This window comes from Anabrus simplex, chromosome 6, assembly GCF_040414725.1.
Source record: "Anabrus simplex isolate iqAnaSimp1 chromosome 6, ASM4041472v1, whole genome shotgun sequence".
Lineage (NCBI taxonomy): Eukaryota > Metazoa > Arthropoda > Insecta > Orthoptera > Tettigoniidae > Anabrus > Anabrus simplex.
This window is the reverse complement of record NC_090270.1, coordinates 234,835,859-234,980,037: the sequence shown is the minus strand read 5'-3', so window position 1 is coordinate 234,980,037 and position 144,179 is coordinate 234,835,859. Positions and strand designations below refer to the sequence as shown.

The 144,179-nt window shown below is 37.6% G+C and overlaps 1 long non-coding RNA gene across 1 annotated transcript; it reads right to left on the bottom strand.

Moving 5' to 3' along the window:
- Nucleotides 1-58,418: 58,418 nt before the first annotated feature.
- LOC137501324 (uncharacterized) lies at nucleotides 58,419-118,396 on the bottom strand. The gene is made up of 3 exons (XR_011018467.1): nucleotides 118,381-118,396; nucleotides 118,211-118,281; nucleotides 58,419-58,481 (listed from the first exon to the last, which is right to left on the bottom strand). It is a non-coding gene; the product is annotated as an uncharacterized lncRNA (long non-coding RNA).
- Between the last annotated feature and the right edge of the window lie 25,783 nt (nucleotides 118,397-144,179).

Sequence of the window (144,179 nt, the reverse complement as noted above, 5' to 3'; positions counted from 1 at the left end):
GAGTGTTTGGGAATGTTCAGATGTGTGAATTACATTTTTGTTGGTAGAATATTTTTCTCTCAAGCATTGTAGGTGATTTCAAAAGTAATGCTTAGACTGTTGCAGTATTTCTGTAGCATATATGTTATATTTTAATTGCATTTTACTTAAGTATAGCAAACAGAAATCTAAATCCACCCAGTGATGTTATCCGTTAAATGTTTGAACTTAGTGATTAAAATGACATATTTGGTGAATAATGATAGTGATTTACCATACCAGTCAGTACTAAGCAGTAAAGACAGAAGTGAAAGTAAACATTGTTAATTTCAGGTACTAATAGCTAGTGCACCTGTGTAGCTAGTAAATCCTGGAATATTTTAGCTGGAGGAGCCCGTTTAGGTGAAAGAACCTTCAAAAACCAAAATTTTTGTTTGAATGCCTTGTATGTGTAGTTTTTGTTATTAGCACTTATTCTATTAAAATATAGGTAGTGCACAGTACATCGAATGATATAATCTGTAGGATGGCAAAAAATTGCTTTGCTCAGGGACCACCTAATTAGGCCATAGGAAATGGGACAATCGCTAGGTGTTTAATTGGGATATCCAATAATGATCTACAAATACATGGTCATTTTTAGATTCCTTATTTTTTCTTTTTTCTACTTGGAGTATTTCAATAATGTGTGAATAGTCTTAAGTAGGTTTTGTTACTATGTTTGATGACCTTAGTGTTTCCATATCTGTACCCTTCACTGACTGGACTCATTGTCAATTGTCCTGATCACTTTTTCCTAGTGGCGCATAAGAAAGTGCAAAATGAACCAACTTTAAAGTGAGAATAAAATTATATTTGAATAGTGAGATATATGCCATTTTTGTTTTCACATATAACAAAAGTAAAATCACAACACTTGCCACATTGTTAATGGCACTGTACAAAATAAATAATTTGTATGATCTCAAGAGCCTAAATATGAGATATAATTCACCACAGACTACTCTAAGATTCCCTGCTTAAGGAGAACAATGAACTAGTATTCCAAGAGTGTGAGAAAGATCTGTGTGCGAGAGAGACATTGCAGAGGATGTAATCAATGACTGGGATAGTTTCACGAGGATTATGAAAAGTCATCATGGCTCTATGATAGTCAGAACCCAGATGAGCAAAATAAAGCGCTGATTGATGGGTTCAAGAAAGACTGGCAAAATGTCAAAGCCGGTAAATGAACAAGATCTACTAGACACTGAAAATGAGATTGGCTGTTAATGTGCAGTCCATAGAGGCTCAATTGGATTGTTAAAAAACGGGAAAACTAGTATTCAGAACTCTGGAAGTTTAAAGCAGTGCTGAAAACTAAAGAATATTCTGTTAAGGCAAGGTATGTCAAATGTAATAAGTAAGTGCCAAACACAGTCCTACATTGCAAAAGAATTTGGGATCTCTCAGTAGCTTACAAGTGTGTGGTAATAGCCTTCAGAAGAAATGAGGGACTGTGCAGAAAGTAGTCAGCCTCAGAAAACAGCATCTAAAAAATTTCCCTCGGAAAATCAAGGATGATCTGAAGGAAAATCATGGGCTGTGAGTTCATGTTTTTAAGGGTAAAGAAAGATTAGCATCTGAGAGAATATGAAGGCCAGACTACAGTTTTTAAAAAAGTGTGCAACATGGACCATTAATGAATGGTGTTGGTTCTCTAGTACAGTGGTATGTATACAAATAAAACATAATATGATTCTTCATGCAAGAAACATATCTGCCCCCCAAGTGGATATTTCAACATGATAATGGTCCAAAACACATCTCTGGCCATGTCAAGAATGTCCTGGGTGAGGAGAAAGTATGTGTACTGGAATGGACAACCTACAGTCCGAATCTGAACCTGATGGAACATCTTTTGGGAGAGTTAGATGGATGTGCTGAGAAAATAGTCAGCATCAATAAGAAGGAATTCTACACAGAATTGTGTAAAATGAGGAGAAAAATTCCATAGGAGCACTCGACCAAGATCACTGACTCCATGCCATCAAGATATGCTGCAGTAATCACTTCAAGACAAGGGAAGGGTGCATACCTGGGAATCACAGACCTGACATAAATTTTGCACACATGTTAAAGAAGCCAAAAATAATACAACAGCCAAAACATTTCTTTTGGAAATGAAGTTATGCGACCTACAGTAAGCATTGAAGTTTGCATGTTTGAACTGGCATGCTTGGCTATGCAGGACTGCAACGCATGCTGGGTTCACTTGTCGAGGGGCTAGGCCACTGATCTTCTTTTTAAATTCTGTTAGTAATTGCATAGCACATTGTGAAAATAATGTAGTGGCATTAAGAAAAATAGTTTAATTCCTGCATTGATTGTGGTTCAATAAAGGCCATAGAATAAGATTGTTATGGTGAAAAAGGTTAATCAGTATAACAAGGGACGTTACACACAAAAGCAAGTTACTTCTTACAGTTTCTGCAACAATGATGCTCGTGTTGGAAACGTTGAAAGGACAAACCGGCTGTACACCAACCACATCTATCGAAGTGAGGATAAGGGCAAATGGAACATTTTAAGTCACCACTGTTGAAACAATATTGCACAGGATGCTCGAAGGCTTCTGAGTTTTAAGACAAGTACTGGCTTCAGTACCAGGTGTATTGCCAAATGGGATGAAAATGAGGAGACAACAGTTGCTGGTATGTCAGAGATTGAGTTTTCAAGATGGTGTTTCTCTGCATCAAAACAAAATCCAAATTCAATAATCGAACAGTGTCAGATAATCTACGTACAAAGCCATTCCATACTCTAAACCTGTATACATACAGTGGCTGACAGTAAGCTATGGCATCAGGAGGGATCATAATCGGCTATATTGAATCTTAATTTGGATAGATTTTATGTTCAGAAAAGGAATCCAGAATGAACGCAACTTTATGGGCGGTGTATTTTGCTTGAATATGCCATTAAACCATTCGTTCACTTATATACTGTCCCCGTCAAAATAGTGTTTTCCGTGAATATAATTATGTGTTTCTAATAGCCGGTGTCATTCCTATGTTATGTGTTATTCTGAAGATATTAGTAGGGACAGATTCTGAATTTTATTCAGAAACGTGTTGGTGGTGAGCTCAAGTCGTCGTCGTCATGCTTTATTTTTCTTCTTACCCTATGCTGTAAAAAGCGTGTGCGAGATCACGCGATGTGCTTGTCACCGTTCAAGGCTAAATGTGTGTCTACCAAGTGGGTGCGATGTCGGAACATTTTCTGAAGCAAAGTGAAACAATTATGTGAAGCAAATGTGTAGATAAAACACCAATCATAATGTTTCTTAGAGCCACGCCTCAAAACCTCAATGATGTTTAACCCTAGTGAAACCGTAAAATCTTTCCTTTATTCCAGATATTCTTCAACTAATCATCGTGAAGAGAGCCAAGTTAAATTTTGCTTTAGACGTGAAATATTTATTCTGGTCTTGCACAAACTTATCGTAATTGAGTGTCAGTTTCAGCTTACACTAAAATCATCTGGAAGAGGACGATAGACCAAGGATTGAACGACTGTACCAGCCTTACGAATGTCATCTTTAATTCCAAGAGGACCACTTCAATCAGCGTGGGAAGACTGACAGGATTAATCCATTTATTAAGTAAATTAGTTTGAACTGAATAAGATTGATCAATTTTCTAAAAATGAGCAAGTACTAGCAAAGGGAATTATAATACTATACATTTTTATAAACATCTTGTAAAGCTTATTTAGAATGATAGTCAACTCAAATTTTCAGATATTAATTTTTTAAGGATGTTTATGACTCAAATATTAATTCCAGTCTTTTAATCAAAAACTTGAGTTAGGTGAGAGACTATGTACATTTAAAGAACATTCATTATGATGCTCATATGATGTCAAATATGGCTAAAAAATCGTCGACAACATAGACGTGTTTCTCTCTAATATAGTGTACAAATTAGGTTTAGCATGGTCATTGACCACATGTACAAAGTTGGAATTCTTTGGTGAGGTAATGCAGCTGGTATTATGTTTAAAGATGTTGAAATGATGATTTATGGGATAATTTATTACAATAGATCATATTATCCTAGGATAGGAAGGAGGTTCTTCCATTCATTTATTTATTTCCACACAACCACAATATATGGTTAATTTTATTATTTACTTTTTCTTGCAGAATATTTCAGATATGTCATTGTCACCAAAAATCCAGCAATGTGATTTTGTAAAACAGACTGTTTTTGAATCTGTAAATTCGTGAGTCATTCAGACAACATCTAGTAAGAGACGATTTTTGTTAAATCATGGTTTTTGTTTTGTGTATATCTTAAATAATCAAGCCTGTTATAAATTGTTTTCTTTTGTGTTGTCATAAACCCTTGTCCTTTAAATGCCTCTTATCATTGGGACAGCTAGCAAACGAACAGTCCACCTTGGGATCTCTCATATGCTTGCTGAGTTAGTCTGGGTAAATGGGGGCAATACATCCCATTTTTCCAGATTTAGTGTAACCAACACGAATATTTTCATGTGAAAGCACGTTCTTTTTCACTGTCTGACCAAACACACCTTTCGATTCTTTTAAAGTGATGCATAAAAGCCCCATAATTTCGCTTTCAATTTCTCTTAAGTATTTTTAATATTGTCAATCTTCTATGTTAATTTTAAGGACACTTTCTCTAAGGCATTGATACTATGTCATATATGAATTTTTCATCTAAACAGTGTTATGTGGCTAAAGATTTTTACAATATACGAAACATGTACCAATTTTAACCAATGTTACCTTAAGCAATTTACTGTACTGACAAGGTTGGAAAATAAAAAATACTTAGTTGTGAATCTGTGTAAGTGCGATACGGAGCATGAAGCTGATTTTATGTACACTTGCAGTAATTGTTGGCATTATGGTGTAACTGTGTGTGGTGGTAACTGATTTTTCCCCTTCTAAAGTCAATGTCTTCCCGTATACATCTCTAGGCTGAACTCACTCTGATCATTGCTACAAACATTTTCAGTGTCGTAGCACTCCTTGAAAGATTTAACTTCTTCTATGGATATATCTGCTGCTGCCATGGTTTCTACTTCTCTGTCGGTGATCTGTTTCATTGTTACAGATGTCATTTTCCTCAACACAATACCATTACTAAAGTTACATACCCATGTCGCATGCTTAGGATCATAAGGGCGTATCTACATTTCTGCCATTTTGAGAAAATCAGGAATATCACTACATAATTTATTTTAAAGTATATCACCAGTACAAGATAAGTACCAGCACATGATGATGCAATTAAATGGTTTCATTTAGGTTTGAATTAAGCAAAAAACCAAGTAATTCAAAACAAGTTCGAATAATATTGTTCCTAACTTTATTTTAAAATTATTTCCCTGACATACGCCCTTTTGTTATTCACAGTTTTCAATGAGTCAAGTGGCGTAAGTACTTGTCTGATACTTTAAAACATAAAATAAGAGCAAGGCATACGTCGAACTGTCCAGGATAAATGAGATAATAATAATAATAATAATAATAATAATAATAATAATAATAATAATAATAATAATAATAATTTAAAATGTGCGCCAGTTGAAACTCCTCTGCTGGAGGAAGTCTGAACTTTATCTACGCTATTAATTCTCTACTTTCTCAGAAGATGTCACCACGTGGAAAATTTTGAGTTTTTGAACTGTGTCATTTTTGATGTGGTTTTGTTTCGCTTGAAGTAAGAAGTGTGAACTTTCTCTTCTAGAGGACACTACTGAAGATCAACAATAGTGCAACCTAGTGCGATCTCAAGGAACTATTTTGTTGGAGAAATTTTTATTTCAAATGTTTGTCTTTGCTAATTTTTTTTCTGTTATTGTTTAAGTTGGCTGTATACCCCTCTCTTTCCCCTTGTTTTGCATTTAACCAATCCTGAATTTCTTTGAGTTATTTCCGACCAATCCGATGTATCTTCCCCCAACTTGGATATGTTTCTGTACCCGAGCCAATAAAAAGTTTGTGGGAGGGTGTTTTCATTCCCCTAACGCCTAGAACCTTCCGCGAGAGGATATAAACTGCTGATTTTAGGGTCTCCGGGCCACTTCTGTTCCATCTTTCAGTGTATAAAGTACATAGCAGGAGGCGGGAAGCGCCTCTTTCCTCGGCAGCGGTCATCAATAAGGTAATGGCCGATTAATAAATTTTTTCTTTGCTAGCTCAGCAGTTTAACTCTCGGGGCGGGTGCGAAGCGTTCCTCCATGTAACCTTTTCCTAAAATGTAACGATCTTTTCTTCTATTCTCTTTTAAGCTGCATATTGGGATAGAGAGTGCTAACCCTCTCGAGCTCCCACTCACATTGTCTTGAGGTGAACTTATTTTCTCAACCTATTCTTCGTTAATGTAAAACAAATTGCTCTTTTCTAAAGTCACCTCGGTAGTATGGGATTAGCCCTTGCATTAGTGGCCTAGAGCCAGATTAGGTTTTTAAAAATAAGTGTATTAGGAGTGCAAGATCGCCTCCTCTCAAATTGTTATTTTAGAGGTCATGTAATTGCCCATTTTTATTTAATAGACCTCAGTAGGTTGGGTATTGTACCCCTGTGTCTATGTCCAGTGAGGACAACTTGAAGGTGGAGTTTGGTGTGGCCTGGGAGAGGCTTAAATTTTGAGAGCGAGTGGCTCTTTTGAAAATTAAGTGTTGTATGCCTCGTGGAGGCTTTTCTGTGTAATTTGGAGCAAGGGCTCCTAGGTATGAATGGGGTTTTCTGCCCCTCTGTTAAAACTCGTGTTTGGGGTAAAACTGAGCTGATTGCCCAAGCAGTGTAAAATCAGGGCGCGAAGCCCAATTCCTGTAAATATTGTAACTACCCTTTTTGATTTGCTACTTTGTACCTTCCATGCTTGTTATTTCTTTGTTTTTGAAAAGAAAATATAACCTTGTTAAATTTTAAATTAATTTTGCTTTCGTAGCTGGAGACCTATTCACACCCGCACCTTCTTTCACCTCTACCTACCACGGAAAACTCCGTAACAATAATAATAATAATAATAATAATAATAATAATAATAATAATAATAATAATAATAATAATAATAATAATAATAATAATAATAATAATAATAATAATAATAATGTTTTTATTGTTACGATATAGTAACGTGATCATTACATTATTAACACAACCCTGCATGAAAACTTGCGTTTTACATGAAAAAATGCCTAATAAACTCAATATGTTTGTGATACAGAACACTCCAAAGTTACAACAGAACATCCATACAATATTTTATCTAGACTATGCTAAATTCAGACTGATAATAAGACTAATAGTTACTACATTAAACTTAGACAAATATGTAGATCATTGCTGATTTAAAGCATAACAAAACTACACTAAAGCAATATGCAAGAGCAGTTTTGAATATTTTTCATATTGCTAATAAAAACGGCACTGACGTAACATTGATGAAATCCGTGAGCAATAATTGCAAGAATCAATAAAGGAAAAGGATACTCATTAATTGCCAACATCATCCAGATCATTGTCACTGTCTTGGCTTGTGGTGATTGACTTCAGGGACATATAAAATTTATGATACTGGGATTAATAATACCTTGTTTGCAAAGTTCTTGTAAATCTTTTAACTTTCCAACGGAAATTGGAAGAGGTTGTGAATAGATCCTCTCTAAGACTGTTACAGTTCTGTTTCCTTCTAGGTGCTGATCTCTTGTTTCCTACAATATTCATTTTGTTGGATTTTTCATGCATGTTGTTCTTGAAGTAAACATGTTCGGGATCCTCTTTCAAGTACCGTACTTCAACCACACAATTTTCATCTATGTTACTTTTGACCACTAACATCTACTGTTGTATTGTTTATAGGGTCCTGCTTTACTTTTCTAAAATCAAAGAAATCATCTTGTGACATAACTTATACTTCGTAACGTGATTTTCTTGCTAGGCGGATGACTGTCTTCCAACCAGTTGGCTCAAATATGTGAACACTCTTCTTCTTTTTTCGATCATAGAATGTACCGAATCAACCTCCGTCTGTCTGTGGCCTGGAGTAAGATATTTGTGGTTGATTTCAGGTATATTTAATTGTTTTACAGCAAAGAGACACATTGCACAGATATACGCATTCCTATTTTGGCCACTGCACGTATCTGTATAAAAACAATCTCTTTGCCATTTGCATTTTGAGTAAGAATCTTATAAACACATGATACTATTTCAGATGACTCTCTCTTAGCTATAGTCTCATTCCACGTGTAACAGACAGCACTATTTGCAACTGCATTTAACACTGTTAGGTTGTAGAAAACAAGTCTTCTTTTGAAAAACAATGCTTTGGCATTTGTATGTGGACAGTACAGCACAGCTTGTAAGTCGAATTCAATGAGTAGCCACTCACCTTTGCATCATCATTACATTTCTTAAATCACCCATATTTTCTTCAGTGCTTGACAACGCATTACGGCATTCCAAATGGGGTAACTTGGAACACAACCAGCCACACACATATTCATATGCATGTTCCTTAATTAAATCAAAACCCACAGATCACACCTACAACAACACATCAGTATTGAAGGTTAACTGCTGCACTAATACAATTGAATAAGCTTATTATAATATTTTAAGCCAGTTAAAATATGGGGCGCGCAGGTCAGAAGTTTAGGAAGTAGGCCTTCTATAAAAATATCTTTGTAACTGGAAGAATATATATGCAAACACAGTATTTACTTACATTTTCTTGTCACGAGGGAAGCGGAAGAAAGACCGCGAATCCTTGTGCACTTCATAGTTATTGCAGCCAAACGCAGCACATATCTTTCCACTCATATTGACAGGAGATATAAAGGAATGACACACGCTACTATTTACTTATGTCAACTTAATACAAACGCATAAATAACCCCCAAAACTTCACAAACAAATACACGTGCTCTTATGACAGAATCAGTAACCCTCAGGTCACTCCGCTAGATTGAGACCTAATCGCTGTCCCTCGATATTTCGCAGAGTGTCGAGAATTGTCTCTACTGTATTTGGTAATATACTTTGCTAATTTATGTGGCTCATATTTTAGACTCACCTTCTTCATTGATAGTATCATTCTAGTTTTAAAACACTATTAAGTATTTCATTACTCTTATAGTGCTAGAAAATGGAGAAACTAATTCACCTCACAATACGGTGATATGTTCAACACACGCTAGTCACACAGGTTTCCATAGAGAATAAAACGAAATAATAGTTAGTCAAAATGGCGTATCAGGTGTTACGCCATTTTGTTCCTAAAGTATGTGCCTCATATTTTACGTGTTTGTGAGTAACAAATGGGCGTATACTGATACGCCCTTTTGTTATTTACTAAAACAAATCTCTTAATGACTTACGCCATGCAAAATTTAAAAACTAGCATAGTTAGAGATACGCCATTCTGTCACTCAAATACAGCATTCTTTTCGCATTGCAATGATATCATAACCTCAAAATGTCAAAAATTGTAGATACGCCCTTATGATCCTAAGCATGCGATGTGTGGAATGCTTTAAACCTTGTACATTGTTCTTCATGAGCAACTTACACAGCCCACTGCTGGATGCTTATTTTACAAATTATTTAATTATTTTGATGGGTAAAATAATGTTTTTTTCTGACAGTATGTGTTATTGCTCTTAATTTTGGCATTTCCCCGTGTTCATTACATGCTTTTCCCACAAATATATATTTTTTTGCTTTTCACTTCTCCAGTATTGAACAGCCTTTGTTTTATAGTCAATATCTAAAAGTTCATCCTTAAAACTCCCTGGTTTGCTATCACCTTCTACCAAATATTCATCATTGGAATCATTTACGCCAGGATAACGTGTCATTTCATTTGCGGCAAAAGTGAGACACGACATGCTGTCTGTGTAAACGTCATTATCTTCGAGGCAGCCTCTAATTACTTGCTTATCATATGGCCTTTAGTGCCGGGAGTGTCCGAAGACATGTTTGGCTCACTTGTGCAGGTCTTTCTATTTGACTCCAATGGGCGACCTGCACTTCTGAATGTGGGATGAATAATGATGATGATATGATACGGACAGGGTGAAACCTGGTGTCAGTATGTAGCCTACTCCTGTTGAATAACACCAAGGGATCTACTCAAAGCTTAACATCTACTTCAGACAGATGAATCACTGTCAACAGCATCATATGCCCTCACTTCACATGAATACTGCTGAGAGATTTGCAACTGAATCCAGGCTTTTGGCATGCAATCTAGTGATTAGAAAGATTAGACAGATGAATCACTGTCAACAGCATCATATGCCCTCACTTCACATGAATACTGCTGAGAGATTTGCAACTGAATCCAGGCTTTTGGCATGCAATCTAGTGATTAGAAAGACACCTGTAAATATCAGTATATAAAAATTTATACACAAGCTTTGAAACAGATGTAAACCAACAAATAAACAGACTAATCACCATACCATCAATGGCATCCAGCACATCATGTTCTTAAACATTAAGAGGCTTAATATTACATGTTCAATGTTTTTCTTCCATCGCAAAAATACTGTAACTTTGTTTATGTTGATTACCATTATAAAAAAACCACTAGCACCATGGAATGATTTTAAGAGTATGTCAGCATGGCCTGAAATCATCTGTTGGACAGTGTGAGTTGTGGATGGGGTATGAAGTAGTGGTCACTTGACAAGCGAAGCCAGTACATGGTGCAGTACTGCATAGCCAAGTACGCTTAATTCAAACATACAAACTTTAAAACGATTTCTGTAGGTCGCATGAGTTAATTTCCAAAAGAAGTATTTTAGCCATTGTGTTATTCTTGGCTCATTTAACATGTGTGCAAAATTTACGTAAGATCGGCGATTCCCTGGTTCACACCCTTCCTTTGTAAGTCCTGAAAATCAGAAGCCAGCATTTGATTCTATTTCTGTTTTCTTTCTTTGTACAAAATACTTCTGAGCCAAAATAATTCTCATGTTTCTTTTTTCTCTATGATTTGATCTTTAATTTAGATATGAAACGTAAAATGATACATTTACGTAAGTAAGCGTAATTGGTGGTTAAATTGTTTCATTGAATTTCTTTCGTACCGATTTGTAATGTTAATTTCATGACTCTACAAAATAGCTTTGAGCGTCTACTAAAGGTAGAAAAGTAGTGGAATTCCTCAAATTTGAAAAAAGTCTAAAATGGAATAGGAAAGTGCTACAGAAAATCAAAGAATTTTGCACAAAGCCTATTATGTACTGAAGTTCCTGAGGTGCAGAATTATTGGTGAAGGAGGAACCCATTCTGGGTAGACTAGAAAGATCAAGAATAGTGTGAAGAGAATGACTGAAGAATAGAAAGAAAGAAAGAAGGAAAGATATCTAAAGGAAGACACAATAATTGGAAATTGCAAAGGAGAAAACCAGGCAACAGAGAAGAGGAGAGAGTCTGGGTGGATAGATGATGGGACGTTATGTCCCACCACAAATGGTCAAAAGCTGTAAACTATTCATGATGTACGGTATTTAAAAAATAAAAGTTTTATGCCTCACTAACTTCTTTATTACTTTCATACTTTATAGAGGTGCTGGAATCATGTCCCACAGAAGAGTTATTTTATGTGTTGGTAAATAAACCAACATGAAGGTAAGATATTCAAGCACCTTCATATATCACCAGATTGAGCGGAGATCAAAACTGTCAATTAGGGGTCAGAAATCCAGCGCTGAACTGTCTCAGCTACTCAACCTGGCCATCAATCAATCAATCAATCAATCAATCAATCAATCAATCAATCAATCAATCAATCAATCAATCAATCAATCAATCAATCAATCTACAAAATAAATGAGCAATATCTGTGATGCACACAAACCTCTACGAAAGCATATTTTGAATTTGGATGAACCCAAACACCAACAACGGGGTTTCCAGATGCCAGTTGCAATCCTGCAAGATTCACCTGCTGATTGAAGAATAACTTCAATTCATCTCGTAATTTAGAAATCTGAAATGAAATATGAAAGTATGTTTGTGATATAGAGAGTTTTGTATCATAATTTATTAGTTTCATGTCTGTATTGATGACTTTTACAGTTCATGATTATATATTTGAAGTCTCCACCAAATTAATACTATTACAATATCAGGTATATGTATTTACATATTTATTTATTTATTTATTTATTTATTTATTTATTTATTTATTTATTTATTTATTTATTTATTTAATCGTATGGTGATTTTATACAATATATATATATATACACAAGGCAAAATCAAACTTTAAAGTCCCTCCTTCACAGCCACGTAAATGTATTTTTATATGTAAATTTTGTAAGGTGACATACAATATTTACATATAAAAATACATTTAAAAATTCATTACAATCACAGTACCAGTTTCGATCCTGTTATGGGTCATCTTCAGCCATAGTATACCAATAACACTAACAGTCAAAATAGCAACAATATCATTACGACATTACCTAAGATTCACGTATAGAGTCCTAGGTTCTAATAACAATAAATGGCACCATAAACTAAAAATAGTAATTTCATTAGTTTGAAATATTGTTCTGCTTGCAGTTTACATACACAGTTTTTGCTCTTATAATAGTGATTACACTTCTTTTATTTTATGTCAATATTTTAATAAAGTAGTTTACGGAATTTTGTTGGTACCAGTCAAATATGTATGGAATGATAAAATTACTTTGATGAGATTCTATGATGAATATATCTGTTTAAAACTGGTGATGAATTCATACATGATGTTGTTATTCATAAATGCTGAAGTAAAAGGGGGTTTAAAATTTGTTTATACCATTTAAGGGCAAGTACAAAGAAGTCATGAAACTTAAATTTGTCGTTTTAGTATTGTGTTGGCCTCTTGCTGATGATTATTGCATTTTCATTAGCCTCGATTAAGAGAGAACATCACTAGTTACTGGTCAAAATAGTTGTGAATTGTTGGTATTATGGGTGCGTAGTGGTGTATGATGTCTAAAAAGAAAGAGAAATAGTGTTAAAGGATTCTGTCGAATTGTGAAGCAATGTAGGAATGTTAGTTTTTTCAGTTATTTCATTGAGATTATGGTTTGGGTTGGTGTATTGATCCAGATATATGTAGTATTCTTCAGTAATGTCTATCATGGTACATTTGTATATTATTTTAAGAATTTTCATATCACTTTCGATGTGGGAAAATTTATGTTTAGAGTCGAGAATGTGTTGCCCCATAGACAAGAAGCGGTTATGTTTGAAGGCATTAATATGTTCGGAGTAACGGGTGTTAAAACTCCTATCTGTTTGCCCAACGAAACTTACCATACAGTTTACACATTCCAATTTATAAATACGTAAGTTATTGTATTTATTAGTTTTATTGACAGATTTTGAATTGTGAAAGAGAGATGAATTGTTGTTAGAGGTTTTAAATGCTATTCTCATGTTCTGTCTTTTAAACAAGTTAGTAATGTGATGGATAATTGTATTGTTAAATATAAAGACTCCATATTCCTTCTTAGGTTTATTGTCTCTAATTAATTTAGGTTTTGGTTGGTGTTTGATTTTGTGGATGATTTTATTTTAAAATTGTCTAGTGTATCTATTGTATTTAGCTATTGTATGAATCGTGTTTATTTCTTTGTTTAAGTTTTTGGTAGAGGGAGGGATAGTGAAAGCTCTGTGGACCATACTATAATAGGCTGCTCTTTGGTGGGCATTCAGGGGGATGGAATTTTGTTATATGGTATTTGCTGTTTGGGTTCGTTTTCTGTGTACATTGTAAAGTAAGTGATTATCATGTCTAGTGACAGTTATGTCAAGATAATTTAAGGCTTGATTTGTTTCAGTTTCAATCATGAACTTTATATGTCAGTCTAGTTTATAGAATATTGTTCTAAAAATTAATAATGTTACCATTGGTAGATCGCTTGTCTATCATGGCAAATATATGATCCACGAATCTACACCAAAATAATATATTGTCAGTTTTACTGATTTTGGAGTCTTCAAGGCGGTCTAGGTAGATTTCCGCTAATATTCCTGAGGCCGGTGACTCCATTGGGAGCCCATGCTGTTGATACAGTTTCGTGAAAGCTTAAGTAATTGTTATTGAGAACAAATTATTTTTAAATTCCTCCATTTCCATTATGCTTAAATTGCCTTGTTTTTCCAAGTTCCTTTCTATTAGATTTATAGTTTTTTGTATGGAAATATTTGGGTATATGTTGGTGATGTCATATAAAATTATCGAGTGATAGTATTGGACTTTTAGGTCTTTGGTAATATTACAGAACTCTATAGTCTTTCGAATTGTTCTTTTTGAAGAAAATGTGTATTGCTTTTTCAAGAATCTTAGAATGAATTGTGAGATCTTATGTGTGGGACTTGGTCTGAAGTTTATGATGGGTCTCATGGGGACACTTGTCTTATGAATCTTAGAGTATACTTTAGCTGCGAGTAATCTAGGACTCATTACAGTTAATTTGGAAATATCTTTATCATTGAAAAGAAAACTGGTATTTTTGAGTAATGCTTTAAGATACAGTACATATATACACACATACACATTATAGACTGTTATGCCTTTCAGCACTCAGTCTGCAAGCCTCTGAGAATTTACTAATCGCTGCTGCAGTCCTCTATTTGAAACTAGTTCTGTGACCTCATTTAGTTCTATACCTCTTATCTTTAAATTGGTGGAGAATGAGGCTAACCATCGTCGTCTTGGTCTCCCTCTACCCCTCTTACCCTCCATAACAGAGTCCATTATTTTCTAAGGTAACCTATCCTCCTCCATTCGCCTCACAAGACCCCAATACCGAAGCTGGTTTATGCGAACAGTTTCATCCATCGAGTTCATTCCTAACTTAGCCCTAATTTCCTCATTCCAAGTACCCTCCTGCCATTGTTACTACCTGTTTGTATCAGTAATGATTCTTGCTGCTTTCATACAGGGTGGCACACGAATAGTTGACACATTTGAAAAGCAAATATAAAATGCAACTTATGTACCATGTTGTTCAAATTTTGCTCACACCTTCCCCGTTTCATGGAAATAACTGTAGAGGTGACACTGCTGCTTTGTATCCGAGTGCCTGCATTCTAGTGAGCTTTCTACCATGGCCGACTCTCCGTTCAGCAGCGCGCCAAAAGAGTTATAATTTATTGAGAATAAGAAAGTGTTACGGCGACACAAAGGAAATTTCGAGCTGTATATCAGACTAAGTGGGCACCAGCAAGGAACACCATCCTTCTCTTGTACAGAAACTTTGAAGAACAAGGCAGTGTGAAGAAAGAAAAGTGACCACCGGCAGTTTGATCTCCCGAAAACATCGCTGCGCTGAGGGTCGCCGTGAAGCGCAGCCCAAACAAGTCAGCACGGGGAGCTTCAGGAGGAAGTGAAATGTCACGCCGTTCAGTTCAAAGAATGTTACACGGTGACTTTCAATTATTGTACCCGTACAAGATTACTGTACTACACAAGTTAACAGATCTTCACAGGCAGAAGAGATTGCGGTACGCCTTATGGACTCAAGATAAAGATGAAGTACTGTTTAACACTTGGTTCTCTGATAAAGCCTATTTTCATCTCAAAGGGGCAGTTAGCAAACAAAATTGCGATTTTGGGTTACAGAAAAACCAGATATCATGAATGAAAAAAACACATATGGGGAAAAGTGAGTGTGTGGGTAGCTCTGCCAAGTCATGAGTTAATTGGACCATTTTTTCTTCAGTCAAGACAGTTAATGCACAGCGATACAAGGAAATGCTGGAGAATAAATTCATGCCTCAACTTCTCGCTACAGAACTCCTTATTCATACGCAGTGGTTTATGCAAGATGGTGCAACACCTCACGCAGCTAACTATGTTCTTGAGTTTTTGAGGGGAGTATTTGGGGGATCATGTAATGCCTCATCGTTACCCACAGTACAACAATAATGGCACATTCTTCTGGCCTCCTTTCAGCCCAGATTTAAATCCTTATGATTTATTTTAATGGGGCTAGTTGAAAGAAAATCTCTTCGCTTCAAGACCTCAAAGCCGCATGCAAATGCATGCTCGGATTGTACAGCTCTCCAGTGAAATTCATGAAGACCGGTGCCGCAAAGTCGTCAGAAACATGCGTACTCATCTCGAAGAGGTTGTCCGCCGCACTGGAGGCCACTTTGAATATGGGATATAGTGAAATGTATTTCCAGGGTCCAAGCTACCTGTGTCTAAAATTTCATAAGTGTTCTTTGAAAAATAAAGCTGTTATTCTAAAAGTAAATGTGTCAACTATTCGTGCGCCACCCTGTATCTGTTACTTCTTGCTTATGAATAAGATATCCTGAGTCCACCCAGCTTTCACTCCCATAAAGTAAAGTTGATCTGAAAACAGACTTCTGAAAAGATATTTTAGTCTAGGAGCTGACTTCTTTCTTACAGAATACTGTTGATCGCAACTGCAAGCTCACTGCATTAGCTAAACTGAACCTTCAATCAATCTCACTCAGAATACTACCATCCTGGTAGAACACACATCGCGTAGAGGCGTGCGGCTGTGAGCTTGCATCCGGGAGATAGTAGGTTCGAATCCCACTATCGGCAGCCCTGAAAATGGTTTTCCGTGGTTTCCTATTTTCACACCAGGCAAATGCTGGGGCTGTACCTTAATTAAGGCCGCAGCCGCTTCCTTCCAACTCCTAGGCCTTTCCTATCCCATCGTCGCCATAAGACCTATCTGTGTCGGTGCGATGTAAAGTTCCTAGCAAAAAAAAAAAAAAAAAAAAAAAAAAAAAAAAAAAAAAAAAAAAAAAAAAAACATCCTAAATACTTGAAATTACCTACCTGTTCCAGCTTTGTATTCCCAATACGATGTTCAATTCTCTAGGATTTCTTACCTACTAACATCAATTTAGTCATAGGCTAATTTTCATACCATACTCATTGCACCTATGTTCAAGCTCCAAGACATTAGACTGCAGGCTTTCGGCACAATCTGCCATTAAGACCAAGTCGTCAGCATAGGCCAAATTGCTTACTACATTTTCACCTATTGAGTCCCTCCCTGCCACTTAATACCTTTCAGCAGATGTTCTATGTAAACTATGAACAATAAAGGTGAAATATTACAGCCTTGTCTACCCCTGTAAGTACTTGAACCAAAAACTCATCTAATGTCAATTCTCACTGCAGCCCAATTGTCAACATAAATGTTTTTGATTGATTTTAATAATCTACCCTTAATCCCATAGTCCCCCAGTTCAGCGAACATCCTTTCCCTCAGTACTCTGTCATATGCCTTCTATAGATCTACGAAATATAAACATAACTGTCTATTCCTCTCGTAGCAGTTTTCAATAACCTCGTGCACTGAAAATCTGATCCTGACAGCCCCATTGTGGTCTGAAACCACGCTGGTTTTCATCTAACTTACTCTCAACCACTGATTGCACCCTCCCTTCCGAGATGCCAATGAATACTTTGCCTGGTATACTGATTACTGAGATACTTCAATAATTGTTGCAATCCTTCCTGTTCTCTTGCTTATAAATGGGTACAATTATGGCTTTTAGTCCAATCTGAAGGTATCTTACTAACATTCCATGCTAATCTTCTTACTCTAAGAAGCCATTTTATCCCTGCCTTCTCACTATACTTCACCATTTCAGGTCTAATTTCATCTATTCCTGCTGCTTTATGACAACGGGGTTTATTTACCACCCTTTCCACTTCCTCAAGAGTAATTTCACCAACATCTTTGTCCACCTTCGCATGAGCTCAGGTGTTGTAACCTCATAAGGAAGATACCCTTTTACATTAACAAGATTTTCAAAATATTTCTTCTGCCATTGCAGTGATTCCCTGGGATCTACCATGAGTACACCTGATTTACCGAAAATACTATTCACTTCCCTTTTCCCTCCCTTTCTAAGATTCTTTATTACTGTCCAGAATGGTTTCCCTCATGCTTGACCTAGCCTTTCCAAGTTATTACCAAAATCTTCCCATTAATTCTTCTTGGTTTCAACAACTATTTGTTTTGTTCTGTTTCTTTTCTCTATATATAATTCTCTGTCTGCACTAGTCCTTGTTTGGACCCATTTCTGATACTACTACTTTTACATTAACAAACTGCTCTAAATTTATTATTCCACCAAGATGTTTGCTTTTTCCCATCCTTACACACAGTTGTTCCTAGGCACTCCCTTGCTGTTTCTACTACAGCATTCCTGTATGCCGCCCATTCTCTTTCTATATCCTGAACCTGCTTGCTGTCCACTGTTTGGAACTTTTCACTAATCATATCCATGTACTTCTGTCTAATTTCCTCGTTCTGGAGATTTCTACCCTTATCCGTCTACAGACAGATTTCACTTTCTCTATCCTAGGTCTAGAGATACTAAGTTCACTAGATATCAGATAGTGGTCTGTATCATCAAAAAATCCCTGGAATTCTCTCACATTACTGACAGATTTCCTGAATTCAAAGTTGGTTATGATATAGTCTATTATGGATCTGTTTGCAGAATGTATGTGTGACTGCTAATCCTATACTACCACAGAAGTTCAGCAAACACTTCCCATTCCTTTTAGCTGCCGTATCTTCCCCACATTTACCAATCACCCTTTTTTATCCTTCAGTTCTATTTTGAACTCTCTCTTTGAAATCACCCATTAGCACTATTCTATCCTTGCTGTTGACCCTGACTATGATGTCACTCACTGCTTCATAAAAATTGTCAACTTCATTCTCATACACCCTCACATGGTGAATACACTGAGACAATTCTCGTCCTAATTCCTCCAATAGCCAAATCTTCTCACATCATTCGCTCATTTACCTGCCTAACAGAAATTATGTTGCATACAGTAGTATTCCTGATGTACAGCCCAGACCCACACTCTTCCCTTCCCTGCTTAACACCCGTCAAGTACACTTTATAATCTCTTATCTCTTACTCGTTATCTCACCTTACCCAAATAATATTAACTGCTAATACATCCATAAGCATCCTCTTTGCTGACTCAGCCAGTTGTACTTTCTTTCCTCCATAAGCCCTGTTAATACTGATAGCTCCCCATCAAATTCCATTTTGTTCGCCAAGTTGTTTCCAAGGACTCCCTCACCTGTTAAATGGGAGTGGGACTGCATTACTCCCATGGGTCCGAGTCTTGCTTAAAACATTTTGAGCATGCTCAATGAAAAATTCCATGAAGCAGGATGCTATCCTTACTTACACATAGTCCAAGTAAGAATTTCTCCTTTAATGTGTGAGGGACCATGGTGGATTGCATAGTACTAGCCACCTGAGCACAAGGAAGGCCATGATTCAGAATATGTCTGACAAGGGAACATCAGCAATGGTTAAGTCGTCAATCGTGGTGGAACTTGGAAAACATATTGAGGGACACGTAAAAAAGATGTCAGCATCAATTTTTGGTGCTCACATTCATTAGGGCGTTAACTAAGGGGCCTAAAAGTTGCAACATTTCAAGTTCCATGCAAACAGCGATGAATACTTGCTGGTCAATGCTAAGCTGGCACACTGCCTTCCTGGAGACACACCTCTGCACCTCTTCCCCTCCACCCTCCAACCTTCCTTCTGGTTCGCCACTGCATGTTTCCCTTCTCCCTGCGCCTGCCTGTCTGCTTAGCTGTTGAAGAGAACCGGTGCTACACTTTGTGTACTCTATCAGCCTTCCTCATATCGCCCCTTTGTAATTTCCAAATTGTATTAGTCAGTTTACATTTTCTGAAATGTTTATAAAAACGTTTGTGATGATTCCTTAAGCGCAATGTCATTGAGCATGTCAAAAATTATTTTTCATCTTCAAGTAAATCATAGAGGTCACAGTGAAGAAGGTCCGCTGAACTTTCAGGAGCTGCAGCTTTATGATGCGATTCAGGGCAAGTGTTAAGCAGTCAACTGTTTTCAAATAGGTTTTGACGCTCAAGGGGTGATGTCACACTGCGACATAGGCCGTAATAATGTGGATTAAAGCATGGTCTTTTGCGCTGCACGTGAAATTTTTTTCTTGCTATTTGCTTTACATTGCACCAATACAGATAGGTCTTAGGGCGACGATGGGACAGGAAAGGCCTAGGAATAGGAAGGAAGCAGCCGTACCCTTAATTAAGGTACAGCCCCAGTATTTGCCTGGTGTGAAAATGGGAAACCACGGAAAACCATCTTCAGGGCTGCCGACAGTGGGGTTGGAATCCACTATATCCCGGATGCAAGCTCACGGCTGAGCGCCCCTAACCGCACAGCCAACTCGCCGGGTATGTGAAATTTTAGGTTTTTAGTTTTCAGCACTGGACTGTTTGATATGTCGATACCGATAACTCTCGCATTTTTTTAAAACCAAACTTTTGTGTTCTCTCTTGTTTCTGTCAATAAATATACATATAACAACATGTATTTTAATTTTTTTTCCAGAGCTTATAAGTTACTGTCTTGAAGGTGCCAGTCTCTATTTGGAGGATGTTACAAGTTTGACATACAGGTCTGATTAGTCGGAGGAACACAAAAAGGATATAGTGAGCCAGGACTGGGTCGAAGCCAAGACAGTGCCAATTCGACACACAGTGCAGACTTACAGTATAAAACATGAGCAGTCAACTACTGGAGGGGTGGAAAATGGAAAAATCTGAAATTTTCAACTGTGCAGAAGAAATTCTGTCATTTGCATACTGAGGCACAGCTCTCCGCCTGGAGAAAAGTAGAGGATGAAGGAGGCTCTCTCCAAGACAAATATGATCTCATTGCGATGGATTGCAAGGAAAAAGTACCGGTAAAATAAGACTACAGGTCTGCCTGTGATTATTGTGTATCTACTGCATAATAAATGCATATCTTTTTTATTTTTGAAGGCTTTTCTTATTATGTCAAACTTTACTACATTCCATGTCATATTCATATCAAAGTTGTCTATGCATTAAATTGATTTATATTCGACAACCATTGCTGCAATTGAAATGTGTTGTACCAGTCACGGCAAAACATAAATAAATCGTTCAGTACAAGCACAAAAAAACCCATTCTACCTATATTCCTTATACCAGAGTACACAATACGGAAAATACTAGTAGTTAATTGTTGTTGTTGTTAACCGCAATTTTGTTTCGTTATGACAACTGATAGTGTACACAAAATGGGTGGGGGTAAGGGGACCTAAAAAGAAGATATGGACCTGTAATCAGATTTTGATATCCCAAGGTACTGAATCTCAATACATTCTGTGCCATATGTTTTAGGCAATTCCCCCGCCCCCTTCGGGCTATGTTGGCTGCCTGGTAGTGCCCTTAAGATTGACTTTAAAAAAAAAAAATTTGCTGTGTTTGGCCTTTTACGGCTTATTATTTATATGTGTGTCTAATTAGAAACTTCTTTGCACATATTTCTAAAGGTTGATATTCTCCCTTCCTCCTTCCGCTGCACTATTGCATGTTACTATGGCAGTGTGACTTCCCCGCCTTTCCAGCCAATTGGGCTGGTCTTCCTCCCCTCCCTCTCGTCTGCCGCTCGCTCGTCTGTCAAGCTACGGACAGGGTTCGGGGACTTGACTGCTCTTGTAGCCAGCGGCGGGAGATATACTTGGTGCCTTGAGTGACAACAGCTGGTTTCGCTTGGGTCTCGAACCCTTCCTTGTCCACGGTGTGGAGGTAAGCTCTAACTAATTAGATAAAACTGAAGTATTAGCGCGGAGTAGAACGAAGGGAAGATCTCACTATGGGGGTTTGTAAAATGTTCAGTCAAATGACACGATTGTAATCCAATGCCTTTTAATGTAATCGTATATGTGCAGGCACTTTGAAAATTAGCTGCCACCTCCATCGTCATTGGTTTAAGATGATGAACTGAAGCTGGTTTTTTCTCTGGTATTGTATGCACTGGGTGCTTTTAAATGGAGGGCAGCTTTGGAAGGTTGAACTTGTTTTAATGACCTGGTTGAGGTGTTATATTAAACCTTTGGGGCTCAATGTCCAGTATTTATGTACTTCTTTCACAGGGTGAGGCTGTCTTGAGATTTTAACTATATTGTTTTATATTAATTGTACGTGTTAACACACTAAGGGAAAACCCACTAAGGGGATATGCATGTATAATAAATGTGGTTATTTTCTGAAAGCAATGTTATCTTGAAACAGGCCTGGGGCCGTACACTTTTCCTTCTTTCCTTCTTTTGTGGGAATGTTTGTAAACCTACACAGGGTACAGAGTGCTAGCCTGGAGCGTGGTTGAATGGGCCTGGTTTTAATTCAAGTATTATTCCGTTTACCTTTGAGTGTACTCTTGGAATTCTTTCGACCTGTGGGTCTAACAGTGTTAGAACATTATGGTGGCTCGAGATGTCCCTTATCCGGAGTCCTTGCGAAAGGAAGAGTTATTGTATGAATTGCTCATTAGGAATTGGGAGTCAAAAGGAACTGTGAAAAGCGATGAGAATTCATTAAGGTCGAACCTTGATAAACCTATTACTGTGCCTGTTTATACTGATAACGAGGTCGGTGGGGCGACGTCCTTGATCCGGGCAAACTTAACGGAGATCATCTCAGTCATGGATTTTTTGGAAATTGATATTGCTTCAGTTCATCAGTTAAAGAGGGTTCAAGGTCTTCTGAACCACTATTTCTATAGGATCAAAGATTTGCGCTCTTTAGAACTTAAAGATCACCTCAAGGGTCAGGTTGAGGCATTACAACTGGAAACCTCCACATTATTGGAGAAAGTTGATTCATGGTTGATGAGGTTGTCAGCTAAACCTAAGAACACTAGCCTTTCCGTTACTCTGGCTGAAGGTGAGTCGAATAAGGCAGTTGACGGAGTTCAGTTAAACGGGCAGTCAGCCCCCTTGTCTATTCCTCTATTACGAGATCATGACGGCCTTTCAGGCAAGGATCAGCAGTCTACTTCGATGCTCTATAACACGGGGTTTTCTTGTCTTCCTCACCCCTTGAGTCTTGTGTTAAAAAAGGCTTCTTGTTATTTGGTCAGTTCGGCGAGCGAGGTTGTGTTGTTCCTTCGATTTCTGGTCGAATTCCAGGACCATGCATTGGTCTTCGAAATGTCAAATGTACAGGTCCTCCAAATTATTTACCCCTATGCCACCGGTGTGTTAGCTGACAAAATCATTGATGCTATAGCGGCCCAATCTTCCTTGCACGAATTTCATACAAACTTGTTGACATATTTTATCCCGGCATGTGCTCTTAATTCTTTAATTCAGAAACATTGTTTTAGAGTGCAGTGTTTAGGGGAGAGCTTGTCTGATTTTATTTCGGATATTAAATTTTATGCTCGGGTGTTCACACTTGGTTACTCTGAAGAATAAATTGTGTCTACAATCATGGAGGGCATCTCCCCTAATTATCGGTATCTGTGCTATGTTACTCGCCCTCGTACATTTATCGAACTTGAGGCTGTGGTGGTATCTGCCGAGGGAGTTCGGCATGCTGACTCTCTCCGCGAGTTGAATGTACCTTTGTCAAACAAACGTACGCAGCCACCCTCGTCTGGGAAACCTGCCCTTGTTAGGAAGTGTTACACCTATGGGGCAATTGATTTTTGCATAATCAATGTCCTTCTCATACTTCCACCAATCCCTCGCCTAGTGCCGGTCGTAGTGAAAGGAATAATACAGGGTTATCAGGAGTCATCCGCTTTTGATGTGGATTAAGGGGACACATGACGAGGTGGTGCTCTAATCGTTCCGCAGAGCTCTGACTAGGCCATTCGAGCCGACCCTTCTTCCCTTGTTGTTGAGACACGTGATTCCCATCTTCCCCTTCAGTCAGGGTTTGATTGCCCGCCCGAGTGCTTGAAAATATAGGGTGACTAGCTGATGTACCCGTGCTTCGCTACAGAATTCTAAATTTTATACAAAATTCTAGGTTAGGTAGTATAAACATTGTGAGCAAGATTGTATTAAGTCGCATAGCTCTTAACGTTGCCCTAGAAGCACGATGGGCAAGTCACCAACGTCTTTTCTCATATCAAGACTGGGTTAGGGAATTTTCATTGTAATGGTAGGCCACCTTGCCTACCGTCAGTCACAATCAGGTAGGGAAGTTTTCATTATAATAGCAGACACTCACTCTCCGCCTGCCTTTATAGATTCTCAGAAAGACTCTCTTAGTGGTTTTCCCAACTGAAATGAACATGGGTCATTACAATGACGTCGGTAGGAATGGCGCGATTAAAAGCAATGCCTCCATATAAAATACTCGATCAAATGAAAAACCACACATTTTTTCACTTTTAACGAACAGTACTATGCTGCCGAACTAACAGTCCAAAGCTACAGAGCTGGAATGACCAAGACGCAGACATCAGAGATCCACGAACAAACTTCGTCCTTTATTTTGGCGGGGGGGTGGGGGGTGTGTTCAAGTAGTGGATAGTCCCAGGGCAAAAACTATGCCCGTTTACTTATCGGCTTCCTGGGAGTACCCGATGAGTCAGAAAATCTCAATTCACTACACTGGCGGGGGAAAGAACTATCTGATGTGGAGGCAATTTTTCCTCCAAGCCAGAAAAGAAACCACATCTTCGCTGCTAATTTGGAATAAAATTAATGCAGATTTAATGAAAGTGAAGAGAAATAAGCTTTTTTCAAGGTTGAGAGTTATTTAGTGAATTCTGGTACTATAATTTGGAATAGGGCTAAATTGTAATTCCAGACCAGTTCATACTACTACTACTACTACTACTACTACTACTACTACTACTAACTGAGCCTCTGACTTAAGTGCGCACACTGCTCATTCAAAACAGCGCGTCAGAGTAGGTATCGAATAGCTGGCATACTATGATGAACCAGTGTGTTACGTAACAGCAGTATCAGAAAATGTATGAACCAGAGGAATGGCATGCTAAAGAAGAAAGTTATCTAACTCCTCAGCTATTTCCCGACAATATTCAGTTAGGCTGTTATACTCGGTACGCAGCAGTAATCCCATCTATCGGAGTTGAATGTCAGCATAAGAGACAAAGAACATTACAACAAACAACGGTCAGTGAAATGTTACTGTTGATCTATGTTACGCGCTTTCGATATTGTAGGCCTTCACTGTCTTCTGGTTCTTAAATACCATTCTAATCATAGTAGGTACGGTAAAACTGAATAAAACATAAATGATCAGAAATTATATTCTTTATAACTTTTGTTATTTAGTACTTTTCCATAGGACTAAGAACATAGGTCAGTAATCGGGAGATAGTGGGTTCGAGCCCCACTGTCGGCAGCCCTGAAGATGGTTTTCCGTGGTTTCCCATTTCCACACCAGGCAAATGCCGGGGCTGTACCTTAATTAAGGCCACGGCCGCTTCTTTCCAATTCCTAGGCCTTTTCTATCCCATCGTCACCATAAGACCTATCTGTGTCGGTGCGACGCCAAAAAAAAAAAGGTGCCTTCCCCTAAACTACCATTTCACCCAGGGTGAATAACATTGTTTATAGCTTAAACTGTAGTTTCTTATTCCCTGACTCTATATACCGATTTTCATTAAATTCTGTTTATCCATTTTGCCGGGGCTCGGCGTTGATATGAACTTAGCACCAAAAATCCAAATTCATGAATATCTCTGTTATCATAGCCGGTACGGTAAAAATGCATAAGACGTAAATGATCAGAAATTTAATTCTACATATATGACCACTAATAATATAAATATTTGAGAAGTGAATTTTAGGGCTTCCCCTAAACTACCATTTCACTCAGCGTGAATAAAATAATTTATAGCCTAGATTGTAGCGGCTCACCCCCCAACTCTACATACCGATTTTTATTAAATTCTCTTCAGCCGTTCTCTCGTGATGCGTGTACAGACAGACAGACAGACAGACAGACAGACAGACAGACAGACAGACAGACAGACAGACAGACAGACAGAAATTACGGAAAAGTAATACTGTGGACATGATCGATACAGAAATACCATTCTTTTCAAATTCTGAGGAATGTACAGACAAAACTCTTATTTTATATATATAGATGATAAGGATTTCGCTCCTTTTATTTCGATCGAGTTAAATAATGAACCTACCCAAGCTCTCTTGGACTCGGAAAGTGTCCTTTCTCTCATGAGTGAATCTTGGGTTATTTCACACAAGACCCTCTGTAAAATTGCTAATATTCAGCCTGTATCCTTTTCGTGTATTTCGCCCAACCTGTCTAAACTTGAAGTAATTGGTTTAATCAAATCTAAGATTCGCATTTCCAATTTTACGTGGAAGTATTGCTTTTATGTGGCCAAGGATTTATCGTGTCCTGTGGTTGTTGGGGCTAATTTTTTTTGCTTATGCTGGACTCATGTTAGACATGCAAAATAGCCATTACTGGTTCAAGTTTGCTGAATGGGAAAAAATCAGTTTGTCTTTGCGTAATTCTGCTTTAGCTTCATGTGTCGTGCCCCTTCAAGGCGAAATGGTCTCCGACCTTAGCCATTTGCCGGAGGACAAGGCGCAGTGCATTGGGGAGATATGTAATGCATTTCCTAACGTTTTTACTGAAAAATTGGGAGTTACTTACATACTTGAGTATAAGATCGAAGTCACTGATTCCGTCCCTGTGAGGATTCCACCTTATCAGTTTTCACCCCCCAAAATGCAGGCGTTGAAGCAAATTATTGTCAAAATGCTGGATGACGGAATCATATGTTCTTCTACTTCATCATACTCCTCTCCCATTTTTCTAGTACCCAAACCGCAAGGTGGGTTTCGCCCTGTTCTTGATTACAGGGTGTTAAATAAGATCATATTACAATCGGTTCCTCTCCCAGATCTGCAATCGTGTTTTTCGTGGTTCAAACAGGCCAAGTATTTTACTGTCTTGGATATGAACCAATGGCAAGACGCTGCAGAGCTTGGGCATCAGCAAGACTTACTCCAAGATGATGGCCAATCTGTGCGTCTCAGACTCGATACGGTGGTCTCGAGACATCTACATCGAACATGTGACTGGACACCGCCAGTACACCTAGGCGGCTGCGGTGCGGTGTGGTGCACTATCAGTGGGATAACAGTGCGTGTGCTAGTGATGTGTGATATGTAAGTGGATGCGCACTTGCGCAACTGAACGAAATCGAGTGATTACTGTGTGTGCCAGTTTTAGGAAGAAAGTGGAGCGCACTTGCGCAACTGTTTGAACGGAATCGTGCTAGTGAATGATTGATCTATATGTCTCAATGTTTATTTCTATTACATGTGGCTGAGTATTACTGTACATATTATAGGGCGTATGAATGTGGGAATGCATGGACATGAGAGAATGACGTGAGAATGCGAGTATGTACGAGACATGTTTGTCCCATTAGTATAGTCCTGTACATATGTCTGATACCATAAGTCATTCTGTAAATATTATCCTATTTTATTGTGCATTATATGTGTGAATGTACGAGCGAATGATAGGCAAATCGGGGTCGTGCCACCTAGTGTCACCTAGATCTAGACAAGTCCAGGCCGACTGTATAATGCACTGGAAGGGTTCAACTAATATATCTTAGTAGTTAACCAGTGGGCAGGGCACCTCTACCTAACCCCATTCCCACTTAGGCCTGTAAGGGGTCATGGGGACACAAGGGTGGGAGAACGTTGGACCCCTTCCAGATGCTTCTCTAACTACTAACCAAACATCTTATTAGACGCAACTCCGATAAGCCTAAGCCTGAATGAACGTATGAACGCACACGAATGAAAGGAAGTGAGCGCCTAGTTCAGGGTTAGACCCAATTATCCAATATTATCTGTATATACTTAAGATCCTACCAGCATGAGCCACACGGACTCTCTCAATATGTAAACGAAAGTGGACTCACCAGCAGGCAACTTCTATATCTTCATGCTAATTACTCTGTACAAATACTACCAGCACCCAACACCATATGTATTTAAACGCTTGACTTGTAAATATTATGTATTTGAATAAAAAAGTTTTATCAAATCCCCTTGGCCGAAGAATCTTGTCACTTAACTGCATTTGCGACCGATTGGAACCTGTACAAATTTTGCCATGTGCCTTTTGACATATCTACGGGGGCTGCTGTTTTAACTAGGCTCCTTGCTCACTTGTTTTCGGACATCAAATTCAGCTATTTGCACCATTATTTAGATGACGTGGTCGTGTACTCCGAAATGTTTAAAGTTCGTCTTCAGCATCTCAAGGAATTCTTGACTCGGTTGCGTCAAGCCGGGTTGACGGTTAAGCTCTCTAAAGTCTCTTTCGCTAGGCCTCAGATGTCTTTTCTTGGTCATATCATTTCCCCTAGGGGGTCTCGGTTGACCAATCTCGCACCCAGGCTATTCACCAGTTCCTACCCCCGACGGATGTTAAAGGCGTCGCTCGGTTTGTGGGGATGATCAATTTCTTTCGCAAGTTCATCCCAAACTTTGCTAATCGTGCTGCCCCGCTGAACTCGCTTCGTCGTAAGGTAGTTAAGTTTAAATGGGATCTTCGCAGCAGGCGGCCTTTGAGGGCTTGAAAATGGCTATAGCTAACGCCCCAGTGCTGGCTATGCCAGATTTTAGCAAGCCGTTTGTAGTTCAAACCGACGCCTCCTCATCCGCTGTCACGGCGGTTTTGTTACAAGATTCGGAATTGGGTAGGCACCCCATTGCGTACGCCTCTAGGACACTGTCCCCGCTTGAGTCGAAGTATTCGGTTTATGAGCTTGAGGGTTTAGCGGTTTTATTCGCCCTAGAGAAGTTAAGGATGTATCTGGAGCATGTTAAGTTCTGGCTCAAAACCGATAATCAGGCGCTTAGCTGTGTACTTGGTAAGCCTAGAAGGACCGGTTGCTTAGCCAGATGGGCTATTCGCATTTCCGCTTTCCAATTCGATGTCCACCATATCCAAGGGACGGAAAATGTCGTCGCCCATTCCTTAACACTTTCAACACTACCATGTTTCTACATAGATCCTGGCTGTGAACTGGGCCTTTTTGCTCATTTTTAACGCGTTATTATGGAACAGCAAAACATATTACATACATGATTTTTGTACCATATGAAGGTGTCAACCATCCAAAATGAAGATGTTAATCAACAAGTGAATATCTGAAGTAATTTAATTATACTAGTCTTATGAAAAATATGAAAAAAGTACGGAAAAAATTTACATTGAGGTTATACCAATAAGCTTGCTCAAACAATAAAAAATAATCATTTAATGTGACTAGTTAGGCCACAAATAAACACAAATGCAGTGGAATAAAATATTTACCTAGTTAGGAATAGTTTGTTTTCGTATGGTAGTCCTGAAAACATTGGACTATACACAGTCCTACTTTGCAGTCCTTGCACCACCGTCTACTCTCTTTTCTGACACGCTTACCACTTTCCTTCTTGCCCCTGTCTGAGCATACCTTGCAATTTATTTATTTATTTATTTATTTATTTATTTATTTATTTATTTATCGTATGATGTGCACAGATAGATTATATAAATAAATATACAATATATACACAATATATATAAGCAGAAGCCTATAGTTCCAAATCAAGTCCACTGATCCATTTTAAGGCCTCCTCAGTTGCGTTGTGTATGTCCTCCAAAGGACCTTGAAATGCTCTCTGTGAACACTCGGCAATTACATGGTGGGTGGTCTGTGAGGTAGCTCCACAGTCACACCCAGAAGACTTCTGCCAGCCCCATTTATGAAGAGTATAGCCGCATCTTCCTTGATTGACTCTTATTCTGTTTAGAGTCCTTTTTTTTTTGCTAGGGGTTTTACGTCGCACCGACACAGATAGGTCTTATGGCGACGATGGGATAGGGAAGGCCTAGGAGTTGGAAGGAAGCGGCCGTGGCCTTAACTAAGGTACAGCCCCAGCATTTGCCTGGTGTGAAAATGGGAAACCACGGAAAACCATCTTCAGGGCTGCCGATAGTGGGATTCAAACCTACTATCTCCCGGATGCAAGCTCACAGCCGCCTGCCTCTACGCGCACGGCCAACTCGCCCGGTGTTTAGAGTCCTCCATTGACGTCTGGGTAGATGGAATCCGGGAGGTTGAACATGAGGTAGAGTCACAAGATGTTGATTGGGAACAGAAGACTGCTGCCATTGGTGTAACCAGGTGTTCGTGATGGAGAACCCAGATTCTTCCAGTGTAAGTGCAGTGCGCCAGGGTGGAGATCTAGACTTAAGTCGTGGAGGGGCAGGTTGAGTAATATCCTGGTGAATGGGGAGGTTGAAGTCCTGGCTGGTCTTCTTCCACAGTTTTAGAAGAGCTTCAGACCTTCTTAAGCAAGGCGGTGGAATATTACTGAGTGTAGGCAGCCAGGCCACGTTTGTAGAGAGAATACAACCAGTTATAATGCGCATTGCTTGATTTAGTTGAGCATCAATCTTCGCAGTATGAGCACTGTTCAGCCAAGTTGAAGCGCAGTATTCGGCAACTGAATAGCAAAGAGCTAGAGCAGTAGATCTCAACACTTGGTTGTTTGCGCCCCAGGATGTGCCGGCTAATTTTTGAAGAATATTATTCCGACTTTTAATCTTGACGGCTGTGTTGTTAATATGATGTTTATATGTTAGGGATCTGTCTAATGTGACACCTGAATATTTTGGGAAGGGACAGTGCAATAATGAGTAGCATTCACTTAATTGTTCGTTGGAGGAACCTTTTCTAGAAAATGGCGAGCCAAAGTCCTGTCAACACTGTGGGAGGGAGTAGGTTCCAGCCTTGAGATGTCTTCTCCTCCTTTAGCTGCTAACCGCGAACTGATCACTCTCATGTAATCCACAAGAGATATCTTTGATTTTGAGATCTCTTCATATAGAATGAAACGTTTCACAACAGACATAAGGAACAAATGGAAGAAGAGCTTTTTCTACCATTTCATTGTCTTCCAAGCAAATGGGTAATAACTGTTAAGTTGATCTGCTCTATCAACAGCAGTTTTATTTATATTGTAATCGATGACTACGTCAGGCTTTAGTTTCTGTATGACACCACCCTTCGATCTACCAGAAACAAGTGTAGTGGAAGCCTTATGTTTTGTTGAAAGGCATAAAACATCCTGCTTGCTCTTCCACTTCACAGCAAGAAGGTGCCCTTTCCTCAAACATATCATCTAGTCCTCCTTCAATTTCTTTGTCTTGAACGGTGGTGATAAACCCTTCCTGTTTTTCATGACAGTTCCAAAAGCCAGGGTTTTCTTTTGCCACAGCATATTCAGTAGCAGGAAAGAAGCGCACCCATATCCCGTATGGGCATAGTGTTGAAAGTGTTAAGTTGAATGTTCTCTGACCACGACGTTGGTTCTTCTGATTCCCCAGGGTCAGAACTTGTGCTCTCGTTACCTCTCTCCGGTGGTATCCTACTAACTGTAAGTGTTAACACGCTAAGGGAAAACCCACTAAGGGGATTTTCATGTATAATAAATGTGGTTATTTTCTGAAAGCAATGTTATCTTGAAACAGGCCCGGGGCCGTACGCTTATCCTTCTTTCCTTCTTCTGTGGGAATGTTTGTAAACCTACACAGGGTACACATTCATTGAGATCCTCTACTTGGGCATGTAATTTCTTTAAATAAAAAGATATTTAACATTGTTTAAAGGTGGGTGATTTATTCAGTGGTGGGTGATTTAATTTAATTAATTTCATATGTATATCCATTCTAAAGGACATTACCGACAGCTTTAAGGTGTTTTAGAAGTAAATAATAATTTAAGTGTAGGTCGGACGCGGTACCCCATCCCATGTTTGACCATGCCCAGTGGTGCTTAACTCGGGGTTGTACCCATGAATGTGACAACTCACTGGAATTAACATGAATGAAAATTAAAAATTTGAATAAAATATGGGTAGCTTAGGTTATTTATTATCATTATGTGTGAAACGGAACATTATTTAAAGGATTTCAATAATTATGGTACGAAAAGAACCAAAGTATAACGCCGGTCCCGGTCAACAGCTAAGCAGCCAGCAAGTGAGGGGAGAAGGGAAATGCGTGGCGGCGAACCAGTTGGAGTGGGGAGCAGAGGAGGTGCAGAGGTGTGTCTCCAGGCAGGCAAGCTTAGCTCTGGCCAGAAGGCATTCATCGCTGATCGCGGGGAACTTGAAATGTCGTAACTTTTAGACTCCTTAGTTAACACCCTAATGAATGTCGGCACCCAAAACTGATGCTGACATCTTTTTTACGTGTACCTCAATGTGTTTTCCAAGTTTCATCGTGATCGGCGACTTAACCATTGCTGATGTTCCCTTGTGATGTGCCCACTCCCATTCCATAACAACTGGTATCCCGACTCTCAGAACCACTTACTAGGCCACTCAGCCATTGCTCATGGTTCATTAACTGGGATGTGACTACAGTAACCTACACCCCACTGCCTAAAGATTTTTCTGAATTTTGTTAGTAGGATCTTTTTTAAAAATTTGGAAACAGTCATCTGAAAATAAATTCTAGGTTTTAGTTCAATACTAATTTTTGCCCATGATGACAGTGGTGTTTCCTTTATCAACCTTGGTTATTAATAGGTTATTGTTTTCAATCTTTTCTTTAAACTCTTTAATTAGTTTGTTGTTAATTGTGTTATTATTGCCATTAAGGCTGTTTATATATTTTGGTAGTCTTTTGTTAATTTCATACTTCACTTCATTACGGTGTTCAAATGGGATTCTATTAATGGCAAGTTCTATTTCTGTGGTTGTTATAGTAAGATTGTTGAAAGTAGATGTGTATGTCTAATTGTTCTGGCTCTTTGTTCAACATATTGATCCCTGTTTTGTTGAAAGTGATATTAGATAAATTTATAATAGGTGAATGGAATTTTTGTTTGCTGTTTTCATAACTGATTTCAGTTGGTTCATTAGGGGGCATTGGTCTGGTGTTCATAGCATGATTATGTTGGTTTTGAGACAGTTTACGTTTATTTAACTTTTTTGTTTATAATGTTTTGTTTTTGGATTGTAATAGACTCAAGATTTTGGTAAGTTAGCCTCTAGAAGTCATCCCAGTAAACCTGAGATAGGTCACTAGAAGCTTCTAGATGCATTTCATACAATATGGTATTGAGGAATTGTTTCTTCCCATATAAGAATTTTATTTTGTCCTTCAACCAAATCTTATTAGTTTTAAACTGCATAATACATGTTTAAAATGTATTCCTGTGTTTCTTGTAATGTCCTTTTAAAAAATTTGGTGTCAGATTTTTGGACAGACAATCTCTTAAAAATGTAATATTCATAATTATATTGGTTATCTTGATTCTTAAGTTTTGCTGGTTGCCTGGTTGGCTTCAGTATCATAAATTATTAGTTTCATGTCCGCACTGATGACTATTACAGTTCATGATTACAGGTCTGAAGTCTCCACCTAATCAATAGTTATAATATCAAGTATATGTATTTATATTTTAAAAACATTACAATTACAGTACCAGTTTTGATCCTGTTATGGATCATCTTCAGTTATTAGTATATCAATAACACTAACAGTCAAAATAGCAAGAACATCAGTTAAAACAATACTCTATGTATAATGTATACAGTCCTAGATTGTTCTAATAATAATAATAATAATAATAATAATAATAATAATAATAATAATAATAATAATAATAATAAAAATAATTTATTTCTTTATATTGTTTATGCCCACATTGGAGCACCAAAATCAACCTTATACAATAAAATCTTCATAAAATAAGTGCATAAAAAATTAAGTGCATTTTTTAAAATCTGATAATTTCTTCTTTTCCCAAAACGTCTTCATTCTAGACAATCTTGCAGCCCGTTTTTCTGCTGATATAACATACTGCTTATGTTTTGATGTTTTAAGTAATAGTTTTGTATATTTGTTGTTTAGAATCTTCTTCTCTTCCCTGTTTTCAATTTGCTCTGTAGTAATTTTCAATTCATCCTCATCCATTTGTATTTCTTTAAACCAAGTGTTTTTTGTTTTTACTATCCCAAAAGAAATCAAAAAGCTGTTTTAGGAGTCTAAAATTTGGCAAACGGCATGTGTGTCCAAAAAATGCAATCCTCCATTTTCTCATTGTGTCAATAATGACATTAGTAGAAAAATAAGTCTTCAAATGTTTAAGGGGTATGAGTAACCCTGTGTTCCCTCTGAAAAAAGCCCTGGATATAACAAACATGCATGCTTTTTTTCAGGGGGAACGTGTACCCCTTATACATTTGAAGAACGTGTAAGAAAAAATTGTCGTATTCTATGAATAGGACAGGCTGAGGACTTGGGTTCAAATATCAGATTGACCTTGATATAGAACACTTTCTGACACCATTAAATTCTTACTCTAATTTATTTAAACAAACTATCAAATATACCCTTCCAATAATATTACATCACACCTGTAATTATTCTCTTCTCAATAGTACTTTTAAATAACCAGTTTATCAGTCTCTGACTTCTTTGGAAAATACATACACTTCTATGATTCACTATACAACATTTATAAATTCCCTTCAGTCTTTAAAGTATCTTAACTAGTTGATACTTATCTTGGGTTATAAAGCTTCTTTCTTCTTGCTTCTTTCTTTAATCCTCGTTGTGGTGTTCCTATGAATCTTCCCTGACGGTTTCAGGACTCGAACACAGAACTCTAAGGTGAATGCTAACTAAAGCTACAGTCTCCTTCGAACACTCAGTGAGTTCTCTACGTACTGACTCTGTACTTTACCCTGTGGGACACTGCTAACCAGTTCTACTGCTTGACAGTCTTAATTGCTGCCTAATTTGAATAACTTCTTATATTGCTGTCTTCACTAACTGATGGCAGGCTCAACTACTGACTAATCTGACTAACTCCATATACTGCTATCTTCACTGATATAGTGATCTAGTGTCCGTCCCTCTCAAGAGAACGCTCCTTTCCCAGTTAACAGAATAACTGCCTGAATGACACCAGAATTATGACCAAGAATGACCAACGGAATGACCACCAAGAATGACCACAAAATGACACAGAATGACAGAATGACGCAGAATGACCAAGAGGCTCCCTTGTCACTCCCCTTCATCATTTCTCTGAGCTTCTGGAACAAGTCATCCCCTACTACTATGTTCCCTCACATCACTGATCTGTTAGTTTCCTATTGGTTACTTCAAGTGTGGTCCCACCCGTCTCATGGATGTACATGTGACTGGTGACCTTCCAGAGATTCTTTCTAGAAAGAATTATTGCACCACGGCGTGTGTTCTTATTTTTAAAGGGCACCTTGCTACGTGACTAACAACAAGTTTGCTTTTTCTGGTCCACCCACTAAAAGCTTCTAACTATGACCTTGTAGTCCGTTTACTTGTTTCTCTGACCAATATTCTGATTGCACAAGTGTGCCTCATTCTCAGCTCACTGAAATGTTCCAAGTTGAGACTAGCTTTAAGAAATACTTTTACTTATAATTGTAATTCTGCACTTATTCACTGCACTGATATTTTATTACACTTAATCATTCACTTCCACTGTTTCTTGCTGTATCTTCCCTTTATATAATACACTTAAACTATTCATGATTATTAGGGATTTCTGACTGGAAGGTCACGGATCAAATCTCATTCGATGCGCTTGCCCCATAATTTCCCACAGAAGGACGTGTTGCAAATCGGTGCTTGCAAGAAAATATTGGTAAATTTCTATCTAGACCGGCAAATATAACTTCCGAGTTGAAAGTTCATCGATCCCTGATATTCACCCAATTCACTATTAAGCTGGTCATGGATTCTGGAATACAGGATCTTAGAGAAAATTTTATAGGTGATATCTAGCAAAGAAATTCCCTGATAGTTACTAGGGTCTAATATGCCACCTTTTTTATGGATTGGGTGAATAATTGAACATACCATTCTTCAGGCAATTTTTCTGTATTCCAAAAGTCAAGGAGATGTTTATGTAGATTCTGAATAGTCTGTATATTCACATTCTTCCAGAGTTCCGCAACTAGTTGATTTTCTCCTGCTCTTCATCGTAAACCGGTGGTACTGTCCCTGTCAAATTTGGTCATAATGAGATTCTTTGCTACAAGCCCACATTGAAAGTTTTATTACTCGCCAAGGGCTGGAATTTGTCATCAGCGAGCTATGTTAGTGTGTCAGGCTGGTTTTCACGGGTTCAGTAGGAGCAAGTATTGATTCATTCTTTGATTGAGTGACACGTGACGAACAGGTTTCCCGAGGCTAGCGCGCGTGCTTGACCAGTGAGCCAGCAATCTACAAATTTCTGGAATAGTCATAGCCAATTAAAGGAGACACTGGTAAACCAATGGTCGTCATGTAAAACTACACACCCCGAGCCAAAAGGTATAAAACTTTGGGTACACATTAAATCGCTCACTTACTTACCCTGCTCTGCGCTGCCTTGCTGATATTACGTACTTGCTGTTCGTCGAACCACATGGAATTTAATTTAATCCTACAGACGATAACCTTCTCTGCTACTTGTGACTGTAGTAATTTAAAGTAGAACTTCACCGAGTGGTATAGCAAATTTTGAGGATTCAAATTAAGTTTATTTCTCCACGCGATTACTGGAAATTTTGACCGGTGTGTGCATATTTTAATGCCTGTTGTGTTAGTTACAGCTTAATTCTACTTGCATGTGGTGAAGACCCAGCTCAATGGATATCGTCGACAACTTCAAGATGAATCCTGTCTCTTCAAGAATTACAATAATTTCATCGAGGGATGTCAACTGCTGTGTCTCCATGAGCTATATGTAAGGCGATTCTGACATGGAGAAGGTGAACGAAAGGGAACTGCCGGAATGATGGACACATCAGCCAGGATTTGAACGACACCTAACATATATCTTTCTCATCTATGTAATAACTAGATGATCTTTCTTCCCAAGATCGTAATTCTATTAGTATTTGCAATAGTTTGATTTATTTCCATTTTTGATTCTTAAAGGTGGCGAAGTAGATGAGTTACCTGTGTGATTTAAATTTTTGAAATCTATTAGAGTAGTTCACTGTAGTTGTTCTTTTGAATGGATTCTCAAGTGCAGGTTCTTTATATGTAAAAATAAGTGACCTCATGTTTAAACTTTACCTGATTTACATGTGATATTTAAAATATTGTGACATGAAATCGTACCAAATTTTTGAGGAGTAGTGTTGAATTGAGTGTCATCCATGCCTTACTTACAATTCTTTAGGATTGTGTCATCCATTTTTATGACAATTTCAAGAGGACTGCTAGATTTAATAATAATAATAATAATAATAATAATAATAATAATAATAATAATAATAATAATAATAATAATAATAATAATAATAATAATAATCAAGTATGAGACCGGGTTAAAAGGTAATTTAACGGTCGTGAGTCATAAACAGTGTTAGATTATTCTCAAATATGATATTTGATGTGCTCTGTTAATAATGCGCCTGGAATATTGGTGATCCTGAGGGATATAATTAGAATAATTTATTGGTTGTGTCTTTGAAACAAAGTGAGTCATAATAAATGTTGAGCATGTGTTGAATGCATATCATGAGTGTAGGGATTAATAATAAATTGACTGAGGCTCATGGAATATGTACTTGCAACTTGATAACCCACGTGATGGTGATGATTATTCTATTCTATGGGAATCTTCGAATAACATTCTGAAATTAGGATGGATCGTCGTCGTTCTTAAATGATTGATTCAATGAAAGTGATAACTTCAATTTGATCACTGGTCACTAATTAAGCTGATTATGTTAATGGACAAGTTCATCTACTTGACCCTACTGACCCGACCATGTTTAAAAATAATGGATTAACAATAAGTCAGGATTCATATGTGAATAATGTACTTAAATTTCGTGTTACCCTTGTGTGAGTGAGATGAGTGAATGAAGTAGTTAGAAATATTTTCAAGTGTTCATTTTCACATTGTACTTTAATATGGCCATGCATTCACCGCGATGACTTATTATTCCAGCATTGTGTTATTAGAGTGTCAATTTAATAGAAGTGTACTTTAAGGAAATATTTGCTGAAATTAGGTCAAAGTAAGACTAGAGTCAAATTTACTTTTCCTTTTAAAACTGATTTAGTCGAAAGATCATTTAGTTAAAATCAGCAGAGGCAATGAATTTCCAATGTATTTTCAAGTGATTTATAATTGATTTTCAATGAATTTTAAATCAATTTATAATTGATTTTCAATCAATTTATAATTGATTTTCAAATAGATTTTTAATTGATTTTCAAAAGAGTTCAAATGCTGGGCAGATAGAAATTAAATGTCAACAGACGACATAGTTAACCTGTAAACCAAGGAAGTAACAGATAACAACAATAATAATTAAATAATTAATTAATTTATTTATTAAATGAGTCATGATTAAATTGAGAACTTATCAAAGGGAATCCATCGATTTTGTGAACATGATCATGTGATTATCAGAGATAAATGTTACAAAATAATTTGATGGCAATTAATAATAATTCAATAATTGTGACTTTGAAGTAGACTAATGTTTGATAATAGGATTTCAACTGATTTCCCAAGCAAGTGTTACCCACCTTGAAGTAATGTAAATAATTATTAGTTAACAATCTCCATGTGGTAAATCTCTAATGGATGAGTGGAATTTTAAGTTCAACTTTACTTTTGTAATAATAAATAAGATAACTGCCAGCTGATTTGTAAATACTAATGTGAGTTACAGGATAGGCTCAGTGACATTTATCTTTGAATTGAATAATTTTTAAAGGCAATGAAGGCCTAATCCAAACTTAATTTAATTCTTCAGAGCCTCCCCATTGTCTGCATCGACGAAGATTATTTTGGTTATGTAAATTCACTACTGGACAACATGACACAATGAAATTGTTACTGAATTTAAAGTACAGCACGAATGTTTTTAAATCTGCTTATGTGAATAAATGTCAGACATGTTTTAAAATTATTCTTTGTGCTTGGTCGTCAATCCTTTTCCCTTAAATGCCTCTAGAAATTCGGACAGCCATGAACGAATGTTCCCCCTTGGGATCTCTCGCTCAGTGGCTGAGCTTAGCCAGGTAATAAGGGAGCAGTATGACCTCCTCCAAACGTGTTTTATTTCTGGGAAATAGATCAAATTCAAAATATTTTTCAGGGGCATCACTATTAAGTAATGTTTCGAAGTATTCAGCCAAAATTATTGCATTGTCATAATCATTATGGGTCAACTTTCCGTTTTTTATCTTTCATCAGAAGAGTAGGGGAAGTATAAAATGTTTGGTATTGTTTAAATGTCCTATAATAGTCTCTTGTTTTATTTCAAATGAAAGCATCATCAATAGATTTTTATATTTTCTTCTGATAATTTCCTTTAACTGTCCTGATTTCTTTGGTCGTTAATCATCTAGCATTGATTAGTTTTTCTCTAGAGCTTTCTGTTTTTTGTTGTTGATTATTCAACCAGGCTTTAAGTAAGAAACAGGCCACACTGGACAAGAAACTACATAAGTTAAGAAGGGTGAATTATGATATGGAGGTTCATAACAATAACATTAATAATAGAAAATCCGGAGTAAATCATTCAACGGCACAAGACAAGTTCAGTCAATTCGGTGAAAAACCTTTCTAGAATCCATTTCACAGACCAAGAATTAGACACTCTGAATACAGGACCTAAATTTAATTGGCCAAGTTTTAACAAAGATGATATCATAACAACTATCACGGAAGCAGAGTCTAACATCCAAAAACTCCTTGAAGATTCTCAGGACGATCTTAGGTAGGAAATAAAGAAAAGACTCCCTCGGTTAGTTAGTCAGCTTAAAACCAATATTCCATTTGACAAGGCAAAATGTAAGAGGGATCTTAGGAATAAAATAAGAGACAATGGCATTATTGTGACTAAGGCAGATAAGGTAATTGTACGGTCATATTGAAAAGAAAAGATTACACTGAAAAAACAATAAAGTTTTTCTCTGATGAGTCGTTTTCCAGAGTCAATAAATACCCAACAGCTAGGACACAAAAAAGTTTAAAATCTTTATTGAAAAGTTCCACATTCATCCTCAATGAAGATGAAATTCAGAAGATGATAAATATGGATCCCAAATTACCTACAGCAAGAGTGTTGCCTAAAATCCATAAAGCGGGAATACCTGTTAGTCGTATCATTAACTGCAAGAACAGCCCAACATATAAAATCTCAAAATTTATTCACATGTTTTTTTTCTAGCAACTAAAAGTTCCACAAGAAGTCAATAATAAAAATTTCAGTAGATGTTTGCAAAAGTTTAGAAAGTTTCAAGCTTCAGCCCCATCATTACTTATATTCATTTGACATAACTAATATATATGCAAATATTCTAGTAAATAAAACAATAGATATTTTTAGAGCAAATTTAACCAGTCAAGGTCATCTAGGGAAATTAGAGATTGATAAATTCATGAAAATTCTAGAGTTCGTCACAAAAAATAACTATTTTACGTTCAACAACACTATTTATAATCAAGGGTGTTTACCAATGACAGCTTCTGCCTCGGGTATATTAGCCAATATTCACTTAGACCATCTGGAGCACCACAAAATAATAGGACATATTCCTGGTTTGGATTTTTGGACACAATTCATGGACAATACCTTTGTAATAATGGATAAGCATTATAACAATAGTAACAATATCTTACAGTTTTTAAATTCATTAGATGAAAGAAGAAAATTCACAATTGAAAATGAGAAGGACAATGTTTTGAATTTCTTAGATGTAACCGTTAAGAGGGAACCTGGCAAGTTCTCTTATAAAGTACCGGTATACAGAAAGGATACGTTCACTCCTGTGACCATTAAACATGATTCTTTACATCCTGGGGGTCATAACAGGGCTACTTTTTTCAGTATGGTTTATCAAGCCTTCAAATTACCTTTACCTCATACAGAAAGCGAAAAAGAATTACGATAAATACAGAAGATGACTATTATGAGTAGGTTCAGTGTGAATAACATCAATAAAATTATAAGTAAAGTAAAAAGAAAGAACAACATAAGATTAATACCGGAGATTCCCAGGAGTTCAAATTACGTGAATTTCACCTTTACTAACCCAGGGATTTTTCAAATCACAAAAGTATTTAAGAAACACGACTGTCCTATATTTTATAACCATAATAGTGTTAATCAAAATAAAGAGGATTTCTTAGATTCAGGAATCTATAAACTTAAGTGCAATCAATGCCTCGTCAGGTACGGGGCACAAACAGGTAGGAGTTTTCAAACCAGATATCTCGAACACGTCAATGCTAACAGACACAAGATGTATTCTGCAATGAGTGTCCATATGGGGGATACTGGTCACCAATATACTGACATAAATAAAGACTTGACCGTTTTTAAAAAGTAAGCAAAGGGAACCTAATGAGCAATTACGAAAATATTTATATAAGTTTGGGCCAGAGTATTAACGCAAACAAAAATTTAAATGACGTACATGAGAACAAAAATCCATTATATGAACAAATATCATTCCTTCTATCCTCACGAAGAATTACTAATGGGAAGTGACCTCCTCTAATTGAAATTTCCCGCCCTCCTGCTCCTACTACAGGCCGAACTATTTCCCCTTCTTCCATTAATAGCACTATCCGCCCCCTACCGCCACTAGCCATGTTCCGGCGGGCGAAAGAAAACACAACTACAACACACACAGTAGCGTGGTGAGAAGCAAGTCAGAGCGAGGCTCATTCTAAACCAGCTATAGAGAGTGTAATTTACGGTAAGCTTTCACGTCATACATTCGTGACAGAATCTCTTTTCTTAGTTATCTAAGGGTTTTAAACCCATTAATTTCTATATCTCTCTGTTTCTAGAACTTGTCTTTTTCAAAAAGGATTATTCTTAGGATTTATGCCACGAATATGGTGGTTATGCAGCGCTGGTCTTTGCCATATGACAGACTGTCTTTTATGGCTTCAGATTTCTTCTATCAAATTAGCTAAATTTGAAAGAATATTTTATAAGTTAATGCTTTTAATTATTCTGATATGGATTTAGTACCAATCTGTTTCCGAGGCCAGAATTTTGATCTCACCAGAATGTTGATCTCCCCAGTCAACACACTGAAATTACCAGATTCCAACAATGCTTGCAACATTTTTCAAGTAAGGTTGTTCATATTTTACTTTGCTGAAAGATTGTTTGCAAGAAGTTTTAAACTATCTCTTTTAATATATATATATATTGAATCCTTTGGTCCATATTGAGGGATACCTACCTTCCTTACCTATCAGCAAAGTTCATGAGATCTGTCTCTTGGGTCGTATCGGGTTCTTCGTCACTTGCTGAGGTAAAGGTAGGGTTCAGTAATTCTAGTCTATCTACTGGAATGAAAGGTCTATTTAAAAGATTCCTATTTATTCAGGAAAATTCTGAAACATTCTATGTCAACGGTATCATAGAAGTCAATTGTGTCCACTGGACACCACAATCATTTACATAAACGTCAGAACACTGGTGTGAGACTTTAACGTAACTGCCTGACGGGCATTCATACTAGAAACCATTGTCTCAATTATTAATCATTTAAGAAAGGAAAGTCTGGAAATCCTTAAATTCGGCTTCCACGTGAGACCACATGTACCATCATAGTGATTCGTTATGGTCCAGCCCTCGTAACACGAACTCTGGACTCTGGGTATAATTAAGGCCGTCCAATCGGTGTGTGCCACACAGTGGTTCTACGGCATGGACCCTTAATTGAATCGATGTGACCTGCGTCTATGTCATGGACCGACATCTAATCTTCTAAGTTACTTTAAAGTCATTGTGGATGATGACCGCAAGGAAATGATGCTACAATGGCATATGGCCCTAATCTAAGTCACTGAGGTTGATGACCCCTGACCATCCAAGTTTCTAGGCTGAAGGCTAAACACAATTAAGTTACATCGGTTGATGACCAAAGTTTCTACTTTACTATCCCCAGCACATTCACTGCTCAATCAATCAAAGTTCAATCATTACAACAATAGCAATGCTCACAAACTTTGTGGCAGTAAAATCCATTTCCTTCGGATATGTCCCTTTAATCGTTACTTTATTTTTTAATATTCCCCAGAAAACAAACTAAAATTTCCAGAATGCATCTCCAAGTTATTCGCTTGATTAAAGTTATTTCAAAATGCGGTTTCACTGAATTTAATAATTAAATAAATTTAAATGATTTAACGAAATGTTAAAGATCAGTAAATTTTATCTCCGCGGACTCTGGTTTCTTCACAAATTCCTACGCAGCTGTGACGTAAATTCAATATTGCGATGTTTATCTGGCTGGAAAGGAATTGTTACATAATTCATGTCCAGTTATATATCTTGTCTCGTGATTTCACACTTTAAAATCTAATCTAGTCCTAACCATTATTAAAACTTGGATATCCTATAAATCTACGTACAAACCAAACAACTCGCCATATAATTACGATGTCATATCTCGTCATACCATTATGAATTTTGCACACCCCTCACAGACAAACCGATCATCAAAACCACCGCTCTATATTTTGGACAACCCTGAATTTGGTTACTCTGTTCCTTATACTCAAAGTTCGTGATTTCAAATGTTCATTACGTCCCCAATTACAGTATTTCACAATGCTCAGATCATTACCGGCTATGAATTTCAACTAAATCTAGCATTTTAACGTTTTCCCTGGCCGAGAATTACAATACAATCTCAATTCCACTCCTTTCCCGTTATATCACAGTTGAGGCCTCTCACCCCCCCAAGTTCGCTTGGCAGTTACATGAAACACCCGGTTCGTTCTACCTGACTGACTTCTCAAAATGCTCCCTTTAAACTCTGCCGACATAATTAAACAAATACGATATTCTAACCAACAAAACGCACAGATTATGCTTCAAGATGCCCACACCAATTATACGCGTCGCCTATTAATACCGCTATGGATTTCTATGAATTTCTTTCCATTCTCAACATTATAAAATATTCCTCGGGCTATCATGTCCCGGCTTCAATGACAGGACTCTAACCTGATTCGCACATCTCATCTCAACTCATATAAAACAATCCTCGGGCTTGCGTGTCCCGGCTTCAATGACAGGTCCAACCTGATTCACAAATCTCATATCAACAAACTAACCTCTCTTTCCCAGCTCCACAATTATCATCGACAAAGAACTGGAATAAAATCCTCACTAGAAATCTCAACGTCTAATATCGCACAATGCATTAATCATGAATAACTTCGCATAAATGATATCGTATTTAATAACTTGATTTTTACGAGAAATGACTGAAACATTCTACTAGATCTTTTTATTGTCAGTCAGACACAGTTTCAAATGGGCATAGAAAAACGTTTCTCTCCGTGACCAAATTCATCACCCTAGGTTCTCACCCGACAGCGCGCTTCCACTCGATTGAAAATGAGTAACCATGGATTATTATTATTAACGTCAAATTGCAGACAGGAAAAATTTATGACGACTGAACATCTTAATTTGGCATCACAAAATATAGGCAGTACACTCACACGGATGACAATCTACATTGGACGTGATATCACTTCGGAACCCTATTCAATAACTTTTTACAACATTATACGGCACTCGCAAGACTTCAAAAATATATCCAAGTGGGAAATAAAACAAATGACTCTTTTAGTCGTACTCTCACATTTACAAAACTTAGTAGGGTGACCACTGCGTCGTATATCCCCATTCAAATACACTTTTAGATCACGAGACAAGATATAAGAGGTAGTAAGATGGAAAGTCACCTACCTCATGTCGTCACGCCAGTGTTCGTCATAGGGCTCATCTGCGACCCTGGCATTTTATTTAGCCATTTTTACATTCATGGCTTCACAGTTGATTATTAATTTTCTTCAGGTTTCCTGGAATAAAACATAAAAAAAAGAAAATACCCTTCACTTGTTTGCTGAGTGCACACGATGGATTATAATTATTTCGGCACACGAATTACTTAATCACATTAGAATTTATTCAGTACTTTGACCGTCCTATCTGGTACAATTATTTCACTCAAGAAAACTATCTCCTCACGGAGTCAAGACCTAGCCACAATGGCTAAAATCTGCAGTTGAACTCAGTCTACTTTCGTTGTTTGATTTCGCAGAGCAGCTCAACAAATTTTCGTCCGCTTTGTATCACAAATGCCGGAGAAGGAGCCTTCGTCATGGTGTCCCTTCGTATTTATAGCAGTTACCCCCTCTCTTCGGATCTCTCCCTTTGCCACCAAGAAAATTTCTATAAATTTTCTGACTTACCTAAACTGTCATTTTAAGAGTTTTGAAAGTGACTACATGCTTGCTACATTTCTGGCGGTAGTGTTCATGGACATTTAAAACTTTTACGGGTTCGATTTGTGAGATGATAGGCACTATATTTTTTTGACTTGGCTTGGTCACGCCATGTACGCGCGCTTTGAAATAGTTCACAAAAATGACTTGAGATTCTTCCGCCGTTGACACGTGTGGCTGACGTCACGTACCCCAGAGCGTGGGACCGAAGGTAATCACCCCCTCGTCACGTGTCAAATCCATGCTATCAAGAATCCAACTTTTAGTTTAATTGTTAATTTATACATAATGTTCTTAGGGCACAAAGGTCATGGGTTCAATATACTGTATTTGTTCGCCTATATTTTCTCAATAGTTCAAAAGAAACTTCCGTTTCAAATACAGACAGCAACAATGGGCATTGATTCCGTACGAGAAATGGCAGGCTTGTCAATTTCAAGTTAATTTCTTTTTTAACATTGAAGATAAAAGTTTTTGTAAGAAGTGAGGTCAATCTGTGTAATTAATGTATATATACTTATATCTTTTACATTTCCCAAATAGTCCTTAAAAAGACATTGGGTTCTTCCATTTTTTAAACATTATTTTTCAGTTTCTGATTTGAGTTTTGTAATCAACTACGTGATTTTATGGCTGATGAATTCTCGAATAGAGACGAAACTTTGTACCTAAATATTTTAAATATATTTTTAATTAAATAGTTCACTTGTAAAGTGATGTGTATTGATTGGGTGGACCAAAACCTAGCATTGTTTCTTAGTTTTAACTGTATCAATACGGATCTACATGATGAAGTTCATAAATTGTACTAAATATTTTGTAGTCGTAAGGCGTCGTCGTTCTGGGTTAATAAATTTGTGTTAAAGTCTCCAAAAAGTATCACGTGCTTGTATGATGGTAGCAGTCTCAGTAAGCTGTCTTCTAAGTCATGTAAGTCTCGCACTGCATCAGGTGGCCTATATACTACACCTACAAGTACTTTTACAGAATTGATAAACACCTCTACAAACATAAATTCAGGGGCCGCTTTTACAGCAGAAGTAGATGTGTGAACAACTCTACACTTGAACATAGATTTACAATATAGGGCAACCCCACCACCTCATCTATTCGTCCGATTATGCCTATGAATATCATAGCTCGATATGTCAACCATGCTTGAGAGGATCGAACTACGAAGCCAACTCTTGCTTACAGTAGCGATATGAATTGGACTGTCTTCAAATATTGTCCTCAGTTCATCGAGGGGAGCAACAATGGATTGGGTGTTGACATGCGCACACAACAGAGCGCGATATATGACATCAGTTCCTTCTCTAAAATGGTATGGGTAGAATAGGAAGGAGAAAGTGCTGAGAAACGGTCGGAGCCAAGCCGTGTCCTTCCAGATGTATGTTCCGGTGAGAGGGCTGTGAAGGGAGAGTGGGTCTTTCGTACAGAGGTATGCTCAGGGGTGAAGGAGGGAGCAAGGAGGCGGACTTTCTATAGCACTTCAAAACTGAGACATGCTAAAGGAATGTAAAACATGCGGCTTACTTTAATTTCCTCATACAAACAGTGACCAGTTGATTCACATAAACACACATATTCACAAGTATACACTAAATTAAAAATCAATAAACTATATTGAAACAGGAACGCCCATACTTGAGTTTTGTGGAGAGCATGGATAACGCCAAGGCGTGTACGTTCATGCTTTAGAGAGTACGAGAGAAGGGTAGTGAAATGAGTTCATATTTAACGTGGAACTTGCAGTTTATTAACAAAAATGCATAGAAATTATATCACCTTTTACAGATGAATAGTTTGAATGTCCTTGAAGATGTGGAGAAGGCGTCAATCTGCGCCGCCGGCGTCATCTCGCGTTGTCGGCGCCGGCATCGTCCCACGTCGTCAAAGTCGTCCCACAGCTGTTGTCAGCCTTTGATGTTGAAGGAGACTCAAACCTGGGGCGTTCGTCTGATGATAGTGCAGCATGGAATAGTTGTTGAGTTTTGTATTCCACTAAGTCCCATGAAAGGAGCAGAGAAATGTAAAACTTTTGCACAGAATGTCAATGGAATCTGATACGACACTTCTCTACCGCACTACACTGCAAATTAAGGCGAGACACTGTTTACTGGCTGAATAGGTTCCACTATAAATGGTGTTGGATCCATATTTAAAAAAAGTAGAGATGAATTCAAAGTCACAGTTCTGTGAGAATAATTAATATTGTTCGTGCAATAGTCACTATCGAACTTGAAGTGATAAGCAATGAAAATAATCTGGAACTTTCTGAGATACGATGGTTTACAACTTCACTCAATCTCAGTGCAAAAGAAAATAAATGAAGTCCTTCGGACACAGTCTCTGCACTGTTTGTAATGAGTACATGCAATGTCCTAGCACACACACTCGTAGAAATAAATTACATTTTCTGTGAAGACAGAAGGAAACAGTTTATGACACAGTCTTGTGAAAGAGAACCAAGTTCTGTTACGACTCAGTCTTAACAAAAATCACGTAATTCCTCAGAGGTAGAATTTTCACTGAGGCACAATATTACACGCAAATTTAGACACAGTCTTTATGAGGGGAATTGACATAGTCTCTCAAAAAGAAATAAAGGTACCGTATTCTACGAATCAGCACTGTCCTTGAAAGGAAATATCGGCACAGTTTTATGAAAGTAAATGTTAGCACAGTTCTATGAAATGAATTGACACAGTCTTTTAAAAATGAAGGTTGGCACAGTTTTATGAAAAGAAAATGTCGACAGTGTTTTTCTCACGGAGTGGTTGACACAGTCTTTGAAAGAAAAGTAGGCACTGTCCTTTACGAAACAAAGTGACACTGTCCATAAAAAGAATTGTTCTTTCACTAGGGCACAATTTCACGAAATAGCCTAACACAGTCTCTTGTAGAGGAAATAATTAAAACAGTCTTTATGCCCTAAATCCTTTAGGCACAGTTTCAAAATATCAAGTGATTAATGTACAGTCTCTTCAATTACACAATTCACAAAACGAAATAGTGTTACTTGGCTCGACAGACCGATATTATCAGTGAATAAGCTTTTGCTTACACGCAAAGTTAGAGTCCACAGAGAAGGCTTTCAAAACTTGTATTACGTACTTTCGAACCCCCGTCCTAAGACGGACAGAGTAGCAAACCGTATCGACTTGTGCACGACTATGTGCTCGCTCGCACACACACTGACACATTCAGTGAGACACTGAAACACTCTAGGCTGGTCTCTCGGCCATCCTTTCACCGATTTTAATGAAATTTTGGGTAGTAGCATTGGTTGTCCAGGCCTACAAGGTGACGTTCTCGAAATTACGATTTAACCTTCCGTGCTAACACCTGCTAACACCAATCAAGTAGATTTCATGATTGATAATCTAACTACAGAATCAACATTTACCAGTTCCCGTTTTGCAGTTGAGATTGTAATGATTAGCAATGGTTGAACTAACAATTCTATGAACATCAAACAAGAAAGAGCCTGGATGATGAGCATACTCCAGATGCTAAGAATTGAGAGCCTAATTTATTTTTCAGATTTTACACTTAGTTCATCCCAGATTTTAATGTTAATTGTGAGTTTGTACATTAGTTTTCATGTCAATTGTGTGTTTATACATTTGTTTAGTTATTACATGTGTTACATTAAGGCTGAAAATGGGCAGCCAAGGCCGAAACTATTCCCTAGTTTACTAATGTAATTCAATAATACTGCATAACTAGCAAATGTTCCTGTGCTTCGCTACGGTATTCTACATTGTATACGGATATTGACGTAAATACTGTGCATGCAGTAAATGAGATTGTTTTAAAATTGCATGTCTCTTAGCCTTATCCGAGAAAAAAGCATGGGAAGGTCCCCATATGTTGTTTCCAATGTAAAGTGTGGGTTACGGAGTTGTGATGATAACGGCAGGCTCACTTGCCTACTGCCATTCACAATCCAGCTGGCAAGTTTACATTATAATTGCAGGCCCCATTGCCTACTGCGCAATCACAATTGATTTGGGGAGTTTTAGTTACAATGGCAGACCCCTTTCTTACTTTCAGAAAGATTACAGTTGAGGAGTTTTTAAAATAGCAGGCAACTTCCCTACTACCAGTCAAAATTAAGTTGTGCAGTTATCATTATAATGACAGGCCCTTTTTCCTGCTGCCAGCCAGCTTACTGCCAGTCAGACAGAATTAGTGAGTTTCCAGGAAAATAGCAGGCCACTATGCCTAATGCTAGACAAATTTTAGACTGGAACATTTGTTTATAATGGCGGGCACCCTGGCCTAGAGCCAAACACAATAGGGTAGGGGACTTTTGAAAAAAACTGCATGCTCCCTTGTCTTCTGCAAGACAAATCAAGAAGTGAATTATTCATTACAATGGTAGGCCCTCCTTACTAATGCCAGTTACACAGGAGTTGGAGAAAGACCCCATTCCTACTGCCAGTCGAAGTCGGTGTAGGGATGTCTGATTACAATAGCAGACATACCCTTTCTCATTCGCTACAAATCGACATCAATGAATATACGAAAGTATATGCATGTTTACAATATTGCAGACCTTCATTTACAGATTAATTGCTGCTAAACGGTACGTCATATCGACAAAGGATTGTACCATAAGGTGCAGTATTTAGCGATCTAAATGGCTAGTCCAATGATATTTTCTTGCATCTCATCTATTCATGGGTCAGATTTAGTCAGAAATGTTGAATAGGTTGAAATTTGTGTAAGATTATCTTACATTGCATTACTTTTTGGATAATTATGTGACATAGCATTGGCTCACATATGGGTACTGGGTGGGCCAATGTTCGTGTAGAGTTTGATGATACTATCTTTCCTGTAAGTGATTGAAAGTATGAATTATATAGGTAAAAAGTCCAAATTTACTTAAAATCGAGAAATAGAGACAAATCTAACGTATAAGCGATACAGATATGACAAAAAGTCATGAGACCAAGGTTGAAGATCACTCCTAATTCAATGAAGATTGTGCCATCCGTTATATGATAGGACTTCCCGTTTACCCCACGAAATACCTCAAAACAAAGGTCTGCACCATCATTAAAATTGCCTTCATATTTCGATATTCTTCGGGGATAAAAAATGAAAAATTTAAAGATCCTGGAAGTTTTTCGTCCGTTACAGGCTGAAACATATAATTTTGTCAAATTTCAATTTTCTTGCTCATCTGGCAGATTATGCTGCAATCTGGGTTTTGGGTGAGGGGTTAAAAATTTGGACTTTCAGGAAATTAAACCAAAAAAATATGCAGATGATCATTATTACCCCTCAAACGGGTATCTGTACAAAAATTTCACCAACATAGTCAATGTACAGGCACACACAGTTGTTACGATTATATTTATATAGATAGATAAGGAATCTGCATCACGTACAACACCTTTTGCCTACATCCGCTGGACTTCACCTGCAAAACCAACCTTTCTTGATATCTGACTTATTAATCCTCCTGTCAAAAAATTCACATGAGAAAAAAGTTTTAGAAATGGATTTCCATTAAGGATTGCAGATTTCGATTAATTTTGGATGTGCATATTTTGAGGAAGTGCAAAATCAAGGTTCCGGTTTTGGATAAACCCCCAGTAACTTTAGGTATTCAGAAATAATATAAAACCTACACAAGGACAGGTGGATTCTAAATATCAAGTTTGGTAGAAATATATTCAGTAGTTTCCAAGTTATAAAAACTCATACAATCAAACCAACAAACAGACACCAAAGTTAAGAAATATGCAGATGGTCATTATTACAACTGAAACGGATAACTGTACAGAAATTCTGACAAAATAGCCAATGTACAGACAGACGGTCATTACGATTATATTCATATAGATGACAGATAAGCATGGGCATGTTTGTAAGTGCAAACCTTCATTTCGAGATTTACTGCTCCTAAACGGTACATCATACCAACAAACGGTTCGCACCCTCAGACGTCCCTTTTAACGCTCTACATGTCTGGTGTTAAAACATTTTCTCGTATCTCACATTTTTAGGGGTTTGAATGAGTTACGATATTTGAATGGGATGAAATTTGGGTACATTTTCATCATTTTACATTATTTTTCACACACTTATGTGGAAGCTAGAATCATGAAATTGGGTTTGCATATAGCCATTGGTCATGTCAATGTGCGTGCCAAATTCGATGACTATCTTTCTTATATGTGTGTCAATCTAATTAACAAATGTGTAAATAGCATAAAATTTACGAACAATTGAAATATACAGTTAAATAAGGGGAGAGAGAGACAACAAAGTATCACAGGACCAAAGCTGTAGATCACTCAAAATTAAACGGAGATCGTACCATCCGTTTTATGATAGGACTTACCGTTCAGCCGTGAAATACCTTGAAACGAAGGTCTGCACGTCTTTAAATTGCCTATATTTCGATATTCTCTGGCATAAAAAGTGAAATATTTATAGATCTTGGAAGTTTTCCGTAGGTTACCGGCTAAAACGTAGGTATAATTTTGCTTAATTTCAATTTTTCAGCTTGTGTGGCAGATTGTGAGGCAATCTGATTTTGGGTAAGGGGGGTAAAATTTAGGACTTCCAGGAAACTATAGCTAAAAAATATGCAGATGGTCATTATTACCCCTTAAACGGAAATCTGTACGAATATTTTGCCAAAATAGTCAATGCACAGACACACGGTCGTTACGATATGATTTATGTAGATAGATAAGGAATTTGCTCCACATATAACGCCTTTTGGGCTATGTTCACTAAACTTAGCCTGAGAAACCGACCTTTCATGTTATCTCCCTTATTAATCCTCCTATTGAAAAATGCACATGAGAAAAATAAATTAGAATTGCATTTCCAAAAAGTTTGATAGATTTCCAGTCAGGTTGGTCTTGTACTTTATGTATTGTGGGAGAGTAAAAATCACCATTTCGGTCCCCTATAAAACCCCAGTCCATTCCAGGAATTTGAAATGGTATATCTTATAATATCTTATAATAGACCTTAAAACCTACCCTTGGACAGGTGGATGCTAAATATAAAGTTTGGTTCAAATATCTTCAGTAGTTTTCAAGTTGTAAGAAATACACTTTACGCGCACCAGCTCTTGCGTTAAGTCTGGTGGGACTTGTACTGAAAAACGGTCCGTTAATGATATCTCCGTTATTAATCCTGGTATTGAAATGATGCACATGAGATAAGAAGGTTTAGAAATTAATTTCCATTAATAAGTTTGGTTGTGTATATTTTGAGGGAGTACAAAATCACGGTTTTGGTTTCGTATAAACCCCCAATCAGTTCAGGGATTTAGAAACAATATTTGTGCTAAAACCTACCCAAGGACAGGTGGATTCTAAATATGAAGTTTGGTGGAAATATATCCAGTAGTTTTCAAGTTATAGAAGGAGAGACAGACAGACAGACAGACAGACAGACAGACAGACAGACAGACAGACAGACAGACAGACAGACAGACAGACAGACAGACAGACAGACAGACAGACACCAAAGCTAAAATTTATGCAGATGGTCATTATTACACCTGAAATGGATAACTGTACGGAAATTTCATCAAAATAGTCAATGTACAGACACACGGTCGTTACGATTTTATTTATATAGATATAGTATTGAAAAAGGTGGACCATATGACATTAATTTAATAGTTATTATTGTCATCTGGTCGATGTATGTGGCATTACAATTTGGTTCTTGACATTTGAGTTCATAAATTCCTGATTTAGAAAAATGATCTGTTTTATTTAGATTACATTTACCAATTTTTTTATAATGAGTCATTTGATCTGAATATTTTGAATCCGTCCTATTTTGTACCTGTTTTTCTTTTTTTTCATAAAATGAAGACCTTCACTGATATTTATCATTTTTGCATATGGGTTTGTTTGTTTTCCCATTTTTTTTTTTTTTTTTTTGTGGCTGGTCTACTGTGTCGGGAAGATGGTTGTTATCTACCATGATTTGTTTTATTATTTGTATTTCATTGTTAAAATTCGGTTTGGCTCATTGGTAGACTTATAGCTCTGTATAACATTGCATTCAGTCCTGCTAATTTATGAGAGATAGGGTGATTGGAATCTTTGTTTGTTGTGTGTAATATTTGAGTAAGTTTCCTGTAAATCTTGTAAGACAGTTTATCTTTACATTACCTGATTGTGATCTCCAAGAAGTTGATCCTCGTAAGACAGTTTATCTTTACATTACCTGATTGTGATCTCCAAGAAGTTGATCCTCCCATTTGTTTTCAGTTCCATTGCAAACTGATTGTGTTGTGTAAAGAGTTTAGTGTATCTAGTAGGTATTCCACAATTGTAACGTCATAATCATACACGCATATTATGTCATCCACATATCTTCTCCAGTGCATTATTCCTTTGGCGTGTTTGTAATATTAAGAACACTCCAGAAAAATAAGCAAAAATTCAGTTTTATTATTACAGGATACAAGATAGATTAGTAATGTAAATCGTTAATCATTAATTGGATACCAACTGCGAGTGGTTTCAGAATGATCATTTTATCCAGCATTATTATTATTATTATTATTATTATTATTATTATTATTATTATTATTATTATTATTATTATTATTATCATTACTACTATTATAATAGTTATTGAATCCATATCTTATATCTTTAGACAGAACTTCTGCATATAAGAGTGCTGCGAGGCTAAAACTTCCTTTTTCATTTTTTTTTTTCAAATTTTGAACATGTTTACATATTTCATTTCCAGGGAATAAAATTTGGAAATAATTATGGAAATGATTTCAATACACAAAGCTGATATTCCTTTATCCAGTGAAATAGTCGGATGTTCTTAAATCCTTAATACGGTACATTGATGGAGTACTATACCCGATTTTCAAATTGATTTTCACAAAAGTCAATAAATTCTGTCTTACAAATTCAAAGTTACCGTAAGGGGATCAGTTTTTACACTAGAGACTTAAGTTTTCACAGAAATGATCGCAAAGTTATCTACTATCAAAATACGAAATATGCCAAAAATGCCATTTTTCCAACTTACGGTATGGCTTCCTGGAGTGCATCACTTACAATGGATATTTAAGAGTAATAATTATGGATATATTTTAATAGTTGACATCTTTGTACACAAAATGTTTAGATGAAAGATAAGTCAATTTTCCCCGTATACACTGCAGAAACGGTAAACTCCTTATTATGTGGGAGAGCACTACAAAGTTTCTTTTGAGTGCATTAGAATCTTGTTAATCTGCTAGATTCGGAGCTGGGGGTATATTCAGAATATAAGAAAGGTTGGATTATCAGGGGAGCAAAAGTATTTACTGTAATAATGTACATACTAATAAAAGTACATACAATACAATAAATAATAGCCAAACCTTAAACAGTTACGAATGAAAAATGACTGTAAAGCTTGTTTGCCTGGCAAAAGATATTCAAGATTTTGCTGCTAAATCCTTACATTTCCTTATCAACAAGATGTCTATAGGTGCAGAATAAAAATTATCTTCAATGCACAGAAGAGCTAAAATGAAAACTTGCCTGCTTCTGCACGAAATACTCGACCAGAAGATTAGCAGTTTTCATCATTATCGTCGTCTTTTTTATTTTCATCTGCAATCTGGATAACAACAGTGATGATTTGATCGTTATCTAGTTCTTCTTCCATTATTCTGTCAACATCAGTTTCAGAAAGACACTCATGAACGTCATGGGTTTGAACATCAGCTTTCAAGATTTGCAAATCTTTGATGGTTGTCTGTGTATCTTCATATTGATTTTGATAAATTTCAGCATCATTATCGACCAAAGTTTATGCCAGGATATTTTAAGTGTTGATGATTTAATTTCTTCCCAAGCCTCAGCAATTGTCTACAAAGCATTCTATATATTACAAGATTTCATTGCCTCAAACAGACTGCTGCCTTCTGTCTTCTCTAAAATGGATGCAAGAAATTTCTGGCAATATCACCTCTTCAGCCATTCGATTCTTGATCCATGGGTTGGATAAGAAGTGTGACGTTGAACAGAAGAAATATAGCTTGTATTTACTTGTATTTTTAAATTCCTGTTCTGATGGATGTGATGGTGCATTACCCAACAACAAGAGAGAATGTTGTTTTGCCTTCAAATGTTGTTCAACTGCAGGCAAAAACTGGTTAAAAGACCATGATTTATAGAGGCTGCTGTCAATCTAGGCCAATCTGTTTTGGTGATAATATGCTAGCAGTGATGGCAGTTGAATATTCTTGAATGCCCTCGGTTCTTTCGATTTGCTGATTATAATGAGTTAACCCACTTCACTCATTTGATGTGACATTCACGCAAGCACTGGCCAGGCCTTCAGCTTAAATGATGAGACATTATCACACCGTGCCGAGTCGTATGTACTAGCTTATATTTTGATCACCCCTGTGTGTTTTATACCCCCCTTTTGTGAACTTCTATGAATAGAACAGGAATGTGGCTTGTTTACAGCTCGACTTCTAAGAACTTGTACCGTTATTTATTGCCTAATTGTAGCCTCTGAAAGCACAAATAATTCATCAGATATCAGTAAGTCTCCTAGCCATGGCTCCTTAATATAGGCAAGTGACAGCAATGTTATTGCTAAGTTAATTGAAAGTGTTTTAGACTGTGATTTGGAGGACAGCAATGACAATTGAGACAATACTGAAGAAGAGATTTTAAGTGAAAGTGACAGGTCATCTGATACTAGTGACTGTGAAATTGCACCTAAAGCCCTGCATGCAAAAACAAAACATAGTGACTGGGTGTGGGTTAGTAATAGTGATAACCAACCAATTATTCATCACTTTATAGGCTCTCCATGGTTATCAGGAGAACTGAGAGATAAACATTTAGTTAATTCTGTTTCAGAGTTTTCTGTATTCTTGGAGTTTATGGACACATCGTTTCCAACATTATGCAGGAAACAAAATATTTATGCTATGGAACCATTATCACACCCACAAGGACACTAATGTGGATGAAATTAAGGGCTACTTTGCCCTCTTCATTCTGGTGTCCCAGGTTTGTAAGCCTTGCATCCAATTGTATTGGACCAAAGATAAATAAATGCATTGAGACCCCAATTTTTTTGAGAGACAATGAGTAGGGCGAATGCCTTTACATATACCTGAATGTTTCAAGATTAACCACACAAAATATCCATTCTTATGTCGTTGTTGTTGAATACCATTATCCTGAATGTTTCACTGAAAACTGCATGAAAATTCTGGTTGCTGTTCCATTTATTGTATTTATTTCAGAACGGTGAACAGTAGTTTTGACCACGTGGCTTACTTGCATTGAGGGTGATTTAAATCTGATTTCTAAACAGGAGCATTAAGCCTAAAGCAACTGGATTAAAGAGTGGTAAGTTATGACTACCATCAGCATCGCTGCAGGTAGCTAAAGTTACTCTCTCCTTTGCAACTTTTGCACCTTTCACAGTGAGGTTTTATGCAGCAAGAGTTCTTGGTGGAAACATCTTTATAGTTCAGGCCCAATTCATCAATGTTATACAATAGATCAAGTATAATGTCATATTCCTTAAACAAATGCGCTTGAAGCTTCATCATCAGATGATAGCTTCTTGCCTGCAATCATCAAATTTCAAATTCCACAATATTTTCCAGCGACGCAACCAACCTTCACTTGCAGTGAAATGATAATTTTCTACCAATTTTTTATACAAAATAAGAAACTTTTCTTTGACAATGAGGCCAGACAATTAAGTTCTTTTCCTTCTTTCCTGCAAAAGCATGCCCACTAAGCATAATCTGATAGTTCAGATTCAGAGTTTTTCAATGTTTTATGATTTCTAAGTCCTTAAAAACCATCTCTTTATGAGTCTCTAGTTCTTTCCCATTCTTTGTTCAGTCTTTATTTGTAGTAATGCTCACACCAACTTCATTTGCTATTTGTCTAATCTTTCAAGCACTTTTAACTTATCTTCTAAAATCAGTGTAACATATTCATGCCCTTTTTGGTTGCCATAACGTGACAAGTATGCAACCTGGAAACAAAATTTTACTGTAAAACACAAAAATAGTTTACCTCATCAAGAAACACTGCTTTAATGATGAAAACTTAATAAGAAATGCACTGGTCAGTAGAGTTTCACCAGCTAACCCAATAGAATGTATATATAACTTTAATAATGTGCATACTTGAGCGAGTTAAAACCATGCAATTGCTAGGAATGACCATTTCTCAACAACTAATATAGAACACCGAAACAGACGATGTGGGATGCAAAGCTGCCAGGGTGCTCGGCTTTATGCACAGAAGCCTCCGTGGATGCAAATCGAATGCTATACGGACGGCTTACCTGCTAATCTTCACAAACTAGAAGGAATCCAACATCGTGCTGAACGACTAATTACCAAGAAGAGATACCTGTCTTCCCTCCCGTCAATTGCCTACTTGTGTAAACAAAGCAACGCCACCTTCTTACACAAGTCCCTCAAGGGGGCAATTCACCTTTCACCATTCCCTCAACTCTTCTTATCCTACAGCTCCGTCCAAAGAGGCAAAGGGGTGTGTCTTATACCCCCCTTTGCGTGAATTGAGTGCTAAAAACTAGGTTTCTTTGCTCGTTCAGCACAGCTTTGGAATGACCACCCAGCCAACATGAAATGTAAAAATGTAAATATGGTTAAATGTTATGTTAGGAAGCATATGCAGTGAGAAAATGTATGGGAATATGCAGAAGAATGAACCAGGGAGTGAAAGATTGTGTAAATTAAAAATATGTATACATTATACTTTGTTACTTTACCTGCAAATAGTGTATATGACTGTTTTAGTTTAGGATTTACTGTAGGTAATTATTTCAAAAGGTTAGGGGACACTACGTATAGGGGGCCTGTCCTTTTCTCCTGGCCTTCCATAGTTACTGTCAAGGTTTATGGTAAATAAATAATGAATCAATCAATCAATGAATGAATGAAGAATGCATGAATGAATGAATGTCAGTACTTTGCATTGTTTGATTATGCTACATTTTGTTTCACACATGGCTAAAGTGTGTACAAATAGAAATCACTTATACTCTGAATTTTAATTTCTCAAATTTTAAGTTCTGATAGTGTACAGTATGTAAGGACAGTCAAAATAAGTGTGACTATTTTGTAGAATACTTACATCTTTGTAGCCAGGTGGAATGTTGCCAACATACAATCTGCAAGATTCTTTAGGAGCAGCTGAACTAGGGGTTAGTTCACACCCTCCTGGAAAAACAAGGTAAAAAAAGTTTCAATCACTACTGATTTGCATTTAGGGCAGTCACCCAGGTAGCAGATTCCCTATCTGTTGTTTTCCTAGCCTTTTCTTAAATGATTGCCAAGAAATTGGAAATTTATTGACCATCTCCCTAGGTAAATTATTCCAATCCCTAACTCCCCTTCCTACACATGAATATTTGCCCCAATTTGTCCTTTTCAATTTCACCTTTATCTTCATATTATGATCCTTCCTACTTTTATAGACACCACACAAATTTATTCATCTACTAATGTCATTCCATGCTATCTCTCCACTGACAGCTCGGAGCATACCACTTATGATATAGATGTTGATTCCCATAGGGAACTTAGCCCAACTTAGCACACTGGGGCGAAACACTGGCAACCGGGAATGAGTTAGCTGGAAAATTTATAATGTCCAATAACGGACCATTATATTGGCATACCACTTAGTCGAGCAGCTCGTCTCCTTCCTAAGTCTTCCCAGCCCAAATTTGCAACACTACTCTTTTGTCCGAAATCACCCAGAACAAATCAAGCTGCTTTCCTTTGGACTCCTTCCAGTTTCTGAATTAATCCTGATGAGGATCCCACACACTGGAACCATACTCTAGCTGGGGTCTTACCAGAGACTTATATGCCCTTTCCTTTACATCCTTACTACAACCCCTAAGTACCCTCATAACCATGTGCAGAGAACTGTACCCTTTATTTACAATCCCATTTATGTATTACTTCAATGAAGATAGTTCTTTATACGAGGCGTGTTTTTTAAGTATGGGCTGTTTGAAAATAACTAGACAACGAAAGACAATTTTCAAACACCACATTTATTTGCAGATTCCACATACTTTACTCTATTTTTCAACACAGCCGCCAAGTTTGTTTAAACACTTATCATACCTTACATCTAAGTTTTGAATACCCTTTTCATAGAAACTTGCCACCTGCTCTGATAACCAAGAGTTCACGGCTGTTTTCACTTCGTCGTCATCATTGTAGTGGTTGCCACAGAGGTGATGTTTGAGGTGGCAGAATAGATGGTAATCTCTTGGCACAAGGCCAGGGCTGTAGGGTGGGTGATCTAAAACTTCCCAGCCGAAAGTGTCCAATAAACCTCGGGTATGAGCTGCAGTGTGAGGCCTTGCATCGTCATGGAGAAGGAGCACGCCGCGTCCTTTGTTTTTTACCATTCTGCATAGCTATCTCAAGGTTTGGCAGCAGGCTTCTGCACTGATAGTGGTTCCTCGTTGCATGAAGTCGACCAATAAAATACAATGCCTGTCACAAAACACGGATGCCATGATCTAGCACTGGGACAGAGTCTGTTTGGCCTTCACCATTACAGGCGATTGTCTGTGTCTCCATTCCATGCTCTGTTGCTTTGATTCGGGTGTCATATGTGAAACCCATGTTTCGTCTCCTGTTACAATCTGACTCAACATGCTGTCAATTTCTTCAGCATAATGAGTCAAAAACGTCATTGAACACTTAAATCTTTTGTGTCTGTGGTCCTCCGTTAGGAGTTTAGGGACCCAACGGGAGCACAGTTTCCTAAAGTTGAGGTTTTCAGAAATTTTTTTGTACAGCACTGACCTAGACACGTCAGGAAAGGCGTTTGAGAGAGGTGTTATTGTGAAACATCTGTCTTCACAAGTTTTTGCTTCAATTGAAGCCACCAAATTGTCCGTGATCAGAGATGGGCGACCAGAGCGGGTCTCATCATGGACGTTGTCACGGCCATCTTTGAAGTCTTGTACCCACTCAAGCACTTTGCCTTCACTCATAGCATTAGCACTGTACACTTCACAAATCTGTCAGTGAATGTCCGAAGCAGACAGGTTCCCTACTGACAAAAACCGTATCACTGACCGAACCTTGCAAGGGGCGGGCAAGTCGATAATCTTGAACATATGAGCAAGCACAGAACAGAACCGTACAGATTAGCAACAGAGCTGAAAATGAGCACCGTTGTTCCCAAAGCATGCCGGCACACGACACATGAGCTTGTTGTGATGGACGTGCGAACTACTAGTGTCTACAACAAAAAGGCCCTTACTTAAAAAACACGCCTTGTATTAACACATAGGTACTTACAATGTTCCCAAAAAGGACCTTTCACCTCATTAATGCAGTAATTAAAGCCGAGAGGACTTTTCCTATTTGTGAAACTCACAACCTGATTTTTAACCCCGTTTATCATCATACCATTGCCTACAGTCCATCTCACAACATTATCAAGGTCATTTTGCAGTTGCTCACAATCTTGTAATTTTATTTTTTAGACTGTACAGAATAACATGATCCGCAAAAAGCCTTATCTCTGATTATATCTGTTCCAGGGTTTATCGTGGACTGCAGAGGTTAAAGAAGGTGCCAGGATGAATGGGTCTAACTACAATGTCAAGAAAAGAATTTAAAATTTAAACTGAAGGTTATATTTTCTTAAATTCAACCTTAGCAAATTTTCATAACAATGAAACGTCAGGTACAATGACCAATTTTAGACAAGACAAGAAAATTCAAAATTTAGTGACAGTTTAAAAATTTGAGCTTCAAGCCCCTCGCTTTACAATTCTTGAGCTCCTAGCTCAAATTTACAAAAGAGCACAAATTTACTCAAGGGCAGAAATCCCTCAATACATGGAGCACTTGCTCCCAACTTATTACAATATCAAGCCCCCCAGAGGCATTTTTACAACACTAGAAAAGAGCTGACGTGCTCTGAGTTTTCCAAGCCTATTCAAGGCAATATCAGAAATTACAATCACCGGGCGAGTTGGCTGTGCGCGTAGAGGCGCGCGGCTGTGAGCTTGCATCCGGGAGATAGTAGGTTCGAATCCCACTATCGGCAGCCCTGAAAATGGTTTTCCGTGGTTTCCCATTTTCACACCAGGCAAATGCTGGGGCTGTACCTTAATTAAGGCCACGGCCGCTTCCTTCCTTTCCTGTCCCATCGTCGCCATAAGACCTACCTGTGTCGGTGCGACGTAAAGCCCCTAGCAAAAAAAAAAAAAAAATTACAATCACTCGCCGTCAAGGCACAACTTACAAATTTGAAACAGGGGTATCTAGTACTCAACCTATTGGGCCGTTGCAGAAAAGAACAGTTTAAGTAAGTGGCCCGAAACACAAATTGAATGGAGGCGTGTACTTGCACTCCTAGATATGAATTCTTAAAACCTAAAGGGCACTTGGCCGATGAAACAGGGGCTATTCCCAAACTATGGAGGTGGCTCATATAAGAATAAATTAAGACATTACGGAAAGGAAGAAAATCAGTTACAAAACGTAGTCGCCTCAAACCAATATGAAGGGGAGCTCGAGAGGGCACATCACTCTCTATTCCCGATTTACAGTTAAAGATTTTATGATTTTTTACATTAGCTGGCAGAAAGTTACATTTTTAGGAAAACTAGGTTACACAGTTAATGATTCGGACCTTTCCCTCAAGTTAAACTGCGGAGCTAGCAAGAAATAAATATGTTACATGGCCATTACCTTGTCGGTGTACTGATGCCTAATGAAAGAGGTGCCGCCCGCCTCCTGCTTTGACACACACACTAGATCAGATGACGATCAATTGGCCAAGAGATGTGAAAATCCGCAGGGGAAAGTTCGAGATCATTCAAGATTAAACTAGCCACACCCTTTCATTTTATTGGTTAACTTAAAAGTTACACTCAAAATTGAAGAAGAAGACGAAGAAGACCTAATTGGTAGAAAATTAATTACAGAAATTAGGGATTGGCTGTATTCAAAACTGGCGGAAACAAAAGATAAATATTGCCAACCCAAAAATAAATGAACATCAATTAGTAAAAAAAACCTTATGAATACAAAACTGCTTTAAATCAAAGGTTCTTTCACTTTGCACCAGGGTGCATGATCATAGTTCTTTGGTAGTGTCATCTATGAGAGAATGTCCAAACTTCTTGATGAATGGAAAACAAAACAAGTAGAAATTCACACAGTTCAGGAAACTTCACAATAACAAAATTATATCAGATTTTTAGAGGTGACATCTTCAGAGTAAAGTTCTAACTTGTTGTATTACTGGTTTCACATTTAGTAGATAGACGAGTTCTTTTAGGCGCTCATTTTGAATGTGCGGCGTAGAGGTGTACCTCCCGGTACAATATCTATCTGATTATATCTCTTATATATATAAGAAAACACAAAGGTCCAATAATACTGCCTTGAGGAATTACTCTCTTAATTATTACAGGGTCAGATAAAGCTTCGCCTACTCTAATTCTGAGTTCTGTTTTCTAGAAATGTAGCCACCCATTCAGTCACTCCTTTGCCCTGTCCAATTGCACTCATTTTTGCCAGTAGTCTCACATGATCTACCGTATCAAATGCGTCAGATATGTCAATCGCGATACAGTCCATTTGATCTCCTGAATCCAAGATATCTGCTATATCTTGCTGGAATCCTACAAGTTGAGCTTCAGTAGAAAAACCTTTCATAAACCCGAACTGCCTTATATTGAACCAGTTATTAATTTTGCAAACATGTCTAATATAATCAGAAAAAATGCTTTCCCAAAGCTTAAATGCAATGCATGTCAAACTGACAGGAACGTTATTTTTTTGCTTTATGTCTATCACCCTCTCCTATATGCACAGGGGCTACTATATCAACTCTCCATTCATTCGGTATAGCTCCTTCATGCAAACAATATTCATATAAGTACCTCAGATATGGTACTATATCCCAACCCATTGTCTTCAGTATATCCCCAGGAATCGCATCTATTCTAGCAGCTTTTCTAGTTTTCAACTTTTGCATCTTATTGTAAATGACGTTATCATATGTAAATTTTAATACTTGTTTAGTATTTGTCACCTACTCTATCTGAACATCATCCTTGTAACCAACAATCTTTACATACTGCTGACTGAATACTTCTTCCTTTTGAAGATCATCGCATACACACTCCCCTTGTCCATTAATGATCCCTGGAATGTCCTTCTTGCTTTTCCCTTTGCTAGTGGTTTTACGTCGCACCGACACAGATAGGTCTTATGGTGATGATGGGGTGAGATAAGTCGTAACATAGTAGATGTACTGGAAAGTGTATCTAGAATGCAAAATAAAGCTTAAAGTGAAGCATTTCATTTACACTGAGAGGATGTTCGTGCGATTCGAATTATTTTGAAAGTATCAATTTAAAATTTGATGAATAGGGAATTTTGATTTAATTGAAATAACATTAATTAATGTATGTTTTAGTATAGTAATAGAACAAATTTATTTATTTATAGTGAAGTAGTACTGTGAAGGGAAATTGAAAAAAGTTGAAAATAAATTTTTAGAAAAGTAAATTGATATTGTACCTTGTGTATCAGGGTTTATTAAAATTGGAATAGAGATTTATTTTTCCCGAATTAAAAAGAGCTAATTTGTTATGTTGGTTAGTGTGGTACTATTATCAAGGATAGCAAGTTTGTAATGAAATATTAGTCGGTTTTTAAGATATCTGGTTCTTCAAGAAATGAATTTAATTCAGTATTTAATAGTAGTTTTTATATTAATATATTAACTGTTAATTGAGTATAATATTTTAAGGGATAAGCTTTAGAATAGGATTTATAATTATTATAGAATTATAAAGAAATGTAGGCTTTAAATTAGCCATCAGTTGAATAATGTTATAAGTTATTTTATTGTAATATGATTTTATAATAATATTAAGTTGAATATTGAAGTGATTTATGTAATATAAATGTAAATGTAAATGTATTACATAAATCACTTCAATATTCAACTTAATATTATTATAAAATCATATTACAATAAAATAACTTATAACATTATTCAACTGATGGCTAATTTAAAGCCTACATTTCTTTATAATTCTATAATAATTATAAATCCTATTCTAAAGCTTATCCCTTAAAATATTATACTCAATTAACAGTTAATATATTAATATAAAAACTACTATTAAATACTGAATTAAATTCATTTCTTGAAGAACCAGATATCTTAAAAACCGACTAATATTTCATTACAAACTTGCTATCCTTGATAATAGTACCACACTAACCAACATAACAAATTAGCTCTTTTTAATTCGGGAAAAATAAATCTCTATTCCAATTTTAATAAACCCTGATACACAAGGTACAATATCAATTTACTTTTCTAAAAATTTATTTTCAACTTTTTTCAATTTCCCTTCACAGTACTACTTCACTATAAATAAATAAATTTGTTCTATTACTATACTAAAACATACATTAATTAATGTTATTTCAATTAAATCAAAATTCCCTATTCATCAAATTTTAAATTGATACTTTCAAAATAATTCGAATCGCACGAACATCCTCTCAGTGTAAATGAAATGCTTCACTTTAAGCTTTATTTTGCATTCTAGATACACTTTCCAGTACATCTACTATGTTACGACTTATCTCACCTTATAATGAGAGCGACGGGCGATGTGTACATGTTTTAGAGCTAAAATCATATTATCATAATATAACAATATTACTTTCAAATCCACCTTCAAACGCACTACTTTTCAATGCAAGATCCATTTAAATTTTTTTATTGTAATCCATCTCTTACTTGATCATAAGCTGCACCTTGACCTGACATTTACTCTAATAAGAGTTATAGAAAATTATCACTCTTAAAAAATAATCTTACGACGGCGGTATACAAACTGATAACAAAATCAAGTCGATTATAACGTGTACTATCGATTACAGGACAGATTCCTCTGAAAAGACTAAAACACCGCCAAATTCTTTGAGTTTCAAGAACATAACTATTACTACTCAAGTAATGATATTTACAATTGGAATAATAGGGTATCTAATCCTAGTTTATAACCCAATTTTCAAAGCTTCGTATACCAATTCTAAACCCCAAATAAATTCAAAATTCTACCTTAAAAATTTACATTCAAGTCTATTAAATTTACTAACTCCTACACTAATAATGTTCACTTTAACCCTACGTATAACCGCGGCGGCTGGCACGACTTTTGCCGGCTACATATTATATTACTAATTCCAAGTCACCTTGATAAATAATATTAAATACTGCAAATATATGTATACTATCTAAGCTCATAAATTCTATAATCACAAAAATTCACATGTAAAACATATAAAAAGTAAACAATTAAGCAAGAATAAAACTTTCTAAATTCATTATTAAAATATGGGTCAAGTATCCAATATTACAATTATAACATAATATCACATAAATATTAATATATAATATAATGAACTCATTTTGAGTATTTCCTGGCGTTGAATTTTCATCGCATTTTTCGCCCCTATACAATGAAAATATTCACTTATCTAAAAAATAACATATGGAACCTATTCTCTAACACTAATCATTTCACCTTATAAACTTATTTATATTCTTGAAACTGCCTTCAGCAGCAGGTAATAAATATTTAATTAGAATATTAATCATAGTATATTTTTTTTTTGTGTATATTTCTTGAAATATATACTTAAATAGGTATATATATTAATATAAATGCATATTTAAAATAAATACTTTAATTTATTACTAAAGATTAAATAGATAATGAATATAAGTTATTATATATTTATACCAATATCTAGAGATATATTATATAAGCATTTATTAGTATATAAATATATATATAATATATATGTAGATATATACCCCCTACAATGCTAGAAATATCTATAAGATCCTCTTTTTCTCTCTCAAGTATATTTGTTGTTAACATTATCGGGGGTTATATATTAATAAGTTATTATTAATTAATGTACCTTTTCTATATGTAATTCATATTATATAAATGTATATATGTATATATATAACTATTGTAACTGACCAATTTTTCTTACTAAAAACTATCAACTATCTTAAAAATAATCTCAAATAAGGCCTTTATTTAAAAATTTTGAAAATTTCTGAAATTTCAAAATTGTTACTAATCTTTATCAACTAAATCTATTTTAATTACTTTTTCACTAACCTCAAAATTTCCAAAAATTCTTGATTACCGAAAATGCAAAAATTGCGCACTTTCAAAAAAAAATTTCAAAAAGAAAATTACCCCCTCCTTAAATAGCTATTTTAATACTAATAAACACTTTGCACCAACTCTTATTATTCATACGTTAAAGTTTTAGTAATGAAGTGCCTGATAAAAAGGATTACTGTGATAGAGTAAATCATGTAATTATTTACCTTCATTATATCTAATAGATTTAAACTATTTCCTAAAGTATCAAAAACTTTCGTGCTTCATACACCTAGATATATCCATAAACTTTAACAAAAAGGTAAGCTAAATATAAGCTAATGGGTTCATACCCCGTAAATAGGATTGTCCTCCTTTTTAATCTTCACTACTCCTGCTAAAACTTTATTTACTACAACTTTAATTTTAGGTACACTCATTGCCACAACATCAACTTCCTGATTGGGAGTTTGAATGGGATTGGAAATTAACCTCCTATCTTTTATCCCTTTAATAACTGATACAAAAAACCTAATATCAACAGAAGCTTCCCTAAAATATTTTTTGGTGCAAGCCCTAGCATCTGCTGCACTACTTTTCTCTATTATTTTAATATTTGCATTCTCCAATAATCCTTTTTATACAAATACCGAAATCTTTTCAACCCTGATATGTTCAGCATTGCTACTAAAAATGGGAGCCGCCCCCTTCCATTTTTGGTTTCCAGCAACAATAGAAGGATTAAGATGAAAAAACTGTTTTATTTTAATAACCTGACAAAAAATCGCCCCTCTAATATTGTTAGCATATATTATTGAAATAAACATTTTCATTAGAATAATTATTTTATTCTCAGTACTAATTGGATCTTTAGGAGGATTGAATCAAAGTTCTCTACGAAAGCTAATAGCTTATTCCTCTATTAATCATATTGGTTGAATAATTGCCGCCATAGTAGTAGGAGAAAACCTATGGGAACTATATTTCATTATCTACACATTTCTCACTTTATCCATTATTCTAATGTTTAACGTTCATCACATTTACCATATCAACCAAAACTTCTTAACAATAACTAACAACCAAATTACAAAGTCTTGTTTATTCCTCCTTCTTCTTTCCCTTGGTGGTTTACCCCCTTTCTTAGGATTTCTACCTAAATGGTTGATCATCCAAAACTTAGTTGATCTAAATTACCAATTCATCGTTATCATCATAGTAATTATAACTTTAATAACACTATTTTATTATCTTCGATTAACATTTCTTGCATTCCTATTCTCCTACACTGAATTAAAATTAACTTTAGTAGGCTCTTTCAATCGCACCTTTTTACCCCTTCTATTAACCTTTACTGGAATTTCAACATTGGGGTTACCCTTGTCCATTAATGATCCCTGGAATGTCCTTCTTGCTTTTCCCTTTGCTGGTGGTTTTACGTCGCACCGACACAGATAGGTCTTATGGTGATGATGGGATAGGAAAGGCCTAAGAGTAGGAAGGAAGCGGCAGTGGCCTTAATTAAGGTACAGCCCCAGCATTTGTCTGGTGTGAAAACGGGAAACCACGGAAAACCATCTTCAGGGCTGCCGACAGTGCGATTCGAACCCATTATCTCCCGGATGCAAGCTCACAGCCATGCGTCTCTGACCACACAGCCAACTCGCCTGGTTGTCCTCCTTGGAACTTGTTTCTGTCTTAAAGTAACTATACATACCTTTCCATTTTTCACTAAAATATGCATGACTGTGAATTACAGTATGCTTGCCATCATGTTATCCTTAGCTGACTTCTTCGGTAGATTCAATTTCCTAGTAAGTTCCTTCAATTTATCCTTACTTCCACAGCCATTTCAAACTTTATTTCTTTCCAACCTGCACCTCCTTCTTTGTCTCTTTACTTCTCTATTATAATAGAGTGGGTCTTGACCATTGCTTATCACCTTTAAAGGTACAAACCTAATTTCACATTCCTCAACAATTGCTTTAAGCCCATCTCATAGACTGTTTACATTTTTATTTATGGTTTTCCACAGATCATAGTTACATTTTAAAAAGTCCCACATGCCTGTTTGATCAGCCATGTGGTACTGCCAAATAGTCCTATATTTAAGACCTTCCTTTCTATCACATTTAGTCTTAACTAAGATAAAAACAGCTTCGTGATCACTAATACCATCTATTACTTCAGTCAATCAATCAATCAATCAATCAATCAATCAATCAATCAATCAATCAATCAATCAATCAATCAATCAATCAATACTGATTTGCATTTAGGGCAGTTGCCCAGGTGGCAGATTCCATATCTGTTGAATTCCTAGGCTTTTCTTAAACGATTTCAAAGAAATTGGAAATTTATTGAACATCTCCCTTGGCAAGTAATTCCAATCCATAACTCCCCTTCCTATAAATGAATATTTGCTCCAATTTCTCCTCTTGAATTCCAACTTTATCTTCATGTTGTGATCTTTCCTACTTTTAAAGACGCCACTCAAACTTATTCGTCTACTAATGTCATTCCACGCTATCTCTCCGTTGACAGCTCGGAACATACCACTTAGGCGAGCAGCTCGTCTTCTTTCTCCCAATTTTTCCAAGCCCGAACCTTGCAACATTTTTGTAACGCTACTCTTTTGTCGGAAATCACCCAGAACAAATCTAACTGCTTTTCTTTGGATATTTTCTAGTTCTTGAATCAGGTAATCCTGGTGAGGGTCCCATACACTGGAACCATACTCTCGTTGGGGTCTTACCAGACTCTTATATGCCCTCTCCTTTACATCCTTACTACAACCCCTAAACACCCTCATAACCATGTGCAGAGATCTGTACCATTTATTTACAATCCCATTTATGTGATTACCCCATTGAAGATGTTTCCTTATATTAATACCTAGGTATTCAATGATCTCCAAAGGGAACTTTCACCCCATCAATGCAGTAATTAAAACTCAGAGGACTTTTCCTATTTGTGAAACTCACAACGTGACTTTTAACCCCCTGTTTATCATCATACCATTGTGTACTGTCCACCTCACAACATTATCGAGGTCATGTTGCAGTTGCTCACAATCTTGTAACTCATTTATTACCGTATACAGAATAACATCATCCACAAAAAGCCTTACCTCTGATACCACTTCTTTACTCATATCATTTATGTATATGTAATAAAACAGGAAGGTCCAATGATACTGCTTTGAAGAATTCCCCTCTTAATTATTACAGGGTCAGATAAAGCTTTGCCTATTCTACTTCTCTGAGATCTATTTTCTAGAAATATAGCAACCCATTCAGTCACTCTTTTGTCTAGTCCAATTGCATTCATTTTTGCCAGTAGTCTCCCACGATCCACTTTATCAAATGCTTTAGACAGGTCAATCGCGATACAGTCCATTTGACCTCCTGAATCTAAGATATCTGCTATATCTCACTGGAATCCTACAAGTTGAGCTTCAGTGGAATAACCTTTCCTAAAACCGAACTGTCTTCTATTGAAGCAGTTATTAATTTTGCAAACATGTCTAATATAATCAGAAAGAATGCCTTCCCAAAGTTCATCTGATTTTTCCAGCACCACATCCAGAATATTCTACCCTCTAGTTCAGGGATGGCGAACCTATGCCACGCGTGTCATTAGGTGACACGCGAACACGATTTCGGTGGCACACCACATGCGCACATTAAAATTTTTATGTACATTTTGTACTGTAGACTATACGTATCTCATGCATCGTATAGTCATAGTGTTTCAAGTTTAAGAAATACATACCGAAAATCTAAATTCTAGTTCCATTCGGACGTGCATTATGCCAACACTGAAACACTGATAGGTCAGGAAGTCAAAAGAAATAAATGTCAGATGCAGCCGACGAGACATTCGCTCACCCACATCAGTGAATTAGTGAAGTTTGGCTTGTGTGTGGTTGCCAGCATCGCGCAATTATTCTTAGTGAGTAACTGTTTATTGTTTTGAATTTTGTAAGACAAATAGTTGCCAAAAAATTATCCCAATTTCGAAATTTGGAGAAACTATCGCACTTTATTTCAAAACCTCATATTGCACAAATGAGGTTTTTTTTTGAGTGGTTAGACATTGGTAGTTTAGAAATGGAGTTGATTGAATTTTAAGGAAGCATTTATGGGTGAAAACGTTCGTACAACTTGATGAAGCATTAGTGAAAATCTAGTGTGCTGTTCACGATGAATACTCTCTCCAGAAGCCGGAGAACTTAATACTTGAACAGTGGAACATCTTCCCACAAAAGTTTTCGGCGCTACTTACTTTGTTTGGGTCATCATACGCCTGCAAGCAGCTATTTTCTACTATGAATGTTGTGAAGACAAGTTATGAAACTAACATAAATGACTTAGCTTCGAAGTATTTTTGCGGTATTGGAAAAATACGACCACGAAACATGCAATCACATGTATTAGGTTTTTTAAATATATATGTAATAACATATTATGAAACATAATTTGGAATTAAGGATGGAAGTCGGTGGTGGCGGTGGTGAGTGGAGGCGGAGGTTGTAGCCATTACAAACGAAAATAACAAGTGGCACAGTAGACAGTTGAGAATAATAATCCAGACATAAAATGGCACAGTAGTTGGAAAAGGTTCGCCATCCCTGCTCTAGTTGGTTCCATCACTTTCTAAATAAGCTGTCCTTCCCATATTAACTTATTTGCCATTTGTTGGTCATGCTTCCTGTCATTCGCATTACATTCCCAATTTCCTTTTGGTAAATTAAGATCAGCCACTACATTCCTTTCCATATTATTTGCCACATAGCTGTTTATCTTATCAAATACTTCTGAATCAGCATCAATGCTACCCTTTCCTGGTCTGTACACTCCAAAGATATCAAGTTGCCTATTATCTTTAGAGATGTGCCTTACTCCTAGAATTTCATGTTTGTCATCTTTAACTTTTTTGTAGCTTACAAATTCTTCTTTCACCAGAATGAATATTCCCCCTCCTACACTTCCTATCCCATTTCTATGGTACACACTCCAGTTCCATGAGAATATTTCTGCATCCATTATATCATTTCGCAGCCTGATTCAACTCCTATTACAATTAAATTACTTAATTCTATACCTTTCTTTACAATACATCTACAGTTCAACACTGACATTTTTATGTCATCCCTACTTGACTTCCAGATCCCTGTACCCTTATCACCGCTCCCTAGACCACCCCATTTCCCTGAATGTACCTCCTTATAACCCTTCTAAACAAAGTTCCTAACTAATACATACCACTGCGGTTAAGTGAAGTCCAACTGAGTGCAGATTCTTTCTTATTCCTACCCACCCATTAGCATCTAGAATTCTCACTCCCAGTTTCCCATAGTCTTATTTAAATCCCCAATCACATTCCAATCAATATCCCTCCTACACAGTATTCCACTGATAACAATCTCCACTTCCTTAACTTTCATGCGTGCTTCATTTACCAGATCCCACACGTCCCCAACTATGCTGGTACTTATACCTGCTTACCTTACGTTGTTGGTATCAATGTGAAACACTAGATTTCCCTCCTCCTTCTACTTTCTTCAACATCTGCCTTAACCTAATTCCTCGATAACACTCTATCCGGGTTCCCTTTCCCCCACACACTTTCTCCGCATGTTTAACAATGGAATATCCTATGACCAGAGCCTCAATCCTACCCACCTAATATGATCCCCTCCCCTCCTGGTCAGCCTTATCTTTCCTCACTGCTGCAGAAGCAACTTCCTCGCCCTTTTTCACCCTCCCATGACTCTGTTCCACCTGTATTTTCTTATCCTCTACTATACATTTCTCTTTCTGATCTTTTCCTTTCCTCCTGCTTCTGACTTTTCAGCAATAGTTACCTTTTCCTCATTTTCACTCTGTTGTTTTACCTGCAGTGACTCGTACCGATTTCCCACAGACACCTGTTCTGAATTCTGGTCCTGAATAGAGGTCTTAACCTGCAATCCCATTCCCCTTAAAACATTAGACCACCTGTCTTCTACAATTTCCTCCATTCCTTCCCATCCCTCTTTTACACCTACTGTATCCTGTACATTGTTTGAGGGAGGCCAACTTTTGTTCCTGTCTTCTTAGAGAATCCTGATTATCTCCCTCAGAATCTCCAACTCCTCCCTCGTACTCCTTAATGCCTGACCATACCCACAGTTACTACACATGCACTCCTTAGCCATTCTTTACAGCATAATGAAAACGAAAGGAAAAATAAAATAACTTATTCCGTGAAAAAAAAAAAATGCAAGGAAAGAAATATTGTCTAGGATAGTACACAGAAATCACATGACAATAAGGTAATTAATATAGACTACTACTACAATACAATACTATTTAGTCGTACTAAAATTTTATCCTACAACACCTTTGCAAGATGAAAACTGCCGTTAATTACTGAATACTGAAGGAAATACACAATAATTACACAATTCTAAACTGCAGTTACTGTAAGCCTATCCTAATTACAACAACAGAATTCTAATAAGAAAGTTTCTATAGATACTTCTACAATACTACACAAATATTTCACACTAATAGAATAAGCGCACTAATTTCTAATAAGATAATACAATACATTACAATAATTTTAAACTACATTCAGACGTATCCTAAATACAATAGGTTATTACTAGAGCGCAGATTATTGTAATTAAATCATTTGTTTCCATATATGTAGCTACAAGAAAAGCTAAAATGTTGTTGAATCAAACTAAAAGGACCATTATGCCAGGAATTTAAAGTTACATACTTTTACTTATTTCGATGCATAATAAATATTTTGATAAATAATACATATTTTAAATATTTTGAAGGGTATTGTGCATTTGAAACAAAACACAGGTTTTTTCACTAATTTTATGATTTCAGTTTTTTAATTAAACACTTGAAAACAGTTTAAAAAGCCTGTATGTCTCTAACATCTAAAAATACAGTAATTTAAAGTAAGGTATTCTGTCAAAGATTTGCATCTCTTAGCTATGCTGACGGTGCAAGTGTTGGGTATCTCGAGCTCTGTCTATCAACCTTCCCTTGCACAAACCTTGTCACATTGTTCTTCTCTCAGATTTAGTGACTCTCCTTTTGTGATCTCTTTGGCAGAACCTCAGTTTAATGACACATGTCAAAAGTGCCGTTTCTTTTTCTCTTCCCTTTTTTTCTTTCATCTTCGGTTATTGCCCATGCTTCACTTCCATAGAAAAGTCTTCAGAAACATTTTTCAAATAAGCATATCTGTTTTTCATGAGATCAAATTTCTTCTCTCTCCTGGTCAGCCTTATCTTTCCTCACTGCTGCAGAAGCAACTTCCTCGCCCTTTTTCACCCTCCCATGACTCTGTTCCACCTGTATTTTCTTATCCTCTACTATACATTTCTCTTTCTGATCTTTTCCTTTTCTCCTACTTCCACACTTTTCAGCAATAGTTACCTTTTCCTCATTTTCACTCTGTTATTTTACCTGCAGTGACTCGTACCGATTTCCCACAGACACCTGTTCTTAATTCTGGTCCAGAATAGAGGCCTTAACCTGCAATCTCATTCCCCTTAAAACATTACACCTTCCTTGCTTGAGCAAGTCTTCTAGTAAAAATTGCTTTGACGGGCAATTTGAAACACGCGTCAGTGACTTCATGAGAACATCCTAACAGACAGAAAGCATTCGATGACCGCAGAAAATTTGGAAAAATATTTAGTTATTAACTGCACCTCCAAATGAAAAGTAAAGGTTGAATAACATCAGCACTTTTAACTTTCCTCAGTTTCGTTTCCTTTTCTGTGTACAAGAATACATCAAACAAAGCTTAGATATCAATTACATATTTTTTTATTTATTACATATTTAACTACATAGTTTGCCAATTTCAGATACATATTTATGATCATATTTCTCTTTTTTTTATATTACATATAATCCAGGCACTAGTTATTACTAAGCACAAACAGAAATGGAAATTCCAATTTAAGTTTGAAATTCACAAGAACTACTCAAAGATTACCAGCAAAGCTAAATGTGTAGACAGACTATTAACATTAGTACTATTTTATCCTACTATGCTCTAATAGGAATGGTATCTGCAGTTTGGTTAAATGCTGAAATAGCGAGAGGGTTACCGAACAAAAAATACGCACGAATATATCACTAAGGTACTATCTAATATATCGTATCTACACTTCTTAACTGAAGGGTATTACTACTCTTCCCATGAGGCAACCTTGCACAGTGAAAATATATGAAATCTAGATCTTTATCTCATGCTCTGTTTTCAGGTGCCTTACTTTTTACTTAAAAGGGTCTAACAAAAATTATCTGGTGTTAAACCTAAGTTTATATGAATAACATTTTTATGTCATCCCTACTTGTCTTCCAGATCCCTGTACCCTTATCAGCGCTCCACCAATATACTGGTCCATTATTGAAGATTATAAATTTTCCAGGTATCTCATTCCTGGTTGCTAGCGTTTCACCCCAGTGTGCTAATTTGGGCTCATCAGTTGGTAAATAGCACACCTACCAAGACACATGGCTACTGCATACTGTGGAGGCCACTGCGTAGGCTACTTGGAGCCACTGGCAGTGCCAATGCACTATGAGAGACTTTGTCTCATTTTCAAAAATTGATGTTTGCCTGGACATCAGATGATGGTTAAGATATGATGACACATTCATCATCATTGATAAGAGAAGGAATAATAGCTCCGATGTTCTCCGACAACCCATCTCTTTAGATAAAAACATCAACCAATATTCTTTAAATGCCTATAACAATGATTTATTGTTGAACAGTATCCTCCTCATTCAATTCCTTTGGTTTTACAAAAATTTTGATAATTCAAATGAATCTGAAAGAACAGGCTATAATACTGAAAACTTTAGATACTATATGGGTCATGGTGTGGGTTACCGTAGTCACGTCCTAGTTCGTGAACGTGGGCAATGGCTGAGTGGCCTAGTAAGTGGTCGTGACAGTCGGGATACCAGTTGCTATGGAATGGGAGTGGGCATCTTGGACATATTCCGAGTCATGGCCCTCTTTGTGCTCAGATGGCTAGGACTACACAATCCACCGATGGTCCCTAACCCATTAAGAGGGGAGATCCTCACTTGGACTACGTGCAAGTAGGGTAGCATCCTGCTTCATGAATTTACCAAGTTCAGAACATTTTAAACAAGCCTTGGACCTATGGGAGTAATGGAGTGCCACTCCCATTTGACAGGCGAGGGATTCCTTGTAAACAACTTGACTAACGAAATGGAATTCGATGGGGAGCTATCAATATTAAAGGGGTTTATGAAAGGAAGTAGAATGGCTGAGTCAGCAAAGAGGATGCATCTGGATGTGCTAGCAGTAAGTGATATTCGGGTATGGGGAGATAATGAGTAAGAGATAGGAGATTATAAAGTGTACTTGACAGGTGTTAGAAAGGGACGGGCAAAGTATGGGGTAGGGTTGTTTATCAGGAATACCATTGCACGCAACACAGTTTCTGTTAGGCACATAAATGAGCGAATGATATGGGTAGATTAGGCAGTTGGAAGAATTAGGACGAGAATTGTCTCAGTGTATTCACCATGTGAGGGTGCAGATGAGGATGAAGTTGACAAGTTTTATGAAGCATTGAATGACATCGTAGTCAAGATCAACAGCAAGGATTGGATAGTGCTAATGGGTGATTTCAATGCGAGAGTTGGAAATAGAACTGAAGGATACAAAAGGGTGATTGTTAAATGTGGGGAAGATATGGAAGCTAATGGGAATGGCAAGCATTTGCTGGACTTCTGTGCTAGTATGGGTTTAGCAGTTATGAATTAATTCTTCACGCATAAGGCTATTCACCGCTACACATGGGAGGCTAGTGGTACCAGATCCATAATAGACTATATCTTAACCCAGGAGAACTTGCACTGATATTTTTTCGCCAGAACTCGCGCGCGGTCTTTTTGACCGCACAGAATCCATGGGGCATTATTTAATGCACAAATTATTTTTTTTAAACACAATACACCGAAATGTCATATCATTGCTTTATTACACAAATGTATGTCTAATCAGCTGAGAAAATATTCTACAAGGCACAAAATAAAGATATATTCATTACAATTGACTACTTTGAACATCTGTCCATCAGAACTTATGGCTACCGATGTTTAAAAATTGAACTCTAGAAATGTAAAATGCAAACAATAATAAACATTAAAGAATGAAAACCCACTCAAGTCCCAATGCACCAGTCATTAGTAATTTTCATCACCTACGGCTGCTTCAAAACAAATCTCGGTACTTAGCACTGAGTGCAATACAGGACAACTGTTCAGAACTTGCCAGATCTCACAAATGCTGAAGAATTTAGTCATCACCCCCCTCCTCCTGTACGATTTCAACAATTTTCTCCGCGTATTGGACACATGATGGCCATGTGTGCTCCTTACATATGAAACGTGAACATGAAACGCATTTAGTTTTGGTTTTCCGATTCTTCTTTTTGTCGCAATAAGCACAGCGAACATTGTCTGTCTGATTTACAGTTTGGTGACGTTGGTCCTCTTTTTCAATACCCAAAATGCTATGCAAACACATCTTTACATCAGGAGCAATGCAGTCATTCAATGCACGATGAATCATGTAAACATTTCGTAGCATCATTGAGAGCTCCTTCAAATATTTCCGCCGATTTATGCCACTTCCGTTAGGCCTGTCTCTAAAAATAATAAAACTGTTGATGGCAGCAATGTATAAAAGCATGTAGAATAATGTTAGGGGCCAGCGATTGCTGATTCTAGAGACAGAGTATTCAGACTTCATCCTATCTACGTCATCAATGCCCCCTTTTGTGAGGTTATAAAAAGTAAACATCTCGGCTTTGTGTGCTTCTCCTGAATCTGGGTCTATGTTATCTCCTTCATGCATCATAGAAAGAAGAAGTACATTTTTTTTTTCTTGGTACATATGAGAGAAGTGTTTGCTATCCTCTATATGCAAACAGGCTAGTATTCGCTTTAAGAGGCTTGGTTTGAACAAAAACTGGAGGAATTTGTGGTTTATTTTTCTTCATTGTTCCCACGATTGTAAGATTGTGATCGTTGAGCAATGATTCGGCTAATGGTACTGAGGTGTACCAATTGTCCATGGTAATATTGCATTCAGACCCGGAAATTGGTTGAACTAGCCGCTCGACTACACTTTTGCCACTGTTGTCAACTTGATAAGGCCCTTCCGGTTGTTTTCCTATGTAAACTTCCATTTTATACGTATAAAATGTTCTGGCATCTACCACGGAAAATGCTTTGATGCCGTATTTATCCGGCTTGTTTGGATTATATTGCGTGAATGGGCAATGACCACGAAACCCCTGTAAAATCTCATCAATTGTGAGATATTCACTAGGTGAATAATATTTCATGCATCTGGTCACAAAGTCCTCAAAGATCTTCCTGATGTGAGTTAATTTATCAACTATCACCCTATTACCTCGATCATTTACATCATCAAACCTGAATTCACGTAAGATAAACTGGAATCGTGTTCTGGACATTGTTAGGCGAAAAGCTTCAACACCCATCCCATCTGTAGTCCATAAGTCCTTCAAGTTCAAATGTCTTGATTTGATTACACCTGCCAAATAAAGAAGGCCAATCACAGCCTTGAGTTCTACAATATTTGTATTGGCAGCATCATGTGGCCAGCTACAGTTAGTCCGATTTTTGTCAATCCATACATTAGTATATGCTACAGTTTCCTCCAGTACACCGTCAGGGAAATATAACTGTCAGGCTTCTAATGAAGATTGGACATGTCTTGCTTCCCTTATTGCACCTGGTAAATGAGAAGGTTTCACTATATTCCGTTTTCTTTTACGGCCTCTTTTACACATTACATGAGCATCCCACTTTGTTTTATTATCTTTACCAAGCAGATGTGGTACTTGATCAGGCTCCACGCAGGATTGTCTGTATCATCTTCAGATTCGCCAGACTCCTCACTTTCTGTATCATGTTCACTTTTATTCACTGAATGATTCTCGTCATCAGATGCTGTAGTGTCATCAAATGGTTCACAATCACTATCGTCATCTTCAAACAAAAAACGCCTTGCAGTACGCTGTTGTCGTTTAAGAGCTCAGTTCACTGATTCTTCTTTTTCTATGCTTCGCAGAAGTTGATCAATCCACTCTATTTCCTTCGGATCCATGTTTTCTAACACGAAACATAACACTACACGCAGAAAGAACTATTAAGACTCGCAGTACGGAACACAAACAAAAGAACAACGCCAAACGTAAGGCCTCGGGCACGGTGGAAAAGACCTAAACTTCTGTTGAGGTCAGAGACTCTTCCTCCTGGTAACAATGGACAATAAATTTAGATTAACTGTTACTGAACTAGCGCTGTCAACTCTCCAGCGGAGGATAAGAGAAGCAAGAGCAAGAAGAGATGTAAGTTCATTGCAGATTACAAGTGAATAAATGAATGTGCGGTCGAAAAGACCGCGAGGCGAGGCCTCGCGGGTTAACATACTTCAAATTCAGGACGTCTGTTAGGAATGTACGATTCTTCGATCATACAGACTACTATCTGATCTGAAGTGAACTAAGTATCTCTAGCCATAGGATAGAGAAAGTGAAATCTGTCTGCAAACAAATAAGGGTAGAAAATCTCCAGGACGAGGAAATTAGAAGTACATGGATACTATCAGTGAGAAGTTTCAAACAGTAGACAGTAAGCAGGTTCAGGATATAGAAAGAGAATGGGTGGCATACAGGGATGCTGTAGTAGAAACAGCTAGGGAATGCCTAGGAACAACTGTGTGTAAAGATGGGAAAAAACGAAGATCTTGGTGGAAGGATGATAAGAGAGCAGCTTGTAAACGTAAAAAGAAGGCTTATCAGAAATGGCTCCAAACAAGGTCCGATGCAGACAGGGAATTGTATGTAGATGAAAGAAACAGAGCGAAACAAACAGTTGTTGAATCCAAAAAGAAGTCATAGGAAGATTTCAGTAATAACCTGGAAAGGCTAGGTAAAGCAGCAGGGAAACCTTTCTGGACAGTAATAAAGAATCCTAGGAAGGGAGGGGAAAAAGGAAATGAACAGTGTTTTGAGTGATTCAGGTGGTGGTGGTGGTGGTAGTGATTATTGTTTTAAGAGGAAGTACAACTGGGTAACCATCCTCTATATAACACTAATCAGAGAGAAAAATGGAAGGGGTCCAACACTTTGAAAAATTGGCCAAAGGAAGATAAGGGCCACGAAGGGCATGAAAATGAAAGAATCCCTAGGCCTCCATACGTAATACCGTCGGGATCAGAAAAGAACAAGAGTTTACCAAGGGAGGTCGGACAGGATAGATGAAAATGAGGAGCCTCGCACGAGTTAAGTCGAAGCAATGCCACAACTCAGCTGAGGGCCCTGTGGTCGCCAACCCACGCTCCAATGTTCAGAGCCCCTGAGGCCCCTTTTAGTCACATCTTACGACAGGCAGGGGATACCGTGGGTGTTATTCTACCGCCCCCACCCACAGCGGGAGGTAATTCAGGTGAAATAATAGATCCCAGGGAATCACTGGAGACGTGGAGGGAATATTTTGAACATCTTCTCAACGTAAAAGGAAATCTTCCTGGTGGTGTTGCGAACAGCCAAGCTCATGTGGAGGAGGAAAATGATTTTGGTGAAATTATGATTGAGGAAGTGGAAAGGATGGTAAATAAACTCCATTGTCATAAAGCAGAAGGAATAGATGAAATTAGACCTGAAATGGTGAAGTATAGTGGGAAGGCAGGGATGAAGTGGCTTCATAGAGTAGTAAGATTAGCATGGAGTGTTGGTAAGGTACATTCAGATTGAACAATAGCAGTAACTGCACCTATCTATAAGCAAGGGAACAGGAAGGATTGCAACAACTATCGAGGTATCTCATTGATTAGTATACCAGGCAAAATACTCACTGGCATCTTGGAAGGGAGGCTGTGAACAGTGGTTGAGAAGAAGCTGGATGAAAACCAGTGTGGTTTTAGACCACAGCTGTCAGTATCAGATTTTCAGTATGTGCCAGGTAATTGAAAAATGCTACGAGAGGAATAGACAGCTGTGTTTGTGTTTTGTAGATCTAGAGAAAGCACATGACAGGGTACCGAGGACAAAGATGTTCGCCATACTGGGGGACTATGGAATTAAAGGTAGATTATTAAAAGCAATCAAAGGTATTTATGTTGAAAATTGGGCTTCAGTGAGAATTGATGGCAGAATGAGTTCTTGGTTCAGGGTACTTACAGGGGTTGGACAAGACTGTAATCTTTAATCTTTGCTGTTCGAAGTTTACATGGATCATCTGCTGAAAGGTATAAAGTGGCAGGGAGGGATTCTTTTTTTTTTTTTTTTTTTTTTTTACAAGTTGCTTTACGTCGCACCGACACAGATAGGTCTTATGGCGACGATGGGACAGGATGGGGCTAGGAGTGGGAAGGAAGCAGCTGTGGCCTTAATTAAGGTATAGCCCCAGAATTTGCCTGGTGTGAAAATGGGAAACCATGGAAAACCATTTTCAGGGCTGCCGACAGATGGGTTCGAATCCACTATCTTCCGAATAGTGGATACTGGTAGCACTTCAGCGACTGCAGCTATCAAGCTCGGTAGGGAGGGATTCAGTTCGGTGAAAATGTAATAAGTAGTCTGGCCTATGCTGACGACTTGGTCTTAATGGCAGATTGTGCCGAAAGCCTGCAGTCTATTATCTTGGAACTTGAAAATAAGAGCAATGAGTATGGTACAAAAATTAGTCTTTCAAAGACTAGATTGTTATCAATAGATAAGAAATTCAACAAAATTGAATCTCAAATTGGTGATACAAAGCTGGAACAGGTAGATAATCAAGTATTTAGGTTGTGTGTTCTACCAGGATAGTAATATAGTAAGTAAGATTGAATCAAGGTGCAGTGAAGTTAATGCAGTGAGCTCGCATTTGAAATCAACAGTATTCTGTAAGAAGGAAGTCAGCTCCCGGACAAAACTATCTTTACATCTGTCTGTTTTCAGACCAACTTTGTTTTACGGGAGTGAAAGCTAGGTGGACTCAGAATATCTTATTCATAAGTTAGAAGTAACAGACATGAAAGTAACGAGAATGATTGCTGGTACAAAATAGGTGGGAACAATGGCAGGAGGGTACTCGGAATGAGGAGATAAAGGCCAATTTAGAAATTAACTCTATGGATGAAGCTGTACACATAAACTGGCTTCGGTGGTGGGGTCATGTGCGGCGATAAGAGGAGGATAAGTTACCTACGAGAATAATGGGCTCTGTTATGGAAGTAAGAGAAGTAGACAGAGACCAAGATGACGATGGTTAGACTCAGTTTCTAATGATTTAAAGATAAGAGGTATAGAACCTAATGAGGCAACAGCACTAGTTACAAATAGAGGACTGTGGTGAAGTTTAGTAAATTCAGAGAGGCTTGAGACTGAACGCTGAAAGGCATAACGGTCTATAATGATAATGTATGTATATGTTTCAAAAAATGAAATTTTAACTCTTTCACAATTGAGAATTTCTCAACATATGTAAAAATGAATTTTTTTAAAATTTGGCTTTGTGAAAGACACATAAGAAGCACCAGTTTTAAAAACAATAATTTTAATTTTAATGTTCATTTTTATATGCCCACTGTAACCGTATTCGGGACAATTATGCTTACACATAATAATAATAATAAAGTAATACCAGTAGTAAATAATATAATACTTAATGATATGACTAAGGAAATTGTAAATAATGCAGTGGCGGTGTATTCACATCAGAACATGGAAACGTGACGAGTATCTTTCGATATGCAAAATTAAACCAAATACAGGGAACACTTACAGGCCTAAAAATGACAACTAGGAAAGGATAGTGGAAGGTGCTTGGAACCCTACGAGGTCTATGGAAATGTACAACGTTATGGGGGAGAAAAGACTTACAATAATACACCCAACAGACAAATAATTATTAAGAACATGAATATACAATATTAATGAACAAATAAATGAACTACGGATTAACTGATACTTGAGATAAAAAATGACAGGTGCGTAAGGGAAACAATTAAGCTCTTTGGTAACAAACAAACTTTGACATAGAGATTCAGAATTTACAGAATGAAAGGAGGCAACCTCGAACGAAACAAAATTAATTACACAATTCAAGAAAGTGTTACAGTTACTACAATTACAACTAGATTTAGAAAAGAAGGTTTGCCTCTGAAAACAACACGTTGCGGACTAGCATAATCGCTAAGTCATATAAATGCTCTATTTTGGAAAATGTGGAAAACTAGAGGAAACTCCGGCACACGAGAAGAAATTCTACATAATTACTGAATTTACATTAAGTGGGAATTTTCCGAAACATAAAAATGCCTTTAAATAGCATAAGGCAAAATGCGGTTACCTTTGGCAGCTGACGACCCATTGCAGGACGGGCGCTAAACATGCCCGCCCGCTATAGTGATCCAAATTCAAAGATGCGGACAAAGTGACTCGCACACGCGAGGAGCCACAAACAGGAAATAGAGTGATTACAAATGACCAATAGCAACACTCCAGTTTGCCGCATTCACCAATTAAAAATCCTAATATACTGGCCAATAAAAACACTTGTACTTTTGACCAATGACAATGACATTCTAGAATTATGCTTTCTGCAAAATTTGCATCTTTGCGGATATTACAAAATGACAGGAAGGAACCACTTACATGTGCCACACCCTGCCTCACAAGTCATGTATAAAATTTCCACATCCCTTTCCATAGTTAACAAAATAATACAATTTAAATCAGGAAATGTAACAGAACATAAATCATCTTCATAGTCCATTTATTCATATGCCTAAATATGTAATAATTTTTAAATAAGAAAGCTTCATACAATAATTTGCTTTGCACAAATTCTTCAGTTTTTTAAAATGTTTTTGTTTATCCAAAATGATGACAAGATAAAATTTACATAACATTAGATACATAATAAGGACTTCTGTTGCTTCACTGATTTCTGCTCACCAACGGCCACACCCACGACCACATACAAGTTGCAATAAAATATATTGCTGCAACTGTTTTGCCACTTATGGCTATGCAAAAGAAAAGGTAATTTATGTCCATGACAGTTATCAGTTCTAAAATATTAAATATCCTTTATTAACCCATAAATTTGAGGTAATTGAGATTATTTTACTTGGTGTATGCTAGGTTGTCCTTTTTCTTTTTTTTTGGGAGAGTAACAACTCACTTCATGAAGCTTTCTTTCTCATATAATGGTCACAGAAATTAGCCCTGTGATTCATCATTTTTACTAACCAACTTTGTGCTCTAGCACACTAGACCATAAGTAGTATGTGATACAATTGAAAACTACAATTTTCAGATATTTGAGGTCTAAATAGTTGTGACAACAACTGATAAGTACATGGTACTGATGAGTAATGATGCCTTCTGCAGCTTCATTAGTGGAAAGATAAGATTCTGAAGTGAATTGTTCCTCTTATTCAGGTCCATATACTATCTTATCATACAACTGGAAGGTATGTATTAGCTGAAAGTGCTTCTGAGTAGATTATTTTGCTAAATTTTTCCTTCTTCATAGATCTATTAGGAAAAGATCTCCAGCAAAGTGTGTATCACATCTCATGGCCTTGTCTTAATGTACAGATACTCAAGGAACACAATGTTTATCTAATATGAAAAACAATTTGTCTGGAAAATGTGTTTAGAGATAACATCATCTAATAACTTGGAATTTACTGAATTCAAAATATGGATTGACTAGCTCAATATTTTGCTTTGAAGGAGCTTTAAAAATTAGTATAAAGTAGGAACACTGTTGAACAGTATCCTCCTTATTCAAAACCTTATGATTAATGTGAATTTAAAAACCTTAAATTTCACATTTGTCACATCTATACATGTTTCGATCCTAATTGGATCATCTTCAGTAGATTGCTAAAATTGACATTACATATTGTAGTTAAAAACATTTAAAAGTGATGTAAAAATGATGTTATGAATGTTAAAATGTTCTTATTAAAAAAAGTTTATGCTCTTATAATGTTGTGGTTTAACAATCTTCAGTGTGCACTGTTATCCACTTGTCGTGATGTCCTCTTGATGTTATTAGTTGAAAGTCTACTAATTGGACTAAGCAGTATCGGATTAATAACACTAGCCAACATGATTTTGCGGTAAAATAGAAAATATGTAATTCTTATAGAAATTGCTGCCCTGATTCTGAAAATGATGCTCTTTTTTTCCTATCACATCTAGTTTTGATGCAATTTGGTGTTTTGGTATCTGCATGAATTCGTAAGATGTAATGTTGAGAGATGTTCTCACGCAACCTTTTTTAGAATACGATTATGTGATTTGATTTGTTATTGTTTGCATTTTATTATAGGTTTACTGCTGTCTAAATTTTCATTTTTTAGTTGGGGTTTCCTGATAAATTCATAACAAACTCTCCCAGATACGCAATAGACTGCGAGGTATGTTGAATTGAAGACAGTTGAGCGTTTGTCTTTCATCTTAGACCACTTGAATAAATAGACGTGTTAAAAGCCTCAGCCCTTATGCAATGTTTATGATGGACTGATAAAGCAGTTTCCTTTCAGAGATAACAGTCCAAAAGTATTATACTCAAGAAGATGAGCTTGTATTTTGTATGGATGTTTAAAATCTTCTACATCAATTGGGAGAGAAAGAGTATGATCCTAGTAACTGGCGTGTTTTTATTGACTCTTCCAAAAGAAGTTTAAAGGCTGTTTTGCTTCATAATACAAATGTTCTGGCATCCGTACCACTTGCACACTCCACAAAAATGTCTGAAACATACGAGACCTTAAAGTTGGTTCTTGAAAAAATTAAATATCACGAGCATGGGTGGCAAATTTGCGGTGATTTGAAGATCATTGGATTGTTGCTGGGACAACAGAAAGGCTATTAAAAAATTTCCCTGTTTCCTATGCGAATGGGATAGCAGGGCATGGGATAAACATTGGGATACAGTGAATTGGCCAGAAAGGAATCTACTACAACCAGGATCCAAAAATGTCTTAACTGTAAGTCTTATTGACCATGAAAAAATACAACTTCCACCCTTGCACATCAAATTAGGATTGATGAAACAGTATGTCAAGGCATTAGATAAAAGTAGTCTATGCTTCCAATATTTATCGACTAAATTTCCCTCATTATCAGATGCAAAAATCAAAGAAGGCGTATTTGATGGACCCCAGATTCATAAGCTGATGAAGGATAAAAATTTCACAGACACAATGACCAAAATTGAGAAAGAGGCATGGAACCATGGACTAAATACCTTGACAACAGTAAGGACCCTCAATACAAATAAATTGTAAGGAAAATGTTGGTAAAGTTTAAGGAAGTCAGTTGTAATATGAGCCTTAAGCTTCATTTCTTAGCTTCGCATCTGGATTATTTCCCTCCAAATTTAGGAGCTGTCAGTGAAGAACAAGGTGAAGGGTTTCACCAGGATCTCAAAGATGCAGAACGACGCTATCAGGGGCATTGGGATGTGAATATGATGGCCAATTACTGTTGGTCGATTGTACAAGACAACCCTTCTAGAGATCATTCAAGAACTTAAAAATCCCGGAAATTTCACGGAAAATGGGAAAAGATGGAGGTGTGAATCTAACCTGCACATAATGTAAGTAACAAAACTATGTATGTTTAACCATGTAATTTTTATTCAAGGAAAGGTCATATTAATTTAAAAGCAACTGTACAGCCAAAACTAAATAGGCGCTTTATGCTTCAGTGTCACGAATTTAAATATACATTAAAAATATAATACAAACAATCTACTTGCTTACAAAGCAGCATTTATGTGTATTTAATGCACGCAAAATATGATTACATTTTGCAAACTGAAGTTTACATTAATACATCAAATTTAATCAATACTAAGTATCAACAATTTTACGTAAAAACAAAATAACATTTTGTATAATTGCCACTAATCCAGACGTGATACGCCAAAACTAATTTTTTTCTCAAATTCTACGTTAAGAAATTAATAAAACCCACCTATTTTCATTTTTACCACACAAAAAAAGTTTTTTTTGCAGGCTAGTGGAATTGATATTACATGATATGGTTTGCTGCCAATAAGGATTACGGTAATTGCATAAGTCTCTGTGGTATGATTGCCTGCAACTGGAAAATAAATTGAATGTCAAAGAAACACAAATATGTAGTCCCATGCATTTGTGAGTAATAAAGTTTTTACAAACCACCTTTGCCCAGATGAATGATGCGCTTACGTGCATGGTTTTGTGCACACTAACCTGGTTTATCATGTGCTGTAGGCTCAACATCTTGAGGAGGAACGGCAGGAGGGGAGGGAGGGACTGAACTTGACGTGATTGGTAAAGGAACTGTAGGCGGAGCATGTGAAGTTATCATTGGTTGAGGGCGGGACCTTTCATTATCAGATGTGAATCTACAAAGATGCGGAATAAAAGTTTCAAATAAAGAATCCAATTTTTCATTACCAGATGTGAATCTACAACGATGCGGAATAAAAGTTTCAAATAAAGAATCCAATTTTTCGTTATCAGATGTGAATCTACAATGATGCAGAATAAAAGTTTCAAATAAAGAATCCAATTTTTCATTATCAGATGTGAATCTACAACGATGCGGAATAAACTTTTCAAATAAAGAATCCAATTTTTCATTACTTTCATTTAAATTGTATTCATGGTTAATATAGTGATCTATGCAAATATGTATGTTCTCCAAGATATTGAGTAAGGAGCCTTTCTGTGCCAAACTAATAACCTTTATTTCATTCAATTGATGTGTAACCATAGTTGGATTCCTTCATATGCATATTTATGTCTGAGAAACAGTTATATCTATTAGCATTTAAGTGTTCTCGATATCTTATTGCAAAATTTCTCGCAGTTTGACCAACATAGGATGCTTTGCAGGATTGACAACTGATTTTTAAATACGCCTGACCTGAGATATTATTTGTTGTTCTTGTTGTTATTATTATTATTACAGTTACACTCCCGATAATTTGCGTGCGGATAATTTGTGTGTGGATAATTTGCTTTGCAGTTAATTTGCGGGTCTTGGAGAGCAATTTTTTTTAAGGTATTAATTCTTACACCCACTAATAATCACGCTGAGTAAAATTATCTCCGCCTAGTTTTAAAGAATCTTAATGCGATGCATGGAGTCGAAATCATTGATATTTGAGGAGACTGTACTTCCGTTTCTTTATGATGTAGCAGTAGGCCTACATGCACACTGGTGCCAGAATGCTACAAACTTGGAAACATTCGAGCATGTTGCTGCGCGTGGCACAGCACAAATTACCTTAATCTTGGAAGCAGAGACAATGAAAGAGGAATGCACTCAGAATTTACCCTCCCTTTACCCACAGCTCAAGGTCGCTGAACTGTAAGCCAAGTGAAGGGTAGGTGCGCCGGCAGTGAGTGTATTGTAGTCTACTGTACTTGTGAAGTGTGAACGGAGTGCGGAAGTCTTTTCGAAGTTTCGAATAAGTCAGTAGTAAGAGTTTTCAATATGAGTGGTCGAAAAATGAAATGTAAAAGGTTAACCATCAGTGAAAAACTGAAAATTATAGAAAGACTGGAGAAAGGCGAGGCATCATCAAAATTAGAAAAAAATTAACCATCATCTAAGAAACAAAAAGTGGTGTTTGAAATTTTTTGTTAGATACGAATGTTGGCATAATTCACGTGGCATTTTGTTATTTTTCTCTAGTGTGTTTTACAATACAATGTGAAGTGTTATAATTATTTTCTGCTCGTTCATAAAATATATTTCATTATTTTAACCTATGGTTTTGTTTTTACCAGGCTTAAAAATGACTGCGGATAATTCGCGGTTCAAAAACAATAAAAGTGATCTTTAATCCACCTATTCAATACTTTAATTATGTTTAATGTTTATGTAACCACTATAAGTGGAAATTAAAGTATTGAATAGGTGGATTAAAGATCACCTTTATTGTTTTTGAACTGTAAATTTTCAATACAGACCAAAAATGAGATTTATTACATGTAATAATTCGCGGTTTTCGATAATTTGCGGAAGTGAATGCATTAATTACTGTGAATTAACAGGAGTGCGCTGTATTATTATTATTATTATTATTATTTATTATTATTATTATTATTATTATTATTATTATACAATACAACAATCAATACTGATCTGCATTTAGGGCAGTCGCCCAGGTGGCAGATTCCCTATCTGTTGCTTTCCTAGCCTTTTCCGAAATGATTTCAAAGAAATTGGAAATTTATTGAACATCTCCCTTGGTAAGTTATTCCAATCCCTAACTCCCCTTCCTATAAATGAATATTTGCCCCAGTTTGTCCTCTTGAATTCCAACTTTATCTTCATATTGTGATCTTTCCTACTTTTATAGACGCCATTCAAACCTATTCATCTACTAATGTCATTCCACGCCATCTCTCCGCTGACAGCTCGGAACATACCACTTAGTCGAGCAGCTCGTCTTCTTTCTCTCAATTCTTCCCAACCCAAACATTGCAACATTTTTGTAACGCTACTCTTTTGTCGGAAATCACCCAGAACAAATCGAGCTGCTTTTCTTTGGATTTTTTCCAGTTCTTGAATCAGGTAATCCTGGTGAGGGTCCCATACACTGGAACCATACTCTAGTTGGGGTCTTACCAGAGACTTATATGCACTCTCCTTTACATCCTTACTACAACCCCTAAACACCCTCATAACCATGTGCAGAGATCGGTACCCTTTATTTACAATCCCATTTATGTGATTACCCCAGTGAAGATCTTTCCTTATATTAACACCTAGATACTTACAATGATCCCCGAAAGGAACTTTCACCCCATCAACGCAGTAATTAAAACTGAGAGGACTTTTCCTATTTGTGAAACTCACAACCTGACTTTTAGCCCCGTTTATCAACATACCATTGTCTGCTGTCCATCTCACAATATTTTCGAGGTCACGTTGCAGTTGCTCACAATCTTGTAACTTATTTATCACTCTATAGAGAATAACATCATCCGCAAAAAGCCTTACATCCGATTCCACTCCTTTACTCATATCATTTATATATATAAGAAAACATAAAGGTCCGATAACACTGCCCTGAGGAACTCCCCTCTCAATTATTACAGGGTCAGACAAAGCTTCACCTACTCTAACTCTCTGAGATCTATTTTCTAGAAATATAGCAACCCATTCAGTCACTCTTTTGTCTAGTCCAATTGCACTCATTTTTGCCAGTAGTCTCCCATGATCCACCCTATCAAATGCTTTAGACATGTCAATCGCGATACAGTCCATTTGACCTCCAGAATCCAAGATATCTGCTATATCTTGCTGAAATCCTACAAGTTGAGCTTCAGTGGAATAACCTTTCCTAAAACCGAATTGCCTTCTAACGAACCAGTTATTAATTTCACAAACATGTCTAATATAATCAGAAAGAATGCCTTCCCAAAGCTTACATACAATGCATGTCAAACTTACTGGCCTGTAATTTTCAGCTTTATGTCTATCACCCTTTCCTTTATACACAGGGGCTACTATAGCAACTCTCCATTCATCTGGTATAGCTCCTTCGGCCAAACAATAATCAAATAAGTACTTCAGATATGGTACTATATCCCAACCCATTGTCTTTAGTATATCCCCAGAAATCTGATCAATTCCAGCCGCTTTTCTAGTTTTCAACTTTTGTATCTTATTGTAAATGTCATTGTTATCATATGTAAATTTTATTACTTCTTTGGCCTTAGTCTCTTCCTCTATCTCAACATTATCCTTGTAACCAACAATCTTTACATACTGCTGACTGAATACTTCTGCCTTTTGAAGATCCTGACATACACACTCCCCTTGTTCATTAATTATTCCTGGAATGTCCTTCTTGGAACCTGTTTCTGCCTTAAAATACCTATACATACCCTTCCATTTTTCACTAAAATTTGTATGACTGCCAATTATGCTTGCCAACATGTTATCCTTAGCTGCCTTCTTTGCTAGATTCAATTTTCTAGTAAGTTCCTTCAATTTCTCCTTACTTCCACAGCCATTTCTAACTCTATTTCTTTCCAGTCTGCACCTCCTTCTTAGTCTCTTTATTTCTCTATTATAATAAGTTGGGTCTTTACCATTCCTTACCACCCTTAAAGGTACAAACCTGTTTTCGCATTCCTCAACAATTTCTTTAAACCCATCCCAGAGTCTGTTTACATTTTTATTTAACGTTTTCCACCGATCATAGTTACTTTTTAGAAACTGCCTCATACCTGCTTTATCAGCCATGTGGTACTGCCTAACAGTCCTACTTTTAAGACCTTCCTTTCTATCACATTTATTTTTAACTACCACAAAAACAGCTTCATGATCACTAATACCATCTATTACTTCAGTTTCCCTATAGAGCTCATCTGGTTTTATCAGCACCACATCCAAAATATTTTTCCCTCTGGTTGGTTCCATCACTTTCTGAATCAGCTGTCCTTCCCATATTAACTTATTTGCCATTTGTTGGTCATGCTTCCTGTCGTTCGCATTTCCTTCCCAATTGACATCTGGCAAATTCAGATCTCCTGCTGCAATCACATTTCTTTCCATGTCGTTTCCCACATAGCTGACTATCCTATCAAATAATTCCGAATCCGCATCAGTGCTACTCTTTCCCGATCTGTACACTCCAAATATATCAAGTTGCCTATTATCTTTAGAAATGAGCCTTACACCTAGAATTTCATGTGTCTCATCTTTAACTTTTTCGTAGCTTACAAATTCTTCTTTCACCAGAATGAAAACTCCCCCTCCCACCTTTCCTATCCTATCTCTACGATACACACTCCAGTGCCGTGAGAAAATTTCTGCATCCATTATATCATTTCTCAGCCATGATTCAACTCCTATTACAATATCTGGTAAATATATATCTATTAAATTACTTAATTCTATTCCTTTCTTTACAATACTTCTACAGTTCAACACTAACAATTTTATGTCATCCCTACTTGATTTCCAGTTCCCTGTTCCCTTATCACCGCTCCCTAGGCCATCCCGTTTCCCTGAATGTACCTCCCTATTACCCTTCCAAACAAATTTCCTAACTTATACGTACCACTGCGGTTTAAATGAAGGCCATCCGAGCGCAGATCCCTATCTCCTACCCACCCATTAGGATCTAGAAATTTCACTCCCAGTTTCCCACATACCCACTCCATAGTCTCATTTAAATCCCCAATCACCCTCCAGTCAGTATCCCTCCTACACAGTATTCCACTAATAACAATCTCCGCTTTCTTAAACTTCACCCGTGCTGCATTTACCAGATCCCACACATCTCCAACTATGTTGGTACTTATATCAGCTTGCCTTACGTTGTTGGTACCAACGTGAAACACTACCACCTTCTCCTTCCCCTCCTCCCTCTCTTCTACTTTCCTCAACATCTGCCTCAACCTAATTCCTGGATAACATTCTACCCTGGTTCCCTTTCCTCCACACACTTTCCCCACGTGTCTAACGGCATGCAAATTGAATAGTATGCTTGAATTGGTGTTTTGAGTTCTATAAGCTATTCTTATGCCTTGTCTTTTGAAAGTGTTAATATTTATCAAAATAATTACTGTTACTAATGAATGTGAAAGTGGCGTAATTCTTGTTTGAGGTCAAATTCTAGATTAAAGTAGTGTTCGGTTTATTATTAATTTTATTATATATTTTTTCTATAAACTGTTTCTTATAACTATTACCATCAGCTATCATAATTTATAACTTTCATTTCTGAGTTGACATTTGACTTATAAGATAGGAATCAATCAAGGGATGTTACACCATTCATATATATGGTCACATATACATGTTCATAATATGGCTAATAATCTTTCCAATGAACAACAATCACACAGCGTATAATGCATGCACTGTGGAAAATATTATCGATCCAATAGGGGTGTAAGCATACACGTTAGCAGAGCTCACCCTGCAGTGCACAGAGATACCCTGTCAAGAAGCAGAGTAAAATCAGTATTTTACAAAATTCCCCAGAGAATAGTCAGTCCAATGATACCACAACCAACACCGCTTCTACTCCAGCTCCGAATATGGATGAGAACAACCGTGATCTGATTAAATGGAAATCAAAGTTTTCTGAAAACCGAACAGATGACGACTTTGACGATGCTGTTAATGACTTTCTCCAATTCTTAGCTTCAGTACCACATATTCTTCCCGGGCCGAAACACCCCGCTCAGAAATATTGTGAACTGAGAAGAAAAGACCAACTTAATTCTGCCCAACGTTCATATAGGACCTCTTCAAGCCCTGAAATATCAATGAAAATGGGAAGAGAGAAGAGAAGAAGGAAGTACATGTATGAATCATCTCAGTTCTACTATTACAATCAGTGGCAAAAAGCCATACGCAACGTGTTTACAAACGAACACCCAATTTGCAGGCTAGAAGAAGATGTATTGCACACATACATTTCGGACATATTTTCTAGGTTGAATCACCACAAAAGACCAGAATACCCTCAAAACGGCACTGAGTGTGAACTCATGGAGACTAACGACTTATACAATCTGGTCATATCTAAAGAAGACATTGTTCAGGCAACACAGAAAATCGAAATAGACACCCCAAGCGGTCCTGACCACGTAATCGTCCGAGCTATTAAAAACAGCACAATTTCAGAGATAATCGCAATCATTGCCACTAAAATCCTAACAACAGGGTTAGTACTATCGACTTTCAAGAAAGCCCGTACAATTCTGGTTCATCAAGCAGGTGACGTAAATGATCCCAGTAACTGGTATCCAATTACTACATGCTCAGTTATTAGATGAGTCATCGAGAAAGTTCTTGATAAACAGCTTTGGAACTACATTGTGTTTCATGACAATTAAAGGGGTTTCACCAATACACCCAGTACTTACATAAATACCTCAATTTTGGAAGCCGTTTTACAGTACACTAGACAAGAAAAGAACGATGCATGCATTATATTTCTCGACATTCACAAAGCTTTTGATAACGTTGGAAAATGTGCACCTCCAGAGCAGACTGGAGTCGGCCGGAGTTCCCGAAAAAAAAAAAAAAGACGAGGCTGCTAATTGCTCTACAACATGGAAATGTAACACAGATACAGACATGAAAACAGGGAACAAAACCCATCAGAATTAATCGTGGTGTGCTTCGAGGGTCCCCTTTGTCACCGGCATTATTTAACATCGCTACCAATCATATTGTGGAAGAACTATCTAAGATTCTTTACCAGGGAAGTACGGTTACTCGATTGCAAACGAGCAGCCTATCCTCACTATAATGTGTTTCGCCGACGATATGGTAATATTTGAGAGAAACACTGAATCTGCTGCCAAACTAGCCAGGATCGCCATAGAAAGACTTCAGGAAAAATCAGCGTGTCTTTCTATCAAGAAAGGTCAGCTAACGGAGGAGAATATCATCATAAATGATGACTGTAAAATTAAATCACAATGCAACGGAAGCATTACTTAGGTGTGAATTTCATCAATGAACTTAAACTGGATCCACAAGCCGTACTTGACAAGATGCGAAACAAGATTGACACCCTTGTTAGCTCACCATTGCTGCAATCCGACCAGAAATTTTCAATTTTAAATAATTCAATATCACCTACTCTTATATACCCACCCCAAGTTACTCCCCTAAACAAGATACCTCAAACTTTTCTATCAGATGTGGATAAAATATTAAAGAGTGGAACTAAAGAATACTTACACTGACCAGCAGACGTTCCGGATCACATGGTGTACACCGAAAGGAAGCATAAAGGCCTCGGTTTGTTTCGCGCCACTTGGGAAGCCAAACCACAGCATATTAACATCTGTAATAAATTATCGCTTGCAAATAATGGCTACATTAATGCAACTAGAAACTTGGAGCAAGAACATACAATTTGTTTGCAAGGTCTAGGCATAGAAATGAATGATCAAGTTATGTCCAAAAGCAGCCATCTTCCCAATATAAGGAAGGTCCGACAGATACTATGAGCCAGAGAAGTCATGGAAAGGAAGACAGTCATGTACGAAGCTGCCGCACCAAGGGAAAGGGCGATGGACTGTTCCAGGAATACACGCCAGGGAACAAAAGGATAAGAGATCACCAAGGCCTATCCTGTGCAGAAAGGAGAGACGCCATCAAGATGACAGCGAATGTGTGCGCCGTTCGCTCCGTGACGGGAAGGACCCAGTACAGCACCCTCTGTCGGCGTTGCCACAGAGAGCATGAAACTCTTGCCCATATCCTGGGTGCCTGTCCTCACAGGGAGGTATTGAGAAATTCCCGCCATCATAAAATACGACACATGATTGCGACCTCGCTGAGGGATCATGGTTTCACGGTGCATGAAGAGGTCTCTGGCCTAGCTACCAACTGGAGTAACAGGCGTATTGACATGACAGTTTTTCAACCAGCTAGCAAACAAGGACTAATCTTAGATCCCACAATACGCTTCGAGTCGCACGTTGGCCAGGCCGAAGAGGTGGACGCCGAAAAGAAGTCGATTTACTAGCCAACCGTAAACCACTATCAAGATAAATATCACCTAGACAATATTTCCATCCATGGACTGAAGATCGGAGCTCGAGGCATAATCCCTAAATTTCTTGTGCAGCGATGGGACTCTCTCGCTCTCAAACGGACACGACTTCACGACATCACTATCGCCGCATTACAAAGTTCAGTAACCATACTCCGCAATCATCTATATAGCATTTGAACTACCATACATCATGCCATATCCCAAATTCATTGCAAATTTATTCCTGAGCCTTGTGGTGGTTATTTCTATCTGGCAAACTAGCAAACTCATCAGTAATTTAGAAGATAAAATACGGTGTAGTCGACACACTTTGTTCTTGTGACAGCCTCCTCATGGGGGAAGTTGTATTAATAATAATATGTAACATTTATTGAATGAATACCAGTTTCGATTCTCTTGGAATCATCATTAGTTCAAAGCAAATAAATAAATAAATCAAAATAACACACATTCAACATGAAATCTGCCTTTAAACACACTTAAAATGGATGACATGGGTTATATTTCATAAAAACATATTAAAATTTACAGAACGTCCTAGGATCCAGGTCACAAATAATTGGAGTGCATTTGTACAATGATAAATAGAGTTTTAAAATAATATATAAAAAAATGAAGTTGAAGAATGTTATGAAGTTCTTATGTTGTTGCTGCTGTGGATATAAAAACATTTCTTAAAAATGTTCATATATTCGTAGTCGAATCGTCTATGGAAAATAAAAAAAGCGTGCGTCATAATTGATGATTCTGTGAAAGTGCCGATGTTAAGGCAATTTGCAGTTAAGGCAGTTTGGCGAGGAGTTGGGGAAACATCCTTCGTTGTTTTGTGACAGCTGCTGTATTTTGAAAATGTCACTGTTGATTTTGTTGTTGAAGGTAAAAAGTTAAATGACGGTACAGCCTTGGCTGTAAGACACATTAGTTGCAAAAGGTGGATGTTCCCTTACTCCTCGCTCTCAATACCCTGCTACTAGGAAAGCTGGAGGTGCACTGACATATAACCCATGTCAACCATTTTAAGTGTGTTTAAAGGCAGATTTCATGTTGAATGTGCACCAATACCCTTTTGATTTATTTATTTATTTGCTTTGAATTGATGGTGATTTCATGGGAATCGAAATCGGTATTCATTTAATAAACGTTACATATTATACAAAGTGTTGAATGGTAGAACATCCCTTGACTGATTCCTATTATGTAAACCATCAGCAATGGTGTATGTATGTATGTATGTACACTGACTGACAGAGCAAATGCAACACCAAGAAGGAGTGGTCAGAACTTTATGCCAATTGCAGGGTAGACTGACGTCACTGAGGTATGCTCATGATGTGAAATGCGCCGCTGTGCTACGCACGTAGCGAACGATAAATGGGACACGGCGTTGGCGAATGGCCCACTTCGTACCGTGATTTCTCAGCCGACAGTCATTGTAGAACGTGTTGTCGTGTGCCACAGGACACGTGTATAGCTAAGAATGCCAGGCCGCCGTCAACGGAGGCATTTCCAGCAGACAGACGACTTTACGAGGGGTATGGTGATCGGGCTGAGAAGGGCAGGTTGGTCGCTTCGTCAAATCGCAGCCGATACCCATAGGGATGTGTCCACGGTGCAGCGCCTGTGGCGAAGATGGTTGGTTCTGTCAGTGATAGTCACCGCAGACGAGTGTGGCGTCGGCGTGGAGAAAGGTCAAATCCGGCAGTAACTGTGGAGCGCCCTACTGCTAGACAACGCGGCATCATGGTTTGGGGCGCTATTGCGTATGATTCCACGTCACCTCTAGTGCGTATTCAAGGCACGTTAAATGCCCACCGCTACGTGCAGCATGTGCTGCGGCCGGTGGCACTCCCGTACCTTCAGGGGCTGCCCATTGCTCTGTTTCAGCAGGATAATGCCCGCCCACACACTGCTCGCATCTCCCAACAGGCTCTACGAGGTGTACAGATGCTTCCGTGGCCAGCGTACTCTCCGGATCTCTCACCAATCGAACACGTGTGGGATCTCATTGGACGCCGTTTGCAAACTCTGCCCCAGCCTCGTACGGACGACCAACTGTGGCAAATGGTTGACAGAGAATGGAGAACCATCCCTCAGGACACCATCCGCACTCTTATTGACTCTGTACCTTGACGTGTTTCTGCGTGCATCGCCGCTCGCGGTGGTCCTACATCCTACTGAGTCGATGCCGTGCGCATTGTGTAACCTGCATATCGGTTTGAAATAAACATCAATTATTCATCCGTGCCGTCTCTGTTTTTTCCCCAACTTTCATCCCTTTCGAACCACTCCTTCTTGGTGTTGCATTTGCTCTGTCAGTCAGTGTATGTATGATGGGTATTTAGCCTGAAGGCATAGTGCATTGAAAACACTACATCCCATCAGCAAAGGAATCTATGATATATGTATATGTTCCTAATTTCATCTTTGAAATCTTTGCGAGATAAAGGGATCTTATAGATGTTGATTCCCACAGGGAATATGAAATATTTGTCCCAAATGAGTAAATTTTTAATACCAATAAAAATGGTCCGTTATTAGACATTATAAATTTTCCAGCTAACTCATTCCTGGTTGCCAGCGTTTCGCCCCACATGTGCTAGGTTGGGCTCGTCAGTTGGTACCTAGCACACCTACCAAGACGCATGGCTAGAGCATACCGTAGAGGTCACTGCGCAGGCTACTTGAAGCCACCGGCAGTGCCAATGCACTATAAGAGACTTTGTATCACTACCAAAAATTGATGCCTGCTTGGCCATCAGATGATATAGATGTTGATTCCCGTAGGAAATCTGAAATATTTGTCCCGAACGAGTAAGTTTATAATACCAATATAAATGGACCATCATTGGACATTATAAATCTTCCAGCTAACTCATTCCTGGTTGCCAGCGTTTCGCCCCCCATGTGCTAGGTTGGGCTCATCAGTTGGTACCTAGCACACCTACCAAGACGCATGGCTAGAGCATACCGTACAGGCCACTGCGTAGGCTACTTGAAGCCACCAGCAGTGCCAATGCACTATAAGAGACTTTGTATCACTACCAAAAATTGATGCCTGCTTGGCCATCAGATGATATAGATGTTGATTCCCATAGGGTTTGTCTCGAATGAGTAAATTTATAATACCAATATAAATGGCTTGTTATTGGACATTAAAAATTGTCCAGCTAACTCATTCCTGGTTGCCAGGGTTTCACACCCGTGTGCTAGGTTGGGCTCTTCTGTCGGTACCTAGCACACCTACCAAGATGCATGGCTAGTGCATATTGTGGAGGCCACTGCGTAGGCTACTTGAAGCCACTGGCAGTGCCAATGCACTATGAGAGACTTTGTCTCACTACCAAAAATTGATGCCTGCTTGACCATCAGAAGATATAGATGTGGATTCCCATTTGTCCCGAATGAGTAAATTTATAATACCAATATAAATGGTCCATTATTGGACATTATAAATTTTCCAGCAAACTCATTCCTGGTTGCGAGCATTTCATCCCCGTGTGCTAGGTTGGGATCGTCAGTTGGTACCTACCACACCTTTAGCATCCTTTAGCATCTTACACCTAGCACACCTACTAAAATGCAAGGCTAGTGCATACCATGGAGGCCACTGCGTAGGCTCCCTGATGAGCACAACTTAGCACACTAGGGCGAAACGCTGGCAATGAGGAATGAGTTAGCTGGAAAACTGATAATGTCCAATAACGGACCAACTGAACTGGTATTATAAATTTACTCATTCGAGACAAATATTTCAGCTTCCCTATGGGAATCAACATCCATACTATTATACGCCGCTTTTTTTATGGGCTCCTGGATGTATTGAGCTTTGTTTAATGGTATTACCGATTTGAGTTGGTTTTCTAAATATTTTAAGGGATAATTTATTATTTTTGCTATTGTGAGTAATGGTAAGGTCTAAGTAACTGGGTGAGCCCTCATTTTTGAATTATTTAGTGAACTTAACATGTGGATCAATCTCATTTATATAATTAAGGACATTTTCGCTGCTAGTGATTTGTTGGTCTATGGCACTAAATACGTCGTCTATAAAACGTGCACAATAAACAATTTCTTTGAGGGTACCGAGAGTTTTGTTTTCCTCGAGATAATCCAAATATATATATATTGGCCGAGGTTCCTGAGGCTGGTGCCCCCACTGGTAGGCTTTTCTGCTGATAAATTACATTGTTAAACATAACATAATTATTATCAGAAACAAACTCCACTATGTGCATAAATTCTTCTATTTCTTATTTACTAAGCCTGTGTGTTTACTTAAATTGTTTTTTATTAATTTAATCATACTACTGATAGGTACACTTGGATACATACTGAAAATATCGAAGGAATGTATGGTGTAATGAGGTGAAATGTTCAAAAGCTTAATTTTGTCTACCAATTCTATTGTGGTTTTAATTGACATTTTTGCTTGAAAATGATAATGAGATCTAAGGAACTTTTGTACAAATTGAAACAGATTATAAGTGGGGCTTCCTCTACAACTGATTACAGATCTGATGGAGGCACCACCCTTGTGTTTCTTGGGTAAGGCTTTAGCCGTTAGTAACCTTGGATTCATATTTGTAAGTTTGGATGTTTCATTGTTCTGTAACAAAAATATGATATTTTATAATAAGCTTTTGAGGTCTCTTTGTATTCTAGAAACAGGGTACTTTCTTTCAATGACCACAAAAAGTTTTTGTTGAAAAAATGTATAGGTTTTATTAATGTAGTGTAACGGTTCAAATCCCGTTACAAGATGATATCTGTATTTTTATTATTGTATGATTTTATCTGTATTTTATTATTATTATTATTATTATTATTATTATTATTATTATTATTATTATTATGTCAGTATTATTATTATGTTATCTGTGATATTGTTACTATTATTGTAATTATCAGTCTTATTTAATTCGATTTTGCAATTGCCTGTTGCTTGCAAGATTGTACTTACATGTATGCATATATACGTATGTGTAGAATAACATTCAATACCTGTACAGTGAGAATTGTTGTATATATCAGAGATTGGGTGTGACGTTGGGACATTGTGCAAGATTAGTGGCGATTCTGCGAAGTCATCGCCGCGCCATGGCTACGGCATTGTATTTATTTAGATATGCGCTCACGGAGTTAGCCGCCTCCGGGCTATTTCACCACTGTATGTAATATTTGTCGTGTAGGTGGGAGTATGTCATTGTTATTTCTGGAGATTACGTAGCTGTGTCAACCAACGTCTATATAAGGTGGATGCATATTGTAGTGTCAGTCATTAGTTATACGGATGCAGTACAGTGAAGAAGTCTACTAGATGAAGAGACCTCAGTCGGTCAGTCAACAAGTGTGAACGAGACATGGAGAAAACTCAGTGAGCCATTAATTATTGGTCATTGAGAGAGTGAGGCCAAAAGTTGGTTGGTCCGTCACTTAGTTGAAGACATGGACGCAAGGGCTTACCATGAAGTCAGAGAGGGCAACCCTGGACCTGCCAAGAGGTAATACCATATTGACTTACAAAGAAGTCAGATGATATGGAGAAGAAGCAGTCACAAGGATGTATCACCAAGTTAGGCGTGACACATCTACAGTAAACACCAGATCAATGATTACATCATAATTACACTAAAAGTGTTGAAGGTACAGTCAAGTGAATCAGTGAGGGAAATATTTCGTATAAATTGTTAAATGTCCGGTCAAGAAGAATTCAAATTCATGCCTAGTTTCTTTCAGATGCAATGTCATAATTTCATATTCTCATCTGTTTTATCGCAACAAGACTCGCTATTTTTTATATATTATTTAAAGAATATATTCTGTTTTGATTTGTCTATTTCCCATGTCACTATGTCACCCTACCACAATGCTCCATCTCATGCTGAGAGAGAGAATTAAAACCTTAAGTCAGTATTGATAGCCTTTCATCACAAAGAACACCAAAATTGGGATTCATCCTTGCACTGGTTAACACATGCATTAAACTCCGCTGTCCATGAATCTCGTATGCAAACCCCTATGCCTCTCATGTTTGCCTTTACTCCATTTTCCCCTATATCTAATCTTCTGAAAATTGATGAATTACTTCCTGAGAAAAAGGATCCTGAGGAGATTCGAAGAGTGTGCAAAAAAGCTAAAGATAGACTAAAAGTTTCATATGCTAAAGTTGAAGAACAATACAATAAAGGTTGTTGAGCTACCGATCTGGCTGTTGGTGATGAAGTCTTTGTCAAGGCTCATTACGAGAGTAAGGAGGTTGATAAATTTACCCATAAGCTGGCTCCCCACTTTCATAGTTCTTGTACCTTTCTTGAATTATTGACCCCTGTTTCTATTTTGGTGAATGACCCCCATTCCAAAAGAATTCGAAGAGTTCACATCGGTCAAGTTAAGCCTGCTTAGGCTGGTACTTAATGTAATATGTAAATGTAAAACCCATGTGTACGGGTTAATATATATGTCACCGGTGTGTGGGACGGAGAATTGGAACTACAGTGTGTTTAAAATTTATATTTGTAAAGTTTTTGTGTACCGGTAACTGAAATATGTTTGTAAAATTTTTTTTTAAAATATGGAAACATCAAGAAACATTGAACTGTATGAACATTGCAACATGCTGAAGTGTTTTGAAGTGATTTTTTTAAAAATGTAGTTTATATGTAATCTGATGTAAAATTAGTAAGGTGATTTATTTTGGAGCATCCTGTACCTGTACCACACGTGTGGTTTCCTATGATGAAATTTTGGGTGTTGTAATCATAATGTTCCAGAACTTGTGCAATTGCAAACGATGTTAAAATTACCATATATGGTAACGAGATTTCCTATTGGCAAAAAGGTCCAGGAATCTAGGGTAAGTTTGATCTTATTGGTTGATTGTAATCGGGCCATTTCCGGCCTTGTGGCCGGCTTCGGAAAATGATGCGTGTGCTCGGCGTCTTTTCCATCCGACCGCCCAAGCGAGCGTTTGCGCTCGAGGGCTGCTGCCCTCGGGAACTCCTGCCTTTCCGAAGTAAGTGTTATTTCAGTGTTTTTGCAATGTTATTCTCAATGCTTTCTGGTTTCGTTTCATTTAGTTTAATTCCTTTGGTGTTTCATTATTTCTTTGCTTAATGTCATTTTAAAAGTTTAATTTGATGAGTCCGAGTTTACCCTAGGTTCCAACTGCCGTACTTTCAATTCTTTCATCCATTAAATACTTTCGCTTTAAACTATACCTTTAATGTAGCATCACCTTCATTGTTAAATCAAGTTTTATGTTAAGTTACTTAAGTACGGTATGTCTTGTTTCCGTGTCGTGGAACTGTATTTTGTAAAACTTTCTTGTCATTTCTAATATAGTTGAGCTAGAGGGTGTTTCTTATAAGTCTTTTCTCCCCCATAACGTCATACGTTTCCATGGACCTCAGTAGGGCTTCCCAGCACGTTCCACATCCTGTCGTAGTTGTCATTTTTAGGCCTGTAAGAGTTCCCTGTTTTTGGTTTATATGAATTCTCCGCCACTGCGTCATATTTCTACCTCCTTATTCATATTATTTACTACAAGTATTATTATATTATTTCTATATTGTTATTATTATTATGGTAACTGTAATTGTCCCGAAAGAACGTTACATTTGATATCAGAGCGTGTGTTATGGAAAGGAGCGAAGGCTTACAATGATCATCCTCGGCTAACTTTTCTAAAATTAATTTTAAAATTTTTTAAGTTTGAATATAGGTTGTAAGTGTTCCGTGTGTGTTCTTAATTCCCGCTTTTGTTTTCATGATTCTTGCGCGAGTTCATCTCACCACGTGATTTTCGTTCCGCGATGTGCAGTCTTGTGTTACTGTGTTTCTCTTGCAATTAATGGTTGGAGGAAATGGTGCGTCACTATTTGTAACAAGTTTCTTTTGGTTTCGTTAATTTCAATAAATTTTCCTGTGTGGCAAGATTTCGCCTGACCACGTGTTTTTTTAGTAAAGTGATGTCTTCACATTTCGTGTGCTGTGTTCGCGTTCCGAAAGTCTTCTTTGATAAATTTCAATATATTTGATTATGTCAAGTTTTTTTTTTCTTCAATTCGTGTGTTTTCATCGTAACACCTGTGGGATTACTTGTTGCTTTAGGCTATGTCATTAAATTATGCTAAGTGCTGTACTTCAGTGCATGACCTAATGTTATCTCCCAAACAGTTGAGTTGCGTATTGTGTTGAAAATAGATGATTGCTTGACTAACTTCCGAGATTATGAGCGCTCAATTCAATCTTATAAAAGTTTCTCGTGTCGTAATCATCTTCTTTTTCTTCTTCCAGATACGTAAATTGTAGTGTGAATTGTCAGAGTGATCATTGTGTTCTGGTTGAATTTTAGCACGGAGTTTCCTTAGTTTTTCTGTAATTTCTCTTTTGGTATATTTTCGGCAACAATTTTAAGGTTATGTTGTGAATTTTCGTCTATTTCTTCGAGTGTTTTCCTGTTCGTAAATCTCGTGTTTCAGCAATTTATTTTCTAAATTTTATTTCTTGTCGCCTGGTATGTTATGTTTGGCAGTATTCCACGTGTGTGATCTTTTAAAGGTAATTTTTACGTCATGTTGTAGCTCTGTATGTACTTAAATTTCCGGTCATGTGTTGTTTTTGGTCTTTTGCTGGATCTGGGTTCGTTTCCAAGTAGGTATGGGACTATTTTGGTGACTGTTTCCCAACTAGCTGCTAAATTACGAAAGTTTCCTAGTTTGTCTTGTGCTTTTCCATCGTGTGTCTGTTTCCTTGTCACGTATATTTATTTACCCGTGTATTCCTATATTTGCTAGGGAGGGTTCTATGAGGACTTGGATAGGCTCATAGGGTGACATGTGTTCACCATATCTTTAGACCAGGTAATGCTGAGGCTCATTTTGGGCAAATTTGACGGGTTACGGATCTGCACTTGTGATCGTGACAGGTTGGAAATCTAGTGTATCTGGTATGAGATTCCTCGTAATCGTTTTCTTGGTATTAGGTGCCTAGATGGAAAATGTCCCTTGTGATTATAAGAATGATTACTAGGAAGATTTTCTGCAAATGTTCATTTTGGTGTTCTTACGCTGAGCTATAAATTGGTAAATTCATAGTAGGTCTGCAGATGGCCAAGATTTAACGTTCTCTTAGTTTAAATTTGTCACTAGTGAAATTTTGAGGGTATCGTAATTTAGCTAAGCCATTCAGTTAAATTTTCTGCTTGTTTTGTCTTGTTCGAGTTTATCGATAGTAAGAATGTCTTGCATTACGGGTTCGTGTCTTCCAAATTTATGTACTCAATTTGTAGAAGTATGGGATTCTGTAGACTGAGTACGGTTCTAAATTTTGTAGCTGTGCTGTATCTGTCCTACGATTTTGAATATAATTGTGCCTTTGGTAGGCATATGTGTGTGTGTACTGAGACTTAGGGTTAAGGTGCTGAGAGGCCGTTCCTCTTCTAGGAGTACAAAATTGGTCCTAAGAGTCTCATTGTCGTGTGATAAGTTCAAGGGTACTCGAGGTCATGTTCTGATGTTCTGTCCTTTTATTTTGTGGGTACTTCTTGATGTGTCATCGCACGGGTGTTTTTTTTTGTGTGTGTGTGTGTGTGTGTGTGTGTGTGTATGTCTGTGTACTGTGTTTGTATGCCATGTGATGAAAGTCGGTATTGAGGTCGTCCGTGCCTTTTACCATTCGTCGGTTATGCTGATTCAGTGATCGTCGCACTTGTTTTGGTAGTTTGATGTTGTCTGTGTGTATGTCGAAGGATAGATAAGCTGGGTAGTCTTGTGTGTCGTGCGGTTGTCTGGTAATCTCTGGTATGAAGGTTGTACTTGTACCTTTTTATTTCTTATATCGCTTTTGGTTTTTCATTTTTGAGTTCCTGTTGATAAAGTAATATGATTTTCATTTAGTATTCCTGGCTTTATTGCGCCTTAATTTGACTGGTGTGACACGTAATACGTAATGTGAGTTTATCTATGTAAAAATTTCATGAGTACATGACATGGTAAATAAATAGTGACTTACTATCCTCAATTCATTGAAGGTGGTTGCAAGCTAACGTAATTAATTATTTTTCGGTTTTGAGTTCCCTTGTAACATTCTAAATCTTCCGTTTATTTGTTTTGTTCTGTTCCTTAATGTTGGGTGATTAAGAATGCACACGGTAACTTAATTTGGTAGTTATAAGGAATTAGTTGTAAGCAAATTTTAATTGATTGGCGCGCACTATTTTTCGAGTTTTGTAGTTAATATAGTTAAGTTACTTTAGTTGTAATGGGAAGGGTTATTTATAATCATGTTAGATATAATTTTATGTAATGTCTGTTGGGGTAAGTTTAGAAGTTTATTGATGATTAGTTAGGGATTTTATAATGTTTTGGCACTAGGGTAAACTCTGGCAAATTTTCTTTTAGTTTTTTAATTTTCCTAAATTTTGAAATTCTGAAATAGCACTTGCCAGGAGGGCTGGGGTTTCCCAGAAACATGAGAGGGAATCTCCCTAAGGAGGCTTGTTATTGTTAATAAAAAAACACAAAAACCCACCCTCGAAACTCAAGGCTCCTCGTAACGTCATCAATAGTTCAGGCCAGTGGCCTAAGTTCTTCAGTTCCAAATTTCTGCTGCGTATGTTTATGTTCCAGTTCCTGCTATGCCACTGACATTTCGACCTGGGATATCTATTTGGAGTCTGCAACGCACCTATTGGCCACTAATGTCTGATGGTGGAATGGAAAGCTGTTTAATGGTGGCAGTTGTCTCTGCTGTGCCACCTACCTTCGCCAATTATGGACCTGTTCACTAAGTTGGGTGGGCTGTGCTGAGGCTGTAAGTGAGCAATGGTTGGACTGCAATTAGGATGGAGACGCTGGCAACGGCCGCGGTCAGCGACTTCGTTTGACAGCGATACCAACGCTCTACTGGTTTTTGCTTGTATGGACGTTCCTGAAGAGAACGATGATAAGAAATTGTGGTGTGGTGCAATTTGTGGCGTTGTGAAAATATTCAAATCTCCATTAAGCCTCCCATTTTAAGTTCATTTAAATTTTGTTATTTTGGGGTAAATTTTTTTTTGTCGAGCTGAGCTCGACGTTGGGAGGAGGAGAATGTCACCGGTGTGTGGGACGGAGAATTGGAACTACAGTGTGTTTAAAATTTATATTTGTAAAGTTTTTGTGTACCGGTAACTGAAATATGTTTGTAAATTTTTTTTTTTAAATATGGAAACATCAAGAAACATTGAACTGTATGAACATTGCAACATGCAGAAGTGTTTTGAAGTGATTTTTTTTTTAAATGTAGTTTATATGTAATCTGATGTAAAATTTGTAAGGTGATTTATTTTGGAGCATCCTGTACCTGTACCACACGTGTGGTTTCCTATGATGAAATTTTGGGTGTTGTAATCATAATGTTCCAGAACTTGTGCAATTGCAAACGATGTTAAAATTACCATATATGGTAACGAGATTTCCTATTGGCAAAAAGGTCCAGGAATCTAGGGTAAGTTTGATCTTATTGGTTGATTGTAATCGGGCCATTTCCGGCCTTGTGGCCGGCTTCGGAAAATGATGCGTGTGCTCGGCGTCTTTTCCATCCGACCGCCCAAGCGAGCGTTTGCGCTCGAGGGCTGCTGCCCTCGGGAACTCCTGCCTTTCCGAAGTAAGTGTTATTTCAGTGTTTTTGCAATGTTATTCTCAATGCTTTCTGGTTTCGTTTCATTTAGTTTAATTCCTTTGGTGTTTCATTATTTCTTTGCTTAATGTCATTTTAAAAGTTTAATTTGATGAGTCCGAGTTTACCCTAGGTTCCAATTGCCGTACTTTCAATTCTTTCATCCATTAAATACTTTCGCTTTAAACTATACCTTTAATGTAGCATCACCTTCATTGTTAAATCAAGTTTTATGTTAAGTTACTTAAGTACGGTATGTCTTGTTTCCGTGTCGTGGAACTGTATTTTGTAAAACTTTCTTGTCATTTCTAATATAGTTGAGCTAGAGGGTGTTTCTTATAAGTCTTTTCTCCCCCATAACGTCATACGTTTCCATGGACCTCAGTAGGGCTTCCCAGCACGTTCCACATCCTGTCGTAGTTGTCATTTTTAGGCCTGTAAGAGTTCCCTGTTTTTGGTTTATATGAATTCTCCGCCACTGCGTCATATTTCTACCTCCTTATTCATATTATTTACTACAAGTATTATTATATTATTTCTATATTGTTATTATTATTATGGTAACTGTAATTGTCCCGAAAGAACGTTACAATATATGCCAATGAATGTGCATTTTTCATGTGTATTGCCATGAAGGCTTAATTACTTCAATGTCAGTAAGGGAATGTTAAGTACTCATTATCACATCTTGTGATAATTTAAAAGTCAGTATCTATTATGGAAACCCTTGGCAAAACGTAAAGTAACTTACTGTGCTGTGTGCACGTGTTTTCCATGGAAAACTTAGAGATTATATCTCATGTCACTGCAAGTGTATTACACTTACCTTATTATGAAAGGGTCTTGGAAACCCATTTTTATATTAATTGATTCCCTAATATTTCTGACAGGACCATTTTGGTTCTTAATTGTATGTGAATTGTACTTGTGCCCTTGCTTTCTGCTTCCTTGTTCATGTTACAGCTTGTGCATTCATTCTCCATCCTGAAGCTGCTATAATTTGAAGCATCTGAGGACTGGTAAATCACACTGATGTCATTGGAGCTCAACATTTGGTGATGGATTCTCGCAAATCATGTGTCTGTTTACCATCTGGTGCATTGTGCGCTGTGCGTACTGGCCATTTTTACACCATCTCCCTGCACATTAAACAGGCCGTGCTATGCCCTGTGTTTGAGCTTTCGATGACATCTACTGCCAAGCAAGACTGCTCCTAAACATTATTTCTGGTTGCATGACATGAATTGTACTCTATATTGTGGATAAGCATTTGCTGCTACTACTGTGATCCCTGTATGATTGAACTTACCTTGTGAACTTTACAAGGCACATTGGATGCTACTGTGTTCAGCGTTATGCTGTGTCAACTGTAGTGCATGTTACTGAACTCCATATACTACCTCCTGAGCCCCTGGTGTCCTCCTTCAGGTGGGGGTGCTGTGGCGTTATTACAGTAACTCATTTTATGATATTTCTTCTGTTCATGCAGTATTACTTTGTCATTTAATTTAACTGTGTGCTTCTTGTGGTGAGATTTTCTGGGCTGGTATTCTCTTTTCTGTATGCCATTTATGTACCATGTTTGTACCATGTAAATGAAATGCCTATTGTTGACTGGTAACTGTGAATTCCTTTGGCTTTTCTAAATTTTATTTACCTCTCTGATATATTTTTATTCTGCTCATTTGGTGTATTTGCTTGTATTATTTGCCTTGGTGTGTGTATGTGTTATTGCTATTTAAATTTATTGCTGGTTGTTGCTATGGTATCCTTACCCCGTGTTCATGCTTGTTTTCATTTTTGTCATTCTGTTCTGCATTAACTGATATTCATTACGTTGATTTCGACTCTGTTATGACCGTGTGTTGACCTATGAACTGCGTAATCACTGTTTGTCACAGTTTTTCCTTCTTACATAATATCATTATTGTCAGTATACTAGTTTTCAGAAATGTTAAATTCATTTTGGTAATTACCTCTAAGATACTTAAGGTTTATATGGTTTGATTACCACTATTATTCTTTAGTTCACGTTTGATAAGTTCCTATTTATCCTCATTATTTTAAAACATTCGTTTACTTAAAATTTTACGTCAACCATAAATATTACTTTCCAATACGTAAATAATTTTTAAATTGTGTGTCTACGTATTATTCATTTATTTGCACTTCACATTAAGTAGGTTTATTTCTAGATTATATTTTATAATGTAATATTTTAAAGAAGCAATTTATTTAATACTATGTGTTTTCGTTGGGGGTTTGAGACAGTCCTTGGTGGAAGTTTTCTAACGTTCGCTATCCTTATCTGAACTTCACATTGTTGTATTATCTTATCTCTGCTTTGCCCAATTACGTAACTGTGTCACTATTGTTCTTATCTTTGGATTTCTTCTTGTTCTTGTGTGGCGTCGCTGATGTTATGATCAATTGTTTTGGTCTTGACGGGAGATCGTGTTTGACTCTTGGTGTATGTTGACGCATTGGGTACCTGCCTTGTTCTCTATGTCACTTACTATGAATATTAATTTTGTTGATTTATTATCCATTGGATTGTATAGTGTTTGGGATTTATGTTTTAATTATTAGTGTCTTAATTTTTTTTCTAATCTTGGGCTGGCTGTGTGTTAAATATTTTGGGGACGTCATTTTCCTGTGATGATTTATGGAACTATGCTTCTGACAATATTTCGGGTGTATGATTCCTCCACTGGGGATTGTCAAAAGTCACTCACGGTTATTCATCCTACGTTTCATTTCTCATAAAATTTTATTTAATTAATGAGTTGTCAAACCTTGTTAAGTCCAAGTTAGGTAATGGTGCACCATTTTTATTTGTTAACAGAGATTTATTTTAAAATTACTATATTTATTTTAATTTCATTCGTTTTATTTTTTCGCTAGGGGCTTTACGTCGCACCGACACAGATAGGTCTTATGGCGACGATGGGATAGGAAAGGCCTAGGAGTTGGAAGGAAGCAACCATGGCCTTAATTAAGGTTCAGCCCCAGCATTTGCCTGGTGTGAAAATGGGAAACCACGGAAAACCATCTTCAGGGCTGCCGATAATGGGATTCGAACCTACTATCTCCTGGATGCAAGCTCACAGCCGCGCGCCTCTACGCGCATGGCCAACTCACCCGGTTTCATTAATTTATTTGTTAATGTTAAAATATTTGAATTATATTATTACTGATCTGTTTACTCATATTTTAAAATTTTCCTTATTGTACAAAACAAGTTAAAAGTTTTCAAATTTTATTTGTTTTCAATGTTATCCATTCTTTCATATTAATTATAGTTGATATTTTAAAAAAACTGGTGTTATTTTTTATGCTTGGCAGTAGTTCCTAAAGATATTGGACTTTTTTATGGGATGGGTTTTCAGAGCAGTTTCTTGCTTCTACTTATGTCATGGTAAGTTATATATCTGAGTGTTGTATTACTGTTTTGTCCTATAATTGTCGTGCACGCTACCCTATGGCGTTGTTTTGCATAACGCCATTCTTCATTATCTCGGGGTGGTGTTGCAGAAGAAACAAACTTACCCATTGTATTCTAGATTCTGGTAGCCCATCCACCTTCATCAACTCATCCTTAGCCATTTCATTGCAACTTAAAATTACTGACAACAAAAACTTAGTAGCAACTATGTTTGAGTCGTCTTTCACTGACGACAACAGGAGATTTTCCATGAATATCAACATCAACCAGCCTATGAGAGCAACAATATGTACACCTCATCTGATTATACTGCAAAAACATCAGTGTACTGACCTCTACAGGTAAAATTATAACTATCCGACCAGAAAGGAGATTGGTATGAATTACCCATTGAAATTCTAATTGGTGCCGATCATTACTGGAAAATTCTGAATATAGAACAATCAATCACTATCCCTGGTCCTATTCCCAACATTGTTTGGATGGGTCCTCAGCAGAAACAGATCAGACATTATTATGAAACAAGTAACAGATCAGCACATATCACTCTCGAATAGCGAGAGACCTGAAGACACCGTTGGAATATAATGAAGGAACAGTACAAGAGTTACAGGAATTAGAAACTGTTTGCCAAACGAAGCAAAAAAGTAGAATGTTGACATGCAAAGATAGAGGCATCCATCGATAATTTGATGATTTTTATGGACTGAAGATGGAAAGAGTGTGGTCTTACTCCTCAGGAAGAAAAATAGACTTTTCTCAGAAAATCCCTGCAAAGCAGAAAGACATCTATCCTAGCAAAAAGGATGCAACCAAACAAAGAATTCAGACTCATTTATCATCAGCTAATGTTGGATTATATTTTGAACAAACAATGTCACTAAGGGAATGTTAAGTACTCATTATCACATCTTGTGATAATTTAAAAGTCAGTAACTATTATGGAAACCCTTGGCAAAACGTAAAGTAACTTACTGTGCTGTGTGCACGTGTTTTCCATGGTAAACTTAGAGATTCGTGACAATTGTCCAATTCAACAGACCATCTAAAACAAATGAGACAATTAAAATAATAAAATAAGTCCTCTTTTCCTGGATTATAAAAGTATTATGTAGTATAAAAAGATGTGTCATCTGCAAATGTTTTTGTTATTTTGATCAGCGTAAAAATTGGAACTTGCAGTGTTGTGTATGCACTGATAGTGGTATTCTTGAAGTGTCCGCTATTGCGTTAAAAACTTATGGCTAATTGATTAAAACATTTGGATGTATATTCTTGCGATAACTATATTGGCATCACAAACGTACAAGTATTTCATTTACTCCCCCTGCAGTAAAGAAGTAGAAAAAGAATAGCATGAAATAGAGAACTATTTTTGATCGTGCCAGAGGTTCTCCATCCTTGAGCGATGTCTTGGAAATGGGTCTGAATTCACTACAAAGATACTTGCCATTTTCAGAGATATCCAATGGCAATTGTTTACAATGGCAGTCAGGCATTTCTCCAGTTGGTGTTTCATAGAGATGATAAAACATGACAGGATTTCTTTGGTATCGCATTGAGAGAAACAAGTAAGAAAGAAACCGGACAGCTCCTTAACACATACTATCGTAAGCCTACTCACAGAAATCCCACATCCACCCAGCACAAAAACAGGACATTCTCATGACACTCACCATTAGAGTGACACGAATTTGTGAGCTATCAAATATCCAGGAGGTGATGAACAGACTCAAGGTCACATTCAAGGGTAACGGTTACAACGATGGAGCCCTGCATCCCAGAGGGATAACTAAGCAAAGCTCACAGAAAGACGAAGTAAAGGGAACTGCCCACCTGCCTTACATTTATAATACCACAGATTGAATTGCCAAGGTCCTTTGCAAGCACAATATAAAAATCGTGTTTGGCACCATCACTAAAATTGCTCACGGTTTAGGTAAAAGCAAGGACAAATTGTCCCCACTATTAGACCCTGGAGTGTATAAAATATGCTGTACTTTCGGCAAGGTATACATTGTCATAATTTATAAGTTTCATTTCCGTATTGATTGTAGCTAAAACATAAGATTTTATACTGAAGCCTCCGCCTTATCAATACATTTGTTTACATACTATCATTCACAGTACCGGTTTCGACCCTTCAAGGGCCATCCTCAGCCGACAATTAAAAATATAGTTCATAAAAAAACATCACAATGGGAAATATTGTACAGTCGTGACAATTGTCCAATTCAACAGACCATCTAAAACAAATGAGACAATTAAAATAATAAAATAAGTCCTCTTTTCCTGGATTATAAAAGTATTATGTAGTATAAACAGATGTGTCATCTGCAAATGTTTTTGTTATTTTGATCAGCGTAAAAATTGGAACTTGCAGTGTTGTGTATGCACTGATAGTAGTATTCTTGAAGTGTCCACTATTGCGTTAAAAACTTATGGCTAATTGATTAAAACATTTGGATGTATATTCTTGCGATAACTATATTGTTTATTTCACCATGTTCTTCTGTTGGTAGTATGAGCGTCTTGAAATGACTTGGACACTCTTTTCGACGAATTGGGTAGTTGTCTAGTGTTCAGTTCGAGGCATTGTCAATATATATGTACAACATTCATAATATATACTAATGCGGAGTTGATAGTAAAATGTGTTTTTAAGAATAAACATTTTTTTTTTAGTGACGTGCTTCTTAATTTGATGTATAATTTTGTCAAGTGTCAGTTTGTTTTACAATACTTGAAGTCTTGAAATTTGAAAGATAGCGTGAAGGCTTCTTCCTTTTATGTTGTAGGCCGTATTTATCTGTAAGTGGAAACGAAGTGTATGAGAAGTTGCGTCTACTAGGTTTTAAGTTAGAGGTAAAAGAGTGTGCGTTTACTTACAATAGATGTTGACACTGTTGTGCATTACACGGCAGCACGTCGAGTACTGTTGCGTGTTTGTCTAGAGCTGCTGCTTGTGGCTGCGGAGGGGAAGTTTGAAGGGGTAGAAGGAGCGGCTGCTGGGAGAGTGAGACTGGAGTGGGGGGTATCTTATGTGTATCGGGTGTTTCTTCTTAATTCTTTTTAGGTAATTATTTTTTAAGAGGGGGATAACTGCATCAAAAAGAATGTTGGTTTTTTCTGTGATTTTGTTCAGATTAAAATTTGGGTTGACATATTGATGTAGGTTTATATAAAATTCTTCCATTATATTGAGTAAGGGGCTCTTGGGTTTAGTATTTAGAATTTGCATGTCATTTTCAATATTTGTAAATTTGTGTTTGTAATCTTCGATATGTTGTCCTATGGCTGAAAAATAACTGTTTTATTGCATTAATATGCTCATTGTATCGTATCTGGAAGTTCCTCCCAGTACGTCCAATGTAACTGGCTTCACAGTCGTTGCACCTCATGCGATATACTCCTTAGTGGCTGTATTGATTTTTATTGTTAATAGATTTGGAATTGTGTAGGATGCTGATATTACTGTGTGTAGTTTTATAGGCTATTTTTAGGCCTCGTTTCTTAAAGATGTTCGTTATGTGATATATATGGGTGTTGTTGTAGGTGAATAGTACATAACCTTTCTTGGTTTTTTCAGTTCTGATTAATTTGGATTTGGATTGATTTTTTATTTTATATATGATTTTGCTGATCATTTCTTCTTTATATCTGTTTTGTCTGGCTATTTCATGGATCAAGTTGAGTTCTTTATTTAGTTCTTCTTTTGTTAGTGGTATATTAAAGGCTCTATATATATCATACTATAGTATGCTGCTTTCTTGTGTGCGTTGGGGTGGGTGGAGTCTATTTTTATTGTATTGGATGTATGTGTGGGTTTTCTGTATATTTTGTATGGTAAATGAATCTTGTGCCTAGTTATAGATATGTCTAAGTAGTTTATGGTGTGATTGTTTTCTGTTTCCATGGTGAATTTTATATGCGGGTCTATTGCATTTAATTGTTCTAAAATTTTGGTTTCATTAGTGTATCTATTGTCTATTATGACAAATATATCATCCACAAATCTACACCAGAAAAGAATATTGCCTATTTTTTTGATTTCTTGGTGTTCTATATAATCTATATAGATTTCAGCTAATATACCTGATGTTGGGGATCCCATTGGTAAACCTTGCTGGTAATATATAGTGTCATGAAATTTAAAATAGTTGTTGTTGATAGCAAAATGGAGTAATTTAATGAACTCTTCTATTTCTAGAGTACTGAGTTTGCTGTGGTTTTTGAGATTAGATTCTATTATTTTTATGGTTTCTTGCGTGGGTATGTTAGGATACATGTTTATTATATCATATGATGCTAGTTTATGGTGTTGTTCTATTTTTATTTCTTTTGTGGTGTTGCAGAATTCTGTTGAATTTTGTATTTTTTTTAGCTAAGAATACGTAGTTTTTTTAAAGGAATGTTTGGATAAATTGTGACAGTTTGTAAGTTGGACTCGGTCTGTAGTTTATTATAGGCCTCGTTGGGACGTTGTCTTTGTGAATTTTCGGGTATGCTTTAGTGGATGGTAGTTCTGGGTTCATTGTAATGAGTTTAGCAGTTTCTTGTTCGTTTAGAAGAAAATGGGTGTTTTTAGTAATGTTTTTAGGTTTCTTTGAATGCTGTTAGTAGGGTCTTGTTTTTGATTTGGAAAGTTTCATTTTGAAAACCGATTTTGGTGTTGGCAATGTATTCGTTTTTGTCCATGAAAACCATAAAAATAATAGAATCTAATCTCTAAAACCACAGCAAACTCAGTACCCTAGAAATAGAAGAGTTCATTAAATTACTCCATTTTGCTATCAACAACAACTATTTTAAATTTCATAACACCATATATCACCAGCGAGGTTTACCAACGGGATCCCCAACATCAGGTATATTAGCTGAAATCTATATAGATTATATAGAACACCAATAAATCCAAAAAATAGACAATATTCTTTCCTGGTGTAGATTTGTGGATGATATATGTGTCATAATAGACAATAGATACACTAATGAAACCATAATTTTAGAACAATTTAATGCAATAGACCCATATATAAAATTCACCATGGAAACAGAAAACAATCACACCATAAACTACTTAGACATATCTATAACTAGGCACAAGATTCATTTATCATACAAAATATACAGAAAACCCACACATACATCCAATACAATAAAAATAGACTCCACCCACCCCAACGCACACAAGAAAGCAGCATACTATAGTATCATATATACAGCCCTTAATATACCACTAACAAAAGAAGAACTAAATAAAGAACTCAAATTGATCCATGAAATAGCCAGACAAAATGGATATAAAAAAGAAATGATCAACAAAATCATATACAAAATAAAAAATCAATCCAAATCCAAATTAATCAGAACTGAAAAAACCAAGAAAGATTACGTACTATTCACCTACAACAACACCCATATATATCCCATAACGAACATCTTTCTAAGAAACGAGGCCTAAAAATAGCCTATAAAACTACACACAGTAATATCAGCATCCTACACAATTCCAAATCTATTAACAATAAAAATCAATACAGCCACTAAGGAGTATATCGCATGAGGTGCAACGACTGTGAAGCCAGTTACATTGGACGTACTGGGAGGAACTTCCAGATACGATACAATGAGCATATTAATGCAATAAAACAGTTATTTTTCAGCCATAGGACAACATATCGAAGATTACAAACACAAATTTACAAATATTGAAAATGACATGCAAATTCTAAATACTAAACCCAAGAGCCCCTTACTCAATATAATGGAAGAATTTTATATAAACCTACATCAATATGTCAACCCAAATTTTAATCTGAACAAAATCACAGAAAAAACCAACATTCTTTTTGATGCAGTTATCCCCCTCTTAAAAAATAATTACCTAAAAAGAATTAAGAAGAAACACCCGATACACATAAGATACCCCCCACTCCAGTCTCACTCTCCCAGCAGCCACTCCTTCTACCCCTTCAAACTTCCCCTCTGCAGGCACAAGCAGTAGCTCTAGACAAACGTGCAACAGTACTCGACGTGCTGCCATGTAATGCACAACAGTGTCAACATCTATTGTAAGTAAACGCACACTCTTTTACCTCTAATTTAAAACCTAGTAGACGCAACTTCTCACACACTTCGTTTCTCCTTACAGATAAATACGGCCTACAACATAAAAGGAAGAAGCTTTCACGCTATCTTTCAAATTTCAAGACTTCAAGTATTGTAAAACAAATTGACACTTGACAAAATTATAGAACATCAAATTAAGAAGCAAGTCACAAAAAAAAAAAAAAAAATTCTTAAAAACACATTTTACTATCAACTCCGCATTAGTATATATTATGAATCTTGTACATATATATTGACAATGCCTCAAACTGAACACTGGACAACTACCCAATTCATCAAAAAGAGTGTCCAAGTCATTCCAAGATGCTCATACTACCAACAGAAGAACATGGTGAAATAAACAATATAGTTATCGCAAGAATATACATCCAAATGTTTTAATCAATTAGCCATAAGTTTTTAACGCAATAGTGGACACTTCAAGAATACTACTATCAGTGCATACACAACACTGCAAGTTCCAATTTTTACGCTGATCAAAATAACAAAAACATTTGCAAATGACACATCTTTTTATTCTACGTAATACTTTTATAATCCAGGAAAAGAGGACCTATTTTATTATTTTAATTGTCTCATTTGTTTTAGATGGTCTGTTGAAATGGACAATTGTCACGACTGTACAATATTTCCCATTGTGATGTTTTTTAATGAACTATATTTGTAATTGTCAGCTGAGGATGACCCTTGAAGGGTCGAAACCAGTACTGTGAATGATAGTATGTAAACAAATGTATTGATAAGGTGGAGGCTTCAGAATAAAATCTTATGTTGAAGGTATACATTGGTCAAACACGCAGGTCCATTGGTACTTGCATCAAGGAACACCAAATAAATATCCGTCTCAACCAGCCAGACAAGTCAGCAATAACTGAGCAGGCCCTATCATTGGGTCTTGATGTCGTGTTCAAAGATGTTCGAGCTTTTACCCATACTAAACGGTACAAGTCTAGGATTATATGGGAAAAGAATCCTAACAATTTCAACAGGGACACTGGATATCTATTAATTAATATGTGGTTCCCAGCCATTAAGGATTTACGTAGGTAGTTCTCTTCCCTGTACTTTCTATATTGTTACTTCGTTTTGGTATTTTCGAAATTTGTGGATTCGTCATCACCGGTTGGTTCATTCCAAACTATGTGTTACGTGTTAATATCATACTTTCATAAAGTGTGTACACTGGTTATGCCCCCCCACCCATTCACATCATTACCATACTCTGGTTTTCTCCACATACTTTCTTTCTATACTTCAGCTCTGTTCTATTCCACCCTGGTGTCATTCATTGCATTTTATTTTATTGTATTAGTTTCTATTTATTTCTTCTACTACATTCCTCCCTGAATCATCTGATGTCCTCTCTGATACTTTTCATGGTCACACGGTGAGACAGAACATTTTAATTGGAACTTAATGTTGTCGTCAGCTCATGCTTGGAGCAGTCTGCCACCATACAGCGAGCCATCTGGTGACAAACAAGCATACCATTACAGATCCAATGGTAAGGCATTCTTAAATTCAAAATCTCATTATTGTAGAAGACTTCTTCGTGAACAGTCAAGATTTTCTTCTGAAGATTTAGAGCAAAGTTCTCTGAGAAACGTAAAGAGTTTCACCTTGTTATCTTGACACAGAATAAGCCCAAAAATGCATATCACGTCTACAAGTACGAGCCGTGAAAGCATCAATGTTAACACCTGTACATTACGAACATATTTCTTGAATTCAGAGTGGTTATAATATACTCAGATAGAGTCCAGACTATGGTATTTAGATATAGGGAAATGTTGATGATGTACCCATCAAGTTATTCAAAAGTATAAGCATAAATTAAGTACAATACAATACCTGATATTGGAGAATTTAGTTCTTCTCCAAATCTATCTCTATGCTGCCCCAAACTGTTCCTCTCCAGCATACTGCACACAGAAAGTAGGTACAACCACCACTAAATTCTTTTCTTCTCAAATTAATGTACATAAAATAAACACGAGTAAATTAAAGCATCAAAAGTTTACCTGTTAAGAGTGCAATGCCTGTTCTTCTCACAAAGTTCTTCTGGATGACTATGGTCAACATTTCTTCCTTTCTCTTCTATTATAAAAAAAGGAGAAAAGGAACAATACAAAACCTTTGATAGTTGGAATGGTAGAAATAATTCATTTTTTATACAATTTAAGCAAGCAAAAACAGAGAGTAACTAAAGAACGATAAAAAGTCCTGGTGATGAGCAGTGTGAAACTATGACTTGAAGGATCACAGAATGTAAACATTTCAGTGAGTTTGGTAGACTGATATGTAATGGCACCTTCTGGCTCAGTGAAGAAAGCAATGTCAAACCACCTTACTCATCATTTCCTTAGTACATCCCTTCAGTGACACTTTGGCTTTCTCTGCCAGCAGATGATGGAAACTATTGGTGATCCAACCAGATTTAGATCTTAAGACTTAATATACAAAAGAACAAGGCACTGTAGCTAAATATTAAGCCCACCTGGTGGCTATGATCGTTAAGGCATTGAAGTCTAAACGGTCTGACACCGAGGTTAGCCAGTTCGAGTCCCGTTGGTTGAAAATATTCTCACCATCAGATGTTAGCCGGAAGGTAGGGGAGGTGGTGGTATACAATTTCTAATCACTAGATTGCGTGCCAAAAGCCCGGATTAAATTCCAAACCTCTCCGCAGTGCTCGTATGGAGTGAGGACATATGACACTGTTGATGGTGATTTGTCCATCAGATGAGGGCGTAAAGCCTTGAGCAGACTCCTTGGTACTATACGACAGGAGTAGGCTATGTGCAGGCACCAGGTTTCACCCTCTCCCTTCCTTACTTACTTCCTCTTAGCCTGTTCCGACCTCAGATTTCATTCCATCTCTTCATAGGACGACCAATACCTCTTCTTCCCGTAGGATGGTATTCCAGGGCAAGTTTTGGGATTCTGTGGTTATCCACCCTCAGAACGTGGTTTTTCCAATTTATCCTGTTTTGAAATATTCTTTCATTCACTGAGAATATATTTAATTGTTGTCTTATCTCTTCATTTCGTATTTTATCTTTTAGGGAGTATCCTTTCACTGATCTTAGGAATCTCATTTCAGAAGATTGTATTTTATTCCTATAGCTTGTTTTATCCACCCATTGTCTCACTTCCATATAATAAAGTTGGTGCAGCTATAGTCTTATAGAATTTAAGGTGAGTATCTTCTCTTACTTTTCCTTTCAGTGTTCAGCGAATTGTCCCACTACACATATGATGAAATCGATTAAGCTTCTTCTTCACCTCGTCATCATCATAATTAAAAGATATTTCACAACCAAGGTACTTAAAATCTACTGGTTGATCGTCAATTACTATCTTTGCTCTGATAGGATACTTCCCTTGCCATGACATAACTTCGGTTTTCGTTCTGGATAGCCGAAGATTATAACTTTTATGGTGTTTAACTGATATATTGATTTCTACAGTTTATCTTCATCATCCTGCAGGATAAATTGATCATCTGCAAAGATGATAGTATTTATGTAGTATCTGTGTCTCCATATTTATATTGTCTAACCCTGATGATTTTCTATTTTTGAAGGATTTCAGAACAGTATTAAGTTGTTCTATATCTATTAGGTCAATTCCTTCAACGTCGATATCTATATCTTAATCTTCCTGACTCTCTCCATATTCTCCAGTATGCCACAATTCTTTGTAGTGTTGTATCCATGATTCTTTTTCAATTATATTAGCAGTTTCTCTTTCATCACTGTTGAGGGGCTTCATTAACTTATTAACTTATATGCCATCTCTTGCCTACCATGGATATCATCTTTTATTGAATTTATTAACCTATCCCATGATTCTTGCTTGAGTTTTCTCAATAGTGGCTTGACCTTGTTCCTGCTGTTTTTATATTCTTTCTCATTTTGTGGGGTATGATGCTGTATCATTTTCAAGTATATTTGTTTTTGCTTGACAGCTTCTGAAATTTCTTTATTCCATATTTTAAGCCCAGTTTTTCTCCCAAATTTCTTCTTCATTCCAAAGGCTTCATCTGCTGCCCTCTGAATTGCTGAGGTTATGATTTTCCATTCTTTGTTAATATGAGTATTTGTCGGAATTTGAACTAAATACTGCTGCAGTCCATTTTGATATATTTTATTCCATCATCCTGTAGTAAATATACCTTACAGATTTCTTGGTTTCTGTGTATATTTCTATTCAGCCTGTTCCTCCATTTAGCAAGAATTCTGGTTTTTGCAATGACAAGATAATGATCCGTGTATAAATCACTGCCTCTGTGTACTCTGACATCGGTTACATCTGGGCCTAACATTATATTGACCATTATATAGTCAATAATTGATAGCTGTCCTGCTGCAGTCTATGTAAATTTATGTACAGTATATCTTTCTTCTCGAAGAAGGTGTTAGTAATTTTTAATTGATTATATGATGCAAATTCTATCAATAATTTACCATTTTCATTTAAAGTTGGTTCACCTTTATTTCCCACTATTTCTGTAATTGGTTTGTTCCCAACTCGGGCACTGAGATCACCAGCCAGAACAACAAAGTCATTTTTACATATGTTATCTAACATTGATTGAAGAACTTCATAAAACTGTTTAGATTCTTCCCGATTGTTTTCTTCAGGAGCATACATGGCTACCAAGGTTAATTTCCCTCTTTCTAACTTCAACCTCAGCAATAAAATCCTTTCATTTATAATGGTGTAGCTTTCTATTTTGTTTTTCCACTTTCTGTCTATTAATATTGCGACTCCTGCTGCAGCTCTTTTATCCTGTGTAACTTCGCTATAAATCATAGTGTATTTATCAATTTCTTTTGTCCCTTGTAATTTCTTTTTTGTCTCAGTAATTACAGTAACATTGATTTCTTTCCTAGTCAGCTCTCTATCCAGTTCTTCTTTGCCTTTTATGCCTCTCAAGTTCCAAGTTCCCAACTCTAATGCATCTCTAATTTCAAATAGTTTGTCCTTTGATTCTGCCTTTGTTGTCATCATATAATCCTTCCAGTTATTCATCTGAGATTTATGAGTGAGGTAGGTTTTTAAGTGGAAGAGTTACCAGCCCTTCACACAAACCCCAACCTGGAGGACCAGGGACTCTTCTGTCGGGGTTACCATACCTTAACCGAGGGACCCAGTTTCAAGGCGCCAGGTACTTGCCCCCACCCATCCCCATGAGGGGTAGGATTTGCTGGTTACATTAACAGATGGACTCTCCCTTCCTATTATCATATATCATATCATTCATTTCATCTCATTAACTCCTCGGATGAGGTTGACGTCGGGAAGGGCATCCGGTCATATAAACCTGCCATGAGAGATTCATTTCACCTCATACCCGACCCCGTAGAGAAACTGGACAAGGGTTGGACAAACAAATACTGTAGCTAAATATTACTTTCTCAAGAAATGTGCAGAAGCAAATGTTAACTTCTGACCACTATAAGGACTTGCTCATGATTTTGCGACCTATCAGATGAGAACAGAACTCAAACAGCTTTTAGATGCAAAAGCTTTAAAGTTTTTCAGTATGTCAAAACCAATGTAAGGTTAAGAAAACGTTAGAAAATATCTGGAAAAGAAAACAGAATCCATTAAAAATGCTTCAAAAACAAAATATTTCATTAATAACCAAATGAAATGTTTCATTCTTAAAAACAATGTCATCAAATTCCATCAATTTCAACGTTATTACGAACAGCGCAAAACAGTTTTATGTTAAAATTCAGTATCCATTGCTTTCATAAATGTGAAAATATTGTCTCAACTTATCTCAGCTGTTAAGCCTGGACTATGTCACGCAATCTTTGCTGTCAGGCTGACCCAATGCAATTAACAGAATGATATAACTTGACGACAATATTCTCTCACCCATGGGTAACTAATGGAGATATCGAGCTCAAATTATTATTATTATTATTATTATTATTAGTTTATGATCGTGATTATTATAATTATTATTACTACTACTTGTATGTATGGCTGTGAAGTTATGTACATCCATTTAGTATTAGTATTATTATTTACGTAATTGAATGATCGTATTGTGTGTAAGGTTATGTCATGTACATAGACGTTGGTATCAATTCCGTTAATGTAAATACCTGTAAATTAATATTATAATTTATTCTTACCTGTATATAATTTGTAATCCGTAATTGTGAAACACACTGGAACTGAGAATATTCCATCCATTGTAAACCGTGTATTAAGCACTCTAGAATTTTCACGAAGATATATTTTGTAATGTAACATTCTGGAAGTCTGGCCAGGCACATATATAAAGAGACGATCTTGACAGTGAAGTTAGTTACTGTTAGTACCGTTAAGTTCGTTGTTGTTTGGAAGTTATTTCTTGTCCAGTTACGGTGTAGCAAGAATATACTTGTGACCACGTGTTAGCTGACATGCAAAGGTAGGCAGTCGGTAGTCATCTGTTTTCAACTGTGTTTTAAAGTTGTAACCTCCATATTGAAGTGTTGGTAGTTGTTTTTAATAATGGCAGCTTTGTTGATATTCTCGAAGTGAAGTGTTTGTGTTGTGATACTGTGATTAAGGTTATGTGTGTGTGTGTTAATTGGTAGATAAACGTAAATAAAATAATTGTACCAACTGACAGCATCTCGTGTGCGTCTTTGTGGATACGTTAACTGGCGACCGTGACAGGACGTAAAAATTTACGAGTGAATACGAGTGTAGTAGTTCAAAATGCAAATATTTTAGAGAATATGTCACTCAAACAGCTCAAAGACGAACTTACCAAGAGGAATCTCCCTACAAACAGGAAGAAGAGATCGCTACAGGTGCGACTATGGGAAGATCTCGTGGAGAAGGGAGAAGATCCAGGAAAGTGTTGCATCGAAGTCAACGAAGATGCCATTGAAACATCGGAAGATTAGGTAAATATTTCCAAAATGTGTTCGAACTCATGACCATGATGTAGGCACTAAATGTCAAAATTTCAGACGTAAATGACAAACTTTCAGGCGAAATTTCACAAGCCAACTCACAAGTGTACACACAGGTCTACAATGTAGAACAGGGCCAAGAATCGAAAATTTCAACCATAAATGACAAAATTTTATCACAAATTAGTGATGTCACCAATCGATTTACGCAACAGATATTGGACATCAGGTCAAAACTGGGACATGTTGACCAGATCGATTCTAGAGTAAGCCAGCTGGAAGGGGATATCTTGGATCTCAAGGAAGGGGTGGAAATCCAGGTTTCAAGCATAAAACAACAGGTTGGGGGGAGGATTTCTAACATCGAGGGGAATTTTGAAAGCCGTATATCTGCCTTCGAGGTAAATCTTGGGAGCCGTATTTCTGCTGTTGAAGGAAGGATAGAAAACCGGATTTCGACCATCAAGGGAGATGTGCAGAATATAAGGGAGAGCATCCTTCACGCAGTAGAAGATAAACTCAAGGAAGACATACTGCCATACCTTTAACGACCTCAAATTTAACCGGCAATACAGGACACCTTTACCCGAAGGTGATCATGCAGAGCCTTCCGGAATTCCATGGGCAACTGGAGGAGAACCTGACTAGCTTCGTCGAGGGATTAGGAAGGACTAATTTCCCAGAGGACATCTTCGTGCAACTCATTACACCACAATTAAAGGGACAAGCTGCTACTTGGTGGAACACCTTGAAGGGTTTAAATCTAAACTGGATGGACAGGGAATTCCTCGCTAGGTTTAACTCCGAAGAGGTGAAGAGCTCCGTGAAAAGGAAGCTACTGACTGAGGCACAAACCCACTGGCATGAGAGTTAGCACTTTCATCCTAGAGAAGTACAAACTCTTCAAACGTCTGCACCCGGAAGGAAGAGAAAACAAGATCATACCAGATATCACAGAGCTACTCCATGATAAGATTCGACCCCTAGTAAAATTATCACAACCCAGATCCTTTGATGATCTGTGCAGAATCATCGCCCAGCTAGAGGAGGAACATAAGAGCAAAGTCACGGAAGAGCCCAGCGCAGTTAGGAAGTGTTACCAGTGTGGAAGAGCGGGATACCTGAAGAACAAGTGCCCAGTCTTGACACCGGAAAACTAGGTGAGGCCCATTCTCGATTGAGGGGGGATGGGATCAGGAACAGGAATGCGCCTCAAGACCTGACAGATAAGCAGGGATTGGTCAGATAGAGAGTAGAATAGGATAACCCCGCCCAGCTATCATCTTAAGTATTGGCAATGAGAATTTTTCAGCCATACTCGACAGCCAAGCAAGCCATTCTTTTGTTAACAGGTCTGTTGCCAGATTACTACCACTTATGAAGTCTCACCACCTCGGAAGGGCAGTGGGAGCAGCGGACAGGGTAACCTATTCCATCCAAGGGCAAACTAACCTAACCGCTAAGTGTATGAACATGCCTATTGTAATAGATGTTGCAGTGATTCAAAACCTGATACATGACATCATATTAGGCCCTGACTTTCTGGTGGTGGGGTCAATGACCTCGATGTTAGGCCCCTTTAAACAACAAGCATCATCATCACTTTCTGGTGGAATACAAGGTGATCCTAGACTATGCAGCTCATGAAGATTTTTGGGAAAAGATAGCCATCTGAGGGTCGCCTGGCACGATGGAAATCTCCAGACTCACAAGGTTACAGAAGTTGACAAACCTGGGAGATATCCAGTTAACACATCTTCGACCGAGTGAAGAAGAGGAACTGAGACATATCAGTCCATCTGACGAAGATTCTTCTGGGTCAACATGTGGAAAGACATCCTGGACTACATGAAGGGGTGCTACATCTGTGCTTGCACCAAAGTGAGCAACAGGAAAGCAGATTCCAGCCAACGAGGAAGACGGCCACAACGCCCGTGAGAGGTCATAGCCCTGGACTTGATGGGTCCTTACCCTAGAACACCACGGGGAAAAACAAGACTCCTAGGAATCACTAACCTCTTCACAAGATGGGTTGAGGCCTTTCCGATACCTGAAGCCACGACAGGACGCATCACCAGCCTGCTACAAGACGAGGTATTCAGCCGCTACTGTTATCCATGGTGCATTCTGTCAGACAACAGCAATCAGTTCACCTTGAGGAAGTGGCAGCAAATGATGAATGGGATGTGGAACACTGGACCACCCCTATTTACAACCCAAGGGCAAATTCAATGGAACGACGGAACCAGGAGCTGAAAACGATGCTAAGAGTCCACCTGATAACAAAGAACATCGACTGTGGGACCGTCAGATACTGCAGTCACTCTTTGTCCTGCGACGATGCATCAGCTGTGTCACCAGCTATTCCCCAGCAGAGCTGTTTCTTGGTCGATAGATGTACGGCACCGGGATCGGGAGATTCATCCACCACCCACTTCGGGCCAAGATGATGCAGCTGTTTCCCTGGCGGAGTGGCGGCGGCGGCAGCAGCAGCAGAACATCAAGGAGAAGCAAGCTTTGGCCGAGAAGAGATCCCTTACCCAGGCCAAGGATCAAGACGTCGAAGACACCCAGATCTTCCTACCAGGCCAACAAGTACCGAGACGTAAGCACCCAATTGGGAGGATTTCACACAGGTCTCAGACCTAAATGGGTTGGTCCCATCGAGGTGGATAAATAGCTGGGCCATGGGGTCTACTTACTTAAGACCAACCCTCCTGTCAAGGTCCACGCATCAGAGTTGTGGCGAGTTATCCAACTGCTGCGCATACAGAGTAAGCCAGAAGGAGAGGCTACTAATGACACAGCATCATCTGGTCATCGCGATAAGAACACATCGACTATCATCGAGGAGGAGGCTGGCAGCGAGGAAACCCCGACCCCTGACACGGCACATGCTGGTCAAGAGGAGGAGAGCACATCCAGTGACATCGAGGAAGAAAGAAGATACAATCTACGTCCAAGGCAAAGTCGACGAGTTGATAAAGTGTGGAAATGGTTTTAACCCATTAGTGCATAAAAATAATTTTTTGTGTTTTATTTCAATTTATTTACACATTTCCACTCTTAATAATTTCAGAAAAACGTTCCAACAATCAGAAAGTTCATACAAGTGATAGTTTTATTTGCACAGGCCATCCGATATATCGGACGCTATGCACTCAGATCAGTACAACAACACTACTTACTCAGCATTATATTGTAGAATTATGTTGCAAGCTAGGTAGTGTTAGAGAGTTGGATTATCTTATCCAATTTACACTGTAAAGTAGATCTACACTTTCCACTAAAGACTTATTACAATACTGTATACGCTATTTACGGTTATTTATTTACTGATTATGATATCCACAGTAGCATTTCAGGTGAAGTCCAAACTGGTCACGCTGATCCACTCTTCAGATGCAACTACTGGACTTGAACAACTTTCATTGCGGTGCAGACACATTGCATATTTTTTTAATGCTGGACCACCTTGATGCACCGCTTATCTCCATCTGTTTGTGGTTCGTACCAGCAGTGACAACACTGTTGTCATTCCAGTGTACTAGCAACACACCACCATATGCAGTCATATGATCCCCTTCTTCTTTTACCTGTCCGCCTTTCTTAAAAGGGGGCACTTCCCTTTCTGGTTTTCTTGAATTGTCCCTGTTGCACTTATTTCCTTTGAAGCCAGATGTCTTACAATTTCCAGAATATTGTATTCCCCACGTTTGATTCAGTTCCACCTGCATCAATGAGAGGTAGGACAACACTTCCTCCAGGTCCAAATTATTTCAGCCTTTCATTTTACATTGCTGTATATGCTTGGAAAGGTGGAAAGGTATTCTATAGCCACCTGGCAAAGAAAGAAGTCTAGTGGAATTTCACAATTTTGCAAATCATTTGAGGCGGGGGGGAGGCGACAACATGAAAATAGTCATCAACTGAGATGTAGATTGTGATCTTGTCCAATTTGGAGTTGCTTCTTTTGTGTTACAATTTGACCTACTAATGCTTTTGAATTTTCTGTAAGGGATATCAGAAACGGGGCTGCCTGGCCGGGGCGGTAAAGGCGTGCTTGGTTCGCCTGGAAGGACATGGGTTCGAATCCCCGTCAGGAAGTCGTAAAATTTAAGAAACGATATTTCGACCTCCGGAGGTGCATGTGGCCCTGAGGTTCACTCAGCCTACACAAAACATGAGTAACAGGTTAATTCCCGGGGGCAAAGGCGGCCGAGTGTAGAGCTAACCACTCTATCCCATCACATGCCAAGGTTAACAATGGTGGAAGCCTTTACCTTCCACTCCTCCGAGGACCTTCATGGCCTGTACGGAGGTGACTTTGCTTTTTGCTTTTGCTTGATATCAGAAACAGTGGTACGGCCCAGTCTTATAAATGACTCTCTCTATTTTCGTGTGACAGCTTCCTTTTGCACCGTTTTCTGGTTTTTCAGTTCCATCTGCAATCTTTCAGTAATATTTTGACTACCACTTGACCTAGCCTTCCCTTTTTCATATTTTGTTGAAGCAATTTGCCCTTTACATTTACTCAGAAGTAGGTTTCTACCAATGTAATTTAGATTACTCTCGTACTCATTTGTCATTATCATCAACCGTTTCACACTCGTCATCAGGTGGTTTGATGTGCTGCTCCTCTCCAAATGTCGGTTCTTCCTCCAAAACTTCCAATATTTCACTCACCATCAAACTAGTAAGGGGATACAAATGTCTGAGACAGTAGGACTCCCTGTGCATAGTGTCCGATTTTCAGGACACCTACATTTACAAGCCACTATCACGTCAATAATAAGACAATTGACATCTTAGTGTGTCAGTAGATTCATAGGGGTGTCAACAATATAGTCCATACCAAAGTTTACAATTACTGGAAATATTTATTAATTCATAATAAAAATCTCGACTATTGCACAAAACTCTGTACTATCTTGCTGCCATGCTCACAATAAGTGTGAATCAACAAAGAATGGTAAGGATAAAGAATTATGTATTCTTTGTTATTGTTAGCTACAGCCTTTCTGAAGTACAAGAAAGTATCGCAGGCTTAAAACCTTGCATAAATATCACACAATTTTTTGGATGTCATGCACTAATGGGTTAAGTAGGGGGGATATTGATGCAAGTGCAATAAACAGAATGATATAACTTGAGAACAATATTCTCTCACCCATGGGTAACTAATGGAGATATCGAGCTCGAATTATTATTATTTTATGATTGTGATTATTATAATTATTATTACTACTACTTGTATGTATGGCTGTGAAGTGATGTACATCCATTTAGTATTATTATTATTATTTACGTAGTTGAACGATCGTATTGTGTGTAAGGTTATGTCATATACATAGACATTGGTATCAATTCCGTTAATGTAAATACCTGTAAATTAATATTATAATTTATTCTTACCTGTATATAATTTGTAATCCATAATTGTGAAACACACTGGAACTGAGAATATTCCATCCATTGTAAACCGTGTATTACGCACTCTAGAATTTTCACGAAGATATATTTTGTAATGTAACTTTCTAGAAGTCTGGCCAGGCACATCTATAAAGAGACGATCTTGATGGTGAAGTTAGTTACTGTAAATTAGTTGTTGTTTGGAAGTTATTGGTTGTCGAGATATGGTGTAGCAAGAATATACTTGTGACCACATGTTAGCTGACATGCCAAGGTAGGCAGTCAGTAGTCATCTGTTTTCAACTGTGTTTCAAAGTTGTAACCTCCATATTGAAGTGTTGGCAGTTGTTTTTAATAATGCGTCTTTGTGGATACGTTAAGGCCAAGCAAATAGTTTTGCCGATAACTCTCCATTGACAGGTATCAATAACACTTCATCTGTTTCAGGTGAAATGTACTTATAATCAATCTGTTTTTGTTTACAATCTGGAACTGTTTACATGAATACAATTTTGGAATGTCAGCAGTATAATTGGACAGTTCGGCGGCCACCTCCACCTCAGGCTCCCAGAGGCCACCTCCACCTCCACCTCAGCCAGAGGCCTCCCAGATGCCACCTCCACCTCAGCCAGAGGCCTCCCAGATGCCTCCTCCACCTCCCGCGGGAAATTTGAATTTGTAAACAAAGCCACGTGCTTTTTGACAGCTGTCATCGACAACAACGCATCGCAAACCTCAGTACTGCCATCTTGACGGGCCTAAACCTCAGTAGTGCCAACTTAACCTCACTAGCGTGAGGTAAACAAAGCCACGTGTTTTTTGACAACCACGTGCTTTTTTGACAGATGTGTAAACAAAGCCACGTGCTTTTTGACAGACAACAACGCATCGCTAACCTCAGTACTGCCATCTTGACGGGCCTAAACCTCAGTAGTACCAACTTAACCTCACTAGCGTGTAGTAAACAAAGCCACGTGCTTTTTGACAACCACGTGCTTTTTTGACAGCTGTCATCTGCCATCTTTGAGCACTGTGCTGCCCTCTTTCGTCACCTGTCATCGGCAGTGCTGCCATCTTGACGGGTCTAAACCTTAGTGCTACCAACTTAACCTAACTAGCGTGAGGTAAACAAAGCCACGTGTTTTTTGACAGCTGTCATCCACCATCTTTAATCTATAGAGCACAGTGCTGCCCTCTTTAGCTACTTACCTTTGAAATGTGGTGGTGGATAATTTGAAAAATGCTTTTTTGACAGCAGCCATCTTGCATCGCAAACCTCAGTGCTGCCCTCTTTAGCTAGATACCTGTGGTGGCAGACAATTCCACGTGACAGCAGCCATCTTTAATCAAGAGAGCACCGTGCTGCCCTCTATGTGGTGGTGGTAAATTCCACGGGGTCTTGTTTGGAAACAAACTCACGCGCTTTTTTGACAGCCGTCATCCGCCATCTTTAATCACAGTGCTGCACTCTATGTGGTGGTGGCAAATTCCACGTGCTCTTGTTGGGAAACAAAGCCACGTGCTTTTTTGACAGCTGTCATCCGCCATCTTTGAGCACTGTGCTGCGGGCAATTTCGTCAGCTGTCATCCGCCATCTTTGAGAACAGTGCTGCACTCTATGTGGTGGCGGTAAATTCCACGTGCTTTACAAACCTATGCGCTTTTCTGACAGCTGTCATCCGCCATCTTTAATCCAGAGAGAACAGTGCTGCCCTCTATGTAGCGGTGGCAAATTCCAAGTGCTTTACAAACCTATGCGCTTTTCTGACAGCCGTCATCCGCCATCTTTGAGAACAGTGCTGCCCTCTATGTGGTGGTTGTAAATTCCACGTGCTTTACAAACCTATGCGCTTTTCTGACAGCTGTCATCTGCCATCTTTGAGAACAGTGCTGAACTCTATGTAGCAGTGGCAAATTCCAAGTGCTTTACAAACCTATGTGCTTTTCTGACAGCTGTCATCCACCATCTTTAATCACCGTGCTGCCGGGTGGCGGCAAATTCCACGTGCTCTTGTTTGGAAACAAAGCTTTTAATCCAGAGAGAACAGTGCTGCCCCGGTGGCGGCAAATTCGACGTGCTTTACAAACCTATGTGCTTTTTTGACAGCTGTCATCCGCCATCTTTAAGCTGTAAATCCCCGATTCTCATGTTAGAAGTTGTAAAACAGATTCTTAATCCGAGTTGTCAGGAAGGGCAACCGGTTGAAAACCATAGTGTATGAGGCTAGATACTGCCAGTTTTGCATCAGGAAGGGCGACTAGTCTTAAAACAAATTCTTGCGATTTAAAATCTTAGTTTTGCGTCAGGAAGGGCATCCGGCCGTAAAACAATAGTTCGTGATTTAAAATCTAAGAAGTAGATCTAGCTGTAAATCCCCGATTCCCCGTGTTAGACGTTGTAAAACAGATTCTTAATCCGAGTTGTCAGGAAGGGCAACCGGTCGTAAAACTATAGTGTATGAGGTTAGATACTGCTAGTTTTGCATCAGGAAGGACAACTCAGCACATTCATGCGATTTAAACACATTTTTATTCCCAAGAGAATCGAACCCGAGACTACCGGGTGAGAGGCATGCATACTGTAGGCTATAGATTTGTTCTACAGTCTTCGAAGTAACGGCACAGTCATTCTGAGCGAGTTGTGTGGAATGCGTGTGTTAGCTGAAATTGTACACGTATCTTCCGGCTCGACCTTGAACGAGGACACGGCATGCTGATCAGCGGCTTGTAACTCGCGAACGTCTTCTTAGCCGAGTAGCATGTAAGCTCTTAAAACAGTTCCAATTAAGGTTGTAAAATATTCTGAAATAGTCCTCCTCTGTGGTGTAGTAGTTAGTGTGATTAGCTGCTACCCTCGGAGGTCCGAGTTCGATTCCCGGCTCTGCTACGGAATGTGTAGCATTTAGCCTATGTAAGTTCCTAACGTAAACTATCATGATTGTACGAAGAGGTTAAAACACATCAACAGCCCTTACTTATTGCTAGCTTTCTTGCACACCCCGCCTCACACCATAGTTTTACGACCGGCTGCCCTTCCTGACTAGGATTTTAAATCGCAGTATACGCGATAAATTTGTTGTAGCGGGTTTTATAACTAGATATCCCGGTACCGACACATAGCCTACTCCCGCTGAAGAAGCCTGCACAAGGCTTATTGCCTCCATCCGACAAATGAATCACCGTCAAGTCTTGTACTCAAAAAATCATTTTCGAAGGAGTCTGCACAAGGTTTAACGTCCCCATCAACAGCCCTTACTTATAGCTAGCTTTTTTGCACACCCCGCCTCACACCATAGTTTTACGACCGGCTGCCCTTCCTGACTAGGATTTTAAATCGCAGTATACGTGATAAATTTGTTGTAGCGGGTTTTATAACTAGATATCCCGGTACCGACACATAGCCTACTCCCGCTGAAGAAGCCAGCTTAACAACTCCATCCAACAAATGAATCACCCTCAAACACTCTTCAATCATTCTCGCTACTTCGGAAGATAGCGGGTTCGAACTAGAAGCCGTAAATGCTAGGCGAGGGGCCTGCGCGATCGTCATTACATGATCTAGCTTTAGCTCAATACCTACAGGTAAGGAATACCGCGGATGTACCCTCGAGAAGTCGAGGATCACACGCTAACTTTCCAAGGATCGAACTCTTAAATTCTAACACCTCGGCATCAACAGGAGGTTCGAATACGTCAGCCTGCGGGACTATAGGTGGGAGCTCTTGTTGCATTCGTTCCGACTGTACTGCAGTTGTCAGCTCAGCGATTTTTCCACATCCGCTTGGTAACAAGCAGAATATTTAGCCGCTGCAGTCTGCGCGAAGTGCTCACAGTTCTCTGTATGCGTTTATTACGTACACACACATCTCCCGTCTGCTGTGAATATTATTCTTCAGCCTTTATCTTAAGGTAAGGTAGAACTGTTAGTTACTTTTCGCAAAGCAACTTCTACGCTAGACATCTACATTCATATATGTTTATTCTTTTTTTTTAGGTACCGTTCGAAAGTACGCAATTTTATTCATCCCAGTAACAGCCAGCAGCACGTGCATTTTTTTAAAGGTATGTTTTCGAACTTTGAGTTGTAAAGATAATTAGGTTAGATGATGTACCCTACACTACATTCATATATGTTTCTTCTTTTTTTAGGTACGACCAGAATATTATCATTCGAGTTTCAGGCTTGAACGCACGCATTTTATACATCCGAGTAATAGTTTGCAGCGCGAAGATTTTAAGGTATGTCTGACCTCTATTCGTTGAAACTTGGTTTCTTCTAAAACATCGTAACTTTAGTCTATTGATAAATAGTTGTTCTCTTTAATCCTCACGCGAGGTGCGTACATAGCTATGTCTGCCCTCAACAGGCTGAAACTTGGTTTCTTCCGTAACTTTAAGCTATTCATAAATAATTGTTCTCTTCAACCTACATACTATAGACGTGGTATAATTTCAAACACGCACACATAGCTATGTCCGTCCTCAACAGGCTTAAACTTGGTTTCTTCCGAACATCGTAACTTTAGTCTATTGATAAATAGTTGTTCTCTTTAATCAACATACTATAGACGTGGTATAATTTCAAACACGTACACATAGCTATGTCTGCCCTCAACAGGTTGAAAGTTGGTTTCTTCCGAACATCGTAACTTTAAGCTAATCATAAATAGTTGTTCTCTTTAATCCTCACGCTATAGACGTGGTATAATTTCAAACACGCACACATAGCTATGTCTGACCTCAACGGGTTGAAACTTGGTTTCTTCCGAACATCGTAACTTTAGTCTATTGACAAATAGTTATTTTCTTTAATCTGCATGTCATAGAAGAGGTTAATCTTATAATTTCAAACATGCACGCATAGCTATGTCTGACCTCAGCAGGCTGAAACTTGGTTTCTTCCGAACATCGTAACTTTAAGCTAATCATAAATAGTTATTCTCTTTAATCAACATACTATAGACGTGGTATAATTTCAAACACGTACACATAGCTATGTCTGCCCTCAACGGGCTGAAACTTGGTTTCTTCTAAAACATCGTAACTTTAGTCTATTGACAAATAGTTATTTTCTTTAATCTGCATGTCATAGAAGAGGTTAATCTTATAATTTCAAACACGCACGCATAGCTATGTCTGACCTCAGCAGGCTGAAACTTGGTTTCTTCTAAAACATCGTAACTTTAGTCTATTGATAAATAGTTGTTCTCTTTAATCCTCACGCTATAGACGAGGTGCGTACATAGCTATGTCTGCCCTCAACGGGCTGAAACTTGGTTTCTTCTGTAACTTTAAGCTAATCATAAATAGTTGTTCTCTTTAATCTACATACTATAGACGTGGTATAATTTCAAACACGCACACATAGCTATGTCCGTCCTCAACAGGCTTAAACTTGGATTCTTCTGAACATCGTAACTTTAGTCTATTGATAAATAGTTGTTCTCTTTAATCTACATACTATAGACGTAGTATAATTTCAAACACGCACACATAGCTATGTCTACCCTCAACAGGTTGAAACTTGGTTTCTTCCGAACATCGTAACTTTAAGCTAATCATAAATAGTTGTTCTCTTTAATCAACATACTATAGACGTGGTATAATTTCAAACACGTACACATAGCTATGTCTGCCCTCAACGGGCTGAAACTTGGTTTCTTCTAAAACATCGTAACTTTAGTCTATTGACAAATAGTTATTTTCTTTAATCTGCATGTCATAGAAGAGGTTAATCTTATAATTTCAAACACGCACGCATAGCTATGTCTGACCTCAGCAGGCTGAAACTTGGTTTCTTCTAAAACATCGTAACTTCAGTCTATTGACAAATAGTTATTTTCTTTAATCTACATACTATAGACGTAGTATAATTTCAAACACGCACACATAGCTATGTCTGCCCTCAACAGGTTGAAAGTTGGTTTCTTCCGAACATCGTAACTTTAAGCTAATCATAAATAGTTGTTCTCTTTAATCCTCATACTATAGACGTGGTATAATTTCAAACACGTACACGTAGCTATGTCTGTCCTCAACAGGTTGAGACTTGGTTTCTTCTAAAACATCGTAACTTTAGTCTATTGACAAATAGTTATTTTCTTTAATCTGCATGTCATAGAAGAGGTTAATCTTATAATTTCAAACACGCACGCATAGCTATGTCTGACCTCAGCAGGCTGAAACTTGGTTTCTTCTAAAACATCGTAACTTCAGTCTATTGACAAATAGTTATTTTCTTTAATCTGCATGTCATAGAAGAGGTTAATCTTATAATTTAAAACTCACAGCAATGTCTGACCTCTATTCGTTGAAACTTGGTTTCTTCTAAAACATCGTAACTTTAGTCTATTGATAAATAGTCATTTTCTTTAATCCTCATGCTATAGACGAGGTTAATTTTATAATTTCAAACACACACATAGCTATGTCTGACCTCAGCAGGCTGAAACTTGGTTTCTTCTAAAACATCGTAACTTTAGTCTATTGACAAATAGTTATTTTCTTTAATCTGCATGTCATAGAAGAGGTTAATCTTATAATTTCAAACACGCACGCATAGCTATGTCTGACCTCAGCAGGCTGAAACTTGGTTTCTTCCGAACATCGTAACTTTAAGCTAATCATAAATAGTTGTTCTCTTTAATCAACATACTATAGACGTGGTATAATTTCAAACACGTACACATAGCTATGTCTGCCCTCAACGGGCTGAAACTTGGTTTCTTCTAAAACATCGTAACTTTAGTCTATTGACAAATAGTTATTTTCTTTAATCTGCATGTCATAGAAGAGGTTAATCTTATAATTTCAAACACGCACGCATAGCTATGTCTGACCTCAGCAGGCTGAAACTTGGTTTCTTCTAAAACATCGTAACTTTAGTCTATTGATAAATAGTTGTTCTCTTTAATCCTCACGCTATAGACGAGGTGCGTACATAGCTATGTCTGCCCTCAACAGGCTGAAACTTGGTTTCTTCTAAAACATCGTAACTTTAGTCTATTGATAAATAGTTATTTTCTTTAATCCGCATGCCATAGGAGAGGTTAATCGTATAATTTCAAACTCACAGTCATGTCCGACCTCTATAGGTTGAACATCGCAACTTTAGGCTAATCTCTATTGGTTGTTCTCTTTTCAGATGTTTCCCTGCTCGCAGTGTGATATAACGTTTACAAGAAGAGATGCCCTTACACGGCATTTACAAATCAAACATGGAGAAGCGTCTACGTTCACCTGCGAGCAGTGTGAGACATCGTTTACAAGGCGAGATAACTTCATGCGCCATATGAAATCAAAACACCCTAGCATAACATCTGCTTTATGTGATGTTTGCGGGCTGTACTTCGCTAATGTAGAGCAATACCAGGCTCACTTAGCAGAGGTACATCAAATATCTACTTGCCCTCAGGTAGTAGTAGGGAAAAAGCGTGCAGCTACTGATGTAGCTGTAGAAAGTACTAGTAGTAAAAAACCTAGAAAAAATCATGAACTTCAAACTATTCACTGCGAGCACTGTAACACTGATGTACCATCTTCGCATTTTCAGGGGCACTTACGGAGTAATGCGCATAAAAATAATGCGTGTAGAAGTGGTAGTAACGCAAACATCGAGGAAATTAATACAGCATTTAAAAGTAGGATTGCTAGTTACCGAATTCGCACCAGTCAAAAGTTTCAGAGCACTTCAAACTTTTTAAATTGCGTTCAACCGGATGTACAACAGCTTCTTGCTAAATCTTTGTCCAATCATAGTTTATTTAAAGTTAATTTTGAACTTTTCGCCTTGTACATTAAAAGCACGGATGAATCCGAAATAACGGACATTAAATCATTTAATACGAAGAATTTTGTCATAAGTCAGTCGACTAATTTTGGTGATGTACTTAGGGATGTCTCTAACATTATTTCAACTAAGAGCGAGGAATTTCAGGAAAAGGAATCAGGGTGGGCTTTAGTTGAGATAATGTATCTAGAAGTTAACATCAATAAGTACAATCCCATGCGAGGTTCATCGTACATCGAGCTGCCGACATGGATTCAGCGAAAAGAAGCTGTTGTAAACATCCAAAACAATGACGAAGCATGTTTTGCATGGGCGGTGATGTCAGCTTTAAATCCTGCGAAATCAGACGTAGCTAAGAGAACATCATCGTATCCACACTATTCAACGCAGCTAAATTTCGATAGTATAGAATTTCCTGTACAGATAAAGGATATTAAGCACTTTGAGGAACTAAATAACATTAGTATCAATGTGTATGGTGTAGAGAAAAAGTCTGTAGTAGGTCCTCTGTATTATACATGTCATAAGAAGAGTACTCACGTTAATTTACTCTATATTGAAAACAGTGAGAATAGCCACTTTTGCTGGATTAAAAATCTGAGTAGACTTGTTGGCAGTCAGTTGTCAAAACATGATGGTAAAAAGTGGCTATGTGATGGATGCTTGCAGTATTTCAGAAATGAAGATCAGTTAACGAAGCATTCCAAGAATGACTGCAATCATGTACGTACAGAGATACCTACTACAGGCAATAATGTTTTAAAATTTACAAATTTTCACAAGCAGATGTGGGTACTGTTCGTGATTTATGCAGACTTTGAAGCCATCCTCACGCCATGCAACACATGCTCACCTAATCCTGACAACTCTTTCACTAATACTACGCACATGCATGTCCCGTATAGCTTCGCGTATTACATCAAGTGTAGTTACGATAGTACGCTTAACAAGTTAGAGCTGTATCGAGGACATGATGCTGCTAAAGTATTTTTAGAAAGACTTGAAAGTGATGCAGTTCGTCTCGGTCGTATTCTGAATAGTAATATTCCTATGAAGCCACTCACCGACATTCAGTTAAATGATCATGAACGTGCTACAAAGTGTAGCATTTGTGATGGGGAATTTTCCGAAAATGACCCTAAAGTTTTTGATCATGATCATTTAACTGGTTTCTACAGATGTGCCGCTCATTATAGCTGTAATCTTAAGTATAGAGTTCCTAAATTCATCCCTGTAATTTTTCATAACTTATCTGGTTACGACTCTCATTTCATCATTTCACAATTTGGAGCTTCGGATGAAAAAGTAGATATAATCCCTCAGAATAAAGAGCGGTACATTGCGTTTGCAAAGTCTGTAAAAGTAGATGCTGAGCATTCTATAACACTGAGATTCCTTGACTCGTTTCGCTTTATGGCGAGTAGCCTCGATAAACTTTCTAGTCATTTACAGCCTGAACAATTTACGGAAATTCGACGCGTTTTCCCTGAAGAAACGCAGTTCAATTTACTTCGGCGTAAGGGTGTTTTTTGTTACGAATATCTCGACTGCTTAGACCGCCTCGAAGAACGTGCCTTACCATCGAAACAATCCTTTTACAGCTCGCTGAATTCAGCAGATATTAGTGATGATGACTATTTACATGCACAACATATCTGGGAGCAGTTCCACATTCAAACGCTAGGTGAATACTCCGATTTATATTTAAAGACAGATGTACTTTTGTTAGCTGATGTTTTTGAAAATTTTCGCTGTGTTTGCATGAACACCTACAGCCTTGACCCATGTCAGTATTTTACTGCACCTGGGTTAAGTTGGGACGCGATGTTAAAATACACGCGTGTGAATTTGGAGCTGCTAACTGATATTGATATGGTGCACTTTATAAAAGCATCCATTCGAGGCGGTCTGAGTCAGTGCAGCGGCCGGTATTCGAGGGCTAATAATAAGTACATGCCGAGTTTCGATTCCAGTCAGGAATCTCGGTATATCGTTTACCTCGATGCTAATAATCAGTATGGGTGGGCGATGAGTCAGCATCTACCGGTGAGTGGTTTCCGCTGGCTGACGCAGTGCGAAATTGATGCTTTACAGCTACACGCCCTAGGCGATGAAGCTGATAAAGGTTATTTCCTCGAAGTTGACTTACAGTATCCTAAAGAGTTACACACTTCTCATAATGACCTACCGTTCTGCCCTGAAAATATGAAGTCCCCGTACATTGCATCAACGACGAAAATGCTCATTGCTAATTTATGCGATAAATCTAAGTATATCATTCATTACTGAAATTTAAAACAGTGTTTGCAGCATGGTTTGAAGTTATCCAAAATTCATCGCGTACTAGAATTTAATCAGTCACCGTGGCTAAAGCCATATATCGATCTGAACAATAATTTAAGAACGAATGCGGTTAACGAGTTTGAAAAAGATTTCTACAAGCTCATGAATAACAGTGTGTTTGGTAAGACTATGGAGAATGTTGACAAACGCGTTGATGTAAAATTGATTACAAACTGGGATAATATTAAGAAAAGGTATGGTGCTAACTATTTAATAAGTAAACCAAATTTCCACAGCTGCACCATCATACACGAGAATTTAGTTATTATACAGATGAATCGTGTCAAGGTTAAGTATGACAAACCTACCTACATCGGCTTTGCAGTACTTGAATTGGCTAAAACACTCATGTATGAATTCCATTACGATTATATGATGAAGAAGCACGCGCATAATGCGCAATTGCTCTACACAGATACCGATTCGTTTATTTATCAAATCAAAACTGATGACTATTACAATGATATAAAGCCTGACTTGGGTAGGTTTGATACAAGTAACTATCCTGCAGATAATCAATATCATCTACCGCTAGTGAACAAAAAGGTTCTAGGTAAAATGAAAGATGAATGTGCTGGGAATATTATCGATTCATTTGTAGGTACTAAATCTAAGTCATATTGCATAAAACTCTTAAATGAATTACAAATAAAGAGATTGAAGGGGGTTAAAAAGAATGTCGTTCAGAATCAGCTAAGTTTTGAAAACTATAACAATTGCATTAAAAGTAATCCACCTGTTTTGCATAAGCAAATGTCTATCATTAGAAGCAAGAAGCACCATTTAATTAGTAAGGTAGCCCTTAATAGCGATGATTGTAAACGGTTTGTCATCCCAAATTCTACCAACACGCTAGCCTGGGGGCATAGTAGTATTGATAGGTACTACTTTACATAAACATTATGCTAGAGGTGTGTGTACTCACGTTACGCTGTCTTACATCACAAAGAGGTGCGCTGAGAGTGTAGTACGGCAAGTTTAAACTTGTACATTCAAGAATTGCATCGAGAAGTACGCAAAACATCACTGGGGTAAAATGATTCGAGATAAAACGTGTACATACAAGATGTAAATAAATAATGTAGAATGAGCATATTCTTTTATTTTAGGTTAGGTATCACCTTCCTCCCGCTCCTTATTTGCAAGATAGAGTTTTTGTTTATTACTCATAGAAGAAGAAAGAAGGTGATGAGCAGTTTCGTAAGTATAGTTCGGTAAGTATCTCGAGAGCAGAATTTTTTTTTTGTCAAAAAAGCACATAGGTTTGTAAAGCACGTCGAATTTGCCGCCACCGGGGCAGCACTGTTCTCTCTGGATTAAAAGCTTTGTTTCCAAACAAGAGCACGTGGAATTTGCCGCCACCCGGCAGCACGGTGATTAAAGATGGCGGATGACAGCTGTCAGAAAAGCACATAGGTTTGTAAAGCACTTGGAATTTGCCACCGCTACATAGAGTTCAGCACTGTTCTCAAAGATGGCGGATGACAGCTGTCAGAAAAGCGCATAGGTTTGTAAAGCACGTGGAATTTACAACCACCACATAGAGGGCAGCACTGTTCTCAAAGATGGCGGATGACGGCTGTCAGAAAAGCGCATAGGTTTGTAAAGCACTTGGAATTTGCCACCGCTACATAGAGGGCAGCACTGTTCTCTCTGGATTAAAGATGGCGGATGACAGCTGTCAGAAAAGCGCATAGGTTTGTAAAGCACGTGGAATTTACCGCCACCACATAGAGTGCAGCACTGTTCTCAAAGATGGCGGATGACAGCTGACGAAATTGCCCGCAGCGCAGTGCTCAAAGATGGCGGATGACAGCTGTCAAAAAAGCACGTGGCTTTGTTTTCCAACAAGAGCACGTGGAATTTGCCACCACCACATAGAGTGCAGCACTGTGATTAAAGATGGCGGATGACGGCTGTCAAAAAAGCGCGTGAGTTTGTTTCCAAACAAGACCACGTGGAATTTACCACCACCACATAGAGGGCAGCACGGTGCTCTCTTGATTAAAGATGGCTGCTGTCACGTGGAATTGTCTGCCACCACAGGTATCTAGCTAAAGAGGGCAGCACTGAGGTTTGCGATGCAAGATGGCTGCTGTCAAAAAAGCATTTTTCAAATTATCCACCACCACATTTCAAAGGTAAGTAGCTAAAGAGGGCAGCACTGTGCTCTATAGATTAAAGATGGTGGATGACAGCTGTCAAAAAAACACGTGGCTTTGTTTACCTCACGCTAGTTAGGTTAAGTTGGTAGCACTAAGGTTTAGACCCGTCAAGATGGCAGCACTGCCGATGACAGGTGACGAAAGAGGGCAGCACAGTGCTCAAAGATGGCGGATGACAGCTGTCAAAAAAGCACGTGGCTTTGTTTACTACACGCTAGTGAGGTTAAGTTGGTACTACTGAGGTTTAGGCCCGTCAAGATGGCAGTACTGAGGTTAGCGATGCGTTGTTGTCTGTCAAAAAGCACGTGGCTTTGTTTACAAATCTGTCAAAAAGCACGTGGCTGTCAAAAAACACGTGGCTTTGTTTACCTCACGCTAGTGAGGTTAAGTTGGCACTACTGAGGTTTAGGCCCGTCAAGATGGCAGTACTGAGGTTTGCGATGCGTTGTTGTCGATGACAGCTGTCAAAAAGCACGTGGCTTTGTTTACAAATTCAAATTTCCCGCGGGAGGTGGAGGAGGCATCTGGGAGGCCTCTGGCTGAGGTGGAGGTGGCATCTGGGAGGCCTCTGGCTGAGGTGGAGGTGGAGGTGGCCTCTGGGAGCCTGAGGTGGAGGTGGCCGCCGAACTGTCCAATTATACTACTAATGTCTTATTGTGCATTATGGAATTAATAGAATGATTTCTTTTTTCTCTCTCTACATTCTTTCCATTAGATTAACCTAACCTCTAGTGGGATTAAGTAAAAGCTTAAGAATAAAAGAAGTGTGAAATATTTGGCTTTTCTGATTTGTTGGCTTATTTTAGTAGAGTAACACCAGTCAGATCAAGTACATCCTGCTACTGTATGTGATAGAAGACGGTACTACCTGTGACTGTCTGGCCCAGGGTTCGGCGGCCAATACTAAATGTGACAAACTAGGAGAGAACCAATGACTGCAGGCAGAGGAGTTCACCCTTAGGGGGCTTGTTGAAGCCTTCCTGTATGAAATGGCATATGTAAGTTCAACAGGAATATGCCCTTCCCGCGTCCAGGATGGGTCACGCAAAATAAATCCTGACTAGTCTCTCAGGGTTCTTGAATATATATGTATAATTGTTTTACGTGGGATCAAAGGGAATACTGATACGTCAAGTAATATTTTATTAACCAGCTAACTGGATGGACGTCTCCATCTGGCATATCAATTGAGCCGTAAATTCATCGCCATAACTCTTTTTTTTTTTTTTTGCTAGTTGCTTTACGTCGCACCGACACAGACAGGTCTTATGGTGACGATGGGACAGGAAAGGGCTAGGAGTGGGAAGGAAGTGGCCGTGGCCTTAATTAAGGTACAGCCCCAGCATTTGACTGATGTGAAAATGGGAAACCACGGAAAACCATTTTCAGGGCTGCCGACAGTGGGGTTCGAACCTACTATCTCCCGAATACTGGATACTGGCCGCACTTAAGCGACTGCAGCTATCGAGCTCGGTGCCATAACTCTAAGTTGCCTTACATAATTACTGAAAATCATAAATAAGACCCCATGAAAAATCTTAACAACTATTATTTATTGAAAAATAGGACTCTTAGTAAAAAAAATGAAATTATGAAATTAAAATTCAAAGTTAAATGAATAGTTAACATTTGGTTACTTAAAATATCTGTTAGTGACCAGAGTCTTCATTCTCATCTTTTAATCACAATTGAAATGTGCTAATAGTTTGTCATATTACAACTTTCATAGATAAAACTGATAACATAATATGTTATATGCATATTATGCAAAATCAACACAGGAAAATTATAGTTTCGTTAAGGTATTACACTTGTTTGTAGATATCATTCTCTGTCCATGTCACTGTTCTTAATTGTGCTTAGGACACTTGGTTAAAATAAGGTTTATTAATTTTAAGTTGGATTATCTCAGGATATATATTTAATATATCTCAATATAAACATCCGGTAAAGCAATGCTTCTTTTTCTTTTCATTAGTAAAGATCTTCTCTTAATGATTTAAAATTACCATATTACTTTAAGTCATGTCTAAAGTAACTTCCCTATACAACCTGAATTTATCATTAAGTCTTATGAGATATTCAGATCCTTAAGTGAGCTTAAATATGAATATGTGACCTTGCGCGAATCAATTTAAATCATTTGGGAAACATCATCCTTAAAGACATTTTGTGATACGTCACTATTACCGTAGTATATGGATTCGCGACAACATATAATGTTATTCTGTTATGAATATATATATGATCCAAGGCTTTTGATAGGGTAGATCATGGAAGACAACTAGCAAAAATGAGTGCTATTGGACTAGAAAAAAGAGTGACTGAATGGGTGGCTATATTTCTAGAAAATAGAATTCAGAGAATTAGAGTAGGCGAAGCTGTATCTGACCCTGTAATAATTAAGAGGAGAATTCCTGAAGGCAGTATTATTGGACCTTTATGTTTTATATATATCAATGATATGTGTAAAGAAGTGGAATCAAAGGATGTTTGCAGATGATGTTATTTTGTACAGAGTAATAAATAAGTTACAAGATTGTGAGCGGCTGCAGGGTAACCTCGATAGTGTTACGAGATGGACGGTGGGCAATGGTATGATGATAAACGGGGTTAAAAGTCAGGTTGTGAGTTTCACAATTAGGAAAAGTCCTCTCAATTTTAATTACTGTGTTGATGGGGTGAAAGTTCCATTTGGGAATCATTGTAAGTACCTAGGTGTTAAGAAATGACGTTCATTGGGATAATCACATAAATATGATTGTTAATAAAGGGTACAGATCTCTGCACATGGTTAATGAGGATATTTAGGGGTTGTAGTAAGGATGTAAAGGAGAGGGCATATAAGTCTCTGGTAAGACCCCAACTATATCGTTCTAGTGTATGGGACCCTCACTAGGATTACTTTATTCAAGAACGGGAAAAAATCCAAAGAAAAGCAACTTGATTGGTTCTGGGTGATTTCTGACAAAAGAGTAGCGTTACAAAAATGTTGCAAAGTTTGGGCTGGGAAGACTTGGGAGAAAGGAGATGAGCTGCTCGATTAAGTGGTATGTGATATAGATATTGATTCCCATAGGGAATCTGAAATATTTGTCCCAAATGAGTAAATTTATAATACCAATATAAATGGTCAGCGTTTTGCCCCCATGCGCTAGGTTGGGCTCATCAATTGGTACCTA